Source organism: Eurosta solidaginis, chromosome 1 (genome assembly GCF_040869045.1).
Source record: "Eurosta solidaginis isolate ZX-2024a chromosome 1, ASM4086904v1, whole genome shotgun sequence".
Taxonomy (NCBI): Eukaryota; Metazoa; Arthropoda; class Insecta; order Diptera; family Tephritidae; genus Eurosta; species Eurosta solidaginis.
This window is the reverse complement of record NC_090319.1, coordinates 324,947,419-325,091,597: the sequence shown is the minus strand read 5'-3', so window position 1 is coordinate 325,091,597 and position 144,179 is coordinate 324,947,419. Positions and strand designations below refer to the sequence as shown.

At 35.2% G+C, this 144,179-nt stretch overlaps 1 protein-coding gene across 13 annotated transcripts; it reads right to left on the bottom strand.

Annotated features, from left to right (window-relative positions):
• Positions 1-24,852: 24,852 nt before the first annotated feature.
• Stat92E (Signal transducer and transcription activator Stat92E) lies at positions 24,853-142,123 on the bottom strand. 13 transcript variants are annotated; one of them, XM_067761996.1, is made up of 15 exons: positions 136,349-136,588; positions 70,727-71,007; positions 70,558-70,667; positions 69,811-70,490; positions 62,286-63,170; positions 62,121-62,206; positions 56,613-56,754; positions 56,427-56,544; positions 56,131-56,350; positions 55,792-56,055; positions 55,551-55,736; positions 55,111-55,231; positions 51,672-51,844; positions 41,113-41,642; positions 24,853-30,447 (listed from the first exon to the last, which is right to left on the bottom strand). In XM_067761996.1, exons 4-13 carry the CDS (start codon positions 69,933-69,935, stop codon positions 51,796-51,798), a joined length of 2,196 nt encoding a protein of 731 aa, XP_067618097.1. In that variant the 5' UTR covers positions 69,936-70,490; positions 70,558-70,667; positions 70,727-71,007; positions 136,349-136,588; the 3' UTR covers positions 24,853-30,447; positions 41,113-41,642; positions 51,672-51,795. The 13 variants fall into 13 exon arrangements, with proteins under 13 accessions (XP_067618097.1, XP_067618101.1, XP_067618098.1 ...); XM_067762000.1 differs by having other exon boundaries at positions 70,738-71,007; XM_067761997.1 differs by having other exon boundaries at positions 70,727-70,993.
• Between the last annotated feature and the right edge of the window lie 2,056 nt (positions 142,124-144,179).

Below are 144,179 nucleotides of genomic sequence, written 5' to 3'. Positions count from 1 at the left end.
ACCTATAGAACTAAGGCCCACTCCCTTTTAAAATACTCATTAACACCTTTCGTTTGATACCCATATTGTACAAACGTATTCTAGAGTCACCCCTGGTCCACCTTTATGGCGTTATCTCGAAAAGACGTCCACCTATATAACTACCACTACTCCCTTTTAAAACCCTCATTAATACCTTTCATTTGATACCCATATCGTACAAACAAATTCTAGGGTCACTCCTGGTCCACCTTTATGGCGATATCTCGAAACGGCGCCCACCTATGGAACTAAGGATCACTCCCTTTTAAAATACTCATTAGCACCTTGTTTTTTTTGATACCCATATTGTACAAACAAATTCTAGGGTCACCCCTGGTCCACCTATATGGAGATATCTCGAAACGGCGTCCACCTATGGAACTAAGGATTACTCCCTTTTAAAATACTCATTAACACCTTTCATTTGATACCCATATCGTACAAACACATTCTAGAGTCACCCCTGGTCCACCTTTATGGCGATATTTCGAAACGACGTCCACCTATAGAACTAAGGCCTACTCCCTTTCAAAATACTCATTAACACCTTTCGTTTGATACCCATATTGTACAAACGCATTCTAGAGTCACCCCTGGTCCACATTTATGGCGATATCTCGAAAAAGCGACCACCTATACAACTACCACCACTCCCTTTTAAAACCCTCATTAATATCTTTAATTTGATACCCATATTGTACAAACAAATTCTAGGGTCACCCCTGGTCCACCTATATGGAGATATCTCGAAACGGCGTCCACCTATGGAACTAAGGATTACTCCCTTTTAAAATACTCATTAACACCTTTCATTTGATACCCATATCGTACAAACAAATTCTAGAGTCAACCCTGATCCACCTTTATGGCGATATCCCTAAATGGCGTCCACCTATAGAACTATGGCCCACTCCCTTTTAAAATACTCATTATCACCATTCGTTTAATGCCCATATTGTACAAACAAATTCTAGGGTCACCCCTGGTCCACCTTTGTGGCGATATCTCGAAACGGCGTCCACCTATGGAACTAAGGATTACTCCCTTTTAAAATACTCATTAACACCTTTCATTTGATACCCATATCGTACAAACAAATTCTAGAGTCAACCCTGATCCACCTTTATGGCGATATCCCTAAATGGCGTCCACCTATAGAACTATGGCCCACTCCCTCATAAAATACTCTTTAATGCTTTTCATTTGATACACATGTCATACAAACACATTCCAGGGTTTCCCTCGGTTCATTTTCCTACATGGTTATTTTCCCTTATGTTGTCACCATAGCTCTCAACTGAGTATGTAATGTTCGGTTACACCCGAACTTAACCTTCCTTACTTGTTTTTTTTTTACTTTCGGCGGCGGCGTGCGAAAAACGACCCAAATAGGCGGCGGCGGCGGCGTTTATCGGCGGCGTATATCTCTAATACATATGTACATATGTACGTACACATAAACCTACATATAAGTATAAACATTTATTGCTTACTTTATTTTCCTTTTCAACACTCAAATGTCAAAAATGCAAGTATAATATACATCATGTAGACTGAGCTTAACGCCTGCAACGTATCCACCACCTCCACCAAATTTACGTGCCGATCAATCAACAAACAAACGACAACGCACTATGGGTCAGAGAGCCTGCTAGTTTTTAGTAAATACACAGTTGACTGGAGTTATTCCCCATAGGTTAGATTGAACTAGACGGTCAATAAAGACCTCACATAGACTGAATGTGTTCATAGTGTTACCAGAATTTGTTTGACAACCAAACGGAAAAACTCCAATCAGGTTCCGGGACTTACATATGTTATGGAATAACTGCGTCCTCTTGTCAAATACTAGAATTTTTCTAGGGCCTAGCTTAATTACTGTCTCTAGATTTGGCAACTCTGCCGCCCCTAATATCTGTAGCCTTGACCTGGCGAGCGGAGGACATGAACACAGAACGTGCTCAACCGTTTCTACCTTCAGCTTGCACTTCCTACACCTGTTGTTACTGACGAGGCCTAACTTATAACCATGTGATATCAGAAGGCAGTGTCCAGTTAGTATGCCCATCGTGAGCCTTAAGTCTACTCTCTTCAGAGATATGAGCCAGCTTGTAAGTCTAATATCGTAGGGTTAATCCCCACAAAAATAAGAAAGTTACAAAACCCCGCGCTTAAATTTGAAGAGGTCCCTGTTTACCAAATTACTGTCGAGGGGCAACCTCGCTTTGAAAAACTTATTTCTAATTGAAAAAACTTGTTTCAAAATTTTTTGTGCTGCTTTGTCCGGGACTTGAATTCAGGATTTTCGGTGTGGTAGGCGGAGCGCTACTATCCCACCATGGCGGCCGCCAAATTGGTCATGTAGCTCTTGAAATTTCGCAACCCGTGGTGCTCTTTCACTTTTGCTGAGCTTTGTTCACGTCTGTTGAGCCCCACGTGCCTGCTCATCAGCCATCTCAATTCCTTCGATTCCTCCTTTTCCCGGAACCCAGATAATGGATATATCAAGAGTATCGTTTTACGCAGCTAGAAGTGGCTTGCATGCTACTACTAACTTTGAGCTATTGTATGGTCCAGCTAGCACATTTATTGTTGCTTGGCTGTCAGAAAAGATAGATACTTTGCCAACTATGTTCCGGTCCTCGAGTGATTTGCAGATCTGCCAAATCGTGAGGACTTCTGCTTGAACCACACTACAGTATGACGGTATTTTGAATAACTTAGATATCTATTGAGAATGCGAATATATTCCAGCATTCACATCTGAGTCCTCTTCCAATCATTCCTACTTCCCACCTATTGCGAGTGTGGATCGGAAAAGAATCCACTATTTGTCGATTCAGTATTTTTATTTATTTTTGTGGAAATTAATCGCTAAACCTATGGACTGTTATAAATAACTAGCTTATTTGAAATAGATTTCGAAACTTTTTTTACTTTTTGATGTATATAACATAATCTTTGCCCATTAACAATATAATCGATTATCGCTCAGCTGTCTACTATCTACTGCGATCTACACTCAAAACAGGGGGGCTATGTACTGAATGAATGTTCTAAAAATAAAAATAAACGTCAGTTCAATCTGACATATTCCATAATTGTGATGAGTTTTTGAAACCTTAGCCCTATTGTACATTGCATGGAACGCCAGAGTCAGTCACAGTCAGAGTCAACTACTATTTACGAGTACAAGGCAATGTCAACAAAGTTTTTGTTTGCTGATTATTGTAAATGTTTATCCACATATGCTTAAAACATTTGCGGGGACAAGGGCGAGGGCGAATGGCGGCGGTGCACTCTAGGGGGGCTTTTTCGAAGACACTCGCCCCAAAATTTATTATATCAACAGCGGAAGGGCCAGAGCGGTGAAAAAATACCGTCTTAATGCCGTTTTCTCATATGAATTTTAAAATTGATCGGTGGGGATTCTTGTTATATGAAGTGAAAACATAAAACAAATTTTCATATATGTATTTAAATAGATTTTTGTAAGATTTTTTTTTTTTCATTTTATTACTTTACAATAGATCTAAATAAAGGTCGCAGTGCACCGAGACCTAATAATAATACTTCACAGAACTCGAGTATTCCTCTGCGCTATAAACAAATTTTATTCAAAATATTTTATTTTGATAAGAATTAATAGCCTTTATATTAAACTAGCTTTACCAGGCGCACGTTGTAACGCCCGAGATCGAATGGATGTTGCTTTATTTTTTCTGTTTTGTTTGTTGATAATTTAATTTATTGTTCTGTAAATTGAATTGAATTTTGTACGCATATTTGGTGAAATTTTCTGTTAAAAGATTTTATTCTTAGATCTTATTTTATATTATTGTATTGCTTTTACCGCTGATGACTGTTGCTTTGATTACATTCCGAAGAAGCATGACTGGTGAGCCAATTTTCAAAGTTGATATATGCGCAGGCATTCCTTTTGGTTCTAAGGAGTATAGAAATTCATTTGGATAATTCACAATTTTATCTTCATCTGTAACTATGTCGATCGATTTATATTTCGTCACTTCACCAGGAAATTGATTTTGAAAGCGATCATTGATTTTGTTAACATGATCATTTTTGGGAGCTAAGATAGTTCTTTCGCATAGCCAAAAAACAAAATCATTTAAATTTAAAATTCTTAATTCTGAAATATGAAAAACTTTCATCTTGATAGAAGGAACCTCGAGCCAAAATTTGGTGATGATCGAAGTATAGCAAACACGTTTTCATTGGGAACACACACACAGAATTTGATTTTTATAGAAGATGTAGATAGACTGAAGCTAAACAATTTTTTTAACAGCGGCAGATTACTAAACGTCCAAAAGGCATAACAATGCAGTCAAACATTAGGTGTTAAAATAACTTAAGTTTGTACGGCAGCCATAGCTTTTCCCCATTCCACATTTTACTGGAGGTTTTAGGACTTAACGTCACATAGCTCCTTACCAATTTTAATTATCCTACCATTACGACATCCAGATATATGCAGTATAATATGTTCCATTTGTATGGGAGGTGCCACGCCCCCTTTTTCCCAATTCCATATTTTCTTGGTGGTGTTAAAGATTGACCTCAAATAACTCCTTACTGAACTTCAATGTTCTGGCATGTATACCTTCAAAGTTATGCATTACAAAAGATTCCATTTGTATGGGAGGTGCCACGCCCCCTTTCTCCAAATTCCGCATTTTCTTGGTGGTGTTAGGGATTGATCTCATATAACTCCTCATTGTATTTCAATGTTCTGGCATGTATACCTTCAAAGTTATGCAGTACCAAAGATTCCATTTGAATGGGAGGTTCCACGCCCCCTTTTTCCCAATTCCGCATTTTCTTGGTGGTGTTAGGGATTGGCCTCATATAACTCCTTACTGAATTTCAATGTTCTGGCATGTATACCTTCAAAGTTATGAGTACCAAAGATTCCATTTGAATGGGAGGTTCCACGCCCCCTTTTTCCCAATTCCGCCTTTTCTTGGTGGTGTTAGGGATTGATTTCAATGTTCTGGCATGTATACCTTCAAAGGTATGCAGTACCAAAGATTCCATTTGTATGGGAGGTGCCACGCCCCCTTTTATATATCGAAATTATTTTTAGCCTAAAACCTTCCCGTTGATCGAAGGAACCCATAACCAAAATTTGGTGATGATTGATGTGTGGGAAATACGTTTCCATAGCGAACACACACACACACAGAATTTGATTTTTATATATATATATGGCTAAACCGATTTGGGATTTTAAAATCAACTAACCATCATCTCTCCTTCCTGTATCTTTCCTAAAAATTTCATGGCAATCTGTCGAGCCGTTCTCGAGTTATGGAGTGACAATCAAAATGTACACTTCTTTTTATATATATATAGATAATATATTGTTAAATTTTTGAGCTGAAGGCCAATTTAAATAAAAACACAACTTTTTGTATTATAGTTGCATAATTTATTCTTGTCGATATTTCGGCTTTATTCTAAAGCCATCTTCGGGATCATATAAATATGTTCGATCGACTTATACAACTATAATACAAAAAGTTGTGTTTTTATTTAAATTGGCCTTCAGCTCAAAAATTTAACAATATATTACAAAATATTTTATAATTTTTATTGGACGGCTAAGGTAGTTTATATATACACATAAAAACCAAAATAGTGTGAATTCCATCCCCAAGAAATGTCGAAAAAAAGTATTTTAAAATAGAATTTAAATTATAATAATAAGAAAATATTAGAAGTTGCTTCGGCCTGGATTTGAACCAAGGATGTTCGGTGTGAAAGGCTGATCACGCTCACCTCGTGTTCCAATGAAGCGTGAACCAGATACGGATAGAGATTTAACAGGCAAATGCAACAACAATGTGAACCATATGGATTTTTCATGTTAAATATCTATCCGTATCTGGTTCATGTATCATTGGAACACGAGGGCTATCACCAGAACACTGCTTGCTGTTCGCATCTGTCATTTCTGAATACAACTGTGCTAACTCAAAAATTAGTTTTGATATCACTCCGAAAAGTGTAAAACTGTACAGTTACACCAAGCTCTTTCAGATTGCACTATTTGGTGCTTAATTTGGAAGTAAGCTAAAATGAGTTTTGATATTACTCCGAAAAGTGTTAACACTGCACTTTATTTGTTTGTATGCAAAAAGCGGTCTTTAATCTTCGAGAATATGCCGATGTAAGAAAATAAGGTAAAAAATCCATGAAATACCTTATTGAAAAATTTAACTTCATTCTTTTTCTGTTATTATCAGGCTGTTCAAAATTTTTTATATTGAAATGCAAATCACAATACATATATAAAACTATATGTGCACTGAAACTTGTTTAAATTAAAAAAAAACTTTATTCAATAATTTGGGAAAAATTTAAACAACGTGACATCAGGACGGACAAGGCGACAGCTGTTTCGATTATACCTTGTAAATTGTTATGGTATCGCATTTACAACGGAGCAGTAAGGAAGGCGGTCGGCATGATGTGTTGGTGCACAGTGGCTAGTCATTGTCGGCTGGGGCGGGTCCTTGCCAACCTTACTGTTCCTGCGCCATAAACAGAAAAATGTTCCTATCATGCCTATCAAAACGAGCAGCTGTCAAATTCAAAAAACCTGGCAGAAGCGCAGAGACCGACTCAAAACGCTTATCAATACAAAATAAAACAACATCCGGCTGAACCGGATGTCACGGACAGACCGTTAACATTCCAAAATTTTAAATTCAAATTCAAAAAAAAACTGACGCAAAAAAATACTACCGAACCGGACATGGCCGGTTACTAACGCTGAAAATCAAATTCAAAAAAAAACCGCTGAAAAACCAAACAATAACAAAAAAGCTGAAAAAATTAAAAATAAAAAGAAAAGGGCCGAATATACATAGGGGGCGCCGCGGGTGGTGTTGCGACGCCCGGTGCTTTATCCCACCCTCAAATAACCATGGCCACCGACGCACCTAATCTTTCGGTGGCCCCTTACCTGCCTTACCTTATGCCTTCTAAATAATTGGCGACGCCAGCATTCCCATTTCAATTACAAATTTATTTATAATTCATCATTTATAAAAAAAAAATTTATATGAAGATGTATATATATACTACTCGATCCTGAGTTTTATCTAAATTTGTTTTCTTCAAAATAAGGTATACGCATTAAGTTATAGAGAAAAATGTGATAAAATGCTTGTTTAAGAGGTACAAGAAATAATTTCGAACAAAGAAATTTGTACATAAGTATCTATTTGATAGAGTTCATTTCGATCCCGGTACTAAGAAACATGAATAGTAAATATTAACTTTGTACAGCCAAAGTAATAATTCCTTTTTGGGGCTTTAGACGTTTTTAAATGGTTCTAAAACAAGTTTGGTTGCAAGTTTATTGCAGCTTTTCAAATAAATGATCCTTCTTTTACTAGTAAAAGGGGTTTAATATCTTTAACTGCTATTCTTTTGTTCGCAGCTGTATGTACATATAACATTTTTCTTTCTGGTTAAGTATAGTTTAATCTTTTACAGTATCGTTGTTTTTGGTTCAAAGGCTTTCGAATTTGCACTGGGTGGTATTTACATATATAGATACATCATATCAAAATTTGAGGAAAACGCAATTCAGAAAAATCTGCTGGTTAGGGCCTGCCTCTATGAATTAAGCTAACAATATATGTAATGTAATAATTTGTTTAATAATAGTATTTTACAATTTTTAGTCATGGTGAATTTACGTACAAAAATACAAAAACCCAATGCACTAATTTTTGGTATTGTTTAAAGTTTTTTTAAGTAGTATAAATGTATCAGCAGTGAAATACTTTAGGAAAATATAACTAAATTTGATAACATTGTTGCTGCTGTTGCTCTGGTTTACAGGTCATTTGCTGAAAAAAATGTGTAATTCATCTAAATGCTCTTTCGAATTTATTTCCATACTGCTGAATAGATTTTAATTTCATAGGTATGCTTGTACATAGCAAATAACGTGGAAACCAAGCGACGCACACTGGAGTAAAAAAAAATACCTTAAAAATAGTTGTGTTATTTGGCTCAAAATTCCTATAGTAGATCGTAGATCGCATTACAGAATTTGCAGACTTCTTAACATTTACATTTTATATATTCATTTCTAGATATTCTTGCGTTCCACTCGAAAACGTCTACGCCAATATGCTGGAAGTTTTTTTTAAACCGGACATTCTTTTTTTTTTTTTTGTTGGGTATACTAAATTTGGTGTTCGCTTTCTTTCTTCTACATGTATGTAAATGCATATATTTAAGTTAATTATATATACAGATGTATGAACTGCGTTTTAAATAGTTGTTTCTCTAAATGTTTTTTTTTTTGTCTAAACCAGCATTATTTTATTTTAACCATTGCGCTAATGGTTTGAATTCTGACCGGACTTCCTACACATTCATAGGGTACATAAACGCACGACCCATAACCAAAAGGCAAGCATTAGCGCCCAAAGATGCGTCCGCGCTTTTAAGCACAAAAAAAAAAAAGGAACTGACTCACCCAGTAGGCCGGCGTTGATGGTTGTTTCACTCTGGTCTGAGGTGATCGAGCGGACCTGGTGGCAAGGCAACTTCGTGTGGACCTTTACCTTCTGGATGACTTTGTGCTAAATTGGGCGTTCGCTGTATTACGCTGCAGCGTACTGCTGGCCCTGGAGGCGGATGGGGTGTTGGACGCTTTTCAAAGGTGGTGGTGTACTTCGCAAACGTAGAGAAAGAGGTCTATCTTCGAGTATCAAGGCTTCTCCTCACAATTAGTTAGTGCCGTCCGAATCCGAGTCGGAATCCCTAGAACTTTCCTCACTAGGTTTGACTTGGAAGCGCTGACTTACTACTTCAGCTGGATATTTGGATATTCTTGTAAGGGTTATTACCACTAGTGCCTCGGCATTTTGCTGATTGTTCTTTGGCCTTTTAAATGACCTTCTTCCTTGTTTTCCAAAATTTTTCCCACGTTTTTTCTCGGTCAGTGCCGGAAACTCAATCAATTCTTTTTATTTTTCTCGGTTTCGAATAGCGTTTTAATATTTGATTTGTACGGATTTAAAAAAAGTATATAAATCGTTGATACGATAAGACTTGGCAAAAGCAAACACGTTATGGTCTAGCTCCGTTCATCAGCGTGGCAAATCCAAAAAGGGAAGAGACTGGGCCGAGCGAAAAACTTTTTTTCGGAACTCGTGGTGGTTTTTTTTTTCCTTTTTTCTTTTTTTCCCGTCTTCTAGTGATGGCCGGTCTGTCTGTTCCCTTCTTTTCCGATATTTTTCATCGCAACCTTTTCCACATCGCTAGGTGTGTTCCCGTGAACACGCTCCCAAGTGGGTCGTAGCCGTAGACCGTAGCAGCAGACCGTAACAAACCTGCTTCGCTTTGAAGACCTGACGATGAAGCGAACAGGAAACCGGATCCTCTGTGGGAAGCCACTGCCAGGGATCTCCGACGACAAGCAACGTGGGGCACGACTCACCCCTGAGATAAGAGTCTCAAAGTCCTACTACGAAGCTAGCCGGGCAACATGGGGCCATCAAAAAAAAGTTAAGTCAAATTTGGGAATTAATTCTGTTTCCTAGTTTAAAAGGGCTTTGCGGCAATTAGACATTTGTTATGGAGAACTCGTCAAAACTCCGAAAGGTTTCAGTGGTTATCGCCCCCACAAAAGGCAAGACAAAAAAAAACAGACATTTTGATATGGAGAACTCGTCCAAACTCCGAAAGGCTAGTCCGACCTAAGCGTGGACTGCCAGGGTGTTCACGGTCCTCGGTGAGTACGCGTGTGAACAACCTATGAGGTCAGTGCTCGGGGAGAATACTGGGCGAGATGTCCCCGACCGCCAAAACGCCCAGACAAAAAAAAAAAGGTCCAATTGGTGGGTGTATAAAAAAAATCAAATTGTGAATTGGCAAAAGAAACGTTTTCTAGTTCATTGCGGGCGAATGTCCGACGCGTGAAAGCGACCTATCAATTTCCCGTTTAGGTCCTCGAGATCATACAATGCGTTACCTATTTTTCGAAGCACGCGACACTTCAGGTATTTGGGTAGGAATTTGGCATTAATGCCCTGTTTAAAATTACTTAAGGCAAAGTTTCTCCGAAAAACTTCCTGACCTTTCTTATAGTTGACGTGTCTAGAGCGCTTGTTATAGGTGGTTACTCCCCTATCTTTGGCCTGATCTAAATTTCTACGGATCTGCTCACGAATGTTAGTCAACTTGTCAGCTCGGCTTACTACCTTGACCTGGTCTTCTCGAAGACTGCCGAGTTTCCCTAAAATGTTGTACGTTGAGGCATGTTGGACCATGTTTTGGCCATATAACGCAAAGTATGGAGAACACTGAATCGCTGTATGAAAATCACTTCTCAAAACTGATAAAATCTCGGGTATATGCTTATCCCAATCAGTATGGTCAGGTTTATCTTTTAGGAAAATCCTAATCTTAGAAACAATTTCTCTGTTGACGCGTTCGGATGCGTTCGCTTGGGGAGAATATAGCCCCGTCCTCACGTGCGTCACCCCGTAGTTTGCAAAAAATTGGTTCATTTCCTTAGAGATAAACTGTTTACCATTGTCACTGTGAATAAACTCAGGGACCCCTACAGCCGGAAAAATTTCTGAAGCGAAGTAATTTATAACGTTAACAGTGGTAGCTCTCTGCATGGGCTTTAGCCAAACGTATTTTGAAAAATGGTCTAGTACTATGAAAAGAAATTGATTTCGCCGCTTAGATCTCGGATACGGCCCTAGAAAGTCGCAATACAACCGCTGAAATGGCCTTTCGGATTCAAAGGCACTCCCTATAGGTGGTCTCGACTGCTGATTGGTGGGTTTTACCGTTTTGCAGGTGTCACAACGCTGGACGTAGTCCCTGACGTCCTTAGCCTGCTGCGGCCAGAAGTACTTCTGCCTAACACGTTCTAAGGTTTTCAGCCATCCGCCATGGTAACTCCGGTTAGCGTCATGTGCTAATCTCACTGCTTCCTCAGTCAACCCTTTTGGCAACCATAAACGCCACAGCGAGTCTTCTTCCCCTTCCATCCCCTTACGAAACTTAACTCTTTTGAAAATTACACCGTCCACCACTCGTAAATCCGGAAGTGATTCCTCGTTTTCGGTGACGGTCCGAATTAAGTCTAAATACTCCTTGCTGGCGAATTCGGGAGAGACTAAGTCTATTTCTCCGGGTGTGGTAGTGAAAGTTAACTCGTCAACGTCAAAACGCGACAGCGCGTCTGGTACTACATTCAGGGTGCCCTTACGATGTTCCATTCTAAAATCGTATCTTTGCAGTAAGAGTGACCATCTCGCCAACCTCCCGCTCAAGTCCTTTTGTGTCATCAACCACTTGAGACTGGAGTGGTCCGTAATAATCCGAAAAGGTAATCCTTCGACATAGGGTCGGAAACGCTTCACGCTAATTATGGCTGCAAGACATTCCAGCTCGGTTACTGTATAATTGCGTTGAGCATTATTCAGCTTTTTCGACACGAATGCGATTGGATGCTCAGCGCCATCATCATCGACCTGAAACAATACTCCGCCAACACCTATTTTGGAAGCGTCGCATTGTATCACGAATTCCCTTGAAAAGTCTGGTTGGGCCAAAACAGGGGCGGAACTCAAAGCTACTTTTAGTTTTTCGAACGCCTCTATAGCTTCAGGAGTGAGTTTAAACGGGCCTGCTGACTTGCGGAGACAGTCGGTCAAGGGACCTGCCAAGTCAGCAAAATTGGTAATAAATGCTCGGTACCAATTCGCCATGCCCACAAACCTACGCACTTGCCGAGGGGATTTAGGGATCGGGAAGTTTTGTATTGCTTCTACTTTTCCCGGATCCACTTTCAGACACCCGCTGCCTATCAAATACCCTAAGTAGCGTATTTCCTTCTGACAAAATTTACTTTTTTCCACATTTATTGTCAGACCTGCATCTCTCAAACAGTTCGCCACTTCCGCTAGCAATTTTAGATGATCCTCAAAATTAGTGCTACATACCATCAGATCGTCCAGGTAGACAAAGACGTTCTCTCGCAGACGCGAAGGGATCGCCTTGTCCATCAGCCTACTCATAGTCTGCGGTCCATTGCACAGACCAAATGGCATCACCTTGAAGTGGTACAGAGGCCTCCCCGGAACTGCGAATGCTGTTTTTTCCTTCGAGGACTCTGTCAATTTGATCTGGAAGAACGCGTCTTTCAGATCAATGCCACTAATAAAATGCGTATCCTTCAGTCTGCTCAATAAGCCGTTGATATGAGGCAGGGGGTACGAATCCTTCTTAGTCACCGCGTTGACCTTTCTCGAATCTATGCACAGCCTGACTTTGCCTGGTTTCCGGACCAGTACTACAGGACTACACCACGGGGAGTTGGATTCTTCTATAACTCCTAACTGTAGTAACCTGTCTAGTTCTCTAAAAGCTTCGGCTTGCCTCGGCGGCGAAAGAGGAAAATGCTTGCTTTTTATAGGCACAGCATCACCGGTGTCGATGTGATGCTCCACTAATTTAGTTTGCCCTAGGCCTAACTTCTCGTACGAAGGAAACGTCTCGATGACTTTTCGCAATTCTGATTTCTGTTCTGGTGACAATTCATGGAGGTTAAGTTCCTCTTCCTTTTCAAGCCTAGTCTCTAAGCACTCTACGCTCGGGAATATTTCGGGAGCTAACGCAAATGCTCTCCAAAAATCGACCCCGAAGTATGCTTCTTGGAGCAACGAGGGAACAAGGTAAAAACGAATAATCTTTGTGATATTTTTAAAAGTGACCGGTAGGGATACTGAGCCTAAAATTTTTTGCTTGTTGCCGCCCGCGGTATATACGAACGCATGTAAGGGCTGATATTCGAAGCCGTTATCCTCTAGGAATTCTACTCCATTTTTCCCTAAGATGGAGACGTTGGCTCCCGAGTCTAACAACCCTACAAGAAAACTATTTTTAATTCTAGCCTTTACTAAAGGCCTTTCGTCCTCTGTAAGCGTTAACGTGGTGGTTTGCAGCAGTCTACGCTCCTGTACTCTCCGGTGGTATCTCTTCCTACACTTCAAAATATTGTCCGATACCGGATATTGGTCAAAAATGGTATGTCTCATTTGTTCATACCTATCCTCCCTTTCTTTTAGGGTTGGGAAAAGTTGCGTTTGGCACGCGACATCCCTATGCTGGCGTCGCAGGATTTTGATTTGCTCGCCCATCGTGAAAGAGGACGTTCGACTCTCGGATTCAGAACTATTCGAATCGTCAGTACTATCGGGGAAGGTTATTATTACAGTCGAGGGTTCTTCTGCCAGGGTACTACTGCACCTCGGAAGCTCACCACCTCCATGCAGAGATTCGCCCTCTGGTTCAGCGCACGGGACGACGCCTCGAGCACTGGCTGATGTGGGAGCTATGAAGCCGAACGAGGTTCCCCCATCTTCTCGCTCGGGTACTGGTTTCCCTGCCTGCGATGGTCCCTAGGGCATTTAGGAGTGAATACACCCTTATACCCACATTTAAGACAAAAAGGACTTTTTATGGGTTCCTCGCAATATATATAGGAGTGCCCCATTCCCTGGCAATTCCAACACTGGATTCCCGAGTAGTCCGGTCTTCTGCTGCGTCTATATTCCAGCGCCTCTATCTGCGGATCTATCTCGCCGTTCTCGCCTTCCATCGTCATGTCCGGGGTTGTCACGCGTGCCTCGCTTACATGCCGTCCTGGGTAATTGGCTGCCAGCAGCTTGCTCTCTTTCAGCACTTGTTCACCTCGGCGTGCTACATCGCGCAGATCATGGAGGTTCCTTACGTCCGCATTAAAAAGCATTAGCTTAAGGCTACTGTTGACGTTCCTTTTTATTATGTCAATCAGTAGAAGCTCTGACATCGGCTCCCTTAAGCGCGCGTTCAAGGAGATTATGTCCGCGTGAAACACGTCATAACACTCACTTGCCTTTTGCTTGCGCATGGAGATCTCCATCATGATCCCGTGGTCCGTTTTCAAGGTGCCAAACTCTCTCTTTAAGGAGTAGCACAAAAAGGCATATGTCGCATTTGGGTTTTGTTTTGTGAACAGCCAGTACCATTCTTCGGCTCGTCCCGAAAGGAATAAGTGGAAACTGGCCATTATTTGTTCGTCAGGGCATTGTGTGCGCTCACACAAGGTGTTTAATTTGAAGAGGAAATCGCTTACACTCCCAGTGCCGTCGAATGCGATTTTCCACTCCTGCGGTTTTACTGTTATGCTGCTTGGAGTCGGGTACATTGGCGGTACTACCGATGGCAATGGGTTACGGTCCATCCTGCTTGCGTTCCTGTGTTGCTGGTGTGCTTGCTGCGTGGATTCGAGAGCGGCGTTGAGCTGGGCCATGTTGGCTCTAATTGAGCCCATCTCTCTCCGCATTTCCTCCTGCGAAGCCTGGAACAGTTGGTGTAGCACGTCCACCCACGAGCCTCCACGAGTGGCTTCGTCCTGCATTCCTAGGAGGTTCGCCTGATCGCTGGTAGCGTCCCCAAAATTTCCAACCTCTTGATTTGGTGGTAAGGCACCCGCTCCATCTGGTGCATAGTTCGACACATTGGTCATTATCCCCGAGATGTTGTGTGTGTTTAGCAGCGATGCATTTAAATTGCTGGTGCTTACAGGTATGTCCAGTTTGTCGCGGTCGTCGTTCGGGCCCGAGCCTATATGAGTCCCCGCGGGATTTCCGTAGGATCCTCCTACTGGGGTATGCACCACCAAAGGACGCCTTGCTTTCGAAAAAGCCCCCCTATTAGCACCGCCCCGGTGCTGGTTCCCTCGTAAACTGCCCGCACTCTCGAACGGAGTGTTCCGGCCCGTTTGCCCGTAGGACTGGTTACGCGACATAATCCGTTAAAAAAAATTCTTTGTCAAATCCTAGTATTCGAGGAGAAAAAAAAACTTCTGTTCCCGGAAGATGGTTTGTTAAAGGAGAAAAAAAAGTTTATATATCTATATATAAAAAAAATTGTGCGAGAATTAAGGCAATCATTTATCAATGATCGCACCAAAATAGAAAAAAAATTTCAAAGCTGGAAAGAAAACGGTTAGTTATCTATAAATTTTATATAAACAATGTAGGTGGTGATGGGAACGCTGACATCCCATCACTAGAAGGCAGTAGGCTAGGCAAAAAAAAAAAAATTTAATACAAACACATTCATACTTGGCCCTAGTGCTCCCAACCGCAATCGAGGGGGGGTCTTAAGGCCCCCCCTCCGAGTTTGGTTGGGGCCACTAGGGTCCGTTCCAGGCACCCACGAGTAGGTCTCAACACGCCCAGCCGCAACGCAGGGGCAGTCTCCAGGGGCTTGCCCCTGGGACTGGTTGGGGGTGTTGAGGCCTCCCGTCCATTCTCGCTGGACACCCCTCCTGCCTCCGCCGCAATGGGCGGAGCGGTTTCGAAACCGCTCCCCCAGTCTGGTGGGACAGGAAGGGGTGCCACTCTGAATCCCAGCTCAACCCATCACCATCCAGGTGGTATTCCAAGCTACCACCTGGGACGTGGGATGAGCTGGGGTCCTCACTACACGCGCACACACATTCACCCTGGACAACACAAATTCGGCTAAAGGAAACTAAAAGAACAAAAAAAAATTTTACTTGGAAAAAAAAAACCCAATTAGCGGACATATTGTTACCAGGGCCGACTAACGGACAACATTCCGGCGACTAAAATTCCCAATTAAAAAAAAAATCAAGTGCGTGCAGCACTGCCTCCTCGGGTGAAAACAAAAACCGGATAACTTGACGTTCAGTCACGTGGATCCCTCAGCTACTGGAGACGATGATCACCCCGGACACCCTGATCCGCCGAACCATCCCACCGCAACGCAGGTGGCTGCTCCTGCGGCTGCTCACCCCGGACTGGTGGGATGGTCAACTTCACAAGTTGACCAGGAGTGACCCTCGCACCCGGCGCCTCAGGAACCACGTTGGGCGCCATCTGTTATGGCGCCCTCAGCAACTGTCATCGCGACAGTGCCTCGGACGCCAGATCGTTGGGCGCCATCTGTTATGGTATCGCATTTACAACGGAGCAGTAAGGAAGGCGGTCGGCATGATGTGTTGGTGCACAGTGGCTAGTCATTGTCGGCTGGGGCGGGTCCTTGCCAACCTTACTGTTCCTGCGCCATAAACAGAAAAATGTTCCTATCATGCCTATCAAAACGAGCAGCTGTCAAATTCAAAAAACCTGGCAGAAGCGCAGAGACCGACTCAAAACGCTTATCAATACAAAATAAAACAACATCCGGCTGAACCGGATGTCACGGACAGACCGTTAACATTCCAAAATTTTAAATTCAAATTCAAAAAAAAACTGACGCAAAAAAATACTACCGAACCGGACATGGCCGGTTACTAACGCTGAAAATCAAATTCAAAAAAAAACCGCTGAAAAACCAAACAATAACAAAAAAGCTGAAAAAATTAAAAATAAAAAGAAAAGGGCCGAATATACATAGGGGGCGCCGCGGGTGGTGTTGCGACGCCCGGTGCTTTATCCCACCCTCAAATAACCATGGCCACCGACGCACCTAATCTTTCGGTGGCCCCTTACCTGCCTTACCTTATGCCTTCTAAATAATTGGCGACGCCAGCATTCCCATTTCAATTACAAATTTATTTATAATTCATCATTTATAAAAAAAAAATTTATATGAAGATGTATATATATACTACTCGATCCTGAGTTTTATCTAAATTTGTTTTCTTCAAAATAAGGTATACGCATTAAGTTATAGAGAAAAATGTGATAAAATGCTTGTTTAAGAGGTACAAGAAATAATTTCGAACAAAGAAATTTGTACATAAGTATCTATTTGATAGAGTTCATTTCGATCCCGGTACTAAGAAACATGAATAGTAAATATTAACTTTGTACAGCCAAAGTAATAATTCCTTTTTGGGGCTTTAGACGTTTTTAAATGGTTCTAAAACAAGTTTGGTTGCAAGTTTATTGCAGCTTTTCAAATAAATGATCCTTCTTTTACTAGTAAAAGGGGTTTAATATCTTTAACTGCTATTCTTTTGTTCGCAGCTGTATGTACATATAACATTTTTCTTTCTGGTTAAGTATAGTTTAATCTTTTACAGTATCGTTGTTTTTGGTTCAAAGGCTTTCGAATTTGCACTGGGTGGTATTTACATATATAGATACATCATATCAAAATTTGAGGAAAACGCAATTCAGAAAAATCTGCTGGTTAGGGCCTGCCTCTATGAATTAAGCTAACAATATATGTAATGTAATAATTTGTTTAATAATAGTATTTTACAATTTTTAGTCATGGTGAATTTACGTACAAAAATACAAAAACCCAATGCACTAATTTTTGGTATTGTTTAAAGTTTTTTTAAGTAGTATAAATGTATCAGCAGTGAAATACTTTAGGAAAATATAACTAAATTTGATAACATTGTTGCTGCTGTTGCTCTGGTTTACAGGTCATTTGCTGAAAAAAATGTGTAATTCATCTAAATGCTCTTTCGAATTTATTTCCATACTGCTGAATAGATTTTAATTTCATAGGTATGCTTGTACATAGCAAATAACGTGGAAACCAAGCGACGCACACTGGAGTAAAAAAAAATACCTTAAAAATAGTTGTGTTATTTGGCTCAAAATTCCTATAGTAGATCGTAGATCGCATTACAGAATTTGCAGACTTCTTAACATTTACATTTTATATATTCATTTCTAGATATTCTTGCGTTCCACTCGAAAACGTCTACGCCAATATGCTGGAAGTTTTTTTTAAACCGGACATTCTTTTTTTTTTTTTTGTTGGGTATACTAAATTTGGTGTTCGCTTTCTTTCTTCTACATGTATGTAAATGCATATATTTAAGTTAATTATATATACAGATGTATGAACTGCGTTTTAAATAGTTGTTTCTCTAAATGTTTTTTTTTTTGTCTAAACCAGCATTATTTTATTTTAACCATTGCGCTAATGGTTTGAATTCTGACCGGACTTCCTACACATTCATAGGGTACATAAACGCACGACCCATAACCAAAAGGCAAGCATTAGCGCCCAAAGATGCGTCCGCGCTTTTAAGCACAAAAAAAAAAAAGGAACTGACTCACCCAGTAGGCCGGCGTTGATGGTTGTTTCACTCTGGTCTGAGGTGATCGAGCGGACCTGGTGGCAAGGCAACTTCGTGTGGACCTTTACCTTCTGGATGACTTTGTGCTAAATTGGGCGTTCGCTGTATTACGCTGCAGCGTACTGCTGGCCCTGGAGGCGGATGGGGTGTTGGACGCTTTTCAAAGGTGGTGGTGTACTTCGCAAACGTAGAGAAAGAGGTCTATCTTCGAGTATCAAGGCTTCTCCTCACAATTAGTTAGTGCCGTCCGAATCCGAGTCGGAATCCCTAGAACTTTCCTCACTAGGTTTGACTTGGAAGCGCTGACTTACTACTTCAGCTGGATATTTGGATATTCTTGTAAGGGTTATTACCACTAGTGCCTCGGCATTTTGCTGATTGTTCTTTGGCCTTTTAAATGACCTTCTTCCTTGTTTTCCAAAATTTTTCCCACGTTTTTTCTCGGTCAGTGCCGGAAACTCAATCAATTCTTTTTATTTTTCTCGGTTTCGAATAGCGTTTTAATATTTGATTTGTACGGATTTAAAAAAAGTATATAAATCGTTGATACGATAAGACTTGGCAAAAGCAAACACGTTATGGTCTAGCTCCGTTCATCAGCGTGGCAAATCCAAAAAGGGAAGAGACTGGGCCGAGCGAAAAACTTTTTTTCGGAACTCGTGGTGGTTTTTTTTTTTCCTTTTTTCTTTTTTTCCCGTCTTCTAGTGATGGCCGGTCTGTCTGTTCCCTTCTTTTCCGATATTTTTCATCGCAACCTTTTCCACATCGCTAGGTGTGTTCCCGTGAACACGCTCCCAAGTGGGTCGTAGCCGTAGACCGTAGCAGCAGACCGTAACAAAATCTCTTCAAACCCTTTTCTCCCGGGAGAGGGAGTCGAACTCGCACTCCTACGATAGTTGAAATGGTTACAAACGCATTCAGCTACGTCATGTCTTAGTTGTTGTAAAGTTTTTCCCAATTTCCTTCTTTTTGCATATTTTAATCTTTTACACATTGCATAATTCGTATGCAATTGTAATGGGATGTAGTATGTTTGGAATTGGTCAAATATGTAGATTTAGGCCGATCTTGTTTTTCAATTTGCGTCGTGATACTTTTTCCACAAAATGGCCGACTCTGAACGGCATCAACGATAAACTTTCGCTGAGAAGTTTTTCGTGGCAGAAATACACTCGGGAGTGTTTGCCAAACAGCCGTTTCGAAAAATGTATTTTAATCTAATTGCTCCTTCTTTTGTAAAATTGTAAAAAAAAAGTTATTTGGGGTGTGTTTGAGCAGCAGTATCCCCGCTAAAATCGTTGGATCATTTGGTCCACTGGAGTACTTACGATTATACTCTACTGTAATGCAGCAATGGACCAATTCATGTTTCTACACGAACATATTGTAAGCCGATCATTGCTCGTTTTTAACGATTGTAATCACTACACGATGTTTATTGGACTGTGGGTACTCCATGGATTACTCTGATGTAATGCGGAGCTGGAGTATATGGTCCAGTTCTAGGACATCGCAATGTTAATTGGACCATATTTTTTGTATGAATTGTGGTTAATTTTGGAGCACTCGGTTGGTCCATAGCGAGTACTCCATACATGCATGCATGAAGTACTCGCGATTTTTGCAGGGATTGCTAAAAAGTGTGTTCTTTTCGGCACCATCGGGTCCCAGCACATTCAGGTGATAGCATAACTGTCTTTTTCGGTTAACGCTTGCAAATTTGGTTTGAAGTCAAACCGGTTAAGTGCCATTTTTTTTAAGAGAACGAAATCGGTTTAAGGAATACAAAACCATTTTCCCGAGAAACCATTTTTTCATACGAAAATACTAGAAATTCATGGGGGTTTTAGAGTCTTAACGTAGCTCGCCAGAACTTTTTTCAAGGTGAGACTAGACTTTTTATCACATAAAGATAACAAACACCCCAGTGTGCACAAATGCATGGTACTTTACACAACCTTTATTTATGAGGTGTGACATTTTCTCTGATAAATTTTAATGCATTTGTATGTGGCGACTGCAGTGTGATAGAGACAATGCGCAAATTTTAGAAGAAAATTGACGGTTCTTCATTATTTTATGTCGTATATTTGATTGTAACATGATGTAGGCAGGGTGCATTTATTTTGATTTTTACCGATGGCCAAAAAGGCAAAACGTTCTCCAGAAAAAAATTTCGATTATGCAACAGGTAAGGAAGTCTAACTTCGGTTGAAACTGAATATTACATACCCAGCTGTACACTTGAAATGCTGTTGTTATTTGTTTTGTGTGCTTAATAGTATTACAAGGCTGCGCAATAATACATATACATATGGTTCTATTATGAACTAATTTTTCTTCGAGTTATGGCTCCCGAAACATCGAAATTGCTTAGTCATAATAGGGGCGGTACCAAGCCCATTTTTTAAATTTGAAGTTTTTCCTATTTATTGTTATAACTCCACTTGGGAAATGAAATATCATTGATATAAAGCTCTTTTTGCAAAGATGCAGCTTAATATATTCGTTCACGACCCTTTTAAAAATCTTTTATATAAAAGTGGGTGTGGTCCTTAACCGATTTCGTTAATTTTTCTTCAAAGCATTCCTTATTACGTAACAAAGTTACGATAGGTTTAACGATTTTTGATTTATGATTAATAATATTTGTAAAATTGATTTTATCACAAGTGGGCGGTGCCACGCACATTTAAATTTTTTTTTTTCAAATTTTTGTCAAAAGTCTCAATATCAGTCCACACCTCAAATTTCAACATTCTGGGTGTATTATTTACTAATCAAGTTTTTTGTGTTTTCCAAAATGTTATATATATAAAAAGTGGGCGTGGTTATCATCCAATTTCGCTCATTTTCAATTGCAATCCATCAATTGCCCTCCTACCCCCTACATCCATCAGGAGTTTGGGGTCGCCAGAGCCTCGGCTGTTAATGAAACAGGATTCGCCACGGGTAGGTGAGGTTGACAATTGGGTTGGATAAGCTATATAATGCGCTGGCAACCCCTTGAGAGAGTTGCGCTACACAAGAAACCACGCATCAGTAAACATCAATTAAATAGATGCAACGGTAATACTGAGAGCGTCGAAGATTATTATAGAATCGCATTCTATATTCCATTCCTTGATGCATTCATAACTCATATCAAGAGCCGTTACATGAAACACCAAGTAATTTTCGAAAATTTTGGTGTTTTGTTCCCCAAAAATGAATACAACGCTGAAAAATGCAATAAAATGCATGAATTTTATGAAAGTGTTGTGAGTTGTTCCAAAACCGAGTTTGCAATGGAAGTCAAAATGTGGAGAAGGCGAGTCGATGGTCAGAATTTTAAAAACGTGTTTGATGCACTTGAGGTGGGTACAATTTTGATGATTACCTACAAAATTTGTATGCTATATTTCCTATTTATCTTATTTTTTCAGATGGTGAATCCAAATGCTTTCGAACATGTAAATAAGATATTGCGCATATTAGCCGTTCTACCAGTTTCGTCAGCAACTCCAAAACGCACATTTTCTGCCTCAAAAGGTTAAAATCATACTTGCGGAGTACAATCAGTCAAGAACGTTTGAATGGACTCGCTTCATTGAATATCCATATTGATACACCACCTTCTGAACCCGAAACCCGTAAATCCGCCACAGTAAGAACCCGATGAAAATGCAATATGAGTGAAAAAACTATCGCTCCCCGAAGATTTTGGGGAGTGTTATCGATGTTGATGGTCCTTTGCCGGATATAAGTAGGTCCGGCACGTTCCGGTAACAAGCACCATTAAGGTAATAGCCCGACCATCTCAGGAACGATTAATATGACCACATTAAACCTTCTAGGCCATACCGCCAAACCCCTGATTCCATAAGGAACTTGGGGTCGCCAGAGCCTCGCCTGCTAAATATGTGTATGATACATTCATATTTGTAACAAGATTTCCCTCGCGTAGGTGAGGTTGACAATTGGGTTGCGGAAGCTATTAAGCTTTGTATTGTGCTTATCGATTTCTTAAATCCCCTAAAAGTTATATCGATGTGCATAATTTTGAAAACATAATGCATTACTTGTGATAAAAAATTCTTCTAGATTTAGAAGTGGTCGACAAAGCTTCTACTGTTTACAAAGAGGATGGAGTTGTTTTACAACAAAAGTCTTGGTGTTTGATAGGGTGACTATTCGAGCTGCAGTTGTAGCAGCAGTGCTACATTTTATGACAGGCCATGACGTTCTTCGGCAAAGTTTGAGCAATATTGGCAACGTCACGCGTGCATTGAATGAAATTTTGGCAAACTAGAAATCACTAGAAAATCAAACGAAACAAATTCCCCTATTCCGGTATACAACTCAACTTTGTTGGGTTGTAATTAAAACAACTCAACTTTCAGACAACTCAACTCCTGTTTGGTATAACGAATTACAACTTATTTCAGTTGAAGTTGAATTGGTGTTGCCAACCTAGGAAAGTGATGATGGTTTCTGCGTAATTAGGTTATTATATATTTAGATATATTCTGATTTAATGGTTTACTCCAAGTACGATAAATTTTTAGTTATTTAAATGTTTTTAATTTAATTTTTTGTCATTTCGATTCCCGCACTATCCGCCATTTTGTTCTCTACCGCATGAATGGCGTCCTTTTATAGCACGCGGTTGAGTTGTGGGGAAAACGAACTTGACGCGACGACGTCAGAAAACGAAGTGTTGGACTGGTTTTAGATATAATTGAGGAGCATATTTGTGCGAAGTGGATTAAAACCCAAACAGTAAAAATTGTATTTTACTCTAAAACAGGATTCCCAGGAGTAGTGATTAGTATCAATGGGACTCACGTCCGCATAATTTCACCTATATTGGCTGCATCCGATTTGTGGCCAGCCTCGTACAACTTCGGAATGTCACTCAATAAATTCAAAAAGTTATTCAATGTAATACTTCGTTTAAACGTTGTCTTTTTTCTATAAATGTGTACAAAATTGTTGATTATTGTTTGATTAAAAAAGGTTTAAGTACCGGCTTTAAATTTTTTGTTTTTTGGTAACGTTTTATGAGCCCGTGCACCATCTAACTCTTATCAAAGGTGGTATCAAAAGACGCGTTTCGATCTCCGTTTTTAGGATTTTAAAGCGGATATTAAAATTTTTATTTCTGTCGAAAAATATTTACAAAAACCCACAAAATAGCCCGAGGGTTCGAAATATGAGGCCCGATCCACAGTTTTTTTGCACAGAAGACATTTCTGCGTTGGCGGTCTTTGGCCGCGATTTGTGAAAATAACCCTGGGTTGGTCCAACGTCCTTCTGCATTAGTGTGTACAAAAAATCTGGCAAAATACAACAACCACATCAAAATTTGGACAGAAATGATATGACAGAAATTAAATTTTTTATTTTTGTTTTCGGATGCTTAAATCGGAGATCGAAACGTGTCTTTTGATACCAACTTTGAAAATTTTTGTTGAAAATTAGGTGGTGAACCGTCTTCTAAAACGTTACATTTTTTCAAAACAACTGCAAAATTGTATGAGACTACTGCTAGTGATCAGTTGTAAGATTTTGACGTCTTTGACATCTACACCAACACAAGGTTGTAAACGGTAATGCCACAAAAAGTTGTTAGACTAGACAACTCAACCGATATTTTTTTGACAGGTTGAGTTGTAATCTGTAATACGAATTGCGAAATTTCAACCCAACCAGAGTTGAGTTTTAAACGGTAATAGGGGCAATAACAATTTTCACTGCACTATCGCAGCACATCAGCTTTAACACTCTAGCAATTTTTCAATTTGACCGTTGAGAAAATGTTTGCAAACACTCTGGACATATTTAGTCCTAACCCGGCTTACCTCATTGAACTAAAAACCTGAGACCTGACACCTTATTGAATTAGAAAACTCATACGAGGCACGAGATATATACGAAAGGGATGGAAATTTGCAATCAATTTCGTCAAACGAAGATCATGTTGTACAAGTCACTTCTACCCATCCTGGTATATCCCTGCAAAAATCGTTGGATCATGTGGTCCACTTGTGTCATACTGGAGTACTCCACGGATTACTCTGATGTAATGCTGAGCTGGAGTATATGGTCCAGTCCTAGGACATGCAATGTTAATTGGACCATATTTTTTGTATGAATTGTGGTTAATTTTGGAGCACTCGCTTCGTCGATAGCGAGTACTCCATACATGCATGCATGGAGTACTCGCGATTTTTGCAGGGATGGTGCAGAAGCATCGACCGTGACAACATCAGATGAGACGGCTTTGGCAGTGTTTAAGGGAAAAATTATTCGAAAGAGCCTCTACGCGTCGGTGACGGCGAGTACCGAAGAAGGTTTGATGACAGCGGCTGCGCTGGCTGGTTCATGTTACGCGAGTGAAAGATGATGCTTCTGACAAAAAAAAGTTGTCTTATCGAACCCCACCTATGGAAGCAGAGGAAGAAGGCGGCCCACACTCCGCTGGAAGGACCAGGTGGAAAAATATTTAAATTCCGTTGGTGCCAACAGTTAGCCTAAGTAAGTTCCTTTTTTAAGTATATGTAAAACGGGGTTATTAAAGCTGAGATTCTTTATGTCATTATTGCTTTATAATACTTACACTTGCATACGATGCATGGAGGAACCGGACCCGAAGCACAAGGTCCTTAAAGAATGTCATCAAGTAGACGCTCTTCTCTAACAAATAAATAGGTTAGACATTTTGGTTCATTTTTATTTTTCTTAACGTTTATTTGGTCATTTATGTCATTGTCATCATAGTCACTTGGACAATCAACCACATATATAATAAACGTCAATTGCATAAATTTACATCACTGTAAGAATTTTTTATTTTGTTTTGTTTTGCTGTAAATAAATTTTTTAGTTACATTGAATTCGCCACAATTATTTTATTTTTATATTTGTTGCAATTTTGTACGATGTACATAAATAAGAATATATGTGCACTTGTGCAATGAAAATTGTTTTTTCTTTTTTAATTTATTTATTTTAAAAATTTCAATTTCATTCACTACTTCGATGTATGTCTCTTAGTTTCATTTTATTTTTTCTTGTATTAAACATAACTATTATATATACAAATGGACATTTATGACTTTGTTGTTGCACATTGTGAATGCAACAGTAGTGTAAATATTAGTAGTACATTTAAAAAATATATATTCGTAAAGAGATATATGTATATATTTTTTTTGTTAGATTTTTTTTTTAAATACATTCAATATATTTTGCATGGGAGTATGTATAAGAAATATATTGGCTTATGCTCGTTATGGATAAATAAATTTAAAAAGGCTGTATAAGTAGGTACTATTTTTGCCTTTTTTAGAGTGTTTAAAAAATTGGTATACATATCTATTTATATAAAAATTTGCAGCTTTTTCTCCAACTACTACTCCAAATTATCATTATGTTCTAAACTTTTTTCAGCTATAATTATTGTATGCAGGTGCTGTGATATTTTTCCTGTTCTTTCATCCAACTTCATGTGAGATCTTAACCCACTGCAATTCAGTAGGTTGTTGAAGTTAAAATACGCATTTTTGTGGTTAATGCAGTAAAATCTGGCAGCATTCCTTACACAAAGATATAGGCATTAGACTGGGTCGATTTACTAACCGATATCGCGCCATCGTTTTTTCGATGGAATTTGGGCTCAGGAAAAAAAGTCCCGCTACGCATACCCAAAAAAAATAATTTTCGAGCCTGCGAAATTTTATTTTTTTTTTTTACTTTTTTTCGACTTTGATTTTTAAGGTTTTTTTCATGACCTACTCAAAAAATTTTCATTGGATTGTAAAATTTTCATGTATACCCTGTCCGACCCAAAAATGTCCACTAAAAACATTGGCGATACCAGTTTTTGAAAAAAAAAAAAATATTTTAAATTTTTCTTTTGTTTTTTTTTTCAAAAACTGTTACCGACGTTTTTAGCGGATATTTTTGCGTCGGACAGGGTATACATATGAAAATTTTTTTATTAGGTAACGAAAAAAACCTTAAAAATCAAAGTCGAAAAAAAGTCAAACAAAATTAAATTTCGCAGGCTCGAAAACTATTTTTTTGGGTATGCGTAGTGGAACTTTTGTTACCTGATCCCAAAGCCTATCGAAAAAACGATGGCGCGATATCGGTTAACTTTCGTCAATACAAATCGACCCACCCTAATAGGCATACATATTAAGGCTCTTGTTTACAATCGATTATTCGACTAGTCGATTAGTCGAGTTGCAACTCTGCATTGATTAAAAGTCGACTAGCTGCTATTCGATTCGCATGCAAGCGGCCAGCTGTCATTATTCGAATACTGACGTTTTCTAAAGTTAAATTCTTCTCATCAAAAATAATATGTAAAGATTTTATCAAGTAATAATTTGTATCATAAATAAAAATAAATAAATGTAATTGTAACAAAAATAATTTCTGGAAACGTAGCTGAGTCTCGAAATACTTTTTCCAGTCTGGAAGATTCAAAATGCAAAATATGTAAGCTGTAGTGGCTAACAATAACTCTACAAAATCTTTACGTATCGCCAAACTCATAAAAATTACAAAAAAAAAAACAAAAATATTCGAATAGTCAAACCTGTCCCTAATCGAAAGCAAATTAAACAAGTTTTGCTAATCGACTAATCGATTAATCGATTATCAAGAGTATGCATGTATGAAAAACAAAAATTCTTTCAAGTGCTTAGAAACTAGTTACTTAGTAAGTGTAAATAAGCTTCAATTTTTGGAGGAGGAGTTTGTTCTTGTATGTAGTTTTAATAAATATTGCTGCAATAAATATAACCACACTGTATGCATACAAAGTTGGCGTCATTACTTCAAGATGGTTAATATTTATTAATATTTTATGCATCGTTTCAAACTAGCAACGATAACAAATAATTTCGAAAAACATACCATTTGAAAAACCAAATTTGACTGCGTTAAAAAAAAGGTATTTTAACACTAAAAACAATCAAGAAATTACAAGGTCTAATAAACTAAATTTCGAAATTTAATTCGAAGTTCGAAAAATGTTCGAAATTGAATTTTTCTCTCGTTATGAAAAAAAAAATTGTGTTTATTAATTTTCTAACCTCAGATACAATACAATACGCTTTATTTGACATCACGACGACATCGTGAATTACATACCACTTTAAACATTTAATCCAAATATTTTCACTCTTTTGCGAAGCCAAATAACGCTATTAACTTAATTTATTATAACAATAGTAAAACGAATGAATCTTAATTCAAATAAATATATGCATGTATTTATCATATAAATGAAGTGGAAGCCAATGTTTTAAGATATGAAGCCTAACTTTAGTTTAATAAAAAGTTATATATATAAACAAAAAATAAAAAAAACAATTTTAAAAATCTATAAAGCTTAAAATAGAAAATTAAAATGAAAATTACAAAAAACACATTTCAGTTGGTTTAATAAAAAAATATATGATTTAATGCTCGTTTAGATCGTTTAAATATTTAAAACAACAACTTAATGCACATTTCGGTATAGTTATAGCATTCTTCTTTTTAATTAGGTACCTACGAAAATATTTTAATCACTACATACATATGTACGAGAAGATAAATGAGTCGACTTACATATACATTTTAATGTAGGATGGAGGAAATTTATAAAGCTACAACTTGAAAACTCTAATATTTTTTGCACATTTAAAAGTAAAAAATATTTAGTTAAAAAATATAAAAAAAAAATAAAACTGAAAAAATAAAAAAATTAAATTAAAATAAAATAAAAACTTAAAAAAATTATTTTTACACAATTTTTTCTTCAAATTCGCAATAACAAAAAAAAAATAAAAAACACTAAAAAAATAAAACAATTTAGTTCAATACCATCAGCAATTTTGACAACAATGATATGGTAAAATGATCTCTGGCTCCCCTTTCATATATAACATTAATGCCAGCTTCAAAACTATCTCAAATGATATTAATTCTCTATTTTGATTTTCAGAGCTTTAAGGCCGTTAATGTAAGACAAAAACTAAGTTTTTCCTTGTTCTCCTACGCGTTTCGATGTTTTTACATCTTCTTCAGGGAGCCTGGTTTATTTCATATTAATTCTCATTTTCAAAACTTCTCTATCAGCAATGGGATGTTTGTTTTTTTCAAAACCCTCTATCAATATACATTTGTATACTCTGCAATACTTGTGCATAGTTATTATAGCTTTAACCGGATAATGTTTGGGTGTTGTGGTGTAAAGGAGTCGAGATAGACATAAACTTGCTTGTATCAGTGTCGAGAAAGAAAATTATTGGCCCAGGTCCGTCTGTCTGTTCAAGCGCTGTTCAATATGGAACTCTAGAACTTTTCCCACTATTACAAGGTATAAAATCTACATGAAAAAAAAATAACAATATTTTCTTTGCTCTGGAAAAACCACATCTATAAGCAAAATATTTTATAAAAATAATTTTCATTCGAAAAGCAAAAAGCTTCAACTTTCATGCTAAGCTAAACGGAGTTTAGGGCAAACAACTGATATGAATGTACAACGGGATTTTGTATTTATATTATTAGCATTTTACAATGTATGTAGCTATCAAAGCAGTTTTGTGTTTTTTGCTCATAGAGGGTATTAGATATAAGCCGACGATAAGATGATTTGTACAAACAAAAAAATCACAGTTCCGAAAATAGTTCGCACTTGAAAAGCTAGTTTTTCCTCGAAAGCGAAATAAACTCAGCAATCTTAGATTTTGGGGCATTCCTGGGCTACTCACATGAGGTCATATTGAGAAACTTCAGGTGTAATTTTGTAAACCAAATAATAATAGAAAACCAAATTGGCAGACTTTTCAAAATTGCAATTTTCACAAATTTTCCTATTTTTTTTTTTTTATAAAAAAAAAACAATGTAGTTAAGTTCAAAAAATTCACGAAATGAAAGTAAGTGGCTTTTGCATGTTTTTACATGAAGCTTTATGTAAGAATTTCAAAACTATAATTTAAAAATAAGTTTCAAAATTCACACATAAGGAATAAAAAACAAGCACATAACGGACAAAATATGTAGTTACAAAGCAAATTCTAAAACATTAAAAAAAATAAAGAAAAAATTTGTTTAATTCAAAATTAAATTTTGCCAAATGAAAGCTTAAATTGTATATTCATTTTAAAAAACAAGTATATTTAATAGAATTAAATTAAAACCGAAAACTTTCTCGTCCATATGAAGTGTAAACCGACTATAAAAAAAAATAATTTTATGGGACAATTTCACTTTCGATTTAGCAGCATAGTAGGAAGAGAACTCAGCATTAAATTGGTTTAATTTGTGCATAACCAAAATTTTATTTAGATATTTATTAGGCACACACAGCAGCTGCTGCGACATTAAAAGGTTTCAAAATGTTAAATAAAAAACAAAAGTTAAAAAAATGTACTTGAATTAAAAAAAATTATTAAAAGTATATAAAAAACACAACAAAAAAAAATAATAAGAAAAAACGGCCGTAGCACAAATTTACACTCTGAATCCGAAAATATTTATAAGTATATATGAATGTATTTATGTAAATGAGTTCTTAAATATACTTAAAATTAAATGCACTTAAATTAAGTATACACAATTACCATCAAACGGTTGGCTTATTCTCAATGTAAGTAGTTATTGTTTTACTATTAATTGCCAACGAATTAATCATACATATCTATATATATTTTTGTTTTTTATGCATTTTGTATGCTTAACTGATTTTTCAAAAATTCATTTACACAATTTGAATGATTGGACCGACGAATCTGTCTGTGTATGACATGCATAGCACATTTACGTATATGTAAATTATATTGAATAAACAAACAAATACATTTTAGTTTACTTTGTTTAGTCGAACACAAAACACAACAAATATTATGTAATGTATATGTGAAACAATAAATCGAATTATTTTATTGACTATTTTAGATTAAATTTTATAAATAAAAAATAAAAATAAATGTATATTAATTACAAATATATGTATGTATATAAGGCAACGACGAGTATAAAAATAGTACACTTACTTTAAAAACTAAAAATTATTTTTTAACACTAACATAAACAAAGAGGGTGTGTGTATTTTTGAAAAGGGAGGGCTGAAAGGGTGAACAGTGAAAAATTGATGAAGAAGTTAAGAGCTTCGGGAGTTGCCAATGAATAGTACACTTAATTATAAATATACATAATAATTTCAAGTTCAAACAGCATGCATAACGGTATACTTTTTTGTGTGTGTTTTATATTGGTAAACAGCATTCAGGTATGAAGAAAGTAAAATCTGAAAGTAAAAATTAAATGAAAAATTAAAAACCTTTTACGAATTGTTATTGCTAAATTAAACAAACAACTTTGTGTATCCAAATATATTTATTTACTAATACATTTATATTACATACAAACAGTTCAACCTGTTTTTCCCCCAGCGGGTTAGGGGGTCAGAATATACCCGCGGTAGGTATGCCTGTCGTAAGAGGCGACTAATATACCAAATTCAAGGGGCTGTGTAGCGCAACCCTTCAGGTTGCCAGCGCAATATACAGCTTCTCCAAATCCAATTGTCAACCTCACCTATCCGCGGTGAATCCTGTTTCACTAACAGACGAAAAAAAAAAAGCTCCTCATGAAACTTGGGGGTGGGGAGGGAGGGATGGCTTGAAGGTTTAATGTGGTCATATAAATCGTTCCCGAGATGGTCGGGCTATTACCTTAATGGTGCTGTGTTACCGGAGCATACCGGATCTGTATCCGGCAAAGGACCATCACATCGATAACACTCCCCGAAGCCTTCGGGAAGCAACCTTATCGCTACAACAACAACAACAACAGTTCAACCTGCCAATATACTTCTAGATAAAATAAATAAAACTTATAGATAAAATAGACTAACAAGTGAACAAACAACTAAATTGACATTCTTCAAAAGATTAGTGCAGGGGCGGAAACTGTTATTCCTTTTATAATATAATTCCTTGCAAAACTATTAATTTTGTAATTTTAATATATTTGGATCAAGATAAAAATTATTTTCGGATTTTTATTACCTGAATCCGATAGAAGTAGTTAAACTGGGACTTTTAAAAATAAAAGTGCGGAAATAAAAGTTAAATCCGGACATTTATTTCTTAAGGCCAAAATAAAAGTTCCGCTTGATAACAAAGAAACGGCTTATCCGAATTAAAAAAAAAAATTTAACTAGTTCTATCGGACTCGAAAAATAAAAATACAGATTTTGCTTTTATATGTCGACTTTTATGGAAAAAGTGCGAAAAATAAAAAGGATGCTTGATTCGACATGATATTGCTATAGGGATACCTGAGATCTCAAACATTTTCACCTAGGACAATTTTTTGACCCGTACTTTTTCGACTCCGAAAAAAAAAATTATTATTTTCCGTCCGTGAGAGAGACCAAAGCTAGAGCAGAACAACGTCTGCTGCGTCTGCTAGTTTATGTATATAATTAGAAGGATCGATTGGTATTCGTTTCATTTGGTTGAGCCGTTCCATAGGCCGAACTTTTATTTGTTCTTAAAAATAAAAGTTTGGATTTCATAGTTAATTTCGAACTAAAATATTACCACGGGTTCAAATCCCATTCCTGGGAGAAAAGGCTTTGAAGAGATTTACAAGGTATAATCGAAACAGCTGTCGCCTTGTCCGTCCTGGTGTCACGTTGTTTAATTCTCTAATTATTAAACAAATTATAAAATATTTAATGTCTGGAAATAATTGTCTTTTTTAAGGGCTTCTATTACAAAGGAATAACAGTTTAGGTCCCTGATTTATACACGAGTTACAAGATATTTCCAAATACATATAAATATATATATATCTAAATATGTATATGGAGAATTAAAAAACGTCATAAACGTCGCAAAATCCTAACCCATAAACTGTTTTCTTGGTTAAAAATGTAAAAATACTTTATAATTTTGTGATTTTGCAACTTCTTTGGCCTATAAATCTCGCACATATTTCTCTTTATAATTAAAGTGTACATGTATTTAAACATTCATACATTTATGTATGTATGTATAACTGTGTATTTATTATATTTCCTAATTTAAATGTCTAAAAACTTTATTTAAACAACAATGTTACATTTAGCTAGATATATTTTGTTAAAGTTGAAATGCACGTGTATATTATTATTATTATTTATTATTACGGCGTTTTAAGCCTAATATTGACTAAATTCGTATGGTACATATGTGTAAATTTTTATTGTAAATTCGTAGTAAATATATTATAAAAGTTTTTTTTTACTACAAACAACTACAAACTTCAGGTTTAGAAAGATGTTTCTATTTTCGCGACAATTCGTTTAAAATTATTGGAGTGTACAATTAGACTAAGAATAGAAGATAAAAAATAAAAGATAAAAAGACGAAGGATGAAATATAAACGGTAAAAGATTAAAGTTGTAGGATTAAAGTTAAAAATAAATGATAAAAAAATATGAAAACAAAAAAAAAAAACAAGGAAAATATAAGAGAATGGAGAAAGAAAAAAAAATAATATATAAGAATAAAACCAAAGATAAGAGATACGATATAAAGTATAAAGTACAGATGATATAATATAAATGATGATGACAATAGATAAAATATAAGAATATTTAATTTCAAATGGCGATGGTTACCAGGACATGTTTCGGGATTTCAATACTTCGTGAGCTACAGGCTATGGATATGTAAATGGCAAATTTTTTGAATCATGTTTGATATGCTAAGGTTAATTTTTTAAAAAACTACAAATTCTTGCTTCTCTATAAAGATTTATTTCTCATTTTCAACGATAACACAAACAAATATTGAATGTAATTTTAACGTCAAACCATGGCTTAACAATATGGTTGGCTCATCTCATCAGCTGATTTTATTTTTTTCATTTCACTGGAGTAGGTATTGTCAAAAGGAGATGGCAAACTTAAAATGAAACCAACACATTGACAACATTTTCTTACAACACACAAAAACTGCTAAGTTTTATATTTTAATTCCATTCCATTCGCCTAACACCAACGCGCAGGTTTTGACATTCTGAACAAAGTTATGTTGTTGCTGTAGAGATGAGCCAACCATATAGTTGAGACATGAGCCAAACAAATTTTTAAATTCTGAAAAAAGCAGGGATGCACCTTAACGTTAAGCTAATCGTTTATCAAAAAATTTCCACCGTTTCCGTTGAAACACTTCGAAATATTATCGATAAAGAAATTATCAAGATAAATTGTATCTCGTTTTTAACCGAAACGAAAAGCTTTCGTTAACGTTAAAAACGTTAACAAAAACGTGATACTTTAGGTTTTAATTGTGCTGGCAATGCTATAGCCATGGTGAAGCCGTAAGGTGGTAACAGCGAGCGGACATACACACACAAACTCCATGTAGCTTGTTTGTGTAATTCGTTGGTGGTAAAGTCAAAAATACTCTGAGAAATGTTCGTACTGTCAAAATTCATGAGAAAAGTTGCATTCAGCTTGGCTAATGCTTTCACCTTTAATGACTCCGCCATCAATCAGCTTTGCCAGCATAGTTTGTAATTAATAATCAACATAAACGATTTGATTTCGTTTTGATATGGCAGAAAACGAAACGAAATCATTTCGTTAATTTGACGTTCTTAACGTTAATAAACGAAACGAAATGACTTTGTTTGGTTTATTAACGTTAATTATCGTAACGAAATGATATCGGTTCGTTGGTTAAGCATGCCTGGAAAAAAGTAAGGCTGACAACAAAGTAGAAGCGAGAAGCGTTGCTATAATATAAAGATAGCTATGAAAGTTATATCTTATTGAAAATTGTAAAAGTTTTCAGAATGCCAGAAACTTTTACAGCTTGTAAAATATGTACATATATGTGACCTGAAATCATGAAACGACCCTATTGTGCGAAAACAAGTTTTAGGGAAAACGCGTTTAAAGTTTTTGTTTAGCTTGACTCTGTGTAGCGGCCGGCCGTTGTGAACGAATTTTGTAATTAAAATTTAATTAACTTCACGATAAGCTACAAGCTAGAAATTTGGAATGCAGTTCAGAACCCGATGACAATGCAATAATAAGAAAACAATAATCCGATAGGTGGCGCATGGATCGAAATATTTCAAAAAATCGTATTTGCGATCCGATTTGATTTTAAATGCGATTTGTAAAAAACTAAGAAAGATAGAAAACTGCGGTTTGTTTCATTGGAAAGAGCGTTAAATTTCCTATAAGAATCACTCAAAAAGTGAAGAACGGTATTTTCGCACAATAGGGTCGTTTCATTATTCCAGGTCACATATGGATATTAGAATTGCTTCTCGCCTAGCATGGCTTATAGCGAGCACTCTGCCCTAAGCCTAAGGAAATCAGCTGGACACATAAATGGCAAAACCTGAAAAAATTAAAGAGAAATCGAATGAAAAGAAAATTTTGTTTCTCAGTTTTGTTTTGCAAACCTCCAAGTCGTTTTACCATCAATTCGAACCACTGGACATATGCCATGCCAAGAACATGCACCCACACCATAATATTTCTGCCGTCGTGTTTTATTGTCTTCTGGGTGAACCTCGGACAGTATTCTTGGCATTTCGGATCATGTACAAATACTCCCCCGTCTAGTCTTATTCACATCTCGTTTTTCCAAAAATTCATACTTTTTCCTCCGTGTGTTATAGCGAAGTGTAACAGTTTCGAAATAGTTAATTTTTTTTTTTTAAGAAGTTTGCCTAGTTTAACCGCCTTTTAACAAGCCTATAGGACGGATATATCTGTGCCCAATGACTGACTAATAGCGAGTGCTATCTGCCACCGTGATTTAAATAGATAATTTTTCACCATCCTTATAATGGCAAGTTCCGTTCGCGCATCGGTCGTTCGTAGTTTTGGATTCCGAGTTTTTCCTTTCTTCGGCGTTTTGGGGTTATCCGCACATGAATTATTTACATTGTATACTTTTTTAGGCGGCCGCCGGGGTGTGGTGGTAGCATGCTCCGCCAACCACCTCGAAGATCCTGGGTTCAAACCCCAGTAACCTCAAAAAGCAACATCAAAAATTTACAAAAAAAGTTTTTTAAATTTGAAAAAAGTTTTTCTAAGCGAGGTCGCCCCTCGGCAGTGATTTGGCAACTTATAGTCCACTTATAATCAGAAGTTTACAAAAAAACTAATGACGGTAAACAACAAACCAGACGCCGCATGTGCGAGAATTACTGCGGAGCGAAAAATAGCACAAAAATTTTGCATTACGATCAATTTATAGATAAAAATATATCACATTGACTTCATATGACATTTTGTGCCATTTATGTGTCCATAGCTGTAGCTTTTTGGGTGCCGAGCTTTGAACTCGAGTACACTTGCGTTCAAATTTAAAAAAAAAATGGAAAAAATATTCAAAATATATTTGTGTTTCATTCTACACCTTTTCCAGTTTAAGTTCAGAAATTTCCGACTCAAGTTCAGAAAATTGCAATTCAAGTTCAGAAAATTACAATTCAAGTTCAGAATTTCCAATTTAAATTCAGAAATTTACAATTCAAGTTCAGAAATATACAATTCAAGTTCAGAAAATTACAATTCAAGTTCAGAAATTCCAATTTCAATTCGGGAAATTATAATTCAAGTTCAGAATTTTCATTTCAAGTTCAGAAAATTACAATTCAATTTCAGAAAATTGCATTTCAAGTTCAGTAAATTACAATTCAAATTCAGAAAATTATAAGTAGGGTGTTATTTTCAAAAGTTATTCCAATTCCTACTACGTAATGTAATACTTATATGTTATTTGCGAAAGTGTTGATGCTTCGTTGACAATAGTGGCTTGGATATACTGTACCCCAAGTTTTCTCCAAGGCGTGTACCTACATCCCGAGCTAAGAATTCAAACGGTGGATAACTCTTTGTAACAAGTGCAAGAGGACGCTCCGGCCATGAAAGAACTTCAGTCGACACCGTAGTTTGGAAGCAGTAGAAGGGGGAGACCTCCACAGAGTTGCGAGAGGTAGATGGAGGAAGACTTGATCTGTGCACACAGTACTTATACCTTACTTGTGGGATTGTGGACGCTCCGTTGATTTAGTCATCACTGCTGTCATACGCAGATCAATGCTTGTGACCTTTACATAGAATATAGCTGGATGTCCTTGTAACTGACCTCTTATGAGAGGAGAGAGAAGAGATGAAACGGTATTTTTCGCTATCCCCTTCATGTGAGCAAAATTGATTTATGTGAGTTAAGAAGTCCAATTTCTTAACAGATAGTAGGCCTTCATATCCTTGAATCAGATTATTAGCGCTAACATTTACCATGTTACATACTTTAATTGTCATTGCATGAAAGAAAAACTTCCTGACAAACTTTCTGAACTTGTATTGTAATTTCCTGAACTTGAAATGTAATTTTCTGAACTTGAATTGTAATTTTCTGAACTTGCAATGTATTTTCTGAACTTGAAATGTATTTTTCTGAATTTGAATTGTAATTTTCTGAACTTGAATTGTAATTTTCTGAACTTGCAATGTATTTTCTGAACTTGAAATGTATTTTTCTGAATTTGAATTGTAATTTTCTGAACTTAAATTGGAATTTCTGAACTTGAATTATAATTTTCTGAACTTGAATTGTATTTTTCTGAATTTGAATTGTAATTTTCTGAACTTAAATTGGAATTTCTGAACTTGAATTATAATTTTCTGAACTTGAATTATAATTTTCTGAACTTGAATTGTAATTTTCTGAACTTGCAATGTATTTTCTGAACTTGAAATGTATTTTTCTGAATTTGAATTATAATTTTCTGAACTTAAATTGGAATTTCTGAACTTGAATTGTAATTTTCTGAACTTGAATTGTAAATTTCTGAATTTAAATTGGAAATTCTGAACTTGAATAGTAATTTTCTGAACTTAAACTGGAAAAGGTGTAGAAAAGATAAAAACAAAAAATCGTTTAAAAATATAAAAGCTAAAAGAAAAGGAATTTAAAATAAAATATGCTAAATATGTTTTTTTGTTTGTTTGTAAATCATCTCAAATATCTTATTTAGTATCGAAATGGAAATCAAATTTTGCCAAGGCCTGAAATATTTATGCCAACCTATGCTATTTAACCGCCACTCTGCAGTTATAGTGTCATTATATATCACCTAAAATTATGTATCCTAATCCACAAATTATTTACTCTGTAAATTTTGATAATTTTCACACATACACAATATAGAAAGGTGCATACATTTAACATTTATTTCAATTTTCGCACACAAAATATTTGCACATATCAGTATTAGTATTTCAGCCAAAATAAGGTATGTATGTAGGTATTCTAAGTATTTTCCAAAATATAGTTTGTAAATTCATCAATTTTTTTGTATTTACCGCTTGAACCGCATTTGCAGAGTATTAAGAGATTCTGTTTTGTGCGTGCTTTAATTAAATTTTAATTTATGTTACTCAATCAGAATTACAAATCTTTTAGTTCTTGGTAAGTGCAAGTTGAAAAAGGTTTTTGTCTTTTACTTCTAATAATTTCAGTAACATGCAAGGCATTGCTTTTTACTCAAATTGAGCTGAAAGAAAAAACTTCCGTGAAATGCGTAACTAAAACTATGAAAGGCCATCTCAAAAACGTTTTCGAAAAAGTTAAATTCGAGAAGTGTTTACAAATTTTTATTGAAAACTTACGAAATGTTAATCAAAAAGTAAACGCTATAGGTCTCTTAAATTTCCAATTGATTTTTAAAATTGAAATTAATTAAAATTTGATTCTGAAATGTTTCAGATTTTTTGAAGTTTTTCTTCTTTAGGTGTGCTATGAAAAGTGTTTTGTTACTGAACTCCTAAACGACTGGAGCGATTTTGATAAAATTTGTGCGGGTGTTCAAGGTGGTTTGAGGATGCTTTTGATTCACAATTCGGTCCGGGAAGGTGACCAAAGCCAATTTATTCCAAATAATCTTATTTATGGTGCGATTCGCTTGAAATCGGGTAGAGGGGTACCTCTTTAACAAAGATAATATTTGAGAAAACTTTCATTCCGGGACCAGGGATCCACCCATTCTAAATACGTGTATAGTGCAATTTGACTGAAATTTATTAAGGGAGTACTAGCTCATTATTTCAGAAACTTTTCTTTCCGGGATGTGGACCAGGGATCGACCTTTTCCAAAAAGCTTAGTTATGGCGCGATTCACTTGAAATTAGGTACAGGGGTACCTCTTCGACAAAGTAATATTTGACAAACTTTTCATTCCGGGAAGTGGACCAGGGACCGACCTATTCTAAATAAAATAGTATATGGTGCGATTTGCCTGAAATATGGTATAGGGATACTTCCGTGACTAGCTCATTATTTCAAAAAACTTTTATTTCCGCGAAGTGGACCAGGGATCGACCTTTTCCAAAAAAATCTTAGTTATGGAGCGATTCTTTTGAAATTCGGTGAAGGCGTGCCTCTTTGACAAAGATAATATTTGAGAAATATTCATTACGGGAAGTGGTCCGTCGGCCCCTATTCTACATAAAAAACTTTGTAGTGCGATTTACTTTTGTAAAAAAAAGCGCATTTATTGTGCGTACACGGAGATAGTTCCTGTGAATTTTTTTACGGGAAGTGGACCAGGGACAATTCTATTCGATCAAATGCTATTCACTGTTCGATTTGCCTGAAAGTTGTTATATTGGTAGCCTTTTTATCATAAGATGTGATAGCTGATGTTCCGATTCCTGAAGATGCTATGGCAGTGGATATAATTTAAGAATAATAAAATTCGATTATTTCGCGATTTTTTCAAATCTAAACAGAACTTTATTGACTTTTTTGATTATCTTTTTGCAGTTCTTTACTATTTTATTGTGATTATTTACACAGGGCGACAAAATTTAACCAACATTCAGACCCCGAAACTAGACTATATATTTCCGAAGCTGAATCCAAATCTGGCCTCAGAAAAATGCAAAAAACACCGTTTTTGCCCATATTTGAGGTTATATAGCCTCGCAGGTATTTTCTTTCACCAAAATTAAAGGATGGCGTCTTTAAATACAAGCCTTCTTCCTTCAAATGGCGTTGAGTTTGCTCAAATATCATTTTTTTTCGCTGAGATATCGCATTTTGAAATTTTCATGTTTCTAAATTTTCCTACACCTGAACATCGATTGAGATAAAAAAATTATATTTGAGCAAACTCAACGCCATTCGAAAGAAAAAGACTTGTTTTTAAAGATGTCATCCTTTAATTTTGGTGAAAGAAAACATCTGCAAGGCTACATAACCTCAAATATGGGCAAAAACGGTGTTTTTTGCACTTTTAGGTTAAAATATCTCGAAAACCAGAGCTGGTAGAGCAATTTTGAGGCCAGATTTCGATTCATCGCATCAAAATCCTTCGAAAATATATAGTCCGGTTTCTGGGTCTGAGATACTGTTGACCTGTGTTATTTGCATGCAGTTAAAAACTTGTTTAATGCCGAAGATGTGTCACTTCTCATAGGAATACGAACCCATTTTTTAAATATAAAAAACCAAAATTATTTTCTCTTCGTATGAAATGAAATTTTAAACTCCTTTCGAAAAAATAAAAAAATTTGAAAAATAAATGCGAATTTTTAGACTTTACAACTTATACTTTGTTACACCCAAATTGATTGGGCTACAAAACCGCATACTAAAAATACAAAATTTGCATGCATATTAAACACTTCTCGAATTTACGAATTTTTCCCAAAATGTTTTTGAGCTGAGTTTACACAATTCATTGAAGTTGTTTTTTTTTTTAATAAATTAATAAAAGAAAATAATCGGGCCTATTCTGGATTTCGACCCCGACCAATTTATTCGGAATCGAAATGAATTGTTGTTCCGAATATCGATTCCGACCAGACTTGGTCGATTTGAAAAGTTTTGCCTCTAAGCAGTCGGAATCATTTTATTTTGATGATTTATAACAACTTTTTGCTAGACTATTTGTTTATTTAGTATAACAAATCTTAATTTGAAAATTCCTATCAAAAATTTTCCAAGCTAAACAAAGCGATTATGGTCGAAAGGAAACCGCCTTGTTCTCAATTTCGATCAGTCCATTTTTGCGATTTTTATGCACAATTGCAAGTCTTCTTGCCTCTGCATTTCGGAAAACCATTGGTGCTGACCTTTTGTTCAAATTTTTGCACAATTTTAATTTAACAAAAACCAAAATAAATAAAAACAGCTGTTTTGCTTGATTATCGACTCGAAATTAAAACGATTCGAAATCGACTTCGAATCGATTTTTTTCAATCGGAATTGAGAACACCAAAAAGAAATCGACTCGGAATCAGCCTCGTTTTACTTTTCAAAACGAGTCGGAATTCAGAACAGGCCTGAATATAAAATTTTTGTAATAGTTTTTACACTTTTCGTTTTCGCAGGTGCATGTATGTATGTATGTGGGTTCGATGAATTTTTGAATTATTCTTATATGAACATAAGTGTTTACGTAACTAGCAACGACGAACTGCACCTCGACTCGCTTATCCTGTTTAAATCTTCACAGCCTTAATAATATTCATATTCGTTGCGCGCAACACAATCAAAATAGGTATATAGGTGTAAATATATAATGGCTTATTATTTTTCGTAACGGTTTTTTATTCAATTTGCTGTCATTTAAAATTGACCAATTCACATTGAAGATGATAGCACATTTTTCAGCTCAAAAATACCTTTTTTATTCATCTACTTTGTATATGTATGTAAATTTTTCGTTTCTTTTTCAATTCCAATTTATTTATTATATATGTAGATATATTTACTAAAAACTAAAATCTGCACATCGTTTACAGCCCTGTTATTTATCGTTTTTTAATCCAACATTATCTATGTATACATACATATAGTATGTATGTTTTTGTTTCTGTACTTAAGTATAAATAATGTTTGTGCTTAATCTAAAATGTATTCCCATTTATTCTGATACGTACCATAAACCATCTAAGTGACAAAGTCAGTCTGTCGTACCCATCCTTTAACAGTGGAATTTTTGTTTTGTTTTCTTGTAATGTTTCCATTTTAACTCGAAATATTTGCTGGTTTACCGGAAGTTACATTTCAAGCCAAATGTAAAGTAAAATCATGCACTTAAACACTTACGAAATGCTCAACATTGTTATTGTTGTATATTTAAATTCGATCATTTTTTGATGCACATTTTTTTATGTCACTTAGCTGATTGTTTTATAAAAAAATGTTAGACGTATATTTTAGGTATTGTGTATAAATCACAAGTAGCAATTGGTTCATATTTTGTTAGATATATTTTATTTATTATATGACTGGTAGTTTTTTTTTAATATAATTTTCATTTTATGTATGGCTTTGGATTTTTATAAATTTTATATTTCCACGCGTTTATTTTATTTTTTGTGTGTTTTAGTTTTGTTTGCTTTGTGTGTGTTTATCCGCATTCATTCATCAATATAAAAATGCATTAAAATCAGAAATAATATTGTCACTAAAAACGGAGAGGGAGAAAGAAAAACAAAAAATATTGCATAAATATGAAATCAATAAACATTTACATGCGTAATAAATAAACATTTACATGCGTATATCAAGAATACATACTAGACTGGGTCGATTTATTAACCGATATGCGAAATAAATTTTTTTTTTTTTTTACTTTTTTCGACTTTAATTTTTAAGGTTTTTTTCATGACCTACTAAAACAATTTTCATATATTGAAAAGAAAAAAATTTTTTTTCAAAAAACTCTTATCGACAACGTTTTAAGCGGACATTTTTGGGCGGACATGGTATACATATGGCAGTTTTTTTAATAGGTCATGAAAAAAACCTTAAAAATCAAAGTCGAAAAAAAGCCAAAATAAAACCCTTTATAAATGAAATTTTGCAGGCTCGAAAATTATTTTTTGGGTATGCGTAGTGGAACTTTTTTTCCTGAATCCAAATCCTATGGAAAAATCGATGGCGCGATATCGGTTAACTTTCGTCCATATAATTCGACCCACCCTAATACATACACTTGTGAACAAGAAAACAGCAGCAGCAATTATTAACAATATTTATAGTTGTTACTGGTGCTACTTTCCTTGTCAAATTAAATTAAAAAAAAACTAAAGAATTGTTAAGTGAAATTGAAAATAATGTAAACAAATTTCGGAAACGTTTTCAAAAAAATCGACATCCGTAAAGTTTTAAAAAATATTCATGCAAAATTTTTCACTTTTAACGCAGAGTTTTCAGAAGCTTTTCGCGTATACAATTATGTAGTAATAATAAACTACAGTCGAGTAAAAACACGCTTTCAAAAAAATTCCCAAAAAGCAATGCGAGTTTTTAGAAACTTTACAGCTTCGAAATTGGTTTACATAGTTTTCATTATACAAACACCCAAATCGTTTAAATATTTTTACTGCTATATTTGCCAACACAGGTGTACATATGAATATATATATTTACTAGAAAATACGTACTAAACAGGTACGTAAACAAAACAAATATACCTGCCATAAATAATGTTACACGCAAAATTAAAAGTTCTTTGTTGGGTTTAAATTTGTATTAGGAAAAAATTTCAATGAGGAACAAAAAAAATCAACGAAACGAAAATTTTACCACTGCAAATTTTAATGTACTAAACAACTTTCAAGTAAGGCCTTAAGTAGTTGACAACATAGATAAGCAGTTTTAATTACCATTCAAACCACATTAAAAGAAATTACATGAAAATCCATATTGATGGAATGTAAAATAAGGAGAAACGAGCCGCACCCCTGCGTATCTTGCGCAACCAATATAAGTCTCTTATCAAATATCAACAGAAATCAGCTGTTCTATCAATCAATTAAAACCATACAGTTTGCGCTGCCATCTGGCGAACAGTAGCGACTGCCGGTAATGCAGTGCAAATATCCACAATAATGCCATGGTACAAATAGATTTCTTTGTGTGCTTACAATCGTTTATTTTTAACAAATTGTTTTAATAAAATATAGCTAAACAAAAGCACTACGACCAAAATTGCCCAAAGCTCGCTAATAGCCCGAATCTCCAACTTTACACCCAAAACTTTATTAATAGATTTGGATTCCAAATAAGAGCGAAAAAGGGACCCGTACATAAAAACAGCAATTAGAAATAATATATCGTCGGTACAATGCCAAAGTCACGAATGTGTCATTTTTGTTTTAACGAAATATTATATATGTCAAATTTTGCAAAGCCAAAACAACAAATGTGCATTTTTTTGAAAAAAAAAATTTAAAAATCATTTTTCAATTAACATTACTTAGTGGTTTACAAAAGTAAACCTTCCAATTGTGGTTGAAAAATACAAAATTAAATCTCTATTTTTAACATCAAATATGCACATTCGTGACTTTCGCATTGGACCGCCGATATATGATATACCGACGTATAATACCAAAAAATGCTTAGAAAAGGAAAATTGCCTGTTCTATGGAAGATTCAAACGGATAGCCATTCAAAGCACACTGCAAAGTTAACAAAAAAGTTCTTCGACAAGAGTTCTGTCAACTTTTTTGGCATGGCCATTATCTTGTTCAAACTCTAATGTTAAACAGCATCTCTGGTGTTGTTAAGAAAGCCGTTAGGCTCAAAAAATATCCCATACATGGATGTCCTGTCTGTTGAAGTAATAAACCCATGAGAAGCACACTGTCTGAAACTTTTTACATCGTTGCACAATCGATGTGAGGTAGTGTTGAGGCGAAAGAGTTATGCAACAAATACTTACGTTATCATTAAGTTGATCCGCCCCCAAATTCCAGCTTTCGCTATGCTAAAACTTCGTCGCCTAAAATTTTTAAAACAATATCAAGTGCGCCGAAATGTATGCAACATTTAGCACCACATGACCACAAGCAATAAACGACTTATGCATTTACTTTCACATAGGTTTTAAGGGCCAGTTAAACTTCCTTAACCCTAACGCCATAGTCGTAACCATACCCATATCCATAACAATCTCCAATGCGATCGATGAATGGTGCCATAACCTTAAACAGCTGACATTTTCATAAAAATGAGGAAAACGCAAAAAATTACAAACATATTCCACAAAAAAAGGCTTTTAGTCAAAACGTATCCAAAACAATAAATAAAATATACAAGAAGTTAATAAATTCACCAACTCAAATATTTTTTTTTTAGGTTATGGATATGGCGAAAAAACAAAAACCAATTGGTTGGCTATGATATGGTTATGGCTTTAGCGTTATAGTATGGCACCATTAATCGATTACATTGATTTCCATAAGGTAGATTCGATCAGCTGCTTTATCTGGTTATAGATAAGTGACCATTAATTGGCCCTTTAAGTGGTTATTGCTTATGACCACATGGTACTACATGTTGCATGCTCTTCTGCGCTCTTGGTACTGTTTTTGAGATTTTTAGCGATGAAGTTTTAGCGTAAGCGGAAGCTGAGTTTTGGGGGCTGATAACACGTGGTCGTCTAGTTGCCCCACCCAAATTGTGAATTTCAGATGTTTTTACAATGTATAAACATTTGAAAGAAAAAATTGCGAATAAATTGCTGTTTGTTTTTAAATTTCTTGTAGACTTACGGCCAAAAAAAGCGCCAAAAATTGTTTTAGTTGTTGTTGTTGTAGCAGTGCTTCGCCCCATCCAATAGGTGCGACCGATCACAAATTGTCATCAACAGGGGTGGACCATAGTGAGAGGGGTGTTAGAGGCGTTGGTTCCACATTACAATTGAAGAGATGGTTGGTGTCATGTGGGGACACATTGCAAGCAGGATATACATTTTGTATGTCGCGGTTGATTCTGGATAGATAAGAATTTACCCTGCTACAACCATATTGTATCAGATCGAAGTTGAGCTAGAGTGACGCGCGTTTCTCTTCTGCAAGTTCTGGATATTTTTCTTTAAGAACTGGATTCGCCGGGTAATTCCCGACATAGAGGCCCACCGCGAGTTTGTGGAGTTCGCTGAGGACCTACTTGTGCTTTTTTCCTTCATACGGCTGTGTTTTCAGGTGCCGAAAATTGTTTTAGTCTTACAGTATTTCTATGGTCACTACAGCTCCGCAAATAACGTTCTTAGTTCTTGTGGCAATGTTGGTAAAACCACAGCTCATTTGGTGATATGTTAAAACAAAATAGTTAGTAAGCCTCTAACAATTTTCGTAAAAGCAACATGTTATCCTTATGAAAGAAATTTGCATAAATGTCTACAAACCGGAAATAACCCGAAATACATATGAATATCGTAAGCGATGTACATTGCAATGAATCATCCTTTAGGAGATTCTGGATGAAATATATAAAATCGGAGACTTTATCCCATCATTTTCAAAGCGGATGATCACGAAATGCCACCGAACGCGATGATAGGGATATCGTCAAGATAGCTCTTCTGAACACATTTTAAACTGCCGCAGAAATTGCCATTGACTTTAAGGATAGAATAAAAATTAAAATTAGATTCGCAACGACACAGTGTCTCTGGAGGAAAAATAATTTGATAGCCCATGGCTAAAAAACAAAAACCGCTTTCCACCACAAAAAAGCGATCCCGCACGCTAGCTGGTATTACGAAAACATAAATTGGACAGGGAACGATTGGCTGATTCATATTCTCTTATGAGTGCAAAATAAACTTTATTCAGTTAAGGTTTGCGATGCGTAGCAAGTCCTAAAAATCAGGAAGATGAGTCAAAACTGCGTTAAGGCAACTGTGGAGAATTCTCTCCGTATATAATGGTGTGGTACGCATTAAAAAACGTGAGAGCTGCTAAGATTTTTGTGCTAATTAGCTGGTTTTATTCTAGCCATGGACCATCTAATTATTTTACCTCAAGTGAACGGCGGACCAACAATATTATGGTTTTCATGTTTATACTATCCTTCAATTCGGCGAGTTTCTGGAACAGTTTTTAATGTATTCAGAAGAGCTATCGTGACGATATCTTATAATTTTAAACGAGCAATTCTTGTATATTTGTATAGCCGAACGATCTCGAGAACGGCTCAACCGATTTAAATGAAATTTGGCACAGAGATAATGTATCACATTCTAAGACTTTCTACCTAGGTGTTGCCACTCAGAATGTTTCACAAGGTTGTCATATGACAACAAGGTTGAGATATGCCGATATGGGTATCAAACGAAAGGATTTCACTCTGCATTACAATAGGGGCATTTTAGAGTAGCGTTGCCATTTAGGGTTGCCACCTATTCGAAATTAAAAAAAATTGCATGAGATATGCCGATGTGGGTATCAAACGAAAGGTATTTCATATTTCACTCGGCATTACAATAGGGACATATTTTAGTAGCGTTGCCATTTAGGGTTGCCACCTATTCGAAATAAAAAAAAATTGCATGAGATATGCCGATATGGGTATCAAACGAAAGGTATTTCACTCTGCATTACAATAGGGGCATTTTTGAGTAGCGTTGCCATTTAGGGTTGCCACCTATTCGAAATTAAAAAAAATTGCATGAGATATGCCGATGTGGGTATCAAACGAAAGGTATTTCATATTTCACTCCGCACTACAATAGGGACATTTTTAGTAGGGTTGCCATTTAGGGTTGGGGTAGTTAGACGAAATAGTACTCCACTTACTCATATTCTACTAAAGCTTTAAAAGAGAACATTAAAGTTAAAAATCTTCGTAAAAAAATCTTACACATGATTCGACTTAATTTTCTTAATTTCACACACGCTAATAAAATTGAAATGCAATATGAAGGCACCGTGGCAAATTCTAGCAAAATATATTTAAATGCATATTTTTGGCAAATATGAAATGAATAATTGCATTTCTCACAGATTACTATTAGAAAGATTTCTCACTATAGCAAAAATATATCTCACCATGGTAATTTGCTACCGTTGAACACTAGAGGCATATGTTCAATTTGAAAACGACATCTAACCATTTAACTACTTACCAACAGATGGCGCTTAGGGAAGTAAGTTGACATTTAATTAAACTAACTGATAGTTGTCATTCGTGAAATTTGCAAGTTTTTGGATTTGCAAGGTTTTGTGAGACTTTCATAGTGTATAACTAAAAAAATGTTTGAAATTAATCATTTGGCGCATGAAGATAGTCGACCTAAATAACTTAGTTCTCGATTTCACTAATTGTCATAACCATCCCTTATACTATAGGCTGGAATTACCCATTTAAAATTTTTCATTCCAGTTCATTTTGCGGTTAGTGTTTGATATGTTTTTGAAATCTATTTTTAAGGAAATCAAATATTGGTAAGTAAAAATATATAATATATGTACATATAAAAAAAGTAGAGTTTGATTAATGATGACATGTAAAACAAAGTATGTTATGCGGCATACTTGAAGATTGCCGAGCAAAGCTCGGTCGCCAGGTACTTCCTATTAACGCGTTCAGTGGCCTTTCGTGGTCGTCCACTTCGAAAACGAGTGGATAAAATCAGCTATTCAATATATTTCGTCCAGAATCTCCTTAGGGATAATTCATTATAATGTTGCCGACGCTTTCCATATTTTGCGTGATTTGCTCTTTTTAGACAATTATGTTAATTTTTCTTCATGGATAAAAGTATTACTTAAATGAAATATAGTTGACTTTACTAAAACTGCTAGGGACTTTCTAGCCGTAAGATACTAGATAATGAGTTCAGGGATTATTGGTGTTAACTACAGTAACTAAAAGTTTCGTTACGCAACTGTAGTGTCTGTAGAAACGCCGTAACAGGGAAACAATTTTCCTCGGATTTTTTTTTACCGTAAGTGTATATTAAGATAAAATTTGGGAAAAAGGTACGTGTCAGATGAAAAACGGAAATTTTTTTCCGTTTCTAATAAGCTGGTAATAGGTTTGAAATTACATGCAAAGTGGAACATGGTAATGGAAACTACCTACCTATGTTTTATGTATGTATATTCTGGCCCGTGGATTCAAACCTTGTTGGTCAAAAATTGTGAATTTTCAGCCATTAACATGATCACTTTAATTTTTATAAAAGTAAGTCAATAAATACCGGTATTTGCAATAGATCAAGTTCAGTCAAAATACTAAATTTCTTTAGTTTACTTCATTCTGGTAGATAAATTTAAAGTGAGGCATTCCAACAAATGTCGGATTAGTTTTTCTTTTTTGTTCAATGTATGAGAAAAAAGAAACTGCAATCGCTTTATTTCAAAAAAAAATTATTTGTACGATTTTGTATTATCCTGTTGTATAATACATTCTTCTGTGTTTTCAATAAATATACGTGTATATGTGTAGATGCAAAGATAAACAAGCAACAGGCAATAACACCATTTGTCATGCAACATTTAAAAATAGCACAAAGACCACGAGGAGTATAGAACATGCATTCTTATATGTTAAGTTATGTAAAACTTTTATTTTCTCCAGACGTGTGTATTATGTAAAGTATGTGCTTTAACTGTGCAACATTTCATTTTTGAAATATTTAATAATTTTTATACTAAGAAACAGCAACAAACATTGGCACATAGAATTTTTTTATTTTAGCAATTGTACTTAATTATTTAAAAATGTGTTTAATATTTATATTTTCCGGTGTTAGCTAAGCCCACAAAAACAGCCAATAGCGGTAGTAACACTTAACGTGTCGCATGCTTAATTATAAATTTCGCATTAATTTTTTTATTTTTTTGTTTTTCTTATAAACAAAACATCATTGAAATTTGTTTTTCTATTTTTGTATTTCTAGTTTTCACTTTCAGTTTTTGCAATACTTTTCTTTACCGCTACTTGCTACGTACATAATCTAGTGGTAGAAACGTGAGTTTATGTACGTTCCGATTTTTTTTTGATTAAAAAAACTTTTTTTCTGGTAAAAGACAAATTATATTAAAATCAAAACATATAAATATGTATATATATATATACGTTTCTGACTTGGTGTGGTAATTAATACGTAAGACGAGCTTAAAGCGAGTTTGATAATAATTTAGTAGATTGCTTGAGCATCTGTGCGCACTCAAAGATGCATTAGGGTGCTACCACGTGATCTAAATAAATGCAAGCAAAAGTTTGTTATTATTTTATTAGTGTAAGTAATTAGTAATTTTACGTTGTAATAGCACTCATTTTACAATTTGTAGTGAATATATAAACTACCATAGCTGAAAAGCTAGGAAGCTATATTTAAGTTACATATATAAATAGTAATATACTTAAAATAAATAAATGTATGTAGATGGCAATACTTTTAATAAATCAATCAAACATTGTACGCAACTATAATAATGAAATTGACAAAGTCAACAATGCTTATGAAAGTGAAAATATTAAAAATCGCGACAACGTTATCATACCAAATAAGTGTCGCCTTATTGATAGAGACTGATTGAGCGAAAAAAGTGAAGTATGTCGGTGAATGAGTTAAATCGCATGAACCTACTTAAGCACATTAAAGTCTTACATCCTGCTAAGTAAAAAAAAAATTTATAAATATTTCTAGAAAAGATTAAAGAGGTTTAGGTTGGGTTGCAGCTAAACATTGTGTAGCCATCTGCGGCTTAAGTACACACAACTGCAAACACAAGAATGTCAGTAAAAATTATAAAAGAAATTTCAAATTTTCTTTATATTTTCAAACGTTTTCGCAAAAGTCGAGAAGTACGACAATCTGCTTAAAATCTCGAATCTTTTCGAAAATGTTTTTGAAATGGGTTTGCATTGACTAAGTGACACAATTCATTGAAGTTTTTGCTTACATTGAGTAAAATAAATGATAAAATTTGTTATAATGTTTACTACTATTTTCGTGTTCGCAGCTATATATAAGTCCAGTTTTTTGTTTTTCATTTTTTTTTTTTTTAAGGGTGTTTTAGATTTTCCTAAATGCAAAGTATGATTTTTTTATATATGGAAGAATATCTGTAACACACAGAAAATCTGTAACAAAAAAATTATTTATAAATATGCAAGTATAGCTGAGGAGACACTTTTTCAAACACTTTTCCGTCCGAATTTTGGCTTTCATTTATTTAAAGTTTCCTCACCTCCATCTATCCTCTCAGTCTCATTAAAGCTCTCTCTTCTTCTCTCCATCTCCTTCTAATTGTCCCTCTCCCAGTCCCATTCCAATATCAACTTTCCCTGTGGACTGCCACTCTCACTCCAACATACGCACCCATACTAGTGGGCGTGGCACCGCCCACTTTCCAAATATTGTATGCCGATTGTTATATGTGGCAGACACCCACTACATTTTTACTTCTAAAATTTTCTAAATACAATAAATAAATAAAATATATTAGCATGTAATTAATTTCGAACTTCGGAAGCGAATATTTACATATATTCGGGAGCCTTACATTGAAAAACAGGGAGGGAGCTTACTTATTTGCTTATGGATTAATCTCTGTAAAAAAAAGAACTGGTTTGGTCTAATAGCACGCTGGGTGTTGTACGGTGATATTTTATATTAAAATTTTTGAAAGAAAAACATTTTCGAGCGATTTCGGCAGGCGATTTCATTCAATTGCCGTTGGTGTAATCCCTACAATAGTAACCAGGCTAATCCTGTTATTTTCCTTTATTTATTTATTTTTTTTTTCTATTTTTTTTTTTTTATTTATTTTTTTTTTTTATTACACCAACGAATAATAGTAACATGTCATAAATTAGAAATATTTTAAATTTTACTAAGTGAGCTTGTATACAACCAGGCGGACGGACATGCTTCAATCCAGTTCTGTTTTTATCCTAAAAACTATTAAACTCATTAGCTCGAATCCTTTATTCTGTTACAAATTCCGTTATATACAGCTAGATATAAATGGGTTGTTCTTTAATATGTATGTTTGGAAAGAAATAATTATGTCAGCTATAACTGTTGTTACTCGTGATATTTTCGTTAAGCTCACAATGTAAAACAACTACGAAACAGCTTCGAAAGCATTTCAGGTTTGAACTACTAATCTATATTTATTTTCAAACTTCGATACCTTTGCGAAGTAATGTCCATTTTCAAAAACGAATAAGTACTAAGGACATAATAAAGAAAGTTGATGCGTTTTGATAAACCTTTGCTAAGGGGGGAGGACATTGACCCGACAGCAGAGATTAGCCCTTTTCCAACAAGAATTGAAATCAAAATAGATCCGATATGTGAATAATTGTGGCGATGTAGTCAATTTTGAATTCGACACTTTACAATTGGGACGACACAAATTCATAAAATTAAAAAAACAAAAAGATGATGGGGCAAATGGCAAAAGAAATGAAAATTGTTTAGTATAGGAGAAAGAAAATGTAGGAATGCACGTTTTATTATTTGTGATTTGCAATGATTGGTTACTATTAGTGGTTGGTGGTTTGTGGCTGGTGTTTTTTTTTTTTTTTTGCTTGTGATCAATATGGAAATATGTTAATAGAACAAATAGTAACAGCACATTATATCACATTTGAAAAATAGTAGTGCAACATTTCAAAATGGTCAAAAAAGGCACTTAAAATCAATATATATATATAAATATATATAAAGAAACTAAAATACCTGCTAAACAATTATGTGCATACTCATGTGAACATATTGCCTTCCACCACGAAGTAATTGATCTTTGTGTAACAACTACTTTTATTTAATTTTTGCTTTCTTCTTTTTACAGACCCCCCACATATCAGACCATTACGTTACTCCAATCGAATTCACCAAGACCATCGATAAAACTACATTCGATTATATCGATATATGAATATAATTTTGTTGTATATTATATTTGCGTACAGGAGGGGATGTGAGGGTTGTGGTAGACGTATATGGTGGTAAGAGAAAGCGGTTGTATAGTTGATTTAAATTCAGTAGTTCAAAGTAGTTGTTGACAGCCGAGAAGAATCGGTGAGAAAATAAAAAGACAAAATTGTTTTATGTTATATTTATAATAAATCATATACACTTAGTTTTGTTTAAAGCTTCGTTATTTCTGTTAAACATATCAACAATTTCCAAATCGGCACAGTCGTTTAAGGTTGAACTGTGCTGACTGTGACCTTATTTAGTTTTTATTTGAATGAAAATTTAAAGAAGCAAACCCAATTCGTACGCGACATTCGTTAGAAAACAAAAAAGCAAAAGCAATATATATTTTTTTAATCTCAATAGATGGTTGTTATTGCTCTGGTCAAAGTATTGCGATCTAGTTTTTAAATATAGCAAAAAGCTAGGTTCATTTATAGGGATTATGTTAAATGGTTTAAGCAAAATACAAATACAAAACGTAAAATATGTAATAAATAAAACATCTAACTGAATACTGAAACAAATTATTATATTCTATAACAACTACAATTGGCGCAAAATAATGATAACGATTTTGTTTGAGTCATATGTTTTGGTGTTACCATAGAAAATCATATAAATCATAGATTTCAGTTCGCATTTCCAGAAAGGTTTTCGCTTTGAAGTCCCTGCTCTAGCAGGTTCTTATGATGACTTAAGTACATATTTTTCACATTTAAAATTTTTGGGTAAACTCATAATTTTACTTTGTCCTTCATTTTTTACTTTTTATCCTTTTTATCCACATTTTAGGCTTGAAATATTTCCAGTAGAAATGGCCTAGATCAAATTTCAACATTCTATGTAGGTGTATTATTTACTAAATAATCAGGATTTTTGTGTTTTCCAAAATGTTATATATAAAAAAAGTGGGCGTGGTTATCATCCGATTTCGCTCCTTTTAAATAGCGGTGGGATATGAGTGCCAAGGAACCCATAAGAAAGATATCTCAATATTTACTCAAGTTATCGTGATCACAGAGAGACGGACGGACGGACATGGCTAAATCAATTCCTTTTTTCATTCTGTGCATTTATATATATGGGAGTATATTTTTATCTCGATTCCTTTATGCCGTTACCATCAACCGTTATGTTACCAAAGTTCATAATATTCAAACATATCGAAGGTTTAAGTTTTAGGTATGTTTCCTTAAAATGCAGATATGTAAATAAACATGTAAAATAAACAGCAGCGTTAATCCAACTTCGGTTACACTCGAACTTAGACACCCTTACTTGTTTTTTGTGTTACTTTTTTCTTTTAATTCTTCTTTTTTTTATTAGCTGTGTTTTTTTTTCACTGCTATATACGTTTACGCTTAAACTTTATATGGACTGCTAAGCGACAAACTTTAAATACACCTCTGAAACTGCTACGCATAAAATTAGTACTCCAAAATTTCAATACGCATTATACTCAGATGCAACTGAAATATGTGTCACCCTCTGCACTAATTCCATGTATTCTATGCGCGTCCACTATCTATCACAACTGATTCAGCTATATGTTATACACAGAAATACAACAGAGGGTTATGTCTCCGCTTTTCGCTACACCCTGTAGCTGTAGCTAGGTGTTTAACCACTGCCGCTAGATGGGTCTCCTAAGCATTATCTAAGCGATATGCGTTTTTTTTCACGCGCAAAAGAAACGTATACGCGTGTATAAAAAAACACGGCTATTATGTACTTTAGGCTGGGTGCGAGTTGACCTAAATTTTAGGTACCTAAACTAATATTCCACTGGAACTTTCCAGCACTGCAACAAATTAGGAGAAAAAAAACTGTCAAAACTCATTGTTGTTTGTTTATACAAACAATACAAAACTGTAGTTTACTCAGGAACACATGCAGGACAGGGGTCATGGGAGGAAAAGTATCCTTATATCACAGAACAAGAAAATGCAGCGCCTCGCGCCTAATTGGACGCTTGCTTCCATCTCAAGTTGAGCACGGGTACATTGGGAATACCCCAAATAACTAATTTTAGGGAAGCGGTGCGGGCGTTGCAAACCACATACATAACTGCTGAATCTGAACCAGAGTTGATGATCAAGGATCTAATTTTTATTCCGCCAGCGTTAACGCCAATCTATTTAAAACCATCACTGCATCTTTCAACTATTGATCCGACACCACCGCAGTCGAATCATCGTCCTCTGGTCAATAAAGTAGCTATAATTAGTGCACAAGCGCATTTTATTGGCATATCCATATGTAGAAATAAAAAAAACTGAATAAAATAAAAAAAAATTATTTAATTTTGTTCTTCAAATTTGACATTTTAATTTAGGTTGAAAAGCATGCTCAAAAAAATTCTAAATTTTTATTTTGCACTGCCTTGTCGACAGTTTCCAATGATTTAGGTTTTTTCTCAATTTAGATAGCAATTTAGGCAAACACACACAGCCTTAATTAAGAAATTTTTTTTTACTTTCAATTGTTTTATCACTCGAAACTATTTAATTTTTTTTTATTTCATTATTTTTATTTGCGTTTTTTTTTTTTGTATTTTTTCTATTCAAATTTTTGTACTTTGAAATTATTGTCTTTATATATGATGTTTAATTTTTCTTAATTTTGTTTTATTACGTAAAGGTTTTTATTATTTTCTTTTACTTGTGAATGGTTTTTTTTATTTTTTTATTTTGTGTTGGCCAACCCGATAACTCCTGATGCAGATAGCATAAAACACTGAAAAACGGTGACATCTCCGGCAGTGGTGGGAATTCCTCCAAGTGTGCTTTTTCAATACAATTCTCAAACTCACCTCTGCGAAGCGACAGCAATCTCGTTAAAAAAGAGGGAGTTGGATGATGGTCCACGAGATGGTAGGACGTTAATTCTAGAGTGTATACCGGCTCGACAATACTCCAAAAACAAAAAAAAAAAAAAAACAAAAAAAAAAAAAAACAAAAAAAATGTATATCTACACATACGACTCGACAATACCGATTCACTATAGAGCGTTATTATTAGAAATATTTAAATGCGCAGTTTCTAAAGAAAGCGTTAATTTTGCAAAAGTAAACAATTGCAATGTAAGAAAATAAATATTAGCTACTACTATCAATTATTTAAGAAATCAAAAAATTAGAAAAAAAGTAAGCCAATTGTAAGATAATAAAAATAAGAACGAACAAGATTAACTTACTTTGGCATCGGTATATCTTGAGGTTGGTGTTGCGGGGTACCAACTACGGAACCACCTTCTATGGCCGGTACATGTGCTCTTATTGTATTTGCTACATAGCCATCACGTGTTGTTTGCTCATCTAGAAACCATTTCGAATATATTAAGTTAATATAAAAGTGCATATGTACCAATGTATAGGATGTGTCATTTCTTAAAGTTTAATAGCACTGGGTCCTTATTATGAACTCGATTCGGATAAATTCCTTACGGATTTGAAAAAAATTTATGTAATTTGAAAGTTTTCGACACGCATTTCTATTTGAATCGAGTTACATGATAAAGCCCCTCTGTAATCATAAAATTATTCTATACTAAATAAATTGATTGAAATAGTGCACATCTGTGTGAATACCGCATACGATTGTTTAAATACAATAACTATACGTTTTGATATTTACCGACATGATGCGAATAGAAGGTGCCGAATGCTTCATCACGTGGCAAATTCTTTGGATAAACTATTCGCAGCACATTTAAATCATGTATGCGATCGGCCAAGCAGCGTATATTTAAATCGCGAGACGTCCATGGCGCCAACATAAGTTTATTGCCTTGATCGTCAACAAAAGCGACAGTAATACCACCTGTAAGAGTGCGTTAGTTGTGAACATTTTCCATGATTTATGCATAGCCCCTTACCTAATTCGCTGTCTGAGAAGCGCAATAAAAATGTGCCAAATTGTTGCATTGGTAAAATGTCTTCAAGCGTTTTGCGCTTATTAATAAAACCAACAATTAAACCTTCTTTCCACAGATTCAATAAATGATCTTTTGTCAATTTCATAATAGCAAAAAACCAATCCCAAAATGTAAATGATCGATCTGGCAAGGGTTCTTTACAAAATTGCGCCCATGTAATGAATTCAGTATGTTCGCCTGCTTCATTGCGGAAAAGTTTTTCATCTAAACATATAAAAAAAAAATGTTTCGATTGTTGAAAGACCTTCACAGCTAAACGAAATCACAACTTGCACTCACAGAGAAAATTTAGGTTATCTTCAGTTAAGTTTCTACCGGTAGCTGAACCAAATTTTGTATTTAAAGCTACTGATAATTGTTCCCAACGTACTTTCTCCGGAACTTGAAATGGTTCTCTTGTTATGTCTGAAAATGCATTATCCCATGTGATTGTAGCCCAGGATTGTGGCTCTTGATTGCCATGTACAATGACAACAACTGGCAAAGAAAGTGTCCAGCACTAAACAAAAATTTATATGAAATTAATAATTAAAATTGATTTCAATGCTAACCAAATTAAAAACAATGGTATTTACACTTATTTTGAATTCATTGAAAACAACTGTCGTGAAGAAAAGTAGCGAAAATTTTTCGTCCATAACGCTTTCTGTGCCTTTCTTTTCGGCACGCTTGATTTTTTTCAACTGCATATTCCTATAAATATAATGACGATTGCGTTTATATTTTTCATATCATTTTCAAATTTATACCATTTTATGTACCTGAAACTTGCTGAAAATACGCGCGTAGCCTGTTGGTATTCCATAGTACTTATATTATTTAATATTTCGCCTGATGATTGTGGCGTACAGGATTGCATATCTGAATTACTATTATGAGCGGCATGCCGTTGTGCTTGGGCCTCTGAAAGAAATGAATTTAATGGTTTAATGTATGTATGTAGTCAACTTATTTTGTTTTGTTGATTTTCCAACAAGGTGGATAAATGATGTATATTGGAACGATTTTCCGTCATCCCTTGTCAAATTTGGTTTTCGTTTCGTTGTGCCATCATCAGTGTCGATTTTCGTTCTGATCTGTTGTTGCCGTTTTCCTGTGCACGTATTGTCAAAAATTGATGCTTGTGTAATTTGTATTTGTGTATGTGTTGTGTATTCATTCAGAACCGAGGGTGGTTTACTAATCGATTTGTGTGGCTGACTGGAGTAGGTAAAAATCCGTGATTTTAGTCGTTTGACCTGTGTGCGTTTGTTGTTTTGGTGTGTTAATTGTTTTGTGTTTATTTGTTGTTGTGTGTTTGTCTGATTACTTTGTTTCTTGTAAACAAGTTTTAAAGGCTCGAATATTGTGTCAGAAATTGTGTTTATCTGTTCGTTTATTATTCTACCGTCGAATGTTTTCTGTTTGTAGATTTCCATGTTTTCGAGTACGTTGAGACGTCGGCCTTTTGCTTGTATGTGAAGAACCCGGTGTGAAGAACCCTGTTTTATTGATGCTTGCTGGGGAACATTCATTCTCGACCATATGATTCGCGAAATTAGACTCTGGTATAATGTTTGGATTCCGTATTTTTTTGTTGTAATCTCTAATGTGTTCTCTGAACCTCGTTCTTATTTGCCGTCCCGTTTGTCCTATGTAACTATGATGGCATCCGCAGGTAAGCTTGTATACGCCGTGGCTGCTAAACGGATGCTCTGAGTTAGTGCTAGTTCCTAGTTTTCAACATAGATTGTTCGATGTTTTGAATGCTGTGTTAATGTTATATTTTTTAAAGAAGTTTGCCAATTAATTTGTTGCTTATCCAGTATATATCACAGTCGTCCAGCTATTATTTTCCTTTTCATTATTTCTTTTTGGTTCTCCATTTGTCCTTCTGAGCCTATCTACTAGTGCTTCTTTATATCCGTTGTTTGTAGTGATGTTATATATGACCTCAAGTTCTCTCTTAATGCCTCTTGTGTAAGAGGTGTCTTTTCAAGTCTATGTACCAAATGCCTTAATGCTGCATTTTTATGCTGTTGGGGGTGATTTGAGGTATTATGTATTATTGTGTCGGTGGCCGTTGGCTTTCTATATATGTCATAGTTAAATATTTTGGCTTCTTCATCAATATTTATCGTGAGGTCTAGATAGTTGATTCCTCCATCTTCTTCGGTTTCCATTGTAAATTTTATATTTCCGTGCTGCTTGTTGAGGTACTCCAGTACAAGCTCTTCGTTATTAGTAGTTAAAACGCATATTATCTCATCCGCGTATCTAGCATAAAATGACACTTCTAATTTGAACTTCAGCTCCTGTATGTACTTCTCTTCCAGATTTTGCATGAACACTTCCATAAGAATGGCTGATGTGGGGCTTCCCATTCCAAGACCGTTTGTTTGTCTATATATTTTATTGTTGAATTGAAAATAGTTTTGACGTAAAGTGCTTCTTAGGGTATTTGTGATTTGCATACTTTTCACTTTGTTTTTTGTATTATATTTTTGTACTATTGTTGAGCTAACAATGTCTAAAGTTTCCGATAGTGGTATTGATGGGTATAAATCTTTTATATCAAAAGATACCAGTTTGCTGTTCTTTGTTCGCTCTACGGAATCAAGTTTCTCTATTAGTTCTGTTGTGTTAGATATTGCATATTCGTTCCTTAGCTCCAGAGTATCTTTTAATATCGTTTTTAAATATTTGGACAGTTTGTAACATGGTGCCGATTCAAAATTAATGATGGGCCTCATTGGCGTGTCCGGCTTGTGGATTTTTGGTAGCGCAATCAGTGGAGGAGCCGTAGGGTTCATTTGGACCAATCTATGTGCCCTGTTAGAATCTACTATATTTGTTGCATTTTTTATAGCAACTTTGATTTGTTTTTGGTATTCATCTTTGGGATCCTCTCTTATTCTCTCTGAGTTCCGCGGTTTTGGCTATATATTCCTCTTTTTCGATTAGCACAGTGGTGTTTCCTTTGTCCGCTTTCGTTGTGACAATATTGTTTTTCCTTTATTTATGCCGTTGATTCTTTTTTGTTTTCTTCTCTGCATTAGCTTTTTGTCCTTCCTGTGCTTTCACCTTCTTTTTATTATTTCCCTGCACATGTATCTTGCGTGCTCCTGTTCCTCCTGTGGTATCAATGATATTGCGATCTCGGCATCTACAATCGCCTGCTCCGTTTTTCTTACTGTATTTTGGTCCACGATATTGTGCTTCAGGCCCTTTTCGAGAAGTTGTGCCTCTTCCTTGGTAATGGCCAAATTTGACAAGAAATGACGGAAAATCATTCCAATATACATCATATATATGTATGTAGGTTATTTGAATAACAATATTTTTTTTAACTCATTATCATTATCCCGAAAGGTCCCTCTTGGGTAAATTTTAAAAAAATTCGTATAAAATAATATTTAAGTGGTAGCTAAAGGATAATATATTCTACAAAATTATTCGTCGGAAAATTTTGCTGTCAAAGAAAATCTTTATTTAAAGGTTATGGCAAAGGAAATGTATAGCTTTGAAGTCTGAACCCATTTTGTATGCTTTATTTAATTTGAATTATGTGTGCATGCCAACATTGGTATGTTAGTTTAGTGTATATCTAATCAGTACTATTTTATTGGAAACAAAAGATAAATACAAGGATGTTTAAAAAATATGTTGTATACTTTAAGGGATAAGTTTTATTTTTTACTCTTCGGATTTCCTTAGAGAACCCTTACAAAAATTGTCCGGCGAATATTTGCCTAAAACATGTTATCCTTGTGGCAACTTTCGACATATCATTTTATTCGTACTGTCTAACGGAAACAAAAATACCCTTTTTGTTACACAAATATATTACACGTCAATTTTAATTACATTTTTTCATGCAGCTTCATTCCAAAAACAAGTAAGGAAGGCTAAGTTCGGTTGTAACCGAACATTACATACTCAGCTGAGAGCTTAGCTGCGTTGGTTTCGTAGGGTTTTGTAGATGGTTTATAAGTGGTTTTTAATTCCATATCACATACATTTGGGAAATATCGACAAAATTGTAGAACGATTTTTTTGGAACGATTTTCCTTCATCCTTTGTCAATAAGGGAAAATCACCATGTAGGAAAATGAACCGAGGGTAACCCTGGAATGTGTTTGTATGACATAGGTATCAAATGAAAGATATTAAAGAGGATTTTAAATGGAGTGTGCCATAGTTCTATAGGACCAGGGGTGACTCTATAATGTGTTTGTACGATATGGGTATCAAATTAAAGATATTAATGATGGTTTTAAAAGAGAGTTGCCCTTAGTTGTATATGTGAAGGCGTTTTCGAGATATCGACCAAAATGTGGACCAGGGTGACCCAGAATATTATACCACGAACAGTATTCCTGCCATGATTCGAAGGGCTTTTTATTTCGCCCTGCAGAACATTTTCATTTTCTTCTACTTTATATGGTAGGTGTCACACCCATTTTACAAAGTTTTTTTTTAAGTTATATCACCATGTTTTTCACCCCTTTTTTAGTATTTGGTATGGAATTATGGCATTTTTTCATTTTTCGAAATTTTCGATATCGAAAAAGTGCGCGTGGTCAGTCGGATTTCGCCCGTTTTTAATACAAGGATAAAGTTAGTGCAGATAAGTACGTGAACTAAGTTTAGTAAAGATATATCGATTTTTGCTCAAGTTATCATGTTACGGGCGGAACGGAAGGACAGGCGGTCGACTGTGTATAAAAACAAGGCGTAGCTTCAACCGATTTCGGCCATTTTCACAGAAAACAGTTATCGTCATAGAAGCGATACCATTACCAAATTTCACAAGGATTGGTAAATTTTTGTTCGACTTGTGGCATTAAAAGTATTCTAGACATATTAAGTGAAAAAGGACGGAACCTCGCCCATTTTGAAATTTTCTTTTATTTTTGTATAGTAGCCGTGTTTTTTTATACACGCGTACACGTTTACGTTTGCGCGTGAAAAAAAAGCCTATCCTCGCTTAGATAATGCTTAGGAGACCCATTTAGCGGCAGTGGTTAAATAACTAGCTACAGCCACAGGGTGTACCGAAAAGCGGAGACACAACTTTCAAAACAACAAAATTTTACTAATTTTCTATTCTGCGTCATAAGGTCAACCGACCTACCAAGTTTCATCGTTTTATCCGCCTTTGGTAATGAATTATCGCACTTTTTCCGTTTTCCGTATCGAAAAAGTGGGCGTGTTTATAGTCCGATAGCGATCTGAGATGAGTGCCCAGGAACTTACACACCAAATTTCATTAAGATACCTCAAGTTATCGTGTTTACGGACGGACGGACATGGCTAAATGAATTTCTTTTTCCGCCCAGATCATTTTGATATATAGAAGTCTACATCTATCTCGACTAGTTTATGCCGTTACGGGGTACCGTTATGCGAAAATTAGTATACTCTACGAACTCTGTTCAGCTGAGTATAAAAATGAGATTCAAAGAGAGTTGTAAATGTGACCATACAAGTCACCAACCGGCTATTTTGGTTATCGTAAAACCTCGAATAACTAAAGTTTATATTTACACCTGTTGACAAAAATATTCGCGATATGTACATATATGGCTAATGTATGCCCAAATCCGTTGTTGTTGTAGCGATAAGGTTGCTCCCCGAAGGCTTTGGGGAGTGTTATCAATGTGGTGGTCCTTTGCCGGATACAGATCCGGTACGCTCCGGCAATACACCACCATTAATGTGCTAGCCCGACCATCTCGGGAACGATTTATATGTCCACATTAAAACCTTCATGCCATCCCTACCTCCCCCACCCCCAAGTTCCATGAGGAGCTTGGGGTCGCCAGAGCCTCGTCTGTTAGTGAAACAGGATTCGCCGCGGATAGGTGAGGTTGACAATTGGGTTTGGAGAAGCTGTATATTGCGCTGGCAACCTGAAGGGTTGAGCTACACAGCCTCTTGAATCTGGTATTTTAGTCGCCTCTTACGGCAGGCATACCTACCACGGGTATATTCTGACCCCCTAACCCGCTGCCCATATCCGTAACGAGTCTTTTTGAGGTAAAAACGACAATATTTAATTATATACATATACTAAACGAAATAGGTTTAGTTCATTCATCTAGATAAGGATTTATTCCGCCCACAGACCAATACCCTCAAATTGTTGCACATGTGACGAATTATATAAAACATGGCGTATACTTATATCCTGATCCATAACTTAATTGTACCAGGTGATATTTTCGTTGCAAATTGAATTAACAATGTTTTCAAAAATACCTCGACCAACTTTTTGTCTTGTTTACCTGATAGTATAACACATTCAATAGTTGGATTGTTATGATAAACACCGAGCTGCGGACCAATTAACCATCGCACAGCGGCTGCAAATCTAAAAAAAAAACAAGCGCAAATACACAAAAATTAATAAGGAAACTTAAAAACAATGACTATTCTTTAAGTTTGCCTACCTCGTATGTGTTTTCATGACTTGAGGTGGTTGCCGCTCTACGATAAACGCTGACAACACTAACATCTTTTGTACAGAGCGTACATGATTTAACAATTCAGTCAATAATGGATCATCGCCCATTAAAAGTAAGCTATTAACATATGAATGGATTTTTGCCACCATATCGACCAGCATTTCTACACATCGCTGTATATCGTCTAAATTATCATGAAATGGTGCACCATTGCCAGCAAGCGCCTGATTGCGTTGCCACATTTTCAACGCCATTATAACTTGATCTTGTATCGCATCATATTCAGTGATAACGCGTCGCAAATCTGTAACTAAAGCCTTTTTTCGATCATTTAAAATTATATACTGCTCTTTAAATTGATTATCTCCTTCTTGTATTTCTTGTGGTGTCATTAATGCCCGCCTTTGATTTAATTCGTTGAAATAATTATACATCGATTCCTGTTCGCCTTGAAATGATTGTAAAGCCAAACGCATATTTTCTACATCGACTGCCAATTTTTGTATACGCGCTGGTAAAGCGTATGCACCTTCAACCATATGTATATCGGGAATAAGTCCACCCCCACCCCCACCACCAACAACGCCACCCAAATAGGGATTAGCAGGATTCATACCTATCGCCGTATTATACATGTAGGGACTTTGTGGCATTTCTTTCAATGCCTGAATTTCGTAGAGGAGACCGTTGCGTAGGTATGTATATAATTCAACTGGTGTTGTTTCTGTAAAATGTGTGCAAATTCCTTTTAAATTAAATTTTGACAAATATTCACTATCCAAATTAATGAGTTTATCTTTTAGTTGCGCATAGAATGTGTAAGCAAAATCTTTGTATGATTTATCGCTGCTGGAAGGATGTTGGTCGCGTCTGTAAGAATAAATTTAAAAGTAGTTATAGTAAGTTTTGCAGGAAATATTTATTGGAATATTATATAAAATTTTTTTCTAATGCACATAACATTGTGCAGCACCGAACACTTTGCTAATATTCGGTCTGAATTTATGGAGTGATTTTTAAGTGGAGCACAATTTTTTGTTTGTATGGACGAAAATCTAAAAGCCGTTTCGAAAAAAAAATTCAAAATCAATGCGAATTTCGAGAATATAAAAGAGCATACTCGAACAAAATTTTGAAAATAACAAGTAAGGAAGTCTAAAGTTTGGGTGAAACCAACTAATTTTCATTAAAAAGAAGCAAAAAGGATACAGAGGCTAACACCAATGACCTTGAGCGGGTAATAATGCAATTTTCCTTCAGATATGGGGATTTCCCTACTGTTTATTTTAAAATAAAGATATAACAGAACAGTAAAAACACGACTGCTACAAAACTATTTTTCGCTAAGATTTTACTGATTATTTTTGCCTATGACCCGTTTTAAAGTCATTTATCTTATCCATTTTTACTAGAAATATTTCCTGCTATAAGGAAAATATGTGTATCAAATTTTGTTGCGATATGTAAATTTTTCTTCGAGTTGTGGCTCCCGAAACATTGAAAATTGCTTAGACAAAAAAGGGGCGGTGCCACACCCATTTTCAAAAATTTTATTGTTTTCCAATTTAATGTTATAATTCAATTTAGAAAGTAAAAATCTATTGATACAAAGCTCTTTTTCGCTAACATATAGCTTATTATTTTCGTCTATGACCCTTTTTATATAAAAGTGGGATTGGTCTTCGACCGATCTCGTCCATTTTTCTAGAAATATTTGCTGCTATAGGGAAAATTTGTGTACCCAATTTTTTTACGATCCGTTAATTTTTCTTCGAGTTATGGCTCCCGAAACGGAAAATTGCTGAGTCACAAAAGGGGCGGTGCCACGCCCATTTTTTTTTTAAATTTGAAGTTTTTCCTATTTCTTGTTATAAATACACTTGGGAAATGAAATACCATTGATATAAAGCTCTTTTTGCAAAGATATAGCTTATTTTATTCGTCCACGACCCTTTTAAAAATCTTTTATATAAAAGTGGGCGTGGTCCTCAGCCGATTTCGTTAATTTTTCTTCAAAGCATTCCTTATAGTAAAGGCAACCTCTCTGCCGAATTTTGATACGAAAAGTTTTAACGATTTTTGATTTATGATCAATAATATTTGTAAAATTGATTTTATCACAAGTGGGCGGTGCCACGCCCATTTTAAAAAATGTTTTCACATTTTTATTAAAAGTCTCAATATCAGTCTAAACGTCAAATTTCAACATTCTAGGTGTATTATTTACTAAATAATCAGTTTTTTGTGTTTTCCAAAATGTTATATATCGTCGCCCGCTTGCCGGAAGCATGAATGTGCCAAAAGGAAGATGTTGGGAAATCGATTTTCAAAGTTTATTGCTCTCAAAATTAGAAGAATTAGTTGATAGTGTAAAAATGTACTTATATATTATACTTACACTATGTTCTTTTAACTGAGATAATTGTTCTGCTCGCATCCCTTCTATTCTCCGAGATTTAGCATATTCATTTTTCTGGCACAACAAAAATTTAAAAAGCTGATATATTTTTAGTTAACACATCTATAAAAAAAATTAAAAGTAGTCGGATCCTGTTGATCTGCTCATGCTTTCTATACATTTTACGCGCTGAATCCGAATAAGCTATAAGAATTGGCCCAACTGGTCATGGTATGGCCTTAACCTCAAAAGACGTAAAAAAATCGCTACATATTGATTTTTAAATAACGTACGGCCAAGCCAAGACCTGCTATGCCAATTCCGTTGGCGGATTGGGATTCGGAGCATCACAGTACTTGGGAAAACTTCTGCGGCTTTGACTAAGTATGTATATAAATGAAAAAAGTTACACATTCAATTCAATTTCATATACACTAATGTGTTTTTATTTAAGACATTATTGCAAACATAGAACTAGTTATTATTCTCATCAGAATCAGAATCTTTTGAAATGTTGGGATCGGGAAAAGCGTTGCCCTCAAGATTTTTATAAAAAGAATATTATTTTGGTATAACCAGTTCTTCACACAATTTTTCCAAGTATTTTAGTTTTGATTCGGGAAGAGGCAACGGCTTCGAATAAACCGGTTTGCCTTGAATTAGACAACTATTTTTTTCGGATATTAAGCTATTAAAAATTCTTCATCGGAATAATTTGCTTTGAAGAATACCAGGCACGTATACCTGAACATTCGAACATACAAATATGTGCTGTTCTTATTTTTTTCAAAAATTGTTTAGCCATATCAACGAATGTGTCATACAATGTGCCACATTCATTTTTCTGGCTCAACTTTGTGTGATTATACATTCGTGAAAATGGCATTGCAAATTATTGGGGTTTCCATGTACGTAGGAAGCTCTAGATTTAAGTAGAACCTAGAGAATCTAAAGAGTAATCCAAAGAGGACTCTAACACAAAATTTGAAAAATTGCACATTCATGGTTCTGGCTAGCGGGCGACGATATGTATATAAAAAGTGGGCGTTGTTATCAACCGATTTCGCCCATTTTCAATACCCATCTATTCTGGGTCCAGATAAGCTCGTGTACCAAATTTGGTGAAGATATCTCAATATTTACTCAAGTTATCGTGTTAACGGACAGACGGACGTAGGGACATGGCTCAATCAAATTTTTTTTCGATACTGATGATTTTGATATATGAAAGTCTATATCTATCTCGATTCCTTTATACCTGTACAACCAACCGTTATCCAATCAGCGGGTATAAAAACATTTAAACAGTTTTCGAATTCTTTTCTTTCAAAAACATTTTTAAGATGGGTTTTCATAGTTTTAGTTACAGAAAGGCAGTTCAGAGTTTTGTGCATTTGATTTTGGAAACGTGGCCAGAGCAAATATAGGCTACCGATCGTAAACCACTTTTTTATTGAAAGTTGTTGATTTGCTAATCAATATTGCGAAAATAAATTATGATTTTTGAAGTTGCGTATTTGCAATGACGTAGTAAATTAATAGCCATTTATTTTATTAGTGTATTGTAAAAATATTTTACCCAAGTTTGCAATGTAATGATGCAAGACTATTTGCACAAAGTCCTGAACACCTCTAGAATGTATTGAACATTTTTAAAAAATTTTCGTAAAAAAATAATTGAAACGTTTTTCATGTTTGAAGCTAGATATACGCCCACAAGTCAGTGTGTATCTTTGATAGCTGCAGTAAATTCTCAACCTATCTTAATGAAACTTTCAGCACAACTTCTTGTGGTCACTATGCAAAATATAGACCATATAAAGTGTTCGAAAATTGGACGAACCCCTAAAGAAAAAATTAAGTTGCAATTTATCATAATCCCGAAACTAACTCGTTTAGATTTAGGATAGTTCGACCTATTTAGGAATATGTATGAAATTTGAAGTATCGAATGCTGCCTCTTTACTAAATTTTCTATATCCCCTCTATTGGTCGGCGTGTGGTGATCGGGTACGGGAGTAAAGGGAAGGGAGTGTGTTTAGTTTTACCTGTGTACCTGCCGAAATCGGTTCAATCACAAGATAATTCACCGATGCAATATATGTTGGGTTTAGTAGAATATATCCGCGGTAGGCAAGAGGCGGCCTTAAATGCACGGTTACCCAATCCGGAGTAAGATATCTTTACGCAATCTGCGACGTTGTGTACCTATTGTGAGACCTACCATGGTCTATAAAAGCTAGCACCTTTGTATATACATATGTAGGTCACATCTACAGTTTGCGGAAACGGAAATTTCTCTGAGGGGCAGATTAAAAGGTGGTCCACATCCCTTAATTGTGCGAAACGTTGTTTAAGAGATGAAACGGATGCTTATCGTCAGCTGAAAACAAGCGATAATTGTATGACTGGAGCAGTGCTCATCTTGTCTTTTGAGAAGCTGCTTTAGATTGCGTCAAGTGCTTTTGGTGGAAAATGGACCACATTGCATAATTGTGGTTGGAATTGACGGATGCTTAATTTGGCTTAGTATGTCGGTTGATAGTGGTGGACAAACTGCTTTTGGGAAGATATTATTGGGCGCTTTCAGCGAACACCAACACGGCTGTACAGAAAAGGTTGGACACACTGCTTAAATTTGATATATACACACATATCTCAAACTGATAATTAATTTAATAAAATTAATTAAACACTCAACCTCAACCCATAGGTACTAACTTTGTTGGGCCGGTCATCAGCGGATACTGAAATGTGTATTAGAAAACCGTGGGATAAGGCCATATTTGGCAAGTTCCCACTTAAAACTACAACACGCTGTTGTTGTAGCGATAAGGACACTCCCCGAAGGCCTTGGGGAGTGTTATCGATGTTGACGGTCCTTTGCCGGATGCAGATGCGGTACGTTCCGGTACCAAGCCTGACCATCTCGGGAACGATTTTTTATGATCACATGCGACCTTCTAGGTCATCCCGCCCTCCCACCCTCTAGATCGATGAGGAGTTCGGGGTCACCAGAGCTTCGGCTGTTAATGAAACAGGATTCGCCACGGATAGGTGAGGTTGACAATTGGGTTTGGAGAAGCTATATATTGTGCTGGCAACCTGAAAGGATTGCACTATACAACCCCTTGAATCTGTTTGGTATTTTAGTCGCCTCTCACGACAGGCATACCTACCGCGGGTATATTCTAACCCCCTAACAACACGCTCTCTATAGTGATCAGCACCCGGTTGACACGCATCTCCCTCTCGAATTTCGAGAACTCTCTTAGTCTCCAACATTTATTATGATTGAGGGATGTGACCAACGTTTCGCAAATCCACAATTAAGGCTTGTGGCTTACCTTTTCAATAACAGACCAGCTGTTGCGACTCTTAATTGTGTATTCATAAGTTGCAACGTTGCTCAATGATTGCTTGGCGACTGTATCAACAGCTCAAGAGACAAGATGAGCTTTGACCCATCAATTTTCGATTTTTTTACAGGCACTATGCATTCACCTTTGTCCACTTCTAAGGTCTCTTAAGCTAGCCCAACCTCTTCAGCACAATCAAAAAACGAGACCGTACTAAATTACAGCATATTTAATGCTAATTTAATATGGGTTAATTAAATTTACTACACTTGTATTTTAAAAAATATCGAGGGTTGGGCTAGCTTAAGTTTATGCTAGCCCTACCCATATGCACAATCAAAAAACGAGACCGTACTAAATTACAGCATATTTAATGCTAATTTAATACGGGTTAATTAAATTTATTACACTTGTATTTTTAAAAATATCGAGGGTTGGGCTAGCATAAACCTAAGCATAAACTTAAGCTAGCCCAACCCTCGATATTTTTTAAAATACAAGTGTAATAAATTTAATTAACGCGTATTAAATTAGCATTACATATTGTGCAATTTAGTACGGTTCTTAGATTGTGCTGAAAAGGTTAGGCTAGCTTAAGAGACCTCCACTCCTAGACATTGTTTATTCAACTTGCAGCACAATTAATACTGTTTTCACACAGAAACTTAATGATCTCATTTCACCTGCTATTGAAATCGTAAATTTTTTGCTTTCACACAGAAGTAACTGCTCGATTAGTATGAAGGATGAGACAGACAATGATGGCGGAACGATACAAGGTGGGAGCATGTTCACATACCTACAAACAAACAAAATTCCATGTACTTGTAAATTCGATGGACAAATGTCAAAATCTTACTGCGCCGGTATTTGATGTATCAAATCAAATAAAAAAGGTTATAATCAGCTGTTCGATGCGGCCACCTTGTATCGTTCCGCCATGCCGACGATGACATTTGCTTTGAAAACTAAGAAACGGAAACGGAAGCGGAACGCTGCCAACAGAGTTACATTGTGCTTTTGACTTCATTAGGCATTCGATTAGCTACTAATGAAATAATAATAGATTCGAATTTTATAGGGAAGATTGAGCTCAATAAGCGTCTTAATGTAGAAAATTGCCTTTATTATTCAATAAGCCGTCTGTGTGAAATTAGTATAAGGGTTGTAAAAAACTTTTTCCATTGTCCTCCTTAAAACAGAAAGCAGTTATCAATATCAGAAAATATTAAACGGGCCCTGGACTAGTAACTTAGGTCCATGTGAAACCTTCCTCGCATATAAAGCTCTCGCACTCAAACCCTGTAATTCGTATACATTTGTTCCCCCGCGGTACCAAGTTTAATTCATAATGGATCTCAGGAATTGACGGAAGTCGGGATTTTATCGCATTTTACGACAGGCATGCCAACTTAACGCGCAGGTAGATGGGATAAGGAGGAGAGAGGGAAAAGGGAGTGAGGAAAATTTTACAATATAATAAATACGCATATACATACATATACATATATAATTTGCAACTTTTCGGGCACAGTTTTTCATTCAAATTTCAAATTAAATTTAGTAAACAAGTTCTATGATTTTAAATTTGTAACAAATTATGTTTTTGTGCACACAAAACATAGACGGCGAAATAGTTAAAAAAAAATTTTACAACAAACATACACATACACATCTACAACTTGTTAACCAACCGCAACACACACAACATAACAACACAAATGTTTCTTTCTATTTGCCAATTTTTACTTACATTAAATTTTCCTCAATCCACGATGCAAAATGCACTCGTATATCGGCGAGTCCTTTCGCTCCATAATATTGACTCATGCGCTCTTCGAGCTCTGGAACGCATGCAATACGCTTCCACAAGCTCATTGTGGTGGGCGATGAGTGCAATTGGCAAGCAGCAGTTTTTTTTATTATTATTTATACCCAACAGTTATCGTCAACTAAATGAAAGCGATTGAGGACAATTAATCTTGTATGCCAAAAAGCCACGCTGGCAAATTTTATTAATTTGGGATTAACTCGTCTTTGTTTAATTTACATGGATATGTAAAGGATGAGTGGCTGAGCCAATATGCGGAAATTGCGTTGATGCGAATGACTGATATCCTTCGACATATGAATGTTTTGTTTATGTTAACTGATTGAACTGCACGAATTTGAATTGGTGGTTATGGCTGTAGTTATAAGGATTTTGGTAATTGTGACGTTGGTGGTGCTGTTGGTAGTGGTACTTTTTTGTTGTTGTGATGATGTCTCTGCTCGGCAGTTTTAGACAATTCCAATAAACACAATCGAATGTGCTTGTAAGACATACAATTTTGCGTTCTTAAATCGAATGATGAATGAATGAAGAGAATGTTTGTTTGTATGTATGCCAATTTGCGATGTTGCATGTGATTTTTGTTATTTTTTAATGAAAAACTAAAAAAACAAAACAAATAATCAAATCAATGATAGATAACACATTAACAAAGCATAGGTGCGTAACTTTAATGTGAACGTATATATGTATGTACATGTGAACTTAGGTAATTTTTTGTCAATAAATGGGTTCTCAATGAGGCTGTTCGGCGTTGAAATGAATTGTTGGCAAAGATTCTAAAAAAAAATATATGAAGAAGTTAAATCGCAATGATATCACATCATACAGGAATTACTTTACACACACATAAATGAACATCTTGATGCCTTAGAATATACTGTAGTAACTCGATTCTTGCACGTAATGGAAACCGGGCTCGGTGACCTAGCCAGCGAAGCCTCGATACTCGCTGTCGGCATCACGGAACGGACCATACATCTTCCGGAGAACTTTTCTATCGAACACTCCAAGAGCCATCTCATCTTCTCTCGACACCGTCCATGTCCAAATTAGCACTTTTTGTCAAGAGTTATTCTCCGTTTGATATCTAAGCTGAGATATTCTAAATATTGTAGACTATTTAGTAACAAAAGTAGAAAAAATAAAAGCATATATTCATGAGCTCTCTCCACCACAAAACGACCAACGTTAATAAATGCAAATAACCAAAGAAAATCTGAAAGATATATATAATAAAATGCATACGTCGATATACCAAGAATAGGTCGATGCAACTGACTGAACTGGGAAATGTTATAGCGTGCACACTGAGTGAGCCTTGAAAGCAAATAAGTAACATAATTTCGAAAGGAAATATACATTAACACAATGAAAGACGTGACTAAAAGTATAAATAACCTTCCCTACAAAAAAAAACAATAACAACACGTCTCAAGAAAGATGAAAATAAAACAAATAATTTAACCGGTGGCTTATGCCAATGAAACGGGCAATCAAAACAAATGTACATTTATATATTCAGAACAATAACTACGAGAGTTTAACCATAAAAGGTTTGAAGTAAAGGCAAGAAAGATAGAAATGCAAGAAAACTACTATAGAGTACGAAGCAGAGGGACATAGCACAAACAACAAATAAATGAATGTGGCGATAAGGATCTTTGAATCTGTGTGTTTAAACAAACGCAATCAACGAACGAAAACATTTAAATGGGGAAAAGTAAAGGTAAATTTCTGAGCCAACAGGTAGGTCAATTTTGAGTTGAACAGGTCGCTGCACTTGATAGGCGTTTTGCTGTTATTTTATGTGTGGATAAAACTAGCTTAGAATGATTAACAACCAACATTCACATTTATGTAGATAAGGTTGGAAATTTCTTCGAAATATCATACTGCAATTGATCAATTTTTCTTATACTACTTCTAAAATTAAATGGTTTATATTGAGTAATTGGTAAGACGAGAGCTCGACCATTGATTGAAATTCAACACTTATCTGCATCAAAGCTTAGGTTAAGATGAATTGATCTTCGAATATCCGATGGCCCTGTTAAATGGAGATAATGTGCAGCTAAACAATACAAAACAAATCGTGTGTACTGTACAATCCAACACGAAACAAAATGATAAAATACTTTTACAAAACCATATAACATTTTAGGGTATCATTCTCTATGGGGACACGACCGATCGTTTCGTGTCAGAGATGAAACGTTCGCCTCTTTGTACTATGTTAAACGATCCCGCCACAAGACGAAAACAGCTGATTATTACATGACCATGACTTTGGCATTACGTAGGAAACGTTAAAGGAAGAACGAAAACGATTGAGAATTTCATTGCTTGACGAAATCGTTAAGAGACGGATCGTTCGACGGAGCTTTCGTTCGCAATACAGAATTATTAGCTTAACTGTACATTGAAATGTGCGAAACAGGCAATGAAATATAAGGAATACTTAAGACACACGTACAATTCGGAATTCAGGGCTATAATTTTAGCCAAAGCGCGGTATCCCCATCATAAGAAAAAGCTCAAGAAAAATTTAGTATATATTTCTTCTGTGAAAAATATTTTCAGTGGAGTAATTTTGACATTACCCTCATCTGACTGTTCTGTCTAAAGCGGCGTCACTTCCATGCAAGAAACGAAAGTCGGATTTAGCAATGCATTGGAAAAATATTTGTAAAACTGACACATTCGAATTGAAAGTAAACTTAAGTTAAAGAGAATATACTGAACAAGAAGAAAATTCCAAAAAAAACATAAATACAGTTACTATCATCCCTGTATTCTTACAGGGTCGCACATATCTTTCTTGACGAAACATGCCCAAGTTCACTAAGAAACAAGTAAGGAAGTCTAAGTGCGGGTGAAACTGAACATTACATACCCAGCTGCACACTTGAATTGCTGTTGTTGTTTGTTTTGTGTGCTTAATAGTGTTACAAGGCTGTGCAATAATACATATACATATGGTTCTATTCTGAACTAATTTTTCTTCGAGTTAACGTAAAGGCACTATTTACCGACCGGCCTCCTCTATCCGACCATTTTAGTTTTTATTGGTTTAAACATATAAAAAATAGCTAAAAAGCCGTAAAACCGACCCCATTCAATTCGAGAAATCATCGTGCGTCAATTGTCAAAACATGAGTTTCAAACGTTAACGGATACTCTGTCAGTTTAATGAAAGCACCGCAGCAGTACAGTTTGCATCAAATTTGATGCGAAAAAACATAAACCGGACAAAATAAGAACTCAGAGTTTTTTAAACTATTCAGCGGTAAGTTTGACATTTATTTATTTTATATGATTTATTAGCGTTTTAACGTCTTTAAATTTTAATATGCAAGAAAAATTTGATTATCTTAATATAATAATCGGTCAATTAATTGTGGACGGAAAGAGGGGCCCTAAAAAATATTAACATTCCTAATACCGACCATTTGATCGGTAACAGAAATTTGCAAGTTTGTAACTTAAACTAATTTTCTATTTTTTATGTTGTTTTGTGAGTGTTTAGTGCTTATTTACTTATTCTTCAAGATATTTTTATATAATACACCGGTATCCGACCTATTAATACTTTAATGGATTTTTTGTAATTTACGTTAAAGTTTGCTCTATTTTTTCGCTTTATTTCCAATTCATTTCGAAAAACCAATCGGGTTTTAGTCTTTTACTTTAAGTTTATCAGATACTAGCAGACCCGGCAGACGTTGTTCTGCCCTAAATTTGGTCTATCTGCATACATTTTAATAAATTTTTCCGTCTAACTCTGCCCTCGCCCATCTACACTTTTTTCTAATCTTTGTATTCACTCCTCCCTCCGTATTTTTCGCTTCATCTATCTCCATCTTCGTCTCATTCTATGTCTTTCTCAGTCTCCTTCTCTCTTTTTTATTCCTTCAAGTTTTTCTCATTCTCCTTCATATCTTATTACCAGTCCCAGAAAGTGGTTTGTATTTTTTCCAGTCCCATTCCGAGTCTCAGTCCCAGTTCCGCTCCGAATCTCAGTCTCAGTCCCAGTCCTAGTCCTAATCCCAGTCCCAGTCCGTCTCTGGTCTACTTCCCGGAAAAAAGCGTCGTAAATACTAATATAAGCAAATTTATATACCAAATTTCAGGCAAATCGAATAGGACGTATGTAAGTAGGTATGTGGGTATTATTAATTCATGTCTTTATTTCGGCTTCGAATGCATATTTATCAGTTTTGCCAGGTTGATGCGACTAAATCGAATATCACAATGAAAATTACTTGAAAGCTCTCAGCAACAGCTTTCATTTGATATCCATAATACTCACACATTCTAGGGGTATCCGGGTCCACGTTTTGGCCTATATCTCGAGACCGTAGTCACCCAGCGGTGTAAGATGTACTAAAGCATACAGCAACAGCTTTAATTTGATACCCATAACATAAAAACACATTCCAGGTGTATCCGGTTCCACGTTTTGGCCTATATCTCGAGACCCTAGTCACCAATAGGTATGAAACCTATCCTGTGCTAAAGCACTCATCAACAGCTGAAATTTGATACCCATAATGTAAAAACACTATCTGGGCGTTCACGGGCCCACGTTTCGGCCTATATCTCGAGACCCTAGTCACCCAGGGGTATGGAAATTACCATCTACTAAAGCACTCATCAACAGCTTTCATTTGATATCCATATTCTATAAACACATTCTAGGGGTACCCGGGTCCACGTTTTGGCCTATATCTCGAGACCCTGTGCGTCGATCCTGAGTTATAGCGTCAGGAAGGAAAACCGGAATTATTTTTATATTATATGACAATCAAAATGTACACTTCTTTTTATTTTTTTTCAAATTTTGAATTTTTTCTAAAAAAAAAATCATAACTCAAGAATGGCTAAACCGATTTGGGATTTCAAAATCAACTAACCATCATCTCTCCTTCCTGTATCTTTCCTAAAAATTTCATGGTAATCTTTCTATCCGTTCTCGGGTTATGGAGTGACAATCAAAATGTACACTTTTTATATATATAGACTACAGAGTACCCGACGTCGTTCGGGTATAAATAAAAGCAGTACTATATAGACTAATATATTAGACTAATCCCAACCCCCATTTGTATGGGAGATGCCACGCCCCTTTTTCGCTATCCTTAATTTTTCCCAAGGGGGTAGGGATTAGTCTTATATACCTCCTCTCCTAATTTCAGTCGTCTAGCTTTAATACTTTCAGATATATTGACAACGAAAAATTTCAGTTGTATGGGAGGTGCCACGCCCCCTTTTTCGTTATACCCAGTTTTTCTGGAGGGGGTAGGGATTGGTCTCATATAACCACTCACCTAATTTCAGTCGTCTAGCCTTAATACTTTCAGATATATTAACTATGAAAAATTCCAGTTGTATGAGAGGTGTCACGCCCCCTTGTCGAAAACTTTTTTTATATAGCCTACCATAGATTGACGCACTCAGGGTATGTCATGGCAAAATTTCGTTCGATTCCATTCTGCGGTTTAGGCTGCAAGTCCAAACATACATACAGACATACTTTCACAAATATATATTAGATAATTGCATAATTACTATATTGTTAGATTCTTATAAGTCCGTGGAAGTAGAAACGTGCTAAAAAAACTTGAATAAAACTCGGATTCGAGGACTTATTAGGTAAATTTGGGTTTGGTCGGAATCTGGATACGATTTATTTCGCTGTCCCTGTTTCCGTCCAACTCCGGTGCTTTTGGTTTTTGTGTGCTTCTTTGAAATCGCATGTATTTTTTCCAGGTTATTCGTCTTGGATAAAAAGAAAAAGTTGAAGTATTCGCAGGAGAATATGGAAAAAGCGTTACAAGAGATAAGAGAAAAAATGAGCATAAACCAGGCTGCGAAAACGCACAATGTTCCAAAAACCAACGATATTAGACACATTAAAAGAAAAGTATAAAAATCCAGGCAATATAGGGGGTCAAACGGTATTGACAAGCTCTGAAGAGATGTATCTGGTGCAATGGATTCTAGAATTGGCTGAAGTTGGTTTTCCGATAACGAAGACCCAGTTGCTGGATTAAACCCTAAAAATCCTTTCAAAGGTGACAAACCGGGTAAAAATGGTATAATCGGTTTCTAGCTCGCCACCCGGAAGTTTCGAAAAGAGTTCCACAATCTCTCACAATATGCAGAGCCATAGTTTCGGAGAATAATTTTAGGAGTTGGTTTTCAAAAATACGGCAGTATTTTGTGGAAAATGATTTATTGGAACTTCTCCAAGATCCCAAACGTATCTTCAATTGTGATGAGAGTGGTTTTTATCTGTCGCCTCAAGAAAAGCAAGTATTGGTCAGAAAAGGCTCGAAAAAAGTATACAATCGTACTGCTACCCAGCAAACACAGTTTCTAACGTTAGAGAAATATTATAGTTTTACATTAGAATTCTAATGTAGTTCTATGCATTCTAATGCATTTCGAATCGAAAAATAGGTTAGAGAACTAGGTTAGAATTCGACTGTGAAACGATTCGAATAACACTAGAAATGCGATGTTATGAATATTGTCACAGTTATCGATTATTTGCACGACATGATCAGTCATCCTAAGTGTTATACAAACATAATAAAAATAGAGAAAAGTTGTGTGGAAATATTATAAGCTGCGAAAGAAGTTTATTTTATTTATAATAATAAATACTAGTAAGTGAAAATGGATCAAAAAAAGTTAAAAAGGGAAAGCGAGCATATTATTGAAGTGCTATTTGAATGGTATGAAGAAAACGCTTCCTCAAACCAATGGCGAGCTCAATCCTGAGGAAATAAGTGGAAGCGAAAATTTTAACACAATAACTAGTACAGAAAACTATGAAACATACTGTGACGATTATGAGTGAGACTAAGTGATACTCACATCCCTAGTCTGATGCTAAGTAAGTGAAGTCACAACAACAATAAAGCAGACAGTCACTTGTATCTACATAAACGAATCTATCATTATGTCTACACATATGTAAGTACACGCAGCTGAGAAGCAAGGCACAACTAAAGTTTAAATTGGCTGAGTGTAAAGCAACTCATTGTATACTACACTCTAAAATTCATACACAACATGAAACTAGGCAACCTGCCGAAATATTTAAATGACCGAGTAACATACAACAACGAGGTTCATGACTACCACACAAGAAACAGGAATAACTTCCGTCTGCCAGCTGTTCGATCAGAATTCGACAAGAACAATATATACTACGAGGGATTGAGAGAGTACAATGATCTACCATTTGAAATAAAACAATGTCCAAATATCAATAAATTTAAGAAATTATTATATAACTATTGCAAAGCACTACCATTTAGATAATGATCTCATACATACATGTACCTAATTTAGGTCTACAAGACTGTAAATAAATAAATAAATAAACTACATGCATATATCTAGATACTCCTGAAAGTATGCAATGAGAGAAGCTATAAAATCGTGGAATTGTAGTTACAGCTGAGAAATTTGAGAGCTCATGGACAACTAGTAGATTCTGGAAATGGAAGCGCCTAGAAGATGCGAGCGAAGAAATCAGAGAGTATAAAAGGCAGCAAATGTAGAGGCGCTGGAATTCAGTTTCATTTAAGCTATCAGTCAGTTTGGTTATTAAGCCAACTAGTTGCAAAGTATAAGTGTTATTGTGAAGTACTTTAATAAAGGCCACTTTTCCATTATTAAATATTGTAGTTATTTTTAATCGTAAATTATGAGGTGGTAGGCCTGGCAAATCGAGTGAGTTTAAGAATTCAGTTGGATAATTTACGACATCATCTTGATCAGTAATAGTGTCCATTGACTTATATGCAACTATGTCTCCATGTATTTGATCCAGAATAGCTGCATTTATATCATTGACGTCCTTATTTTTTCCAGCTAAAATTGCTCTTTCGCTGAGCCAATCATAGTTTTTGTAATGTTGAACTATGTTTGGAAATACACTCTGTATCAATGCCTCTTTAGACTGTGCAAAAGTGCAGAAATTGTTAGGCAATGTAATCATTCCTGTTGGATCGACAGACATTTGGCCATTTCTTATTTTCAGTAAATGCTGTGAAAATTCAGCTGCTGAAGGATCGTTTTGTAGTTGAACACGTACGTTTATAGTAAGTGTAAGCGTGTTTACATGTCTCCATAAATACGATGATTTTAAACATGCATTGATTTCATCTGCAGCCGTGGATTTTGGGATCACAGGTAATGTTTACCTGAAATCTCCAGCCAATAAAATCATGGCACCTCCAAAGACTGTTTGGCTTCCTCGTAGATCTTTTAAAGTTCTATCAAGTGCTTCCAATGATTTCTTGTGTGCCATCGTACGCTCGTCCCATACGATGAGCCTACATACTTTAAGAACTTTTACGATTCCAGATGTTTTCGAAATATTACATGTTGGTGTTTCATTTACCTGCATATTCAAAGGCAACTTTAATACAGAATGTGATGTGTGACCGCCTTCAAGTAATGTAGCCGCAATTCGTGCCAATGCAACGTTATTATCTGATCGAATTGTTGCTAATATCAATGAAATCAAGAGGGTCCTGCCTGCTCCCCCAGGAGCATCCAAGAAAAACAATCCACCAGTTCCATGGCTAACCTTATGCATGATTGTATAATAAACATGTTGCTGTTGGTCATTCAATTTCGTTAAATTTGATGTTACAAATGTGTTTAGTTCATTCAATCATAATGGTATTCGCGCTCCAATTCTCGATTGAACATATCATGCATTGGACGATTTGCTGCTGGCATGCCCAATTGTACTAACGATTTGTTTAACATCGACAAACAAATGTCGTTAATCCTTATCAATGCTTCATTGTAAATTTCCAATGTGAATTCCAACTCATAATTTGCAGTATTTCGACGCATTTGGTTTAAAATATCATCTGCCATATAATCTTTGAAATTATTCCATAATTCCAATGGATTAGATGAGCACATTGCAATTATTATCGAAAATAATGTTCGTATTTGATGTGGACTGGCTATTAGAGCTGAAACGGCAAGCCTATCTTCCCAATGCTTATCATCCTCCAACAAATTTAATTGTTGACATGCTTCACGATATGTAGCGCACAATTCACCATTAATTGTTCTTAAAGCTTGGAATGATGTTGGGCCACGAACATTAATTAACAACAATCGCATGTAAAAACACTCAGCATTATTTGGATGAACTGCATAAATGCGTCCTAATGCATCTGTTGAGAACACATTAGGATGACCTTGAACTGGTTTTCCTTGTTTTCGCCTTTGAAATGTTTTCCTGGATTTATCCCATGTGAAATATTGTGGCACTTCTGCATATAGCAATGTTCTTGCAAAATTGTCCGATTGACATAAATGAAAAAAGGCAGTCAAAGTTGTAGACGGTGCACTTGTTGCTCTAAGCGCTGCATTTTCAGGAGTAAAATAAACGCGTTGGCCATTTTCAAGGTGCGTTTGTGTATGTATGCTGAAGCATCTCTCGTAAACAGTGTACAAACCTCGGTGTTTATGTTTACTTTCCTTCGAAAAAAATTTGCAACTTAGCAGCACGACACAAATCGAAAAATTCGTATATTTATTCAAAAAATGTTGTACACATGAAACGATCTCGAGACGCTCGTCACCCAGAGAAAAATTACCACTCATCAGCACAGCTTCCTTTTGATATCCATATTGAAGTACTCATTAACATCTTCCTTCCATTTGATATCAATAATGTAAAAACACATCCTAAGGTTATTCTGATCCATGTTTTGGGCAATATCTCGAGACCCTAGTCACCCAGATGTATGAAAATTACCCTCTGCTAAAGAACTCATCAACAGCCTTCATTTGATATCCATATTGTATAAACACATTCTTGGGGTCACCTAGGGGTACGAAAAGTATCCCACATTAAAGTACTCATCGGAAGCTTCCATTTGATACCCATATTATACAAACACATCGTAGGGTTATCTGGGTCCACGTTTTGACCTTCAAGACTCCAGAAATTTTTTAAAATCTTTTTTCGCTAAAAACCTTCCCCTATTTGATCCCTATAATATGCAAAAAGAACGAACAAAATTGGCCTCGTATCGGCCCCAAAACATGGACAGGAACGAACATCATTTCATTTGTATATATATAGATTCTCCCATTCTGAGCCATATTGCTGATTTTACAAGGAAGGAATTGGGTGGTCGGAATCTAGGTACTTAGTGGTCGGATACAGGAACATTTGTAGTCAGTCGGTCGGAAAACGGTGCTTTCAGATTATTTTCAGACTTAAAAGATTAAATCGAAAAAAATATATACATATTTAAGTTTTTATAAGAAAACATTATGCATATATTTTCAAATTAAAGTTCCTTTTCTATCAGAAAACCATATTTTTTAATAACCTCTAGGGTTTTTATTTTATCTTTTGAGCGATTCATTTTACGATATCGATCAGTGGTCGGAATGGCTTCCGAAACATAGAAATTTGCTTAGTCATAAAAGGGGCGGTGCCACACCTATTTTTTAAAATTTGAAGTTTTTCCTATTTATTGTTATAAATCCACTTGGGAAATGAAATACCATTGATATAAAGCTCTTTTTGCAAAGATATAGCTTATTTTATTCGTCCACGACGCTTTTAAAAATCTTTTATATAAAAGTGGGCGTGGTCCTTAACCGGTTTCGTAAATTTTTCTTCAAAGAATTCCTTATAGTAAAGGCAACCTCTCTGCCGAATTTTGTTACGATAGGTTTAACGATTTTTGATTTATGATTAATAATATTTGTAAAATTGATTTTATAACAAGTGGGCGGTGTTTTCAAATTTTTATCAAGGGTCTCAATATCAGCCCACACGTCAAATTTCAACATTCTAGTTGTATTATTTACTAAATAATCAGGTTTTTTGTGTTTGCTAAAATGTTATATATATAAAAAGTGGGCGTGGTTATCATCCGATTTCGCTAATTTCTGGGTCCAGATAAGCTCGTGTACCAAATTTGTGGAGATATCTCAATATTTAGCCAAGCTATCGTGTTAACGGACGGACATGGCTCAATCAAATTTTTTTCGTCTATATCTACATATCTCGATTCCTTTATACCTGTACAACCAACCGTTACCCAATCAAAGTTAATATACTCTGAGTATAAAAAGGGTATGAGTTTTCTTGAGAATTTTTTGAATTTCTTGAGATATTACCGCGCTTAAGTAGGGACAAAATTATAGAACTATTTCGGTATTTAATTTCTGGAATCGGTCAGTATAATTAAAAGATTATTTGCGGGACTAGGTTGATTTTCTGCATTATTTACCGGTCTTCTTCGGGATATTTTCGGAATGAGTTTGGTTATGTAGGTACTACTTCGGAATGAATGCGGATATATGCGAGGTTATCTCAGGTCTACTTTGAGACCATTTCGGAATGATATCGGGATCGTTTTGGAGTTGCTTTCGAGGGTTTTCGGAACCATGTCGGGATGAGTTCCGAGGCATTTCGGAACAACCGATATTGACGAGTTATCGGTTTGTTATCGCTAACCATTATCTGTTTGTTATCGGTTCGTTATCGGCGTGTTATCGATGTATTAACGGTTTGTCATCGTATTGTGTGCTCATGTCACAAAATATTTGACCCTGAATAAGCAAATGAACAGCATTACCTACAAATTCGGCCATTTTGCAGTGTCCTATTTAGTAGTAAGGGTAACATTAGCATAACACCTTTTTCCAGAAAAGAAAAGGCCATTCCAAACATGTTAAGGCTGTGGCAAAAACGATGAAAAAATTAACAACGACGCAGATGAAAAGCAAAACTAATCGCATATGTGAAAGCATGGAGCACCAGAAGCTTTGGCGAAGTAAATTACTACGTTACACAAATAGATGAGCATAGAGTAGAAACCAGTCAGAGCTAAAAGTGGGACCTGGTTGCAAACACAACAGAAGGCTCTTAAAAAAAGGGAACTATGTAGAACGCCACTCTGAAGTAATGCGTAAACGGTTTCGGGGTGGTCGACGGCTTCAAAATGGTATGCACACACGGTTGCTGCAACAGCGGCTACTAAAAATAGAGCATTAGGCATTTTTTAACCGAAAAAAAAATCATGGTTTGGTCGTAAAAAGACGCCACTTGCCTTGATCAAAAGTAAAAGACACGCTTTAATTTTTTGAAATACTCGCCACGTTGAAACCCACTCAAGAAATCAAGGAGACACTTCTCGATTTTTTTCATAGTTTCAACTCGGTTGGTTCACTTTATCGCCTGAGATTTAAAGTTTTAATACAAATTGGTAAGAAGAAGTATTACTCGGATTGAAATTCCGCAATTGTCTGCATAGTATTGATTGGAAGTTCTTTTACATTTTCTGTTTGCAATATTTACTTTAAAATTGAAGTTACAATCTTTATATTGTGGTTAGCATTGGAAATTGGATTTAGAAAAATTACAATGAATGAAATGAGACGTTACAGTTCAGCGGTCTAAAGCTCTAGTACAGTTGTCTATGCATACGAGATTTCTAATGATGCAAAGAACAGAGTATCGGATCCTTTCAGGAATCTCCTGTTCTAAGCATATCAAAGCAAACACATGACTGATGCTTTCCAACAAACATTGAAAAATTACTTCTTCAACATCATCTAAAAAACAGCTTTGGATAAAAAAAATAATAAAAATTTTAGCAATGCAATCTTACATTCCATTTCACTTAGTGAACCACATTTGAGCGCAAGTTGTGAATTGTCTTTTTCTCAACTTGAGAAACATCATTTTTTATCATAAAACTCTGTATAATCACCGCTCGGGATTTGTGAATGTTAGTATTCAATTTAAACTCTTATGTGACTCAAACTTAAATGTTTATTGGGTGGTCGGAAGTGTTCCAAATACCGGGTTCTATTTTGTTGTTGTTGTAGCGATAAGGACACTCCCCGAAGGCCTTGCGGAGTGTTATCGATGTTGATGGTCCTTTGCCGGATGCAGATCCGGTACGTTCCAGTACCAAGCCCGACCATCTCGGGAACGATTTGTTATGCCCACATGCGACCTTCTTGGCCATCCCGTCGTCCCACCCCCTAGATCCATGAGGAGTTCGGGATCGCCAGAGCCTCGGCTGTTAATGAAACAGGATTCGCCACGGATAAGTGAGGTTGACAATTGGGTTTGGAGAAGCTGTATATTGCGCTGGCAACCTGGAAGGGTTGCGCTACACAACCCCTTGAATCTGGTATTTTAGTCGCCTTTTACGACAGGCATACCTGCCGCGGGTATATTCTGACCACCTAACCCGCTGGGAGAGTTCTATTTTGAACTGACTCTTTTAATCACTGACTCTATACTCATCGATTGCACATCACTAATCCGAGTTCAATGGTAGCAAAGTATCAATTGCAAATTTATTCGCATATATTTGCCAGTTTGCTAAAATATGATTTGTGAAATTCCATTGTAGACAAATTTCCAAGAATGTCAACTGACAAACAGAATCTTTTATGCTTTACCATAATATATATGAATGCATTTATGTAAACAAACAGCTGTCATTTATTGACTGGCCCCTGACAAGCATCGATACTTTTCAAAAAAAAAAAAACAAGTGAAGAAAAAAACCTAAGCAAAATAAAGGGAAAAGCTAACGTTGCGATATTTGAGGACATTCATATAATAACCATTGTTGTAAAGTAAACAAACATGTGCGGTAAGAAAATAACGTTATTGCAACAAGTACAGTTTATAGAGCTGCGTGCATAAAAATAGCAGTAAAATTATTAAATATTGCATGGGCCAATTTTCCTAAGTTTGCAAAACAAGCTTGAATGAATTGTCCACAAACCTTATTTAAAGGATTTTAAAGATGTTTTACTAAGAAATCAACTTTTTAATTCTTTATAAAAAAAATTAAAAAATTCTGATGAAAAATTTAGAAGTAGTATGTGTATTTTTTACAAATTTGCCCTAGATTTTTGTACATCTATATATTAATGCGCTAACAAATTTTCTATACAATCAATTGCCAGGTTGTTTCGCATACTTAGCATGCGTAAAATCATATAAATGTTATATGAATCGGTACGTATGGATCAGCCACAGTTCATAGGCCTATTTTTAGTTAACAAATATTGCTCTATTTGTTTATAATAGAAAAAGTTGTTTGCAAATTCGAACAATATCTCCAAATATCGAAATTTACTTTCGTGCCCTAAAGCACACCCACTCAGCATTTAGGTGATTCAATTTTGAATTTCCCTACATATCAATACAATTTGATTACTCTTTCTGGCTAAATAATGAGTTATCATACAATTGAACAGAAGAAATAATCAAATATGAATACTTTTGATGATGAAAAACTAAAAAGCATTTTTCAATCACATTTTGGAATCATATTTGAATCAAATGTGTTAACTTTATGTGATCAAAAACTTATAATCATTTCTCATTCAGCTTTCTGAATCTTTTATGAATATATTTGTTGACTGTATAATGAGGCCACCGTGGTGTGATGGGTAGCGTGCTCCGCCTATCACACCGTATGCCCTGGGTTCAACTCCCGGGCAAAGCAACATCAAAATTTTAGAAATAAGATTTTTCAATTAGAAGACAATTTTTCTAAGCGGGGTCGCCCCTCGGCAGTGTTTGGCAAGCACTCCGGGTGTATTTCTGCCATGAAAAGCTCTCAGTGAAAACTCATCTGCTTTGCAGATGCCGTTCGGAGTCGGCATAAAACATGTAGGTCCCGTCCGGCCAATTTGTAGGGAAAATCAAGAGGAGCACGACGCAAATTGGAAGAGAAGCTCGGCCTTAGATCTCTTCGGAGGTTATCGCGCCTTACATTTATTTTTTTTATAATGAATTTTACACTTGTTGAAACTTACTTTTCATTAAAAATTTTATTTTTTTCACATACACATATTTCTTCAATCATGAAGCTAAAAAGAAATAAATAAAAATTGTATTATTTATGCAAAAGATTTCTTCAAGACAAAAATAATGTAATGCTGCTCGTGAACGAAGTTTTCCCCAACCATTTCTCCACTTCAGCTTCCCAGAAAATACATAATGATTGGACAATACATAGGTTGTGAGCTATTTGAACCCCAGGTAAGTGAAACTATCTTGACACACCTGGATACGGCTTCAACATCCCGTATCGTATCCGTATTTTCACATGCAGACGATAATGCTGATGTTGGATGTTGTAGTCCAGCTGTATATCGGTCAAGTTTGTTTGCGAGTGACCTGTGGTTCAAATAGTTCACTTCCGCATGCTTTCTTCCCCTGATGAAGTAAGATTACTATGCAGTAGCTTATTTTGAAAGAGATATGAAGAATAAATGCATCATAATCGCATTCAAAAACTATTCAAAAATCTCAACCAAAACCATTGAAATATGTTCACGAATATGATCAGAAAATGACTGTGAAAAGCAGTCAAATATTACTCTAAAAATATTAAAGCTCAATTTTACAATGATATCAAATATGAATAAAAAGCATTTCGAAATAGGAATCATAAATGATTATTCAAGAATAATCACATTTATGGTACATTTTGCTCCCGACGATACGTTAGTTTTCGAACAGAAAATGCTTTTAAATTTGAAAGTTTTTAATCATCTTGGGGTATGATATTTAAATATTTTTTGTTCAAATTTTTAAAAAAATGCTGGCTGGGCATCATTTGTAGGATCGAAAAATTTGTAATGTATCTTTCCGAAATTCAAATACTCAAACCAATTATTAAGCGCTCTAATTCGAAATTCGAAGACACAAACCTATTATGTAAGCCCGCTCTAATTCGAAATTCGGAAAACTGCGTAGTCGTGTTCAGGGCTGCAAACCGATTCGAATCGAACCGGTTCATGAACCGAACCACCCGAAAACGGTTCGTTTCGGTTCAAAATAAAGTTTCAACAAAAATCACTTAACTTATTTAATTCACCACTTTGCTTGAAAATACAACTCTAAGATAAAATTGCACACATTTTTTCTCGATGGCAACGCCGCGGATTGTCACTTTTGATAGTAAAAGCGTCTACTGTTTGCGCTTGTGGTCAAAAGCTTGTGAAAAAATAAACAAATTTACAAAATGAGTTCACACCCCGTGCATAACAACTTTGTATATTAAAGAGCTTTTTCATTTTTCATTTATAACACTTTTTCATTTATAACATAGTCCAAACTATAACACAAACCACATATGTACATAGTATAATTATAAAAAGTTTAAAGTTAAATTAATCAAATTATTTTTATCAATTTTCGAAACTTTTTATTAACAGTTTTTAGAAAATTTCTGAATGTGCAGTATTGAAGCTCATTCAATTGTAGTTCAATAGTGTGCAAATTTCAAGTAGATGAGAATTACCGTTAATTTTTAAAAAAAATTTTCCCCGAGGGTGTTGCCCATATCTTCCATATAAAAACAAATTTTGTTCATGCGGTGTATGGAAAAAAGTGCGAACACCCTCTTGAAACTTGCACATTATTACACTACAGTTAGATGAGCTACAAAACTGCACAATGAGACAATTTTTGAAAGTTTTGAATTAGTCTGGAAAACTGACGGAAATTTTATTAATTGTTGGGAGCTTTGTGTAAGCTTTGAAATGTATATATATATAGTTTGTGTTATAGCTAGATAGAACGTTGGAATTATTAAAAACTAATAAATAAACATAATTTGGGAGACCATATTATTTTTCACATAACCGTATTTCAACATTTATAAGCTTAATGCCTAAGAAAAGCAACGAAGACATTTTCATGAATATCTTTTAGTTTGTGTAGTAATCTCGCATCTAAAATTTAGTAGGTATGTTTTATATGTATATTGTAAGCAGCTAATTGAATAGTTTTTCTTCTCTACTTTCTTATGTGCAGAATATATGCGTTGTAAATACTCCCTATATTCCACTGTACCAGTTTCGTTCCTTACATTTTTTAATAATCAACAAACCGTTTTGATAAGTTTTATAAATAAATACATACATGGATTTGATCTCAATAACTGTATTTTATTTTCATGCTTAGTAGGTACTGTAACGAATTTAGGGAAATTCCGCTTATTTGCAACCTTCTGCTAACGTTCGAATCGCTAAATTGTTGAATAAATAACTCCAATATTCAATAATGCAAAATGGTCTTTATTAGACTACTTTGAGCGTACTTCACAATACCACTTATACTTCGCAACCAATAGCGTGCTTAAATCAAAACTGATTCTGATTCGTCAGCTTGCGCTGCTTTTATACTCTCGGTTTCCTCGTTCACCCATTTCTCCTAAGGTCTGGTAATTTCGTGATCTTCATGCTTGGTTACCAACTATATACATGTATATTTGTAGTTTGTAGCTAAATGCGTGTGTATATATGAGTACTACGTCGACTGATGATGACATGCGTTTGTGAGTATCTCTCCGCTGCCTTCTATGCATGTGTGTAAATGCTGATTGATTTGTTTACGTACATAAAAATGGCTGCTTAGTATCGGCTTAGTGATGATAGTATCGCTTAGTGATGGTAATATTCGTCACAGTACATATTTCCGCAAGCTAAAAACGGTCTTACAATTGTCTTTTATGCTAATTTATTTTATTTTATTATATATTCATTTATTTCAACTTAGTTTATTATTATTTAAATGCAACTGCCGGCATCGTAAAATTTCTCGTTGCATATTAAACGAAGAGAAAAAAAACGTTCCAAAAATGTTTTTTGCGTTCGGTCAAAACGGCAACCGGCATCAAGCGGATTTTTCCCATTTCAAAACTATAAACGCTCGCAGCTGCCACTTGCCTGAATATTTTTGTAACAAAAATAAAACACAATGCACTAAAATATTCGGAGACATTTACTAATGCATAAAATAAAAAGTCATGCATATTTTTCATATTTGAAATTTTATTGAACTTTATATTTTATATCACACATTTTTTTTAAATTAATTTTATTTCAGCTTTTATATTTTTGCAAACCAATTTTAATTTTTTTATTTTATTTTCATTTAGTTTTGTATTTTCCTCCATATTTATTTTAATTTCAAGTTATTTAATTTCATTAATTTGTATTTTTTTATTTTTTTTATTTTTATTAAATTTTGTATTTTCTTACTATATTTTTATTTCCGTATTGCATAGGCCATATATTACCCTACTATATTTATTATTAAGCTAATTTTGTTGGATTATAATATGTCCATTATATCGGATCATATATGTAATACTCCTATATTGCTACAAAAAGCTAGGTACATTCCCAAACATCAGAGTGCCGATATATTGCTGTTTAAACGTTTTTGTTTTCAATAATCGAATGTACCTAAATTCAAATTTTTTCTTGTCACACTTATGCTGCTACAATCACAAAAATTTTATAGGCTGTCTTGTTTTGATTTCGAATTCAAAACACATTGCGAGCATTTTCTATTAGCAATATAGGAGTATTACATATATGTATCGGATGCTTAGATCCAATAACCCTAATTTCTTAATGTCGCTTGAAGTTATCAAATTAATTTTATTTTAGTAAATATGTTTGCGTAAATAATTTTAATGTTTTTGTTTGTTACATCTTGATATAATGATTACGTACATAGATCCCAATTGGAATCCCCAAATTAAATATCCGAACATAAGAATCTTCACATTCCCACAATGATAACATTAAAATCCGGAAAAAAGTCTGAGTGCACTTATTGTGTTTTTATATGGAACTGTTTATTTACTTCACTTATTTTTTTCACTTTACGTACTTTTTTTTCTTTTGTTTGAATTCTTTTTAGTGAACTCTGCCTTCTTTTCCATTACATAATTTTTTTTATTTTTTTATGAAGGTATCCTCTATTCCATTCGAACTTTTCGTTTTGTGTCACACTTACATATTACATATTTATATAAAATTAAACTCGGTAAAGCGTCAAGTGCATACCTAGTGGTGTTCGTTTTTAACTAAAAATTCGGGTTTTTTTAATTATGACACTATTGAAGTACGGGCGATATATGTGTTGTTTATGTAGTTTATATGGGTGATATAGGCCTACTGGGGAACCGAGCACCCAAAACTAGCTTCGGTAGCGCGCCAACGGCGTACCTCCCGGGTGGTCTGGAAAAAGCAGATTGTCTATTCAATTTCATGTTATTTCACCATAATTCTATGTCAATTTCATTTGATTTTGCATATTTTTTATATTTTTAAATAATATTCTTTTTTGGCGACCTTTTTATTTAAAGACATTGGTTTTATGTGTCCCGGCTCGAGGTCAATATATTTAGTAATAAAAACACCAGTTTTTATTTTTCATTCCGATATATTTCGGTTACACGTCGGTAACCGTCTTCAAGGGACTATACAAAACAATGTAAAAACAAATTTTCATACATGTAATATGCCATATTTTATAAACATACATACATTTTTGAGTTAAACGTCCGATCGCGTTGGCGTGGAGTTTTGTACTGTCGATTTTGTTGTAAGTGTCTGTACAAGTGAGCGACGTTGATCGTGTCTGTTTTGAAGTTTAGTCGTATGTCTGGTGGTGTATGTATTATGTGTAACATTTCCAGTGTTAATCTCTTTCTATAGTGATTTTGTTGTTGTAATACCGACGCTTTCTCAAAGTTCGGACAGTGGCCACTAGATGCACAGTGGGCTGTTAGTGCAGTTTTTTGGTTATTTAAATTATGATAATGTTTCATGTCCGATTTGTGCTGTGCTATTCTCGTTTTTAACTTCGATTTGGTGGTGCCTACGTAAGTACTTCTGCATGCTTCGTAGTTGTTGCCATTGCACGGAATTTTGTAAATTACGTTGGTTTTTTCCATAGGAGGTATTATGGACTTGGTTTTATTGAACATGCTTTTGAGTTTGTTGCAGGGTTTATGGGATATTTTAAATTGTTTATTATTGTAACAGTTGGACTTGATTAGACGCTCTGATAGTTAAGGTACGTAGATTACCGATTTAAACATTTTTGGTGTTGCGGATTTTTCTAGATTACCTGCACACATCGATCTTCTTATTAATGTCCTTATAATATTTTCAGTAAAATCATTTAGTTTGAGTAGCGAAAAAATTTCTTGTCTAATTTCTTTATGATAGACATCGTCTGCTATCTGTAGCATGGGTCGTATACAGCTCATTGCTGTATTCATAATCATACTCTTCGGGTGTTTAGAGTAAAAATTTATTAGTCGCCCTGACGCAGTTGGTTTCTTATACCATAAAAGTTTTAACTGGCTATCTCTTTTTATAACCATAGAGTCTAAATAAGGTAGTTTTCCTTCTTCTTCCTATTCTATGGTGAACTTTATGTTTTTATGAAAAGTGTTCAGCGCGTTCAGGGTATTCTGTATTTCATCATGTTTTACAATTGCGAATAAATCATCCACATATTTTGTCATAATTCTTGGTTTATGCACTAATTTTTCAATCGTATTGTTCAAAAGTTCTTCCATTATAATGTCCGCGATAACTGGAGATGCCGGCGATTCCATGGCATACCTCTTAATTGTGTATAAACCGTGTCATTGCATTTAAAGTATCTGTTTTCTTCGATACAAAACTTTAATATGTCCATAAATAGTTGTTTGGGAATATTAGTATGTTCTTTTATAATCGTCCATTTATTACGTATGATGTCAAGTGCCATTTGTGTTGGTATACTCGGAAACAATGAAACAACGTCAAAGGAGATGAGTCTTTCATCTTCGCAAATGAAGGTATTATTGATTCTATCTTTAAATTCAAGAGTGTTCTTAACGTTGTATTTGGAGTCAGCCGTGATATTTTTTAAAATATTTATTAGAAATTGGCATAGACCATATGATGGAGAGTTAAAAGCTGAGCAAATCTCTCAGGCCGATAAAACCAAGTCCATAATAGCTCCTATGGAAAAAAGCAACGTCATTTACAAAATTCCGTGCAATGGCAACAACTACGAAGCATGCAGAAGTATTTACGTAGGCACCACCAAATCGAAGTTAAAAACGAGAATAGCACAGCACAACTCGGACATGAAACATTATCATAATTTAAACAACCAAAAACAGCCCACTGTGCATCTAGTGGCCACTGTCCGAACTTTGAGAAGCGTCGGTATTTCAACAACAAAATCACTATAGAAAGAGATTAACACTGGAAATGTTACACATAATACATACACCACCAGACATACGACTAAACTTCAAAACAGATACGATCAACGGCGCTCACTTGTACAGACACTTACTCACAACAAAATCGACAGTACAAAACTCCACGCCAACGCGAACGGACGTTTAACTCAAAAATGTATGTATGTTTATAAAATATGGCATATTACATGTATGAAAATTTGTTTTTAACCGAAATATATCGGAATGAAAAATATCTTTTTATATCTTTTATATTTTTATTTAAGGCGCCCATATCAAAACGTTATAATTACATTTGAAAAGTTTGTACAAAATTTAAGAAAATGCAATCAAAAAGTATAACGTCTTAGGCCAAATTCAAAATTTTAATGAAAACTTTTGGTAAGTTAGACCAGTTTGCTATATTTCCACTGACTGTTCAACTATTAACGCATTATTGCACCACCCCCAACACTGGATAAAAAAACACAAGTTGGTCGAATTCCGACCATAGGCGATACTGGCTGTTTTTATTATAGGCAGGGCATTATTTCAAACAAATAAAAACAAGTAAGGAAGGCTAAGTTCGGGTGTAACCGAACATTACTAACTCAGCTGCCAAATTACAGCTTGCAAAACTTTTTTAAATTACCATCTTTTAAAAGTAGGCGGTGCCACGCCCATTGCCCAAAAGTTTGCTAATTTTCTATTCTGCGTCATAGGGTGAACCCACCTACCAAGTTTCATCGCTTTATCCGTCTTTGGTGATGAATTATGGGACTATTTCGGTTTTTCGAAATTTTCGATATCGAAAAAGTAGGCGTGGTTATAGTCCGATTTCGTTCATTTTAAATAGCGGGATGAGTGCCCAGGAACTTGCATACCAAATTTCATTAAGATACCTCAAAATTTACTCAAGTTATCGTGTTTACGGACAGACGGACGGACGGACGGACATGGCTAAATGAATTTATTTTTTTCGCCCAGATCATTTTGATATATAGAAGTCTATATCTATGTCGATTAGTTTATGCCGTTACGGGGTACCGTTATGCGAACAAAATTAATATACTCTGTGAGCTCTGCTTAGCTGAGTATAAAAATTACGATTTGCTAGCAATGATATTTTGTTTTTTGATTATTTATTTTTGCACACCACTGTATGCAAGTATACACGTCATACACCTTAAGGAAAAAAGCGATGGTTTGAAAAATTCAACAATGGCTCGGAAGTTGAAGGTGAAATGCAACTAGAAACTTTAAGGGAAAATCTAGTTGATAATAAACGTCATTGGCAGCAACACACATGCATTTATTTCTACATACAGTTCATAGAAATTACATAAGTGGCGGTGAAAAGAGCAATTTCGACTTGGATTTTTTTTGCTTTTTTAATACTTTATAATTAATTTTTACTTATACCTCAATTTAAATTTTATTTTTTTTTATTGATATTTTAATTTTTTATTCCTATATATTTTCTTTATTTTTATAATCATTTAATCATTTTTTTCCATCGTTTAAAACTTTTTATATTTCTGCTTAATTTTATTAAATTTTTTATTTTAATTTTGTTTTTGTTTTTATTTTCATTTTTATTTTTTCGTTATTTTTTATTTAATGATTCAAGGTTCGATTCGAGCTCAAGGCCAGAACAATAATTATTTTCTAATGATAATTATTGTTAATTTTTAATTCTTCTAAATTTGAAAAATTGTATTTTGTTTTTGGAATAGTATTTTTTATTTATTTTATTTTTTTATATTTACTTTATATTTTATTTTTTTTCGTGTTTATTTATTTTTTAATAATTTTTATCAATTGTTTTTTTGTTTTTATCGGCCTATTGATAAATCATTCAAGGTTCGAATCGAGCTCAAGGCCAGAACAATAATTTTTTTCTAATGATAATTATTGTTATTTTTTAATTTTTCTAAATTTGAAAAATTGTATTTTGTTTTTGGAATAGTAAGTAGAAAATTTTTCAGACAACCTGCCATAGCTGCGCAGATAGATCCATTTCGAAGGATGCTAAGCCTTCATCATCAGTACGCTTTAGGCATCCTGCGCTAACCATTTAGCTATACAGCGGTGGTTTGTTTGACTGGCAAACCTGCTACTTCTATTCCTTTTTACCAACTATATTTATTCAGTGTTACGCCATTCCAACAACAAAATACAATTTTTCAAATTTAGAAAAATTAAAAAATAACAATAATTATCATTAGAAAAAAATTATTGTTCTGGCCTTGAGCTCGATTCGAACCTTGAGTGATTTATCAATAGGCCGATAAAAACAAAAAAACAATTGTTAATAAAACCATGAGCACTTGGGAATGTCAAACAAAGTAATTGACAATAAACAAAAATCCAGCATTATCAGTGATTTGCACCAGATGGCGCAACACTGAATAAATATAGTTGGTAAAAAGGAATAGAAGTAGCAGGTTTGCCAGTCAAACAAACCACCGCTGTATAGCTAAATGGTTAGCGCAGGATGCCTAAAGCGTACTGATGATGAAGGCTTAGCACCCTTCGAAATGGATCTATCTGCGCAGCTATGGCAGGTTGTCTGAAAAATTTCTACTTACTATTCCAAAAACAAAATACAATTTTTCAAATTTAGAAAAATTAAAGAATAACAATAATTATCATTAGAAAAAAATTATTGTTCTGGCCTTGAGCTCGATTCGAACCTTGAATGATTTATCAATAGGCCGATAAAAACAAAAAAACAATTGTTAATAAAACCATGAGCACTTGGGAATGTCAAACAAAGTAATTGGCAATAAACAAAAATCCAGCATTATCAGTGATTTGCACCAGATGGCGCAACACTGAATAAATATAGTTGGTAAAAAGGAATAGAAGTAGCAGGTTTGCCAGTCAAACAAACCACCGCTGTATAGCTAAATGGTTAGCGCAGCATGCCTAAAGCGTACTGATGATGAAGGCTTAGCACCCTTCGAAATGGATCTATCTGCGCAGCTATGGCAGGTTGTCTGAAAAATTTTCTACTTACTATTCCAAAAACAAAATACAATTTTTCAAATTTAGAAAAATTAAAAAATAACAATAATTATCATTAGAAAAAAATTATTGTTCTGTCCTTGAGCTCGATTCGAACCTTGAATGAATAATTTTTATCTTAAATTTTTTCTTTTTTACTTATTTAAAATTTTTGTCTTAATTTTTTCACTTATCTATTTTCACTTTTATATTTTTATTCTTTTGTATTGACTTTTTTCTCTTATTTTCTTTTATTGATCTTTTTTGCTGATTTTCTTTTGTTTATCTATTTTTTTATTGTTCCGATCCCTATATTCATAAACGTGAAGTTAGCGAAGCAGCTTCGGCTTGGTCCTCTACTACGTCTACTTAGCGCAGCACTTAAAAGTGAATGACATTTTCCATTCGTAACGAATTAGCTACTAATATGCACCAAAATAGCAGTTAAGTCGCAATTCAAACCGAAAAGGGTGCCAGTTTTTACGAGGGTGCTTCGCTAACTTCCCGTGAACTTAACGAAGCACCCAAAAAAGCTCTAAAAATCAGAGACAACATATTAATTTTCGCAACAAATTAGCAACCAAAACAAAAGCTATAGAAATGAGTGACAACAATTTTCTTTTCGCAACCAATTAGCGCCTAAAACGCGACAAAATACCAGCTAGGTCGCCAGTGCAGCGTCAGCCAGTTTTTACGAGGGTGCTTCGCTAACTTCATGTGAAATTAGTGAAGGACGCCAAAAAAAGCACATATAAAAGGACGATACATTTTTTCTCTTCGCAACTAATTAGGGAATAATTTGCGACAAAATACTGAAATATTAATTTTTTCATCCGACTAAGGTGCTTCAATAATTTCACGTTCATTTCATTTTCTTAATTTTTTAGTTTTTTGTATGTTTTGCAGGTCTTTCTCCTTTCTTTATTTTCTTTTATTTTTATTATGCTTCATCTCATTCTTTATAATTTTTATTTGTTATATCTAACTTTTCTTTTCCATTTAATATATTTTCAATTCTTTTATTTTTTATTCCTAAATGTTTTTAGTTTTTTTTTTCAAACTTTGTTTTACAAATTCAATAAAATTGCGTGCAAAAAGGAAACTTCTTTGAAAATTACGTTTTGAGATTTTCGTGTATTCACCTTTGGAGGTGATCTAGTATTTTTGCTGTTGTAGTTTTTGTAACATTTTCTTAATATAGTGTACGATCCGGACCCGTGCGCATCTTGCGTTACCAATATAAAAGTCGATTGTCAACATAAATCAGCTGTTCTATCAATCAATAAAAACTTACAGCTTGCCCTGCCATCTGGTGTATGGGAGCAACTGCCGGTAATGCAGTCCAAATATTCACAATAGTGCCATAGTACAAATAGATTTCTTTGTGTGCTCACAATCGTTTATTTTTAACAAATTATTTTAATAAAATAAAGCTAAACAAAAGCACTACGACCAAAATTGCCAAAAACTCGCTAATAGCCCGAATCAACATCTTTACAACCAAAAATTTTAATTATAGATTTGGATTCCAAATAAGAGCGAAAAAGGGACCCGTACATAAAAACAGCAATTAGAAATAATATATATGATGATTTTTGATCCGCGCTTAAGAGCTTAGTAACATTGAATTTTTAAACGGTTTTATTTAGGTGGACTTGACAGGCTGCACGGCTGCACGGCCGTTGTGAACGAATTTTGTAATTAAAATTTAAATAACTTCGCGATAAGCTACAAGCTTTAAACTTGGAATAGAGTTCAGAAACTTGGAACATAGTTCAGATGGCAATGCAATAATAAGAAAAAAATCGTCGCTAGGTGGTGCAAGGATCGAGATATTCACAAAAATTGTATTTGTGGTCCGATTTGGCTCATATTTGGAACACATAATTCATACATGAATAGAAAGCGACCTATGAAAACAATCGCCGCTAGGTGGCGCAAGGATCGAGATATTCACAAAAATCGTATTTGTTTTCCGATTTGGCTCATATTTGGAACACATAATTCATACAAGAATAGAAAGCGACCTATGAAAAAAAATCGCCGCTAGGTGGCGCAAAGATCGTGATATTCAAAAAATCGTATTTTTGGTCCGATTTGGTCCATATTTGGAACACATAATACATACATGAATAGAAAGCGGCATATGATGTCCGATTTGGCTCATATTTGGAACAAATATTACATACAGTCCGGTAGAAGTGACATCCAAATATTTTGGAGTTGGAGGAGGGACAATCATACGTGGCGCAGAGGCGAGTAAAGTCTTTGGAAGGATTACGTATTGAGGACTTAGATTGTAACAAATTGTCAGGAAAGAGTCCTTGTAATAATGAATCACTAAATGAACTAAATAGAATGAAAATAAAATAATTAAAAAAAAAAATTTAAGTTAAACGGTTTTATTGAAAACAATACTTACATGAAATAATAATAATACTAAAAGCTAGAAAATAATTAGGTAGGTCCTAGGTACTAGTCATCACACTCCTCACCAATCTAGGGCGTTGATCAGACAATTAAATAAAAGCGTTGGACGCGTCAAATTTCTATTGATAGTCATATATAAGACCAACTGAACCCTAATCAGGTTATGCTACGCCGCGCAATGGGGCCAAATTTCTTTTTAATTTTTCTGTTGCATAGACAGCTGCTTCGGCCGTTTTTTGGTAATGAAACAAAAATTTATTGTTTTTTCATACCTACGCGTTTCGACGCAACAGCGTCATCCTCGTGGTATTCTGTTTTTATCTATATATATAAAAATCAAATTCTGTGTGTGTATTACCTATGGAAACGTATTTCCCACACTTCAGTCATCACCAAATTTTGGCTATAGGTTCCTTCGATCAACGGGAAGGTTTTAGGCTAAAAATAATTTGGATATATAAAAAGGGCGTGGCACCTCCCATACAAATGAAATCTTTGGTACTGCATAACTCTGAAGGTATAAATCCCAGAACATTGAAATTCAGTAAGCAATTATAAGAGGTCAATCCCTAACACCGCCAAGAAAATGTGGAATTGGGAAAAAGGGGGCGTGGCAACTCCCATACAAATCTATATATATATAAATCAAAGTCTGTGTGTGTTACCTATGGAAACGTATTTCGCACACTTCAATCAGCACCAAATTTTGGCTATAGGTTCCTTCGATCCACATGAAGGTTTTAAGCGAAAAATAATTTCGATATATTAAAGGGACGTGGCACCTCCCATACAAATGGAATCGTTGGTACTGCATAAATCTGAGGGTATACAGCCAGAATATTGAAATTCAGTAAGGAGTTATATGAGGTCAATCCCTAACACCATCAATAAAATGTGGAATTGGGAAAAAGGAGGCGTGGCACCTCCCATACAAATGGAATATATCATACTGCATATCTCTGGATGTAGTAATAGTAGGATAATGAAAATTGGTAAGGAGCTATATGACGTTAAGTCCTAACATCTCCAGTAAAATGTGGAATTGGGAAAAAAGGGGCGTGGCATCTTTCCTACAAATGGGATTTTTCAGTACTATGGCTGCCGTACAAACTTAGGTTATTTTAACACCTAAAGTTTGACTGCATTGTTGAGTTTGACTGTTATTCCTTTTGGACGTTTAGTAATCTGCCGCCGTTAAAAAAATTGTATAGCTTCATTCTATCTACATCTTCTATAAAAATCAAATTCTGTGTGTGTGTCCCTATGGAAACGTATTTCTCACACTTCAATCATCACCAAATTTCGGCTATAGGTTCCTTCGATCAAGACGAAGTTTTTTTATATTTCAGAATAAAGAATTTGCTCCGCCTATCACACCGTATGCCCTGGGTTCAACTCCCGGGCAAAGCAACATCAAAATTTTAGAAATAAGATTTTTCAATTAGAAGAAAATTTTTCTAAGCGGGGTCGCCCCTCGGCAGTGTCTGGCAAGCGCTCCGATTGTATTTCTGCCATGAAAAGCTCTCAGTGAAAACTCATCTGCCTTGCAGATGCCGTTCGGAGTCGGCATAAAACATGTAGGTCCCGTCCGGCCAATTTATAGGGAAAAATCAAGAGGAGCACGACGCAAATTGGAAGAGAAGCTCGGCCTTAGATCTCTTCGGAGGTTATCGCGCCTTACATTTATTTTATTTTTTTTAAATAAAATTTTTTTTTTTTGGCTATGCTAACGAGCAATCTTAGCTCCCAAATATGATCATGTTAACAAAATCAGTGATCGCATTCAAAACCAAATTCCTGGTGAAGTGGCGAAATATAAATCGATCCACACAGTTACAGATGAAGACCAAATTGTGAATTATCCACTTGAATTTCTAATTTCTTTAGAACCACCTGGATTGCCTGCGCATATATTAACTTTGAAAATTGGCTGACCAATCATGCTTCTTCGGAATTTAGACCCACCAAAATTGTGCAATGGAACCAGACTTAGCGTTAAGAAATTAATGCCGAATGTAATCGAAGCAACAACCATCAGCGGTAAAAGCGAAGGTGAAGATGTGCTCATTCCACGGATCCCAATGATTCCTATAGTTTTGCCATTCAATTTTAAGCTCTTACAGTTTCCTGTACGCCTTGATTTTGCAATTGTAATCAACAAAGCACAAGGACAATCGCTTACTGTTGCAGGATTAAATTTAGAGAGTTCGTGCTTTTCCCATGGCCAGCTATATGTTGCTTGCTCTAGAGTTGGAACACCAAAAAATTTTTGCACCGAACGAAAAAACCAAAAATATTGTGTACCCACATGCATTACAATAAGATACAATAATAAAATGTTCTAAACGAAAATTTCCCCAAATATGCGTACAAAATTCAATTCAATTTACAGAACAATAAACTAAATTATCAACAAACAAAACAGCAAAAATAACGCAACATTCATTCGATATCGGGCGTTACAACGTACGCCGGGTATAGCTAGTTAACAATAAACATGAAAAATAGCAATTAGTTATGTTATACATTTTTTTTTAATTATTTTATTATAGTATTGATTTTATTAGCATTACTTCCGCTGTTCACTTACTTACTTACTTACTTTTTGTTGATATTCCTTTTATTCACCATTTCGGTACATACTAAGTCCTAGTAACCATCGCTGTTTGTAAACTTTGCAATTTTTCTCTAACATCAATAACGGTAAATACTTCAGCTAACACTAATTTAAACTATTTATTTTAGCAAACAATTATTTAATGTCAACATTTTGTTTCTCTATGTACTCTTTCTTCTGCCTAATTAAGATTTTTTTCTTATATAAATAACTGCAATCATTTTTGTAAACTAATGTTAGCTTCTGCACGGCTGCACGGCCGTTGTGAACGAATTTTGTAATTAAAATTTAAATAACTTCGCGATAAGCTACAAGCTTTAAACTTGGAATAGAGTTCAGAAACTTGGAACATAGTTCAGATGGCAATGCAATAATAAGAAAAAAATCGTCGCTAGGTGGTGCAAGGATCGAGATATTCACAAAAATTGTATTTGTGGTCCGATTTGGCTCATATTTGGAACACATAATTCATACATGAATAGAAAGCGACCTATGAAAAAAATCGCCGCTAGGTGGCGCAAGGATCGAGATATTCACAAAAATCGTATTTGTTTTCCGATTTGGCTCATATTTGGAACACATAATTCATACAAGAATAGAAAGCGACTTATGAAAAAAAATCGCCGCTAGGTGGCGCAAAGATCGTGATATTCAAAAAATCGTATTTTTGGTCCGATTTGGTCCATATTTGGAACACATAATACATACATGAATAGAAAGCAGCATATGATGTCCGATTTGGCTCATATTTGGAACAAATATTACATACAGTCCGGTAGAAGTGACATCCAAATATTTTGGAGTTGGAGGAGGGACAATCATACGTGGCGCAGAGGCGAGTAAAGTCTTTGGAAGGATTACGTATTGAGGACTTAGATTGTAAAAAATTGTCAGGAAAGAGTCCTTGTAATAATGAATCACTAAATGAACTAAATAGAATGAAAATAAAATAATTAAAAAAAAAAATTTAAGTTAAACGGTTTTATTGAAAACAATACTTACATGAAATAATAATAATACTAAAAGCTAGAAAATAATTAGGTAGGTCCTAGGTACTAGTCATCACACTCCTCACCAATCTAGGGCGTTGATCAGACAATTAAATAAAAGCGTTGGACGCGTCAAATTTCTATTGATAGTCATATATAAGACCAACTGAACCCTAATCAGGTTATGCTACGCCGCGCAATGGGGCCAAATTTCTTTTTAATTTTTCTGTTGCATAGACAGCTGCTTCGGCCGTTTTTTGGTAATGAAACAAAAATTTATTGTTTTTTCATACCTACGCGTTTCGACGCAACAGCGTCATCCTCGTGGTATTCTGTTTTTATCTATATATATAAAAATCAAATTCTGTGTGTGTATTACCTATGGAAACGTATTTCCCACACTTCAATCATCACCAAATTTTGGCTATAGGTTCCTTCGATCAACGGGAAGGTTTTAGGCTAAAAATAATTTGGATATATAAAAAGGGCGTGGCACCTCCCATACAAATGAAATCTTTGGTACTGCATAACTCTGAAGGTATAAATCCCAGAACATTGAAATTCAGTAAGCAATTATAAGAGGTCAATCCCTAACACCGCCAAGAAAATGTGGAATTGGGAAAAAGGGGGCGTGGCAACTCCCATACAAATCTATATATATATAAATCAAATTCTGTGTGTGTTACCTATGGAAACGTATTTCGCACACTTCAATCAGCACCAAATTTTGGCTATAGGTTCCTTCGATCCACATGAAGGTTTTAAGCGAAAAATAATTTCGATATATTAAAGGGACGTGGCACCTCCCATACAAATGGAATCGTTGGTACTGCATAAATCTGAGGGTATACAGCCAGAATATTGAAATTCAGTAAGGAGTTATATGAGGTCAATCCCTAACACCATCAATAAAATGTGGAATTGGGAAAAAGGAGGCGTGGCACCTCCCATACAAATGGAATATATCATACTGCATATCTCTTGTGCCGTACTACAGAGCCGCAAATTCTTCTTCATATTATTAATTCTTTTTTTTTGCTTTAAAAATATTTTTCTTTCTGTCTATTTTTCTCTACCACCACTGTTCCAACTCCAAAACCCCAATATATACAGTTTATGTCAAAAACAGCTGATTTTGAACTTAGTTATCGACATCTATATCCAGCATGTGGGTCCACTACCACTTCCGCAACATAATCGCTTTCTTTTCCTGCTGAGATCGAGGACCGTCAACATCATCGTCTTAAAAAAGAAAAAAAAAATAAGTAGACGAAAAAGTACCTTTTCAATTTAAACTTTGAGTCGTAGTGGTTGTAGCTAAAGTAAAGCAAATTAACAAACAATTATATTTATTAATATCCCGCCTTAAACTCAGTGCGCGTAAGTGGCCAATTTAGTGCTGAAGCCCTACCTATGCTATATAATATAATTGATTTACTCCAACTCACCGACCACTTTTTGCGTCATCGTGCTTGTGGGTCGTTTATGCGGGCCACAAGCACCCCTTCCCCGCCCTCTTGCATTTCGCCCCGCATGGATGTGTCCAAAATTCCCAAGAATCGATGTACAGCAATTACGCTATAAGGGTTCACATAGGCATCATATAAAATTTCACCTATAGAACAAAAATCCCCCATCGATTGAGTTTTCTAAAAACCCTGCAAACCGAAATTTCCATAAAAGACCAAATGTAGTTAAACCGAAGGAAAACGCATGCGGAGATCCAACTCGAACGAAACAAAAACAAAGAAAGAGAAGAAGAAGCAGAATTAAGTTTTAAAATTACATAGAAATTTGATAAGATGTTGTAAAGCGAATCAAGCTGAATGTTTTAATCAGAGAAAAGAAAAGAAAACCCAAATATTTTGTGAAATAATAATGTAAAATGACCCAATATTAGGTTAGAACTAAAGTAGATCTTTTTAGGTGACACCTACTGTAAAATTTGGTAACATAAAAATTGAATTGGTCATAATAATTAACTTTAAATAATTACCAAGTAAAGATTGTGTGGCTAAGCCACAGCAGTATATTACCTGCTTCTCGTTGTTGGTGTACAATCAACTCTCAAACATGTACCAAATGAAATATATTTAACTAAAGAAGAAGCGGTGAACATGTTTGAGAGAGGGTTGTATGAAGTGGCCAACCTTGCTTTGTTGTGAATTATTCGCAAATTGTGTATTTGCTACTACAAACATGGTTGCCGTAGGTTAGTCATTAATTTTTTTGTTTAAGTGATTTATTTTTTTTTTCTTAGCCCGAGACTATTTCTTCAAATTTTCAATTAGCCAGCGAGAAGGCCTTCGAAGCTAGGAAAGGTGCTCAAATACTGAGTTATATTCTCTGACCATATACTTGTATACATATGCACCTATAATTATAGTATTCTATTATGTTACTAATATTTACTTTAATACTTATATACATATGATTCCTATATATACATATATTTTTTTTTTGCCTGTACGTACATATGTATGCACGTATATTTATTTGCTCAACCTTAGATGAGTTTAGCTTATTGGCAAATTAGGATTCGCACATTTTTTGGTGTTATAGTTTGACCTTCCTCTTTCATACCTAAATACGTACGTAGCACCGTGCAGATGTACTTACATACATATGTACATTTTAACAAGTTTCACATATATAAATTAATATTAAAATTTAGAGATACACGTGAGTGTTTGTGGGGCTAATTATAGTTCAACCCTATTGTAAATTTTCTTCTGAAGATCCTATAAAGCAATTTTAGCAAAATATGTACATACACAAAATTTCATGAGTCTGAGTAGCCTGACTGAATTAAGGTAACCTTTGTAAATAGAAAAATGGATTGATTTTATGTGAATAATAATTAATAAATAATGGACAGCTAATTGTTTTTTTTTTATTGGGTTGAGACATGGGGTGTTGAAGGTAACGTACTTGGGGCCTCAATAACATCAAGGAGGCCAAAGGTAGGGCGGGTTCAGGGGCAGTCACCACATCTCTCTAAATGAGCTGCCTGGCATGGGACGTAGTGGTGCAGGGTCATATTACCGAATGTGGCAAGCAAATGCAACTTTTCGGCTATCCATTGCTGTTGGTTTTCTTTTGTTGCTTTTGAAAGTCCCCGTGTGCAAATATAAATTATCCTGTTTGGCCATGGACGGAAGAAGGCAAGGCGGTGTATTGATCGCGTTATCGAATACCACGAAGCTGAAGCTCCGGGCCTAAACGCCAGTGCACACCCCGTGGTCAATGCACCTTGCCACAAGCATTGCCTCTCTATCGCCTTAGACTGTGATTACAGTACACTCGGTCGATGGTATCATAACACTCTGGATGTAGTAATAGTAGGATAATGAAAATTGGTAAGGAGCTATATGACGTTAAGTCCTAACACCTCCAGTAAAATGTGGAATTGGGAAAAAAGGGGCGTGGCATCTTTCCTACAAATGGGATTTTTCAGTACTATGGCTGCCGTACAAACTTAGGTTATTTTAACACCTAAAGTTTGACTGCATTGTTGAGTTTGACTGTTATTCCTTTTGGACGTTTAGTAATCTGCCGCCGTTAAAAAAATTGTATAGCTTCATTCTATCTACATCTTCTATAAAAATCAAATTCTGCGTGTGTGTCCCTATGGAAACGTATTTCTCACACTTCAATCATCACCAAATTTCGGCTATAGGTTCCTTCGATCAAGACGAAGTTTTTTTATATTTCAGAATAAAGAATTTGCTCCGCCTATCACACCGTATGCCCTGGGTTCAACTCCCGGGCAAAGCAAAATCTAAATTTTAGAAATAAGATTTTTCAATTAGAAGAAAATTTTTCTAAGCGGGGTCGCCCCTCGGCAGTGTCTGGCAAGCGCTCCGATTGTATTTCTGCCATGAAAAGCTCTCAGTGAAAACTCATCTGCCTTGCAGATGCCGTTCGGAGTCGGCATAAAACATGTAGGTCCCGTCCGGCCAATTTATAGGGAAAAATCAAGAGGAGCACGACGCAAATTGGAAGAGAAGCTCGGCCTTAGATCTCTTCGGAGGTTATCGCGCCTTACATTTATTTTATTTTTTTTAAATAAAATTTTTTTTTTTTGGCTATGCTAACGAGCAATCTTAGCTCCCAAATATGATCATGTTAACAAAATCAGTGATCGCATTCAAAACCAAATTCCTGGTGAAGTGGCGAAATATAAATCGATCCACACAGTTACAGATGAAGACCAAATTGTGAATTATCCACTTGAATTTCTAATTTCCTTAGAACCACCTGGATTGCCTGCGCATATATTAACTTTGAAAATTGGCTGACCAATCATGCTTCTTCGGAATTTAGACCCACCAAAATTGTGCAATGGAACCAGACTTAGCGTTAAGAAATTAATGCCGAATGTAATCGAAGCAACAACCATCAGCGGTAAAAGCGAAGGTGAAGATGTGCTCATTCCACGGATCCCAATGATTCCTATAGTTTTGCCATTCAATTTTAAGCTCTTACAGTTTCCTGTACGCCTTGATTTTGCAATTGTAATCAACAAAGCACAAGGACAATCGCTTACTGTTGCAGGATTAAATTTAGAGAGTTCGTGCTTTTCCCATGGCCAGCTATATGTTGCTTGCTCTAGAGTTGGAACGCCAAAAAATTTTTGCACCGAACGAAAAAACCAAAAATATTGTGTACCCACATGCATTACAATAAGATACAATAATAAAATGTTCTAAACGAAAATTTCCCCAAATATGCGTACAAAATTCAATTCAATTTACAGAACAATAAACTAAATTATCAACAAACAAAACAGCAAAAATAACGCAACATTCATTCGATATCGGGCGTTACAACGTACGCCGGGTATAGCTAGTTAACAATAAACATGAAAAATAGCAATTAGTTATGTTATACATTTTTTTTAATTATTTTATTATAGTATTGATTTTATTAGCATTACTTCCGCTGTTCACTTACTTACTTACTTTTTGTTGATATTCCTTTTATTCACCATTTCGGTACATACTAAGTCCTAGTAACCATCGCTGTTTGTAAACTTTGCAATTTTTCTCTAACATCAATAACGGTAAATACTTCAGCTAACACTAATTTAAACTATTTATTTTAGCAAACAATTATTTAATGTCAACATTTTGTTTCTCTATGTACTCTTTCTTCTGCCTAATTAAGATTTTTTTCTTATATAAATAACTGCAATCATTTTTGTAAACTAATGTTAGCTTCGCCTTTAACTAGTATATTTTGATTTAATTCGGCAGCGTTCTAACTAAGCATTTAAACAAGTGCAATGTTGTGACGTAACCGAAAAAATTAAGTTTTCTTAATTGTGTTAAATAAAGAAATAAAATTTTCTTTGTTGCATTTGTTTATTTTTCTACGCTAAACAACCAAGTAGTGAATGAGTGATAATTAGCTTTTATTATTTTGCGTTTATTTGTTTTTTTTTTGTTTTTTATTTTTGGCAGTCATTTGATATGACTAGATATATTTATTAAGTATAACAATTGCACCTCCTACAGAAATATTCTATTGTATTGAAAGACAATCCTAACAATCATTGTCTTTTTAATGAACTATACAAATTTTTTACTGCTACTAGGGTTCTTTAAGTACGAAATTCGATTTATTGCAAAACGAATTAAGTCAATCGAATGTAGTTGATTGACATCTGCGTTAATCGTTTGTTAGATTTTATTATTTAGCAAATTATTCCCGAATAGGCAGAGGGTTTTATAGCTTTAATTTGCCTTTGCCAACAGTCTTTGATTATAGTTAGTGCCATTTGCACTTCGTCATCTTTATTAAAATTACAGCCTGATTGTTAAGGCGAACATCATCAACAGACGAAAGCAATTGCCTGGTCTTGTAATAAATGGTGTATGAGCAATTATATTGTAACGAATTTAGGGAAATTCCACTTATTCCAAACCTTCTGCTAACGTTCGAATCGCTAAACTGTTGAATAAATCACTCCAATATTCAGTATTGCAATATGGTCTTTATTTAGTCTACTTGGGAGTAGTACAATTATACATCAATATCACGTACTTCACAACAGTGTGTTTAAATCAAACGGATTACTGATTGTTCAGCTTTCGCTGCTTTTATACTCTCCGTTGCTTCGTTCGCATGTTTCTCCAAAGGTCTAGACGTTTCACCTTCTAGAAATCTTGTATCTCCTGCTTAGTAATTAGTTATATGAGTAGATGCATATTTGTAGTTTATAGCCAAATGAGTGTGTATGCGTGAGCAACTACTTCGGCTGGTGATTACACGTGCTTGTGAGTTATCTCTTCATTGCCTTGTACATAGGTGTGGCTGCTGTATTGTTGTTGTGCATTTACTTAGTAGCAGCTTAGTGATACTAATAGCTGTGTTTTTTTACATCTGTAGACGTATACGCTTAAACTTTATATGGACTGCTAAGCGTCAAACTTTAATTACACCTCTGAAATTGCTGCGCATACAATTTGTACTACGAAATTTCAATACGCATTATACTCAGATGTAACTGAAATATGTGTCTATGTTTCATCTCTACACTACTTCTATGTATCACCTCTTAAAATGGTCCGTATCCACTATTCATCGCAACTGATTCAGCCATATGTTATACATTATGGCCACCAGAGGTTTGTGTCTCCGATTTTAGGTACACCCTGTTCTGTAGCTAGTTGTTTAACCACTGCAAGAAGGGTCTCCTAAGCATTTTCTAAGCGAGGATAAGCGTTTTTTACGCGCAAACGTAAACGTATACGCTTGTAAAAAAAACACAGCTAATATTCGTCACAATATATTAGTTATATTGCTTGAATTATCTTGAGGTTCAAGGCCTTGAAAAAAAGGCGTGAGTACAAAATAATTAAAATCGATGTGTAAACATATCTAGGAAACTAATGTTTTTAAGTTAATTAGAGTTCGCCCAGGAGTTGAAGTAAATCCAACAGAAACAACTTTATCAGAAACAAATAGTTTCGGGCTTTTTGAAAAGAGCTTCGTCGCCTTCTTATAGGAAAGAACGGTTATCAGCTTATAAGTACAACAAATCAAAATTATCATAGGACGTTTTGCTGTTTAACCGACTGCAAAGATTATCACTAAGCATACAATGCATTTGATAACCCCTCAGCTCACGTTTGCAAAAAAAGACAAAAACAATTGCTTCTTACATTATTATACATTTCCATATTAAATAAATAATAGCTATTTATGTATGTCTTAAATATGTACCCAATATTAAATAATTTTATTTCAATACAAAACATTTCAACTTAATGGTAGACAACCATGCACAGTAAGAAAAAAGGTTGCACTACATTTTCTTACATATTGTGATGAATATTATGATCACTAAGCGATACTACCATCACTAAGCCGATACTAAGCAGCCACTCGTATGTACGTAAACACATCAATCATCATGTACACACATATATACAAGGCAGCAGAGAGATACTCACAAGCGCATGTAGTCATCGGCCGAAGTGGTGGTCACATATACACCCGCATATGGCTACAAACTATAAATATACATGTATATGGTTGTTAACAAGCATGAAGTTCGCGAAACTACTAGACCTTGGGAGAAATGGTGAACGAGGAAACCGAGAGTATAAAAGCAGCGCAAGCTGAGGCATGACTAATCATTTTGATTTAAACACGCAATTAATTGTGAAGTAAGATTTATTGTGAAGTATACTCAAAGTAGTCTAATAAAGACCATTTTGTATTATTGGATATTGAAGTTATTTATTCAACAGTTTAGCGATTCGAATTTTAGCAGCAGGTTTGAAATAAAGGGAATTTCCCTAAAATCGTTACAATATTTATTTCAAGCAGATATTGCATTTATTAGTTAACCAGAAAAAAATATTCGGTTTCTCACAGATAACAACCGACGGCTTCCATGCAAAAAAGAGGGCTTTCTCAGCGGTATATGTTTTTGGGTGATTTGTTTTTTCGACTGTGATGTATTCCTATTTTGAAATTTTTTGATCGCCTAATGAGATCGTTTAGCATGATTTATCAATAAAAGTTTTTAATAACAGTTATTTGCTCCGGGAAAAGAGGTATTCTGATCGGCACCCACCAATGGAAGGAGAAGAAGTGGTGGCCCCAATCCGCTAAAAATATCAGGCGGGAAGCAATAAAACTTCCATTCGTGTTACAAACTGGCACCAATTAGCCCAGTGTAGGGCGACTGACGCGATTTGTTGAAAGGCCAAAACAATTTTAACGGCTCTGCACCAATTAGGTAAGTATTGTGTGACAAAAACAAGTTTGTATTTGTATTTGTATTTATTAGGCAATTCATCCCAGCACAACAATTTGACAAAAATTATTTTACAGTGCTAGTCGGTAAAAGGCATACAATAGGAACAATCTAATCTTGAAACTTAAAGCTAATGACTATGGCTAAGAAAAGGTTACAACAAATAATATATTTAATAAATAGTATATAATACACTTCCACCTTGCGCACTTGTGTGTATTGAGCTTAGTATGCAATTGAAAATATTTGGATTTTTCAAATGCATAGTAGGCGAGGTGAAAAAAATAATTTAGTTTGAGTTTTGGTAATTTGAATTGAAGGTGATCGAATGTGAAGTATCGTTGTTCATCTTATATGTAAATTAATAATCAAATTTTAAAAAAATACATTTTAATTATTAAATAAAATATTAATATAAATAATTATAAAATATACGTGTATGTGTGTTTTAATTAAAGCGTATTTGTGTGTAATGGTGCATAATTGCACGTAAGAAGACATTCCATTTATGGAGTCTTTATATGGCGACCGTGGGCCGGAGCCTTACAATAAGAAAAAACAAAACGAAAAGCGGAACGAAGAGAAATACTAATATTAATATATTAAGTGAACGAAAAAGGAACATAGAGAAATACTAATATTAATATATTAAGTGAACGAAAAGCGGAACTGAGAGAAATACTAATATTAACATATTAAGTGAACGAAAGAGGAACATAGAGAAATACTAATATTAATATATTAAGTGAACGAAAAGCAGAACTGAGAGAAATACTAATATTAACAATGGTATAAAAAGAATGGAACAAGTCAGCACTGAATATTAGCAATAATGAAACAATATATTACGAAACAATATATTACGAGCGGAAATCATACACTATTACAACAACAACAGCAACTAATAATGATTGCAGAATTGGGTATGGCGCACAGTGTACGAAACATGTAGTTTAGCAAATATAAAATAAATTTTTTTTTTCTTGAACTAAAATTTTCTTAATTTATATTATTTACACTTTTGCACATTTATTATAGTACCACCACACACATGTACTCATTACATATTTACATACAAACTATTACTAATATAATTTATCTAAATATTTAACAATAAAAAAAAAAATTTAAAAAAAAAAGAAATAAAATTTAAATAATAATAATAATAATTAACATTTTACTAAACTTTATTTTAAATATATTAAAATATATTAACATATGTATGTACAAGTGTACATGTTAATGACAGTGGGCTGGTGTTGATGAAAATTTTAAAATATTTCTTTTTGTTTTTATTTGTTTTTGAAGACAAAATTAAAACAAAATAATTGAAATAAATAATTGAATTCAAATTATTTAATTTTTCTTTTTGAAAATTTACTTTTGCTCTACTGTCCTATATTCACATGTGGTAAAATTTACTTTAATTTAATACAAGTTTTTTTATATAAGGCAGTGTGTGCGTAAAATGAATATGTTACTTTTGAAATAAAGCGATACAATTCTCAAAGATGTGGCTTGAAAGCGATGCGTCAGTAATATAAAAAAATTTATTTTTCCCAAATTTTGTAAGCTCAGCGGAAATTTCATTTTATTACGATAAATTACACGGTAATTCTTTTACTATTACATATTCAATATTCAATTTAGTTTGCTTTTGTTTTGTTTTTTTTTATATGTGCGATTCTAATAGTCCACATACATTTTCAAATACTAGAATAGAATTTAGTGCAGATAGAGATTCATTATTTGAAGACTTTTTAGGGTTTGATAACACAAATCATTCTACGCAAACTTCATCTTCTAGTTCGATTTCTAATTTTGACCTAACTTCAAATTCTAATTCTTATTTTACTTCTGATACTATTTCAAATTTTAACGATTTAAACATGGCTACTCTTGAGCAAAAGAGGTCATTCATTAGTACTTGTGCCTCGATTATTCGAGAAAACTATAGCGGTGATCCGTTATCACTGGCCTCGTTTATAGATAAAATTGATTTAATAGAAGATTTAACTGATGTATCTTTAACTACTACATTTATATCATTTTTAAAGTCGAAACTCGAAGGCAAAGCTCGCGAAGCTCTACCAACGCAAATAGATTCTATTAGTCAGATTAAAGATGCTTTACGTAGCAGAATTAGGCCAGATAACTCGAAGGTTGTTGCGGGTAAAATTGCGGCCTTAAGGGTAAACAATAATAATTTTACTGATTTTTCAAAACAAGTAGAAGATCTTTCTGATTCGCTAGAACGCTCTTTGATCATCGAAGGTATGACACAGGCAAAAGCTCATGAGATGGCGGTTGAGCAAACTGTTACTGTTTGTAGGTTGAACAGTCGTTCAGATATGGTGAAGTCTATCCTTGCATCAACAACTTTTAAGGATTCAAAGGATGTTGTTGCTAAAATGATTATTGAGCGTGAACAGGAGGTAAAAGAGCGGCAGGTGTTAGCGTATCGCTCACGTCCGATAAGATCTAATAGTTTTCGCGGGAATTTTAGAGGTAATAATAATTTCGGATACAATAACAATTTTAGATTCAATGGTAATGCAACTAGACCTAACAATAATTTACATTTTCGAAATACTAATTACAATGGAGGTAACAATAGGTATAATAATTACAACAACAATTACAATAGAAATAACAATCGGTCTGTAAATAACAGTAATTCAAATAATCAACGTGTAAATAACAGGAATTCAGTCAATGTTCGTCCTTTAAATGCCGAAGCCCCTCAGGAGCGAACACTGAGGGAGCAGGTGCTATTGGGTTAAATTCTTTTAAATCAATATATTGTCTAAATTTAAATTATTCTGACTTCATCGAAGTCAACTGTAGTGATTCTTATAAAATATGTTCTTTTCTTGTAGATTCTCAGGCAGATATTTCACTTATAAAAATTTCTAGTTTAGCAAGTGACGTAATAGTAAATAACAGTAATGTAATAAATATAACAGGTGTAACAACAGACACAGTAACAACTTTAGGCACAGTTAGTACGAACATAGTAGTTTCAAATATATTATTTCCTCTGACTATTCATGTTGTTGATGACAACTTTAATATTCCTTCGGATGGTATAATAGGAAAAGACTTTTTAAAAGCAAACAAATGTATAATCAATTATTCGAATGATACAATAACGATAGGACTAGGGAGAGAAAGAGTTAATATTTCAATTTTGCATTGCACTTCAACAGATACTCTTGTAATTCCACCAAGATGTGAAGTTTTTCGTGTTTTTAGTTTGAATAAATCGGAAAATCCAGTTTTTGTCGATTCTCATGAACTTTGTAGTGGTGTTTTTACCGCAAAATGTGTCATTGATACGGAACATCCTATTTTAAAAATTATTAATACTACTGATGAAGTGAAGTATGTTAAAAACTTCAATATTCAAACTGAGGACATAGAAAATTTTGATATCTATCGCATAAATGAAACATCTGTTGATTCAAAACGCATAGAAGAGCTTAAGTCAGTTTTAGTAAAACAAATACCTTCGTATGCAAAAGATAAATTACTTGACTTATGTTTGAAATATTCAGATATTTTTGCTCTAAAAACAGACTTAATGACTATTAATAATTTTTACGAACAAAAATTAAGACTAACGGACAAGACACCAGTGTACATAAAAAATTATAGATTGCCATATTCACAGCGTGCTGAAATAAATAAACAGGTTGATAATTTGTTAAAAAATGATTTAATTGAAGGAAGTTGTTCAAATTATAACAGCCCATTGATTTTAGTACCGAAAAACGACCCAAATGGACAAAAAGCATATCGAATGTGTGTAGACTTTAGAGCAGTCAATAAAAAACTTGTTGCAGATAAATTTCCTTTGGCACGTGTTGATGATATTTTGGATAACCTTGGTCGAGCTAAATATTTTTCGACTTTGGATCTTTTTTCGGGTTTCCATCAAATTCCATTACATAAAGATTCGAGAGATATAACATCATTTAGTACAGATCGTGGATCTTTTCGTTGGAAAGTTTTACCATTTGGACTAAATGTTGCTCCTAACTCATTTTCAAGAATGATGTCAATAGCATTTTCCGGTATTGCACCTAATCAAGCCTTTATGTATATAGACGATATTATAGTCATTGGATGTAGTGAGACCCATCATTTAAAAAATTTGGAGAAAGTTTTTGAGACATGCAGAAAGTTTAATTTGCGGCTTAATCCTAATAAATGTAATTTTCTTAGATCTGAGGTAACATTTTTGGGGCATAAATGTTCAGCAAAGGGTTTGTTACCTGATGATTCAAAAATAGAGGCAATTAAAAAGTATCCTAAGCCGCGTGACAAAGACGCAGTTAGAAGATTTGTTGCATTTGCAAACTATTATAGGAGATTTATACCTAATTTTGCTTGTTTAGCGGCACCTTTGAATCGTTTGAGTCGGAAAAATGTTGAATTTAATTGGGATACCTCGTGCGAGCTGGCATTTGAGAAACTAAGAAAAAGTTTAATGTCTCCAAAACTTTTGCAATATCCAGATTTCACTAAAGAATTTCTAATAACAGTTGATGCTTCGAAAATTGGGTGTGGTGCGATATTGAGTCAAGATCATAATGGTAACGATTTACCAATTTGTTTCGCTTCAAAAGCATTTAGCAAGTCTGAACAAAATAAAGCAATTATCGAATTAGAACTTTTGGCAATATATTTTGCAGTTAAGCAGTTTCGGCCATACGTTTATGGTACACACTTTATAGTGAGATCAGATCATCGGCCGTTAGTTTATTTATTTAATATGAAAGATCCTACGTCAAAACTGTCTAGAATACGTTTAGAGTTATCTGAGTATAATTTTACTATAGAGTATATAAAAGGTAAAGCGAATGTAGGTGCAGATGCTCTTTCTCGTATAACTATAGATGAGTTAAAAAATTCGACTAAACATATATTGGCAGTACAAACAAGGTCAATGACAAAGCAAAAAGAGGAAATACAGATACAAAACGATAACCGACAAATACAGACAGAAACATTACAAGTTTACGACAAATTTGCTTATAATTTTTCAAATAAAATCCCGAGAATAAAGTCGAATATAAATTATGATAAGAATGGTGATATTAGTAATATAGAAATATGTGCGCACTTAAAACATAAAAAGCTCGAGCTACTTAATTTTGAGATTGTTAACAAAATAGTGAATTTAGATGAGCTACTTTTGAGGCTGGAACATAATGCCGGCAATCACAATATTAAGAATATTGAATGGCAGAAAGATGATAATATTTTTCATCATTTTACTATTGCAAATTTTAAAGAAACCGGGAATAAAATTTTAAAACATTTAATAATTATATTGACAGAGCCAGTAGAGACGGTAACTGATGAAGACACGAAATTAAAACTTATGACAGTTTATCATAATGATCCAATATCAGGTGGTCATTGTGGATATAAGAAGTTATACGCGAAAATACGTACAAAACATTTTTGGAAAAATATGACGCGCGATATTGCTAAATTTGTGAAAAATTGTGAAAAATGCCTGTTAAACAAAGTTAAGCCCAAAACAAAAGAAAATATGGTGCTTACACCAACACCTTGCAAGCCTTTTGATATAGTAGTTATAGACACGATAGGACCTTTGCCTGAGTCGAATAATGGGAATAAGTTCGCAGTTACCATTATGTGCGATTTGAGCAAATATTTAGTTACAATAGCTATTCCAGATAAGAGTGCAAAAACAGTTGCATCTGCAATTTTTGAAAGTTTTATTTTAATTTATGGAATAATGAAATCTATTAAATCAGATTTAGGTACAGAATTTAAAAATGAAATTTTTGCGGAATTGACTAAACTTTTGAAAATTGAGCATAATTTTTCAACACCTTATCATCATGAAACTGTTGGTACTATTGAAAGGAATCATCGTGTATTTAACGAATATTTAAGAGCTTACCTTGACGATTCATTTCCCGAATGGGACGTTTATTTAAAATATTTTACATTTTTGCATAATACAACAACAAGTACTGTTTTTGATAATCTATTTACACCTTTTGAATTAGTATTTGGTAGAAAAGTTACTTTGCCAAATGAGTTAAAGAAGGAAAATATAGATCCAATTTATAATGTTGAAAATTATGCAAAAGAGGTAAAATATCGTATGCAAAAGTCACATCTACTTGCAAAAGAATTAATTAATAAACATAAAATTAGAAATAAAAATGTTTACGATAAAACAACAAAACCTTTGACTATTAATATAAATGATCGAGTTCTAATAAAAAAAGAACCTAGAGATAAACATGCAAACATATATCAGGGCCCCTACACTATAACAAAAATTGATGGAGTTAATGTAACAATTTTTGATAACAAAATTAAAAAGAAAAAATTAGTACATAAAAATAGAATACATAAGATAAAATAAATATTCTTATATTTTAGTTTTAGCATAGACTAAAATTTAGTTGTTGGATTAATGAAAATTAAAAAAAAATTCAAAAAAAAAAAAAATACTAAATGAATAAATTGTTTAATAATACAAATTGAATTTAATATTTGAATTATTAACATAATGTTTAGAATATAAGTTAGTAATTATTTGTAAATTACTTAATGTAGTATTAACCTAATATAGTATTAACATAGTAGTAATAATAATAATTAATAAATAAGTTAGTCTGGTTTTTTTTTTCTAAATAATGCATATTCGTTCATTCAAAACAATTAATCTTGCAGCTGAATAAGCAAGAAGGACGTGACAAAACTGATCAATTTGTCACATCCTTCTTTTCGAAAGGAGGGTGATATAATACACTTCCACCTTGCGCACTTGTGTGTATTGAGCTTAGTATGCAATTGAAAATATTTGGATTTTTCAAATGCATAGTAGGCGAGGTGAAAAAAATAATTTAGTTTGAGTTTTGGTAATTTGAATTGAAGGTGATCGAATGTGAAGTATCGTTGTTCATCTTATATGTAAATTAATAATCAAATTTTAAAAAAATACATTTTAATTATTAAATAAAATATTAATATAAATAATTATAAAATATACGTGTATGTGTGTTTTAATTAAAGCGTATTTGTGTGTAATGGTGCATAATTGCACGTAAGAAGACATTCCATTTATGGAGTCTTTATAAGTAAATAGATAAATAAAGGAATGATAGAGTACATTTGCTTAGAAGGAATCAGTATTTTAATTGTCTAGGTTATTATAGAAACTTGTTAATTCTTTATTGAAGAGCAGAGCATTGCTTATAAGCCTAAGTCTAGAAGGGAGCGAGTTCCAAAGACGTATGGAATTAATGAAGAACTGGCGATCAGATATTAGCATACGATGTCTGAAGTGGGTAAGGAGAACAGATCTAGACGACTGGAGAAAATTTAGCCTCCGATACAGATAGTCAGGTTCCTTCATATATATTAATTTATGTAGCGTAGTGAGCGTTTTAAGTTTAATAAGGTTATCGAAAGAAATGTTTAGCAACCTGTAAGCATGTTGAGAGACGTGGTCAAGTCTTTTCAACCCATAGACGTATCTAGCAATGTTGTTATACACAACATTAAGTTTCCTCTTACATACATAGTCACAATTGGAGTAAACCTCACAACCATAAAGGAGCGTAGGTATTAAGTACGCTTTTGCTATTAGTAGACGAATATGTAACGGAGTAAAATATTGTGTAAGCCAGAGTGTACGAAGCATCCCATACACTTTTCCCACTGTGCGGAAGATGTGATCTTTCCATGTCAGGGTTTTGTTAAAAACTATACCTAGATTTTTTGCCGTGTCAACGTATTCTATAATAGTGTTGTCTAAAATTAAATTTTCCATTCCACTTTTATCTAGTGACCTTCTATGAATGACTATACATTTCGACTTCTTAGGGTTAAGACATAAGCCGTTCATAGAAGCCCACGTACCAATTTGACACAAATCGTAAGTTATTAATACATGAACTGGTACGATCACTAGGACAGCACATATACAATTGTACGTCGTCAGCATAAATGTGAATATTACAATACTTGAGAGCACCAGGCAAATCGTTTATATACAAAACAAATAACAGGGGACCAAGGATTGAGCCTTGTGGGACTCCTCTTAAAACACTGACGAAGTCAGACTTTCTGCTACCAACACTTACTGCCTGAGTTCGGTCGGCCAAACAACAACAAGTTTCGGGAATGTGTTACTCTTATATATTTTTGGGAGCCTGCAAGGACTATTTTTAAAGACCTTTTTGAGATCACTTTGGGACTATTTTCGAAATGATAATCGATATTGTTTTAGGGACATCGGGATTATTGTTTTGAAATTATTTCATTTTCAGACCATTTGGAAATTTTTTAGTGATCCGTTCAGGGACTGCCTCAGTGGAATACCATTGGAATTATTTCGAATCTATTTTTAATAAATTCGGGAGTATTTTGCTATCATATCGGTAATTTTGTGGAACCATTATTACATCTTTTAGAACTGCATAGGAATTTTTTAGTGACTATTCCAAGCTGTAGTTGAAAACATTTTTGGTATTATTACATGATTATTTTGGAACTAATTTGGATCATTTCGATATGATCGTGATTGAAATTTCATTGAACCCACCAAAATTGTAGTCAGATCTAGGCCAAGTTTCTTATTCGCTTTGTGGCTTGCTAAATTTGGAAAATGTGCATCCTCCCCACAGTTCTTTCCACTCCCACTCGGACCTCCAGTTCATAACTTTGTTCCTTTACCTATTGGGCTGCTTCCCCTCTTGTCCTTCAAATGCTCCTTCCTCTTCTTATTTATTTGCTGACACTATCTCTTCCTCTCTCTATATCTCCCTTTCTTCTCTGCCACTCTTCAATTTCCCTCTTCTCGCTATATCTGCTCTGTCCTGCTGATTGATAATTTTTTAATATGATTTGACACGTCAACTTCGGTCGCAGTACGATTTTAACATTAGTCCGTCGATTTACAAAAACAAAGTACATGGAATTTTTATATATTGTGACAAATATTAATACAACTAAGCTGATACTAAAGAAATAATCACGCAACAATAACTAAAAACATGAAGCAGCCACTCGTATATACACGAACACTTCAATCATCATTTACACACATATACAAAAGGCAATGAACAGATATTTCACGCACACACTTGTGATCATCAGCCGAAGTAGTTGCTCACACATACACACGCATATGACTATGAGAAGCGCATAAACTACAAAAATACATGTATATCTCTGGTAACCAAGCAGCAAGTCTAGAAGGCGAAACGTCTAGAGTTTAGTAGAAATATGCGAATGAAGCAACGGAGAATATAAAAGCAGCGCAAGCTGAGTAATCAGTAATCAGTTTTATTTAAACACGCAATTAGTTGTGAAGTATAAGTGTTATTGTGAAGTACTCTCAAAGTAGTATAATAAAGACCATTTTGCATTGTTGAATATTGGAGTTATGTATTCGACAATTTAGCGATTCGAGCGTTTGCAGAAGGTTTCAAATAAGCGGAATTTCCCTAAATTCGTTACACTATGTTTGTGCTGCCACGCTGCCATGTCTCCTACTCACTTAGTCTCTCTCCCCTTCTCTCTCTCTCGCTCGTTTTCACTTTTCCCCTTCTCTCTCTCTCCCTCATTTACACTCTCACCCCTTCTCTATCTCTCCCCTTCTCACCTTTTCCTCTCTCTCCTCTTATGTTTCTCCTTCTCACTCTCTCTCCCTTCTCACTCTGTCCCTATTCTACCTAATGTGAAAATCTCGGAAAAAGATTTTTTACAGGAGTTTTCTTAATTTTTATTACAAATAATAATGCAAAATTTGTTATTTCCAAAAACTTTTAAATAAATATATGCAAGGCGCGATCCAAAGAGATTTAAGGCCGAGCTTCTCCTCCAATTTGCGTCGTGCTCCTTCTTTTTTTATTTTTCCTACAAATTGGCGGGATGGGACATACATGTTTTATGCCGACTCCGAACGGCATCTGCAAGGCAGATGAGTTTTCAGTGAGCGCTTTTCATGGCAGAAATACACTCGGAGGGTTTGCCAAAACACTGCAGAGGGGCGACCCCCTTAGAAAAACTTTTTTCTGATTGAAAAATTTCCGATGTTGCTTTGACCGGCAGTTGAACCCACGATCTTCGGAGTGGTATGCGGAGCACGCTACCGCCACACACGGCGGCCGCCAAAAATTTTAATACCTTATGAAAATATCATCATTAAACATAAAATGCACGCATTTAGTAACGTGAATTAAAAAGAAAGGAAGAAGAAAACATTCTATGAGAATTCGTAGAAGAGAATTAAAAAAACAAAACTAGTTCTGAAATTAAATACCAATATTTGGAGTGCTAAACAATTTAACTACGCAACTAAGCGACAAGAAAATTGTGATAATTTAAAAAATATGCAAATTCAATAAAGCTACACAAAATAGATATTTTATTCGTAAATCTGTACGTTTCATTTAAACATAAAACAAATATTTATATGTATGTATGTACGTTAGACTCGGTCGATTTATTAACCGATATCGCGCCATCGATTGTTCGATAGGATTTGGGCTCAGGAAAAAAAGTTCCACTACGCATACCCAAAAAAAATAATTTGCGAGCGTGCGAAATTTCATTTTTTTTTTTTTTTACTATTTTTCGACTTTGATTTTTAAGATTTTTTCATGACCTACTAAAAAAATGTTCATTTGATTGTAAAATTTTCATGTATACCCTGTCCGACCCAAAAATGTCCGCTAAAAACGTTGGCGATAATAGTTTTTAAAAAAATTTTTTTTCGTAGGTCATGAAAAAAAACATTAAAAACCAAAGTCGAAAAAAAGTAAAAAAAAATTAAATTTCGCAGGCTCGAAAATTATTTTTTTTGTGTATGCGTAGTGGAACTTTTTTTCCTAAGCCCAAATCCTATCGAAAAATCGATGGCGCTATAGCGGTTAACTTTCGTCCATACGAATCCACCCACCCTAATGTAGGTATATGTACATATTTAGGTGCATACATATATAAGTTTATTATATGAGCATCAAAAGTCAACTACTGTAACGTTTTGCCAGCCATATAAATTTAGCAATACACAAGTAAGAGGACGGGAATGTCCCCGCTTCCCAAGGCAGACGGTTCTATGTGCCGGACCGACTCTGGGTTTTTCCCGGCCAAGGGCTGTTATTACAGTGTAACTCCATTTAATTTGCTGCGTCCCTTACACAAATTGTCCTCCTTCCAGTAGATCCTTGCAGCGGGACTGCGCCATATTCTCCTGCTCCGGGAATATATCAAACCCGATCAGGGGCCAGTACCTGATCCCGGTCCAGAGAAATGAGTTTACTGCGTGTGCCAGAAAGTAAGCTCTTTAGGACGGTCGCACTCTTACCAGTGTGTCACATGTAAGGGATGGTTATATCGCACCGTATTTGCGACATCCGCCCAATGTAGTTCCTACCTTGGATGGTGCCGTTTTCCTAGATTTCTGGTCTCAGCGACGGCAACTCCTCCATGGGTTTCATCATGTTGCCAGGCCGCAAACCCAACTTCACCGAGTACTCCAACGCTTACCCAAGGACGCCAAGTCTGAGGGCCCAGTCACCAGTCACCCCTAGAGTGATGAAGAAGATAACGGAGATAGTCGATGTTATGAAGCGGCACAACATCACATTTCTGCGATCGAAGATACTAAACTCACGGCGTGATCTGCTTTGCAGACCTGTTCTGAGTATAATGTCCACAGAAAAGATCGCGAGAGAGGAAATACAGGCGGACTCGTATTTATCACCCACCACTCAGAGAAATATAATTTATTCGATTCCGACATCAGCCGGTACAGTATCCGACAAAGGACCATCAGGGAGCAACCTTATCGCTACAACAACAATAACAACAACATCTGTGGCATTCTGATCTTCAGGTGGACAGCAGGGTTGAGATGCTGTCGGACTAAATAAAAGAAACGGCATCCGCACGATAATCGGGGACACCCCGACGCGTATGGTAAGAAGATGTCATAGCTCGTCATTTCCATCGTGAGCGCAGGACTTGTTAACTGCGTCAACTATCAGCCGATTGTAGCATTGGCACCCGACCTCCTACCCATATATCTTTCTATCGAGAGATCCGCCGAATTAAATCACTACTGAAAAATGCACTTTCATCAACTTCAAAAAAGGAAAGTGGGAAGATTACAAAACATATACAGACAATCGTCTTGCAGCCCTCCCAATCCCGACTGATACCCGCCAAGAGGAGCGTGCTTTCCACAAGGTCATCGAGTTCGCGTCGATTCGCTTTATTCCCCCCAGTGGAGGCTGCAGCTCTAACGAAATAACGTGACCTTATAAGACAATACGACCCTGGCGACCGCCCCAGCGGCTTATGGGGGCTTAGCATATATCCGCGGTAGGTATGCCAGTCATAAGAGGCGACTAAGATACCAAATTAATTCAAGGGTTGTGTAGCGCAACCCTCTCAAGGGGTTGCCAGCCCAATATATAGCTTCTCCAACCTAATTGTCAACCTCACCTATCCGCGGCATATGCTGTTTCATTGACAGCCGAGGCTGTGGCGACCCTAAACTCCTGATGGATCTAGGGGGTGGGAGGGCGGTATGACCTAGAAGGTTGCATGTGGTCATACCAAATCCTTCCCGAGATGGTCGGGCTAGTACCTTTATGGTGCTTGTTACTGAAACGTACCGGATCTGTATCCGGCAAGGGACCATCAACATCGATAACACTACCCAGGTCTTCGGGAGTGTCCTTATCGCTACAACAACACAACACCATGCCGACCCCCAAATAAAAGACATAAACCAACGGATCAGACAGCTTGTGGATGAACAAAAGCGGGCGGAATGACCTAAAGTATGGTAACCTCTCTGCCGGTGTGGGTAAGCTATGATCTGCCGTAAAGTCCATATTGAGCCCGACTAAGCACAACAACAACACAAAGAAATAAAATGAAAATAAATGTAATAATGTGATAACCTCCGAAGAGATTTTAGGCCAGGCTTCTCTTCCTATTTGCGTCGTGCTCCTTTTAATTTTTCCAACAAATTGGCGGGACGGAACCTACTTGTTTTATGCCGACTCCGAACGGCATCTGCAAGGCAGATGAGTTTTCACTGAGAGCTTTTCATGGCAGAAATACAATCAGAGGGGCAACCCCGCTTAGAAAAATGTTCTTCTTGTTTCTAAAATTTTGATGTTGCTTTTCCGGGGGCGAGAACCCAGGATCCTAGGTGTGGAGCACCACGGCAGCCGCCACAAGAAATTACGTTAACCTTTTATCTGAACAATCGGTTGTATGGTTGAACTGGGCGGCCCATGAGAACCCCACATAGACTAAATGAATCCGTAGTGTTCATCGGTTGTATGGAATATATATTATGTATATGACAGATCTTAACGATTTTTATATGTAATCATCCTTTGAAATTCCCATCTTCTAGCTGTAAAAATTATGAATAAATGACAAAACCCCTCTCTTCCTAAAAATCGGTTGTATGGGGGAATTTGTTATAATGGTCCGATCCGATCGGTTCCGACAAATGATCAATAAAACACCCAAATATACCACCTCACCACCCATTTCATCAAGATATCTGAAAAATTGAGGGTAGTTTGCTTTCAAACAGGTAGACAGAGAGACGGACATGGCTAAATCAACCCAGCTCGTCAACCTGATCATTTCGGTACTTATCTCTTCTCCTTTTAGGACTTACAATTATGAGATTTATGACAAACTTTACATACCATTTCATTTTTATGAAAGGTATAAAAAGCTAAAACCGCATTACCACCTTCATAACAAATAAAGAAGCATAACAACATTTATAGGAGGATTGTGTTTATTCAACAAGTTAATACGGCTCTATGAAAACAAAACCATATACACAAACTGTGCACATATAAAATTAAATGAATAGTAATTAAGTCTAATTAAACAAATAAAATTTAATAATTAAATCTTTTATTCTTGTATTATGTAGGTACCTATTGACATATCAAGTGAAGCCGTCATCAAAAAAGAAGCAATCTAATTAAAGCCGGCATTAGAGGGGTCAATCGTACTGAGTTAATAAGTAGAACAAAGATATATTCTATTCCTCGGTTTCTTAGTTAGGCCCACTTGCAGAACGGCAGGGTATCTTTTTAACTCAGAGTTAGCTTCTCGTGAGGGGATAAACTCGTACAATTCTGCAAGTGAGCCTTAGTTTTTCAATTACTTGACTAAGCCAAATATGTATTACTCAAAATGTTCTCAGAAAGCCTAGCGAATTTAATAAGACAATGTATACCGTTAGTTTGTTGTTGTTGCTGTTGTAGCGATAAGGACACTCCCCGAAGCTTTGGGGAGTGTTATCGATGTTGATGGTCCTTTGCCGGATGCAGTTCCGGTACGTTCCGCTTTTCTCCTCACACTTTTATATGAGAGTGAGGACAATCTAAGAAAAAAAAATTAAATAGAATTGTGCAGATTTTTTTTTGCTTTTTTTTTAATTTCGAACTTCGCTATTGATATCGATGAAAAATCATTTCCATTTTTAGAATTGTCAATAAAAAATCTGTGTAGGTATAAAACAACGTCCTGTTAGTAAACCGTTTAAAACTTGAAAATGTCTGAAGTTATTTAGTCAGCTATTTTACATATTTTGGTGTTTACTTTATCGAGGCGGTTCAATGTATCCAGATACAACTGTATCTAGAGTTGAACGAAACTGTTTATTTTGAAAAGGTCCTTGAACAAACATTTATTTATTATAGTCCAAATTTATAGGCAGTTCACAAGATCTCCTTGTTGTCGTATGGCTATGCTTTAACCAAATTTTATATTGGAAACCATGGACACAACCCAAATCTTAAAATTTTACCTGAATACGACCGAGATTCTTGTGAATTGCCCATTAATTTTTACACTTGGTTATTCTGGTTTAAAAAATATTAAAATTATTCTAAATATTGTTATTTTGGTCTCTATATTTCCTTCTAATATGCTTTGGAGGTCAGAAGTCATTTTCATACAGTTTTGTTGTAGCCCTTAAAGTATGATTCAACGTTTCCTCAAGCTATGAAAAATGTTCCATATTTTCCATTATTTGCAATTTTTCAGCTCAAGAACAATTCGATATTTTAAATAAGAAAGCTGCCAACAAGTTTAATTATGTAAGGAGGGGCCGGAGGATTTGTTTAGGGCAATACATTATTATTATTACTAGGCCTGGAAGCACTGCGACCTTTGTGCAGATCTATTGTGCATGACCTTTATCGTAGACCACAGTGTCCCGTATAGTTCCCAGTGAGAATTCTTAGGTCCTCCCTGCTTAGATTAATGAGTTTAGCTGATACTTTCGTTGCCGGAAATACAAACAGTTTGGCCTTGCTTTAAATTTGTTTATTTTTTTATTTATTTATTATTACAGTCTTTAGACTAAATCTATGAGATCACATTTATACATTATACAGTCTTTGGATTTTGCATAATTAATTTTGAGTTATAAAATGTATTTCTTTTTTACCTTATAGGTACTCCTTTACAATATTCGTATAATAGCCTCTTGAACTCTTTCATATTTTTACAATCTTTTAAGTCACTAGGAAGTTCATTGTATTCTCTTAATCCCTCAAAATATATACTCTTTTTATCAAATTCGGATTTTACAATTGGCAAGTGGAAATTATTTTTGTTTCTTGTGTTATAGTTATGGACAACGTTGTTGTATTTTACACGATCATTTAGATAATTTGGTAGGTTTCCTAATTTCATGTTGTGTATGAATTTCAAAGTATAATATAACACAAGCTGTTTTACACTAAGCCAGTTCAAGCTGTTTAGTAGCTCTTGTATGGGAGTATCAAAACGCTTCTTTAAAATAAATCGCATCACCATATTTTGTTTTTTCTGCAACGTATTTATCCTTGAATTAGCTATTGTAAATAGAATCGTTGGGCAATATATAAAATGAGGTTCAACGATAGACTTATAAACCATTGTTTTATAGTATCGGCTTATGTGCTTGCACGTCCGTATCATAAAACCTATCTTCTTTGAAACTTTCCCCTCTACATATTTAATATGCTCATCAAACTTTAATCTTTCATCTATTATAACTCCTAAGTATTTTATTTGGTTTATTCTTTCTAATGGGATATTTGCTATTTTTAGGGTTACATTGTCAACTCCTGAGTGTATTTTACTCATAACCATCCATTTTGTTTTCTCAATATTAATTTTGAGCTTGTTTTGACATAGCCATTTTATACAGAGTCTATATCCGCTTGTATTTTTGATATGGCCTCAGTAACGGATGGACAGCTTATCGTCAACAATGCATCATCTGCAAATAGTCTTATTTTACAGTGACTCAAACAAGTTTTAATATCATATGAACAGAATCGCGGCTAGTACTGATCCCTGTGGTAAACCTATTTCAACTTCTATTTCAGGAGATGTCACGTTCCTAATTAAAGTTCTCTTTTTTCTTACTGTAAGGTAGCTTCTGAACCACTTTAAAGCTGTATTTCGGACGCCGATGTTATATAATTTCCTGAACATCATATCTCTATCAATAGTTTCAAAAGCTCTTTTAAGGTCAAGAAAAATTGGGAAAGAGTTCCTGAAAATATCGTCCCAGACAAACAGTTGGAGTGTTCATGTGAATCACGTATATTCCTACAAAAATAATATATTATAATTAAAAGTTCGACATTAAATGGCAAATAGGTGTGTTGTACCATTCTCCAAGCTCTAGTGATATCGAATTTTTAAATCACTTGGAAGCTATAATTTCTGAGGAACTGGAGAGTGGTACAAACTCCTTGTTAATTGGGGATTTTAACATTAACATGAATGTTAATACCGCAACAAGTTCTAAGCTCAATGAGATATTTTCACGTAGCGCGATGAGGCAAATGGTGAATTTCAATACAAGGATTGCTGAGATGTCCCAAAAGAGAATAGATCTATTATATGCAAATGCTGATGTACTGTCCTGTACTAATCTTGAAAATCACAGAGTTTCTGATCACGAAACCATTTCATTTGTTTTCAAAGTGTGTAATTCAAATCCTCTGCGGAGAATGATACACACAATGTGTTGGAAGAATTATTCTGCTGATAACCTCATTTACTTATTAAGAAACTATGATTTCAGCGTATTAAAAAATATGCATCTCAATGACTCGGTTGAATATATAAATACCTGCTTATCACACTGCATGGGTTTATTAACATCAGAACAAGACAGGATAGTGAGGTTGAGAAATAAGTGGTACGATCATGAACTGACCGAAATTAACAAATTAAAAATCCAATTGCACTCACAAGCCAGAAGATCTGGTGAATTTTCGGAATATAATACGGTTGCGAAGTATTATAAGAAACTAATCAAAATTAAAAAGATTAAATATATGGAGAAAAATATTGCCTTAAATTCTTCTGATAGGAAATTAATGTGGAAACACCTCAAGCAAGCAGTAAACTTAACTGAGGTGCGTGACAATATCCTGACAGTGATTGTAAATGGTATAAGATATGAAACACCCGAGGATATAGCTCAAGCATTGAATTCCTTCTTTGTTGATAGTATTGGTGACATAAATCGAGAAATCGAAACTTTGGATAGTGGCGACAGTGTGCAATACACGGTTAGCACATGTCTGAAATTCCAAGAAGTTACGGTTGATGATGTCATATTGGTAGCTAAAAGTTTAAAAAATAAAATCGGAGGAACAAATTTACTATCAGAAGGAGTAATTAAGGATTCGGTGTCATACATGGGACATTTCTATGCGGATATCATAAATAAATCATTAGTAGAGGGAATAGTGCCCGACGCATGGAAAATATCAACAATAGTGCCAATAAAGAAGGTAAAAAATTCATTAAAGGCAGAAGATCTGAGACCGATCAACACGTTGCCGAATATCGAAAAAATTCTAGAAACAGTAGTAAAAGATCAGCTCATAAGTTACTTGGAAATAAATAAAATACTAATTAAAGAACAATCCTGTTTCAGAGAAGGCCACTCTTGTGAAACGGCTTTAAATTATGTAATATCGAGTTGGAAAGAAGAACTAAATCAAAAGAAAAGTATACTTGCGGTTTTTATCGACTTAAAGAGAGCATTTGAAACTATAGACAGAAATATAATGATTAAAAAATTAGAAAAAATTGGAATTAGGGGCAACGAGCTGCAGTGGTTTCAGAGCTTTTTAGGTAACCGAAGACAAAAAACAGCCATTGAGTCGGTTGTCTCGGAAGAGGTATTGACAGGAATTGGATTTCCACAAGGATCGGTTTTGGCACCGATCCTATTTAACATATATATAAATGATATATCTTCGGCGCTAAAACATAGTAAAATAAGGCTGTTTGCGGATGACGCACTGCTCGAAGTAAGTGAACTTGATATCATGTTAGCTAGGAGCAAAATGCAGGAAGACTTGAACACCCTATACAGGTGGCTTTGTAACAATAAGCTTAAACTTAATGTTAATAAAACCCATTTTATGGTCATATCTAGAGCGATGAATAAGGAATCTTGTAATATCGAGCTAAAAATAATGAACTCAAACATTAACGAAGTTAAAACTTTCAAGTACTTAGGGGTTCAGATTGATAATAAATTAAAATTTAATGATCATATTGATTATATAGTTGCCAAAATAGGCAAGAAAATTGGTTTTTGGAAAAGGTCATGCAAATTTATCAGTAGAAAATACAAACTGAAAGTGTATAAATCCATCATAGAGCCGCATTTCATATATTGTCCCACAATATTCTTTATGGCCAATGTAACTCAGGTAGATAAGCTACAAGTTATGCAAAATAAAGCTATGAGATTTATATTAAACATGAGGTATGATACTCCCATTAATAACATGATAGAAGCAACAACAACAGCTCATATTCTACCACAGTATGAAATTTGTATTTAATATTAAGCACGGTAAATTACCAACATATCTCAGCGAAAAGCTTAGATATGTAAATGATGCACATTCATACGTAATCAGAGAAAACAATAATTTTAGATTACCTCTTTTCAAAACAGAAGTGGACAAGCAAAATATATTTTATAAGGGCCTGAAATATTTCAATGAACTTCCTAATCACATAAAATGTAGTAATAACTTCAATACTTTTAAAAAAAGTTTATTGGAGCATTGTAAAACCCTTCCAATAAGATAACGTTTTTTTTTTTTCTTTTATTTTTTACATGACATACCGATACTGGAGCGCGAAAAGGGAATGGTAATACTGGTAGCAGCAAAATACAATGCACCCGGCCCTAAGGAAAAGAAAATCAGTCGCCACCTGTAACTCCAGACAGTTCCAACAACAAATTTCGCTGGAATTCGGTATTTTCAGCCTATATTTACTGTTGTTGATCGGGATCACTCTCATTCCGACAGCATTAATATAACAATAAAATTATATGATGTGTAACCAAAATAAGGTCAAACAAAAGTTGGAGCAGGGGGGATTGGAAACACGTCCTTTTCAACCTCCCAATATATTTTGAGCTGTGCTGATCGGAATCTTCATGCGTTCCGACAGCGTCTTTACTAAACAAAGTTGAGGGGTGATTGGGTACACTTCAATTTCCAACATCCAAAGACATGTTTAGCTGTGTTGATCGGAGACCAATACATTCCGACAGCTTAAAATACAAATATATGTAATTGAAAAATATAAGTTCCAAATTTTGTTGCCTTAAGCTGGGAGCCCTGGAGGATTGGAAACGCGTCCTTTCCAACCTTCCTTAAATGACTGGCTCCCAGACTCGTCCGTTTGTTACGCCAGTAAATATGCTGATCGGAATCACATGGCATTCCAACAGCATATTCAATAGAAATAAATGATATTTCAATAGAAATAAATGATATAATAATTAATTGTACTTAGTAGTTTAAGTTTTAGGCCTAAACAGCCGTAATAATAAATAAATTAAATTAAATTAAATTAATTATGTTTACATAAAAACTGGTACAGGGAGGATTGGAAACACGTCCTTTCCAACCGTCCGATAAGAGTGGCTCATTCTGCTAAGCTGCTAGCTTTTGGGTTGACCGGAATCAAATGCATTCCGACAGCATAAATAATAAAACTGTGTAATCATACGTCTTGGAGTAGGGCAGGATTGAGAACACGTCCTTCCAACCTCCCAATGAGATGACTCCAAGACGCCAGTTGGGACCACCAGTTCCCGTGCTGATCGGAATCTCATGCATTCCGACACCCCAAATTCTAGAAATCCTATTATTATTTTTATTAAAATGTATTTATAATTTGTAATAATCTAAGTCTTAGGCTTAAAACGCCGTAGTAATAAATAAATAATAATAATAATAGAATGCTGATATAGCACCCTGCTGTGCTAGGTAATCTGCATGTTCATTCCCTTCATGTCCCTGATGTCCATGTCTATGATGTCTATTTATAGAAGGTTTAATGCAGTCATATTAAACCGGTCCCGAGATAGTCGGTCTTGTACTTTAATTGTGCTTGTTACCGGTACGTACCGGTACGTACCGGTCCTATATCCGACAAAGGGCCATCAACATCGATAATATTCCCCAAAACCTTCCGCGAGTGTCTTTATCGCTACGACAGCAACAAGTTCCACGTCACAACCTTTTTGTAGTAGAAATTACGACTGAAAAATTGGTGTTGCTTCTGGGTAGTTCTTTGCCCAGTTGGACTCATGTGCAATGATCGCACTTTTTGTTTAATTTAATTAATTTTTTTTATCATTACGGATATTTAGGCCTAAGGTAGAGACTACAACATATAATTCATTATTACATTTTTATTACTTAATTAGGTAACGTTTTAAAAGATGGTGTACCACCTCAATTTGATCAATAATTATCTAAGGGGTATTCAGAAGGCCAAAGACGTGTTTCGACCTCCACTTATGGAATCCGAAAGCGCAAATTCAAAATTTTATTTCTGTGAAGATATTTACACAAAAACAGAAAATGACCACGAGACGGTCCCAGATCGGACGGACAGAACACCTTTCTGCGTTGGCGATTTATAAAAATAACCCTAGGTGGGTCCAACACCGGTTTGGCGATCAAAGTTATATCTGGTAAAAGTCTAGTTGAGGGGTCGACTGTTAATACGCTACCAAAAATATCGAGAGTGGTGTCAAAAGACGCATATTAATCTCGAAAACAATATTCCGGAGGCGGAAAAGAAAAATTTTATCTCTGTCTGGAGATATTTGCAGTTGAAGTTGGTGATTTTCATGTGGTTGTTGTAATTTTGTTGTCCCCACAAAAAAAAAATTTGAACATAAGTGTTTTACGCGGATATATTTTTGGTCTCCAAACCGGTGTTGGACCCACCCAGGGTAATTTTTTATAAGCGCGGCGAAAGGCCGCCAATGCAGAAAGGTGTTCTGGGCAAAAATACTATGGATACCACCCCCGGTTTCAGAGGGACCCGCTGGTCATTTTTCGGTTTTTCGTTAATATCTTTTGAATGAGTTGAAATTTTTATTTTCCGCCTTCGGATTATTAATACTGATGTCAAGACGCGTCGTTTGATATGATCGCTCTCCGAAGGTTTTTGGGAGTGTTACCTAGGTAATTGTTTACTTTAGCTAACAACTGCTAAAACTCGCCCAAAAATATCAGATGTGTCAAAACACGCGCTTAGCACCCAGGATCACGAATCCGAAGGCGGAAATTCAAAATTTTATTTCGTTTCGGAGATATTTGCAAACAAAATTGAAAATTTTCATGTGGTTGTTGTTGTTTTGATGATTTTGTAGTACGTATAAGAAGAAATGTGGGTAAAAGTGTTTTGCGCGGATATAGTTTTGGTCTCCAAACGGGTGTTGGACCTACCCAGGGTAATTTTTTATAAGCACGGCCGAAGGCCGCCCATGCAGCAGAAAGGTGTTCTGCGCAAAAATACTATGGATCCCACCTCCGGTTTCGGAGCGCTCCGGGGCCATTTTTCGGTTTTTGACAGAAATAAAATTTTGAATTTCCGCTCTCGGATTCGTGGTCTTGGGACCAAAACGCGTCTTTTGACACCTCTCCCGATATTTCTGGTAGGGTTTTAGCAGTTGTGAGCTAAAGTAAACAATTACCGTTACCTATGCTATTCGTCGTTTGCCGGATATACTATGTAGATCCGCTACGTTGCGATAACAAGCACCATTAAGGTCCAAGCCCGAACATCTAGAGAATGGTTTAATATGTCTGACGGCATGAGTTTCCGATGAGCACAACTCAACAGATATTGGGATGTAGAGAAGAACGTGTTTTCAATCACCCTCTATTTCGTTAATTCTATACGACAGCATGACACTGCTAACACGCGTCCAAAAATATCGAATGAGGTGTCAAAAGACGCGTATTAATCTCGACAACAATAATCCGAAACCGGAAAATAAAACTTTATCTCTGTCCGGAGATATTTGCAGGTGAAGTTGGCGATTTTCATGTGGTTGTTGTAATGTTGGGGTACCCACAAAAAAAAATTGTGAACATGTGTTTTGCGCGGATATAGTTTTGGTCTCCAAACCGGTGTTGAACCCACCCAGTGTAATTTTTTATGGTAATAGTCTAGTTGAGGGGTCGACTGCTAATACGCTACAAAAAATATCGAGTGAGGTGTCAAAAGACGCGTATTAATCTCGAGAACAATAATCCGAAGGCGGAAAAGAAAAATTTTATCTCTGTCCGGAGATATTTGCAGTTGAAGTTGGCAATTTCCATGTGGTTGTTGTTGTTGTTGTGTTCGTAACCACAAACAAAATTGTGCATCACCGTGGCGGTAGCCACGGTTATACCACGCACCCGGACTTGGCATGGCGTAGCTCAGGGTTATTTTTTATAAGCGCGGCCGAAGGTACCCGCGGGTCTTTTTTCCGATTATTAATACTGATGTCAAGACGCGTCGTTTGACGCCCCTCTCTTTATTTTAGGCAGCGTATTAGCAGTCGACCCCTCAACTAGACTATTACCTTTTTTATAAGCGTGGCCGAAGACCGCCAATGCAGAAAGGTGTTCTGCGCAAAAAAACTATGGATTTCACAAACGGTTTCGGAGGGACACGCGGGTAATTTTTCGGTTTTTCGTTAACATCTTTTTAACGAGTTAAAATTTTTATTTTGCTTTTCTCGATATTTTTGGACGCGTATTAGCAGTGTCATGCTGTCGTATAGAATTACCTCTATTTCTACTCCTGGGTTCCACATCATACGAAAATGTGGAATTACTTCGTATCAGCTGGGACACTATCTATCTAAGTATCATATGTAAATTGGTATGCAGGTAGGTTGTCTAGGGTCCTGCTAATCAAAACAATTTACGAATTGTTTAAAACCGATACCATTCATTCAAAAACATTAAAACAACCACATGAAAGTCACCAACTTCAACTGCAAATATCTCCGGACAGAGATACAAATTTTCTTTTCCGCTTTCGGATTATTGTTTACGAGGTCAATACGCGGCTTTTAGCACCTCTCGATATTTTTGGTAGCGTATTAGCAGTCGAGGCAGCGGTTTAGTTTAGCACCCCCCGAGTTCGGGGTTTAACTTGGTATCAAATGAAAGAGGGAGCTCTCCCGATCACAAATGTATATATTTTAAAGTGCGCAAACTTATAATTTAAAAGTTATTTGTTGTTAAAGTTTGCAAATTTCTATACAACTTTTATATATGTATACGTATATATATTTTATGACATTACAAATCTGTGCTACCGCATCTATAAAACGGAACAAGTGCAGAATCGAAAAATAACTTATTAAAATACCTTTCATCTGATGTATATATATCTTTAACTTTTCCAGTCTTTATTTACCAAAAATTTGAAAAATCTCTTTTTTGCATTCGTGAACGAACTCTTCTTATGTTTATTGTTGTTAGCCGATCCAACACCGGCTGCGCCATGCACAGTAATTCTGCGTAGAAGACCTTTCTGCATAGGCGGCCTTCGGCCGCGCTTATAAGAAATAACCCTGCGCTACGCCATGCCAAGTCCGGGTGTGTGGTATAACCGTGGCGGCCGCCTACGCGGAAAGGTGTTTCAACTTTTCAAAATGAGTAGTAAAAATATATATTTTCTTTTTTCTTTATTAACTGAAAGGTGGTAAGGTACCCTATAAGAAACGCTGATAGTTTTACTAATACACTCACACTAGTAATTGACAATGCTGATCCTGCGATGACGTAAACATTGATACTCAAATTTACGTATGTTCCTTTGTTCGCACACGCATGTCCGCATGTACCCAACGACAGCCTATAATCATGAAAAAGGACCCAAACTGGGAAAGCTTCGGACACCTGGTACAGAACAAAAGAACATAAAGCAGATACCATTATGCATGTGAGACAGATACATAATTCTCAAGGGAATTTTATGTATGTGAGAACAGTTTATCCGATTTAATCATGTTGTCATTACTGACTGTCATATGACAATCAATTTATGTATGCGAGAACAGTTTATCCGATTTAATCATGTTGTCACTACTGACTGTCATGTGACAATCAAATGATTATCACGGTTGTTTTGCTATTTTTTAAATTCCGCCATTTTCAACTGACGAAGACCATATAAAAAATAAGGTTAAAAAATTAAAAAGAGAGCATTTCAAAGCTCAATGCTAAAAGAAAAAAAATTGAAAATAATATTAAAAAATACCAAAAACTGTCGGAATGTGTGGGACGCACTAAAAAAATTTACATGTGAAAAATAATAGTGGTTAGTGGTGATTCATTTTTAAATGTGTTTCCGCATGAGGAAAGCGCTCTTCTCGCAAACGCCATTGGTGCAATTGTACCAGAAAGTACTTCCATATTCGGGGAAGCCAGTTCCTGTAAACAATCTGCAAGTGCGTTTTCATCTGAGTTAAGCGTTCCATGTGCAAGGTATCTGAATTATGATCATATTCCGTTTTTAGTTTGTGATACAACTGCAACAGAAAGTGGCTTCTTGATTGAGGCAGGCGTTACTATTGCAAGTACTTTAAATTATGATGCAATTACATTAGAAAGTGAAGCTAACAATGCCAAGGAAATAAGGGCATAGGCCATTAGGAATAATGAGTCCCAAAATTCTGTTGATGAATTGCTTAAAACTTTGAACAGAATGAAAGTAAAAGGTTTACAATTTTCTGCTAAAACCCTTATGAAAAACTATAGGGAAACGTCGAATATTCGAACTATTCCTAATGGTGAATATCTATACATCGGTATTCAAAGTTATTTTAATTTTTACCCTTTTACAAATCTTGAAGATGTTGATGAAGTCCTAGTTGATGTAGGTATTGATGGTTTGAGCCTTTTTAAAAGTTCCGACCGAGTTTTATGGCCAATCCTTGGCGCACTTTCTAATTTTCCCGATGTTGACTCCATTTTAATTGCATGCTTTTCTCGTTTAAAAAAACCCGAAAGTCTTAATGATTTCATGGAAGATTACTGATTGGAAGTTCAGTGGTTAAGAGAAGCGGGAGTTAAAGTTGGTCCAACTGAAATCCTTAAACTTAATGATAGTAAACATTTCAAAAATCAATTTTATATATATTTTATGTTTTATTATTTTACAGACTACTAACATCCACAGTATAAAAGGAGCCTCGACAGAGGTAGACAGTGTCTTGAGACACATTTTCGCAGACTCGCTTTTGGACGAGTTCAATTGGGACGGCAGGGGAGGGGTCAAAAGGACACTGGGTAACCTAACATTGGTTGATCCAGTGTTAGGAGGTGAGTTTACTATAAATAATCAGTAACTTGTTAAACATTTATGTCTACTTACTAGGCGGTTTCGAAACAGGGGCCCTATTCGCTAACTGTGAGTTTTAAAGTGTACACAAGGTATTGTGTAAACTGTGAAATTCTGATTCTGTAAAGCAAAACTGTGAACAAAAAAACTCACTGATAAAAACTTCGTGAGTTTTCTTGGCACTGTTACAGAATGACTTTTTTTTTCATGGCGTTTGATGAATATTTTCTCACTGACATAAGACTTTTACATTCAGCGCTCATTCAGCAAAACAATGTGCACAATAATTTACAGAATCGCATGAAAATTTAAAGTGTAAATTATGTGTGCAAATGAGTTTACAATGAGTGTACATTTTTCATTTTTTCACAGTTAGGGAATTGACCCCCAGGAGCCTTGCATTTTGAAAAAGACGTCAGGGCAGCGTTAGCGAAAAGCCACCACCGAACAACACAACAAAAATATGTTCAAAACAAAAAAGTTTAGAGCGATTTTAACCAGTTTTGTTATTTTTTGAATTTAAATTGAACATTCTGAACTTGAATTCTTATAAAACTATTTATTTTAAACAAATAAGAAACGGTTATGCTTTTATCACGTACAAAATTAAAAACGTAATGAAATAAAGTAAATAAAAAGCAAAAAGCATTGTTTCATTTTTGGCGGAATATAACAATGGTCATTTATGATAGTATAACAGTCAAACCTGATGTCTACAGTAAACTAGCATTTATGACACTTTTTGATAGAGTGTCAGCACTGATCCAGGAAAAGGAATGAGAGTGATCAGTACGGCTATATACTTAATCAGTAGGCGATGTTGGTGTATAAGAAGGAGACAAAAACTCACACGTACACAGTTGTTTACATCACATTTGCGCAAGTCCCCTTGAGTTTGTGATAGAAAGTTTGTATGAGGCGCTGATCGTTAGGTTGACATTGCTGACAATCAGATGATAGTCATATGATAGTCAGTATTCTTGTAGGGTAGTATTTATATTTGTTTTTTTTTTTTTTTGTTTATGTGGCAGCACAGCTTTGTAATGTAATCAATAAAAAAAATATATATATATATATATAAATATGCATGTTGCTACAAAAGCGCGATTGTTTTAATAAAAACATTATAATAAGTAAAAACAATGCAAAAATGAAATGTGAAATATACAGAAATGCAATTTAAGTTTATCGTTGCCAATTTATATAGATATGTATGTGGATTAAAGGGCGAATTAAACTTCCTTAACCCTAACGCCATAGTCGTAACCATACCCATATCAATAACCATATTCAATATGATCGATTAATGGTGCCTTAACCTAAAAATCGTGAAAATTGCATAAAAATTAAGAAAATGCAAAAAATTACAAACATATTCCACAAAGAATAAGTCTCTTAGTCATAACGTATCCAAAACAATGAATAAAATCTACAAAAAGTTACTAAATTCACCAACTCAAATATTTTTAGCTTATGGATATGGCGAGAAACCAAAAACCAATTGGTTGGCTAGGTATGGTTATAGCTTTAGCGTTATGGTGTGGCACCATTAATCGATTACATTGATTTCCGTAAGGTAGGTTCGATCAACTGTTTTATCTGGTTATGGTTATAAGTCAGCATTAATTGGCTCTTAAGGTTTTGAAAGATATGTAAATTGTAATTTAAAGTGCTATAGAAATTTGATAAATTTGCAAACTTTATCAACAAATAACTTTTAAATTATAAGTTTGTGCACTTTAAAATATATATATTTGTGAATGGGACAACTCCCTCTTTCATTTGATACCAAGTTTTACCCCGAACTCGGGGGTGCTATTCTAAAATTTTCCCGAAGTCGACCCCCAACTAGACTTTTACCGATTATTACCTCTCTACTTATATTTTGCTTATAAATAGTTAAAATTAAACTTTTTTTCTTTTTAAATTAATTTATCACACATTCCGGCACTTATCTACATATTACTTTGTGTATATGGGGACATTTGCTTATGTACAAATACAAAACCTCTTCGTTCTCTTCGCTACTCTTCTTCATTTCCTCATGGATTTCGTTGCCTTACAGTAGGTCTGTCAGGCGAGACCATATCATATAAAATCTTGTATATGGGTATATGTGTTTATGTACAGATATGCACGTAAAAGCGTATGCACACAAAAAATATATCAACACCAGCCGCCCCCAGTTCGCCAACATTTCTAAGTTGGTTAAAAGTATATGCATACATACACACATATACTTCTGATTTATTTTTAAACACTCACTTTTTTCCACTTTAGTTTTTGCACTAACCTTTTCCACACAATTAACGCTTTTCTGCGCTTTCGTCTCCACGTTGTGTACCTTTTTACTTTGATTTTGTAAGTTTCACTACTCCCACGCAAAATATTAAATACTTTCGTATATCTGGAAATTATTAACTTTAGCAGCACCAATTAATTCTCTTAAAAACGAATTATATTCTTTGGAAAACTCATATTCAGAAAAAATTTTGCACATTAAAATTTTACACCAGCCGAAGGTGCCGAAATCTTTTTCCGTTCTGCTCTGCTATCGGCGTCAAAAAACTATAAACAGAGTTGCAATGTTTGGCATGGTGATGTTGCCAGATCCTCCTTATCGGTTAAGCTTTCTTAACATAGCCATAATTTTATCCTAACCTTAGCAAAAAAAATAATTTGAATAAACATTTTGGTAATGGACATCCAAATAATCCGAAGGCGGAAAAGAAAAAAGCTCAGTTAGGAGATATTTGTAGATGAAGTTGCAAATTTTCCTGTTGTTGTAATTTTGTTGTGTAGAGGTATAATACATTGTGTACAAAGGGATTTTCCATAGATTTAATTTTGATCCCACACTTATGTTGGACCGGCCAGGTAATTCTTTATAACCGCGGCCGAAGCCCACCAATCCAGAAAAGTGTTGTATAAAAAAATAAATGTAAGGCGCAATAACCACCGAAGAGATTTTAAGCCGAGCTTCTATTCCAATTTTCGTCGTGCTCCTCTTATTTTTTCCCACAAATTGGCGGGATGGGACCTATTTGTTTTATGCCGACCCCGAACGGCATCTGCAAGGCAAATGAGTTTTCACTGAGAGCTTTTCATGGCAGATATACACTCGAAGTGCTTGCCAAACACTGCCGAAGGGCGACCCCACTTAGAAAAAGTTTCTTCTAATTGAAAAAATATGTTTGTAAAATTTGGATGTTGCTTTGCCCGGGGCGTGACCCCGAGATGTTGTTGTCGTTGAAATGAAATGAAAATTTTGCTTTTAGCATGGTTTAGGCCTAAACAGCCGTAATAATAAATTAATTAAATTAAAAAAGAAGATAGTTCCACTCAACATTTTTTGACAGAATAACATGCAATTGTATTGAAAAATAGTAGATAATGACTCAGACATTGGTTAACGACTCATATCCCTATGGGAGCTTGACCCCTAGACAGAATAAAATACATGAAAAATCCTGTTGCTCTAGTATGACCCTATTATCGTGCCTCTACAGTGGATATTTCTCAAGAGATGTTGAAAAAAAGTGTACCTCCAAAGTCTACACTGAGTGGTAAGTGTTTAATTTGTTACGTTTGTGGGACGCCACATCCATGTCAATGCTTAAAGAGCACATAATGTGTATAGGCGGGGCTTGCCCCAAGGTGACCACTGGTACAACGGGCAAAAGAACTCTCATAACTAGTGGCTAACCTGCAGAGCTACAGGGCGATGTTCTCCTTAAAAAATGGTTTAACAATTTCCTCCTGCTGTTGTTGTTATAGCGATCAGGTTGCTCCCCCAAGGCTTTGGGGAGTGTTGTCGATGTGATGGACCTTTGCCGGATACAAATCCGGTACGCTCCGGTACCACAGCACCATTAAGGTGCTAGCCCGACCATCTCGGGAACGATTTATGCGGCAACATTAAACCTTCAGGCCATTCCCTCCCTCCCCACCACCAAGTTCCATGAGGAGCTTGGGGTCGCCAGAGCCTCGCCTGTTAGTGAAACAGAATTCGCCGCGGATAGATGAGGTTGACAATTGGGTTTGGAGAAGCTATATATTGCGCTGGCAACCTGAAGGGTTGCGCTACACAGCCCCTTAATCTGGTATTTTAGTCGCCTCTTACGACAAGCATACCTACCGCGGGTATATTCTGATCCCCTAACCCGCTGGGGTAACAATTTCCTCCTCAAGCGCAAAGCTTGAATTATACAATAAATAAAAAATGTGGACTTGTAACCAATTTATGACCATTCACTTTTATAAAAATTGCGTTTAAGTATGTTAAACTCTCCAAGGCATGCGAGTTATTATTTTTTTTTTTTTCGTTTAAAATAACTATGGAAGTAATTTAGTCGTATCTGTTAATATGAAATCCATCAAAATTAGAAAAATTCGTAACATTTTTCAATCTAGTAGCTTGTTTTTGGTGAAATTGTTATTTTCCCCGCAAAAGTCAAGTGGCCGAAAAACTGGGAAATTACCTCGGAGTGTTCTAATGTTGGCCGATCCCGTGATTTTTGAGGAACAATGTTATCTGTGATTGTAACCTCTCAGTCACAGCGGCTTTTAACCGTGACTGTGACTGAAAAAAAAAACAAATATCGCCACCAGGAATCAGTTTTATATTTTTGGTAAAAGTTTAGTTGAGGGGTCGACTGCTAATACGCTACCAAAAATATCGAGAGGTCTCGCGTCTTGACATCGGCATTAATAATCCGAAGGCGGAAAATAAAAGTTTTTACTCGTTCAAAAGATATTAACGAAAACCCGAAAAATGACTCGCGGGTCCCTCCAAAACGGGGGTGTAATCCATAAAGCTGTCGTGCAACCATGGTTCAATTATGTACAGGTTGGCTCATCTCATCAGCTGATTGTATTTATGTCATTTCATGGTCGAAGGGATTGTCAAAAGGAGATGGCAAACTCAAAATGACACCAACACATTGGCAACATTTTACTTACGCATACAAAAACTGCTAAGTTTTATGTTTCCATTCCATACCATTCGCACCAACACCAATACACAGATTTTGACAATTTGAACAGACATATTTTGTTGCTTTACAGATGAGTCAACCTGTATATAGTTGAACCATGCGTGCAACGCACAAATTTGCTTGATGGTTACCATACCAACGGGTAGTTGTGTGCGTATCGGGCGATGTCATGCTGATACGTATTTGTTGTCGGCTTCGCGTTGATGAAAATCAAAATTTTTAGTTTTCGCTTGACAGCTGCATTGGGAATGATGACAAAGTGTGATCTCTTATCTGTCAACTGCCTGACAGGCTGTTCAATATGGCTACTTTTCAGCGTTTTGACAGGCTGTTCAATATGGCGGCGCCTATCTTCAGCAGGTGATAGAAAGAGATACAGAATGAGACAGCGATAGTCAAATACGAATCAGGTGATCCAATCACTTTGGAATTTTGACGTTTATGCAGAAGAGATCACACTTTTTCATCATTCACAATGGACAGCTGGTCTATTTGATCGTGGTCGACGTGGTTGACAAGCATTAATGTGCTAGTTTTGTGAGAACGTGCAATGAGCAACTTCGCGGAAGAAAACGATTTTACGTTGCGGTTTATTGAAACCTGCGAATCCCTCTCCTCTGTGCATGATGCTTTTAACTCCTTTAAGAGGATCTCATGCGTAAACTGCTCACGTTTTGCATACGTAGTTTTCATCAGTGTTGCCAGGTGATGAAAAAAAAAGAAGCTAGATTGGCAAAAAAAAAAGGTTAGAAAAGGCTAAATTAAAAAAAAAAAGAAGCTAAAAAAGGCCAGAATTTTTTTTGGTTAATTCATTAAATTTTTTTTTATATTTTAGTTTACACATTTGAAAATAAAAACTTATAAACATAACTTCTTGTTTCAAAACATATCAGGCACATTTTCCTTGACTAGCACATGGAATTACTTTAAATGATTGCATCTGTGTATATACATAACAAAAATATTACAAACTAATTATTTATATAAAATATTCCCCGTCTGAAGAATCAGAAGAGCTTAAGTCTGCGTATAAAGTTTGGCTATTTACCATAGATATGAGATCATCGGTAATTCCAAAATCATTACAACATTTAGATAAGCGTTTTAACGAGCATCTAATATTAAGCAGCGCATTAAGCATTTTAGTTTTTAGTTTGTTCCTTAATATAGTTTTCAGAATTTTCATGCCACTAAAAATGCTTTCAACCTCCGCGTTACTGAGTGGTAATACTAAAAAAACTAAATATGAATCCGACAAGTTCTAAAAAAGGAGGTTCGTTTAATGCATTTTTATGTTCCCGGACTTCCGACCAAAATTTCATGGTGGAGTGTACATTTTTCCATTGTGTAGTTATCAGTTTTTGCCACTGCAGCTCTATTAATGCTATTTGACTTGAAGAATAACTATACTTCTCTTTTTCAAAGTAAGAAAATACATCTGGCTTTGACACTTTCAACGAATTTTCAGCAGAAAAAGAATTAAACCCTTGTAGATAACTCATATTATTAGGTATTATGTGTTCACAGGAACTATTGAAATTACTTTATTTTAGAAATTATTAAAAACACATTCGGAGTAAAAAAGGCTAGAAAAAAGTCACGAAGCTAAAACCAAAATTTCGAGGCTAAAGGCAAAAAAAAAGGCTAAATCTAGCCTCGAAAAGGCTAACCTAGCAACACTGGTTTTCATCCCCATTTTTTTATTTTCTTTCTTTTTTCTTTTTTTTTCGCCAAAGCAACTGTAGTTACAAGCAATAAAAAATCGTCATCCGATGACATGCTTACGTCCGCACGCTACGAATTTTCAATGCAAATGGCGCTTGATGCTTTATGCTTGTGTGGTGGCAGGGCAAGCAACAATCAGCCGATACGCACATAACTACCCGTTGCTATGGTGACCATCAAGCAAATTTGTGCGTTGCCCGGCAGCTTAATATTTTTGCGCAGAACACCTTTCTGCGTGAATTTACTCATTACTCATTTCTTTTTAATGAAATAGTTTTAAGAAACAATTATGAATTTTGTAAATTGTGCTATACAATGAATTAGGCTTTTTTGGCCGTAATAAATAAAATAATAATAATAACCTTTCTGTAATTTCAGACTTGTGTTACCACAATTAAGGGATGCGGCCAACCTTTTCAACTGGGAGATATCACACCGCCGTCTATATTTTTGGTCGTGTTGATTTCGTGCAGAAGGTAAGTCTAGTTGAGGGGTCGACTGCTAATACGCTACCAAAAATATCGAGAGAGGTGTCAAAAGATGCGTATTAATCTCGAGAACAATAATCCGATGGCGGAAAATTTTATCTATATCCGGAGATATTTGCAGTTGAAATTGGCGATTTCCATGTGGTTGTTGTTGTGGTTGTACCCACCAAAAAAAATTGTGCATCACCGTAGCGGTAGCCACGGTTAAACCACACACCCAGACGTGGCATGGCGTAGCCCAGGGTTATTTTTTATAAGCGCGGCCGAAGGCCGCCAACGCCGAAAGGTGTTCTGCGCAAAAATACTATGGATCCGACCTCGGTTTCGGAGGTACCCGCGGGTCTTTTTTCGGGTTTTCGTTAATATCTTTTGAACGCGTTAATATTTTTATTTTCCAAATTCGGATTATTAATACTGATGTCAAGACGCGTCGTTTGACACCTCTCTCGATATTTTTGGTAGCGTATTAGCAGTCGACCCCTCAACTAGACTATTACCAATTACAATTCTGCTAACTTACCGAATTAGTTATCACTTCTTCGTTTTAATACCACGTTATTACTGATGCTTACACTTTCTTTTGTCGCAAATACTTTACACATTTGATACGGTGCAACTACTTGTGCGCAACCCGGGCCTTTGAGAGCTGCACCGTTTTCAAGGTCTTTGCTTTGCACACGAAGCAAGGACGCAACACGTTGATAGGTAGCCACAAACTTTCTTTAGCGTCAAACACAATTTTTCAGCTTTTTTCACTAATCCTTAGCACTTATTAACGTTATTTTTTGTAGGATTAATTAAATTAAATCGTTGCAATAAAAACTTTTGCCTCAAATAAACCACCATACTCTCTTTTCGAACTACGCAAATATTGCCCCATGAAAACACAAACTGTCGTGTGTTTAGTGTTGCCATGAGCTTAGAAAAAAATTGTACCACCTTTTATCTGAAATTGTTTCAAACCATCTACTGCAAATAAACAGGCCACCTAATTAAAAAACGCATTGCGGCAGTTTTCTGTCAAAGATGTCTCATGCACATACAAATATAAGAGAGCAACCGAAATGGAATTTACTGCCTAAAAGGCTAACTCGATTTCCAATTTTTGTGATGCGTAACATTTCGGTTTGATGCATACATGTTTTACATTGTCGCACCCATACTTAAAGCCCTGACACACAAGCAGTTTTCATATAAATGAGTTTAACACAAGCATTAAGGGCGAATTAATGGTGACTTATAACCATAAAGCCATAACCAGATAAAACAGCTGATCGAACCTACCTTATGGAAATCAATGTAATCGATTAATGGTGCCATACCATAACGCTAACTCGATTACATTGATTTGCATTAGGTAGGTGTGATCAGCTGTTTTATCTGGTTATGGCTTTATGGTTATAAAGCTGGAGACATTGGTGCTTTATCGGTAACCTTATAACAGCTGATTCGACCAACCTTATGAGAATCAATGCAATCGATTATTGGTGCCGCTAAGGTCGTAACCGTATCGTAGCCAACCAATTGGGTTTTGGTTTACCGTCGTAACGATAAACAGCTGATTACGTTAGGGATGCGGATACAGCGATACTACATACGGCACCAATGACTCCGGCTTAAGCCACCATTAATTCGCCCTTTATGAGTAGTTTGCGCGTATTTTTATGGAGAACGATAGAATAAGCGACACTGGCGCCATCTGATATTGAAAAGCAGCCAACTCTCAAAGTTTGTTGCAGGCAAATGATAAAAGAAGAAGAATTTGACATTTGCTTTGGCTAAGGGTTCTGGCACACATTGCAAGTGTAATTATTTTTCCCATTCGTTGGTGAGTAATATTCGTTTTTTTAAGGGATCCGCACTAAATAAGGTAATAACAAGATTTTTGATTACGAGTTCTTGGGGCACATGCATAAAAGTAGTGAAGTTTATTTTTGATCGTAATCACCTGAAATTTCAGAAAAAGGGTATTTGTTTTAAGCGTGTGACCCATTGAGTTCACTGGGTTAAGTACTGAATGTTGTTATTATAATAAAATTGGGGGCTCCGAAATGATGTATCAGATCAATTAAATATGTGAACTAGGGCAAAGCGTACTCACTGTATCCATAATATATAATTTTTTTTTTATAGTTCGATGACCTCATTTTTATCGATTGAGTGAAAATAGTTTTCGATCCGTGATCGTATATTACGATTCGGACCCAGTGTACCAAGCCTGAAAGTAAATCATACTCTTTACTGCCTAAATAGCGCATGCAAGTGGCCCTTAAAGCCCCGTCACGTTAGCAGTTTTTTTATATAGATGCGTTTAACTCAATCTTATGCATATATATTGCACGTATTTTTATGGAGAACGGTAGAATGAGCGACACTGGCGCCATCTGATATTGAAAAGCAGCCAACTCCCAAATTTTGTTGCAAGCAAATCATAAGAAGAAGAATTTGACATTTGCTTTGGCTAAGGGTTCTGCCACTCCTTGCAAGTGTAATTATTTTTCCCATTCGTTGGTAACTTTTCTAATATTTTTCACAATTTTTGGGTTTTGTTAATAGCCTTATAGGTGTATTTTAACTTTTTGGTTAATTATTGTTTTATAGGGAAAATGTTTATACCAGTGATTTGCGAAATTTTGTATGTAAATGGACAAGGCGAAGTGAACTTCAATTGCCAAGTCTGAAGTTCCTTCATATTTACAAATGCAACATGTTGGTTGATTGTGACGATGATATTGGAATGCATACGATTGTGCTAAACGCATCTATATGAAAAATAGCTATGTTTTTTCTTACTTCTATATACGTTTACGCTTAAACTTTATATGGACTGCTAAGCGACAAACATTAAATACACCTCGGAAATTGCTGCGCATAAAATGTGTCCTACTAACTTTCAATACGCATTATACTCAGA

Excerpts from the sequence above, each read along its gene's own strand:
- Stat92E (XM_067762004.1), bottom strand. The coding sequence starts at position 69,935 with ATGAGCTTGTGGAAGCGTATTGCATGCGTTCCAGAGCTCGAAGAGCGC. Across the intron at positions 56,056-56,130 it reads AGATAACCTAAATTTTCTCT|ATGAAAAACTTTTCCGCAAT; the intron begins GTGAGTGCAAGT and ends TTATATGTTTAG. Across the intron at positions 51,845-55,110 it reads CAAGATATACCGATGCCAAA|TTTTATCGATGGTCTTGGTG; the intron begins GTAAGTTAATCT and ends AATCGAATGTAG.